Source organism: Boleophthalmus pectinirostris, unplaced genomic scaffold (genome assembly GCF_026225935.1).
Source record: "Boleophthalmus pectinirostris isolate CB_2022bp ecotype Guang Dong unplaced genomic scaffold, ASM2622593v1 HiC_scaffold_17, whole genome shotgun sequence".
NCBI classification, from domain to species: domain Eukaryota; kingdom Metazoa; phylum Chordata; class Actinopteri; order Gobiiformes; family Gobiidae; genus Boleophthalmus; species Boleophthalmus pectinirostris.
In genome coordinates, this window is record NW_026571115.1 from 17680126 (window position 1) to 17820221 (window position 140096).

The following is a 140096-nucleotide window of genomic DNA, read 5'->3' on the forward strand; positions in this document are numbered from 1 at the left end:
AAGCATTAAAAGCAAATGTGCGTCATTACACCTTGCACTAATTAAAATGAATGAACAACAACAGTGTTCATTGAGCCACAGTGCTCTACCTGTGCCTACGGCTGCCTTAGCCACAAACTGACAGAAGCGAGGCTCAGACTACGACCGACACTCATGTACCACTTGTATAACAGGCAATGTGAGTTAAGTGTCTTGCCTAAGGACACAACAACAGAACTTAGTGTGAAATCAAACCTCTGACCTTTGTGTACTGGACAAGTGTTCTAACCACTGAGCCAACTCTTCCCCCACGGCTTATTCTGTCACAAAATATCCAGTTTATTTTCAAAGCGCTTCCCATAGTGAAATATAAAATCAAGCAAATTGAAAATACTTATTGATATAGTATACTATAATAAAAAAAAATCTATTAAAAAATAAACAACAGAAAAAAGGCTAGGAAATTAGTTCAAATCACCATAGTCAAAGGGATTCCCTGGTTAAATGCTAGTTTAAATTGAAACTGAAGTGAAATCATCACATATTAACTTTTAGTTTATTTCTCCACAGGGTCTGTTGGTGGCCATTTTGTACTGCTTCGTTAACAAAGAGGTAAAGTAAACACAAACATGATTCCCTCTTGCATTCGATTACTAAACATACCAAAGACACCTATTTATCCAGCATGCTTTGCCTGCTGTGACAAAGATGGAGTTCCCATTGAGAAGAATTTTTGCTGTAAAATGAATGTGGCCTGTGTGATATTCAAAGGGCAGGGCAATGTTTTATTCATGTGGAAAAAGTTTGATGATACAATGTCAAACTTTGAAGATTTATTTTCACAATTTTGACAGTGACTTGCTCTTGCGTTTATATTTCACTTTATACAGCAATTCTCCATTACACTGCTGCATGTCAGAATACATTTGGCCTGTTATTTGTTCAGCCCACATACCTGCCAGTTATAATATTAATACAGCTTTGCCATTAGCAGCTGATCATTATGCAAATTGGTCAGTCTTGGGTCTCTAAGCAAAATCCAATAGGAGTTTGCATGCTACTGTGGGTCTGGCTCTCTTTAACTCTTAATTTCCAAACACATGGAACTCAGACTAGATGAAGGGGTCAAATATGTGGAAAAAATAATATGGCTGCAAGAGGTTGTCTGTTTATAAGTGTCAAATTAATTAGTGGAAGAAAACTGTCTCACCAAAGAAAAATGCATAAATAAGTACACTGCTAATAACCACCTGGCTGACAATGAACCAACGTCACTTCCTGGTTTGCAGATTATAAAAATGCTTTATAATTAGATGTAGACAGCGCACAGTGGTCGGACCAGTGCTTTGGCCGAAAGAGCTGCTTTTTAGGGTTATAGTCTTCTAGTAGTTAATTTAATTAATTGATCCATTGTCTCTTAGTCGACCAATTTTTTTTTTTAGTCAACTAATGATTTTATTTAGATTATAAAGGGGCTGTCACACCTTGACAATTTAGCCAGGGTATGCCGACATATGAAAATTTTTTGGAAAATATGCTGGCATAATAAGTTAGTAAGTAATAACAGTAAGTAATAATAGTACGTTTTGCATATAATAATAATAATAAGTATATATATATTTATACATATGTTTTGTATAAGTTATGAGCACGTTGAAGCACGCTGCCATACATCGACATACAGTAAGGTCAGTGTATGCTTGTGGGCCATTAGTTGTAGGTAAGTTATGCAATTGTTGACACGTTCACACACCTTAATTGTAAGTTACTCCTAATTATCCAAACACGTTGAGATAATGTCTAGCGTAGCCATAACTTATGAGTAACGTGCTCTGAACCTATGTGTAACTTATATCAAAATTACCTCCAAAGCTTATTGACGTATGCAGACATATTTGACATGTTCCAATGACCACAGAACTTACTGAACGTGTTTCTAACTTACAGTTACCGTATTATGGCGTATTGGCAGCGTGTAGGGAAATTGGTATATAAACCTGAGGAAACCGTCAGTACTCCTCCAGACTTCATGCTTTAGAGTTGTCTTCAGCATGACGCTGATTAATGTTGCTACTGCGATGTCTAATGCAGTTATGAATCATCAAGAGGTAGGCTTTTTATAGGCGACGACAAGAGAGCGTCGGCGATACACTACCATGCTCTATGCATAAGTTAGACTGTCATTGGGCATAAGTTGTGGACGCTGGCAGCACGCTAAGCATTAGTTGGTATAAGTTATATATAAGTTATCAAAATGTTCTATATAAGTTACGAATACGCTATGTATACGCAAAAAATTGAAAAAAAAAAAAACAAAACACTAATTGTTCAGCGTATGCCAGCTTTTTACGGAAATTGCGGTACGTCAGCATACACTGGCTAAATCATCAAGGTGTGACAGGGCCATAAGTAGAGACATTTCAATGGTGATCATCTGGACTCTGTTTTTGAGATCAAGACATTTCAACTTCCATCCAGAAGCCATTTTACACTGATAGCCATCCCATTGCCAACTACAAATTTTACAGTATATCTGTCCTAGGCCAAGACAATGTTTACTTTATGACATGAATACAATTGCATAAAGCACTTTTAATTGCCGTCAAATAGCTGAAACTGAAGTTGATATTTTCTGTGGCACAAACATTCAAAGTTTGCCTTATGAAGCCGTAATGTATTCTTTAATTTCAGGTTCAGTCAGAGATCCTAAAGAAGTGGAAACGTTGGAAACTGGGCAGGAATATCGAGGAGGAATACCGACATACGTACAGCAACACGCCCAACACCAAGACCGGTAGCCTGTTGCACCACGTGGCTCCCCTCCCGGAGACCACCACCACTCTGTGCAGCCCCGAGGAGAGACGCATGCTGGTCCCTGGCACCCACAACGGCCTGGACAACAGCAAAGACCCCTGCATATACCCCCTACAGGAACGAACATCGGACAGGGGAAGCTGTGAGGATTGAGTGGATATGGCAAACTGCCCCATGAAGTGTGAAGAGGTGAAAAGAGCGCATCAAAAAAGACCATTTCAGTCCTTGTTCTGAATGTTGGAATAGAAAACAGAAAAGACCACAACACTGGGAATGCGCTGTTTGTATTGTCAGTGAGGACATAGACCGCTGCATGCTGAACAACGCCATTAAAGATATTAAAACAGATGAGCCATTTTATTTCATTTGGAAAACCATAAGAGTTAAACTATGTGAAACCTCAAATTTCGAGGAAAGACCTTTCAAATGTCTGAGCAGTATTGTGGTACCAGAGACAAGGATGACTACAATCGACCAAACGACAGACCTTAAGAACAGTGGAGAATTGTATTTTCCAGCTTTGCTCTATCTGTAAATGTGTTAATAGGAAAAATAGAAAAATAAGTTATGTATGTAATGTGTACCTCATGCACAAAGGTGAACTGTGTTGCTCAAGCAGTCCAATGGGAAATTGGCAGCTGCTCTCCCTAGGTCATTCCTGGCATGACATGAAAGGAGGTCATGGGATGTTATGGGATCAAATATACATAAGCTACAATGATCATGGCTTTACTTAGTTACGTGGTGTACAAATAGGTAGTAGTTTATATGTGAACGTCTCATTCAAATGCGGACAGTAACAGCATGTTTTGGCAGCGATTTGTTCAGTTTTTTTTCCTCTTCATGCTAATGTACCATATACTATAAGCTCTGGTTACGTTTATGCAGCTAAGATTCGAAATCCACCCTGATGCAAGCAGATAGAGAAAATCCAGCTCTTGATTCAAGGTTAAAAATAATCTTCAGATCAACCTGGCCCATAAAAGCATACATGCATAAAGGATAAGGGCAACTATAACTGGGATGCAACATGTCACCTATGCTAACCGGGTGTTAGTTTAAATATAGACTGGCATTTGACTCTGTGTGCTTAAGTTATTTCGTGAATCATTTAGCTCAGATCTGTGCGAGACGTCATTTTGATATCCTTGACAGAATAATAACTAATGCACTCTGCAGGCTGAACAAAAGTAGAACAAAAAATTAAACTATGGTAAGCAATTAAACATAAAAAGCAGTGGTACTTTCGCTAAGTGCTAGACTTTTTTTTTGTTGCCAAACTTAACGTGACTTTGTATAACTCTTTGCACAATGTTTAATTTATATTGGTGTTAGCGTTTGTTGAGGTGATTTCATTTGATTGATGTCAGTGTATTGATGACACACAGGTCTGTATGTGCGAGTGGCTATTTCTTTTGGGTATGAATGCTCTATCAGTATTTTCAGGTTAGACATATTTTGGAGATGAAATACAGCTTTGCCACTAGAGTGATGCCTTCTATTATTGTTGTTGTTGCAAGATCCATTCAGTATAGGAGCCACATACAGAGCATTCCCAGAAGGCATGGCATGGCTCAGATCCAATGTGGAAATTTATTCTTGTGTCAAAACTAGAAGTATAGAGATAAATTTACAACAAACAACGCCATGCAGAGAATAGCTTTGCATAACAACAAGGTGCTGGTAATGCAAAAATAATACGTTTTTTGTGTCATAAGGTGATCAGGAGACGCACTGAGGCTGCTGCTGCTCAAAGGTAAATGTTGTGTTTGAGCGATAATGCTACTTTGTATGGGTATAGTTAGTATATATTTGTAATTCTGTTTTAAAATAAAACATGTCTTTCAAGCTGTGACCGACCATGTGTGTATCGAAGCCAGCAGCTCGGGTCACTCCCCATTGTGGACCAAAGTGGTTCTGTCTGAATGTATTCACAAAAGGGCCCAGGTGGTGCATATTTTTCATTGTTCAAAAGTGTGCAGTATGTATTTGTTGTAAAAAAAAATAAATCCTTAACAAATGTGTTGCAGTTCATTTGAATATTGTGTCTGCTTAAAAATGTCCAAATACTGAAATAAATAAATAAATGATGTCAATGTATGTGAAAGGATGTTGTGTATTTAAAATTTCTAAATTTATGTGAAATATGAAGCTGTAAAAATGTAGGGGTATTTTTTACTATAAATATATGTTTTGTGACACATTAAAGGACCTATATTGTGCAAAATTGGCTATTGTGAGCTTTAAGCTCACAAATTATAATGTTGCTGCTTAATCCAAAACATACCCAGAAATATATTATGTTTCATTCACACGTTTGAGTTAACTTGTATTATTAGTCGGTCTACATAAATGCTCTGTTCTGTGGTAGTTTTCACATTATCAGCTACATTTTAATTTGGATTAGCAAATATGCAGGATTTGTTAAATGTGGGAATGAAAGAAAACATATCTTAGGGTATGTTTTTGATGAAGAAACAACATTATAACATAAATCAGAAAAATGCATGATATCTACCCTTTAAAATCCACAGTGGATTAGTCAAGTGAGGAGTGATGATTTATTTAAAAATAAAAATAAAAATGATGCATTGGTTTTAATTAATTTGCTCTCATTATCTTGAGAGTCCTAAAAGGTGCCATTTTATTGGACACCCCTTTTTAGGACTCTCAAGGTCATCTTGCGAGTAAAAAAAATATAAAATCACAAAGATACAAGGTAAAAATAAAAGATAGAGAGGACACAGGCGGAGACCTGACATATAATCGGTGGATGGATCCAGATATTACATTATTTTTGTAAACGGTTGTAAATGTAATCCTAATTCAAGGTTGAGGTCAGCTAAGTTTGCATATCTCTTTACTTCTAGTGTTCTATTTGTCTTGTGTGAGCATGAGATGGTCAGGTGGCCTTTTACAGATCAATGATAGCATTTTTAGTAGCAGTTTTGGAAAGGGCATGAGTGGGTGCTTTTTTCCTAAAGAATGCTGATCATCACATTGGTATTTGAGTCAAGGCTTAAGAAGTAATAGCAATCATTTTTAGAAAGTCAGAAGTCCTCAAAGCTTTCATTTTAAGTACAAATTCTACAGTACAACAAAATGACCTTTACACATTGTTCCACCATCAAGTTGCTGATAAATGGATGTTAAATGGTGTAGGCCTTCACATAAGATTCAAAAAAGACAAAGTGTACAGTGCAGGTTTATTCTTGTCAGGAATAATTTAACAGCCTCACATGGAGTTCAAGATGAAGGAATGCGCTCAGTCTCTTAGTGCACTTCATAATGCATAGAGTAAATGTATCAGGGGAAAGGTCAAAATAATGTACTTTATATTTTCTTATCAGCCCTGACATAGATACACTTGCTGCCAGTGCTCATCATTGTGTTGTGTATTTCTTAAATGCAATTAATTTTTTTTAACATTGTCATTTCAGAAAAAGACAGAGATATGAAGGTGGATGGATGGAGATGACATTTTAACAGTCTGACAAATCCCACCGAGCTGTGCACAAATAACACGCCTGCAAGATCATGCAAACAGAAAAGACTAGTAGTGCTTTTAATGTACATTGTGAGATTTTCATAAACATCTATTTTCTTATACCACTAGATAGATTATTTTAATAGCAGCTTTAGTGCAGAAATTATGCAAAGATGCTCTAATGTTTTGTAGTAGTTTTCCTATAGTTCAAGTTGTGTAAAATGAAGTGAAATTAAAACAAACGAACAAACAAAATGTCATGTTAAATTGAGCTGGTAAATTCAAATCAGAAGTTCAAGTTAATGTGTACACATAAAAGTACAACAAAATAATAATTCGTGAATATGAACATAACACTGACATCTTGAGAGTTATGTTAATGCAAACTAATGTGGCTTTAGTCACAAATGCTGACCTTTTGCAACCAGCCATACATAGGCCTATGGATTAGTGGAGCGGTGGGTAATATGGGTAAAGAGTCTTAACCACACAAAAAGTATGTGGATGGGCAAAGTTTGAAATGACAACATCCAGCTAGTGAACAAACCGATACCACACCAAAGTCTTGATTTATGTATTTATTTTAAGGATTTTTTTTTTTCATTTAATCTTATCTGCATGACATTTTGGTGTTGGTGTGTAGGACAGACAGGATAATTGGTTGTTCTGAGCTTGTATCCATCAGTCAGGTTTATAGAGCTCATTAGCCTTGTCTGAGCCAGGTCTTATCCACTCACCCAGCCAGCACTGGGTCCCTTGGGTGCCCACATGAGGCAGGTCATTGCGACCAAATCCAGCGTGTAACATAGACTCAGAAATTCCATCCAAACTGCTATTGCTGCTGTATAGTGTGTCAGCACAGCACCCTTCTTCCTTCGCTCACTCACGCTTGGCTCACGAACAAATTAAATCAACTTAATGTGGAATCTGATTAAAGCCATCAAACGCAGAATAGGCCCAATAAATCCAATCTGGCGGACAGTGTGGTGGTGACGGCGGTCAGAGCGGAAACACTAAATGAGTGACAGCATCAAAACAATGGTAGTGTGGTTACCTCAAAGGGCATTAGAGATATACAGTACAGTGTCATGGAGGATCAATCATGACTTGTTCTGATCAATATGTATATCTTTCATTCACTTCTATAGCTTTGGCATAGTTTTTTATCAATTCACTCTTTCAAGTAAAATACATACATATACAAAAGATCACCGTCAGTCAGTTCAGTTCAGTACGTCAATCATTCAAATCAACAGTGTGGTAATAAACTGAAATGCACTTACGGCTAAGTGGATTGGTGAATTGCCTTTTTCCTGCCATTATTTAAAAGACCTATTCTTCCACTGTAATTTTTTCTTTTACCTTGAATTTGAGTGACTTGACTTATTTGATTCTCAAGGCTGAGGTAAGCAAATGAATTAAACCCTTTATTCACTCAGAGAGATTAAATGGTGAGACAGCAGTGGCGTTTTATGTGAAATGAAGAAACTTTAAAATCCATTATGGGGGATATAAATATGCATATAAAGGGGAGTATTATACAAAATCAGTCTCGAGCTTTTAACATGCTGCATAGATGCAAACGCTTTTAAAAGATATCTGGAGTTTTGTATTGATTCATTCATAGTGAAAAAACATTGGTTAATTCTGCAGCCTCTTATCATGCAAGGATTCACTGACCATCAGGAAGTCCTTCATGAGGAAAATCATTTTCAGCAAAACTTCTAAATCTCCACCCATGCACTGCCCATTCAAACCTTCCTTTAGAAAAGCCAAATACAATCACAAAGCCAATACAAGTATGAGGATTTTAAATGAACCATGTTATAAAGACAAGGCATGTTTTTGTCAGGTAAAAAGACACATGATAAAATAAAGACTCATATAATGTCAGAATATGTGTACCAGCTTTGGGATTGGGTTGGTGAGTACTTGGGCTTCAAATATGTCTTCAAGATAAACAACAGTATTCCTACAGACAAGACAATTTTTTCTTAAATGTTTAAGGTTGTTAACGCTCTCCATGTATTTGCAAGTCTATTCAGTCTTTTATTTGTATCAAATATATTTGTCTGTGCTGCAGTTCTGCCAAAGTTAGGAGCTAAGTGAAGCATGATTCACTTATAAAATGTGGAGGCGGCGGGATGAGGTCAGTGATAAACTTTGATGATTTCCATTTCAAAGTTGTTCTGCTTTTGTGCACATGGTCTTAGCCATACCTTTCCAAAATGCCAGAGCCAGCTTTTCATCACTTCTAAAATGAAACCGACTCAGTGTAAAGTCTGAAGTCTGGGTTACAATATCTGTGCAGAGAATGAGCGATTATGGCCAATGGCAATCGTCCCAAAGAGTGAGAAGCCAAAGCCATGTTGTTTGTGGTTTCTCTGCTCAGTGTCAGAGGCCAAGTGCGTCAGGCTAATGTATTTCTTAGAAAAATGGAGATCCCAAAGTTTCACAGAATCCCCATCTGTCTTCATCAACTTCAACATCAGATTTTTAAATTACAGAAAAACACTAGGCAAAGACATGCTCAGTGGTTTAATATATGAAATACAGTTTTCAATTTGGTTTGTATTTTGTGAACTTTTTTGTTTCATAATGAATTGTAATTTTGTAATTGTATTTGGTTTGATTTAAACTGTTATTAAATCAGATCCAGAGCTTGATTAAAAGTGCACTTTTCAGTTTCTCAGCTTGTCTTCATGTATATGTTATTACTTTATCAGGAATGTTCCAGAGCAGAGCATTAAACAATGATTAAACAATTTATTTATTTGTTTCTATTGCCCATAAACTCCTGTAAAACATTCTTTTCTACAGTGAGATGTAAAAAGTGACAAGACAGTCAACAAAAGTCATCATTCAATGCCATGTTTTGTCTGTCATTGTGCACAAACCTATGAACATTTTGTGCACATCCTGTCCTTAGTAAATGGTACAGATTTTCTTTCCCAGTGAGCCAAAGCCACAGTGTACAGGTTGACATCCGTGTGACCTTCCTAATGAGACTGTACGACCTTTATATTGGTTTGTCACACTTACAGTCACAGGTGTCGCCTCGAGGGTCAGCTGGAACTACGGGGCTTCCTGTTTCAATCTGCTTTAACCAATCAGAACACTAAGATCCTTTAAAGATCCTTTAAAATCATCAGATCAAATGTCATCAAAATGTTCAAAATTCTGAAATGGAGGCAAAGTGAAGCAGACATAATTTCATTTTTTAAATCTTTAACCAATTAACAGATGTAAATGCTAATAATTTTACAACATTACAACAAAAAATAAAACATAAAATAAAATAAATAGCAATTTGAATTTTCAAGGTACACATATAAATTAATTTGCTCCTCTGTTAAAAAACGTCTCAAAATTGTATTTGAGCTTCACAAAAAGTATAATTTATGATGAAATGTGTAATGTGGCAAACTATAGTGTTCTCAACTTTTCTGTATGGATTTGTTCAGTAACATCTGAAAATCAGGATCTTTCCTTGGTCAAAAATATTAAGTGTCTGTCATAATCTTCTGTTAAATAAACAAACAATGTAAAATGCAATTGTTTTTAAACCAGGTACTGATGTCACTCACATGTAACTGAGTGGTTTTCATTTGCCAAAACCACCTTGATTTTTCATATTTTGTGATATTATGAGGATAATGCCAATTTTCCCATTGAAATCCCATTATGTTTCACTTCACATTTGCCTCCAGTTGCCTCTATTCTGCAATATATAATGTTTTTGTTTACACATTTACACAAGGGGCTATGATGACAATTAGGTCAACTCCCCAAATGTTGTATGCTTTATCTGCAAAGGTGGTGTGGTGTTATAATTATTTGTAACAGTAATTTCAGTGTGTTGCCTGGACTACTTTCACATTTTGATCTGTTCTATCCAAAACCACAAAAATGCAAAAGTATTTAAAGGTGCACTATGTAACTTTTTGGTTGGAGGTCTGTCACCAGCTTGTTTCTATGGAGCTGTCATTGCTCTGCCTGAATATCTCACAGTATGACATTTAACAGCTCTACTTTATACTTACTCAGTTACAGGTGGTTTTACAGCTCAAAAATACCTACAAAAACAGGCATTCTGATAGTGCGCAGGGTTGCCTCTCCACAGATCTGACCTGTAACTTTATTTGGTGCGGTCTTCATGAAAAGAGAAATGTTGGCAAATTGCCATACTGTGAAACATTCCAGACAGAGCATTAACATCTTCATGAAGAAGAAAAGTTACACAATGCACCTGGAGTTTTCACTTGCAGTCTCTTTTACACAAAGCTAGAAAGAAACTAGAATGACTCTATTTGCCAAATACTGTTTTTAAGTTAATTTTACATTTTACATTTTCATTACTCGATGGAAAGGGCACTCTATGCTGCAATCATTTCAAATTGTGTAAACAGAAATGTCAGCCATAAGTACAGACCAAAACATTGGGGGATGAGATTACTATAACTGTAAACTGAGATTTGTCAATACCTGTGGGACAAATGTTTACAATCATTAACGACTGATTGTATTACTAGCCCCAAACACAAGTGCTTGTAAACCATTACTTATTGGATGCTTGCATTTAAAGAAGGTGGTTTTAGGTGAAAAGGCCATCTGTCTGTGTTGAATAAGAATGAGCTCAGTGAGTTCAAATCCCTCACACAACAGATTTACCAGATGTAAACTTTTGTCACCTGATAGAAGGTCCTAAGCACAATATTTATTTAAATGGTCCATATTACTGTTTTCTGATCTATTTTATTATGTTGTTTGCTCATCAAAAACATATCTGGAGTTGTGTTTTCTTTCATTCACACACGTTCAACACACAAACCCTGCATATTTATAGTTCTAGTTATAGTTCTTCTCTCAAACTTATGACACTTATGATGTCATGTGGTAATATAGGAAGTGCTCCACTGTGTTTTTAAACTCTATACACCTTCACAAGAAGCATTTGGATAATTTTACCCCTAGAATTGCCAATCACTAGTGAACAAAAGGGAAAAGGTAGCTGTTGAAAACTAATACTACATGACACATGGTGGTACAGGTTATTTTGAGCTTTGGAGCTGTAGACAGTCTAATAATAAAGGATTACTCAAACATGTATGTATGAATGAAACAAAACAAAACGCAGGGTATGTTTTTGATGAGGTAACAACAGTATAACATGGCTTAAAAGCTCACAAGATTCAATTTTGTGCAATAACACAAACTGTAAATTTTCTGGTGGGAGTTATTGCTTCAGATGTTCCACAATATAGCACTGAACTATAGATATATATGTTTTTATTGCTCAAAAATACTGGAAAAGAGTACTCTCCACAGATCTGACCTATAACTTGGCCTGGTGGAGTGCTTATTTCTAGGGAGAATGACACATTTAAAGCCATACTGTAGAAGATTTTAGTCAAAGCAGTAATATGTCTGTATAGTACAAGCAGGTGGAAGACCCCCCACCAGAAAAGCTGCATAATGCATCTTTAAACTCAACAGAAGCATCGAAAACCAGTACACAAAGACCTGACTCTGAGTAAAAAATGTGTCTTGATGCTGTAAAAGGACCAAAGAAGAGTTCAAATGTCTACAAATGGAAAAACAAATCTTAAATAAAACATTAATTTCAGTAGTTGTTTCCAAAAGACCTCATCTACTTCAGTCCGGAACCACAAATTGCTCTTAGTGTGGTTTTGCTTTTGTATTTGGGAAATAGGACAATGAGCTGGATAACCTCTCTGACTCAAATGACCCTTGCAATTTTATGTGTCCCACATCCACAAAACAAAAACTGAACAAATTTTCCGATATGCGTTCAATTGTTAATAAATACATGAAATTGCATGATTATGAGTTGACTAGATGATTAGTGGTTTGGCGTAATAGCATCTAGTTGCAGTCATATAATTAAATAAATGCAGAGAAATGTGATATGTTTTCATGTTGAAGTTGCTTGACATCCTCTAAAATTTAGCAGATGGCACTGTAGTGAATTTATGCCCCTTTTGTTTACACAAGGGGCAAATAAGATGCCACAGTTTTGAATATTAATAGGACCTCTAAATGTTACAACATGTTTCATCTTGAGGCTAGGAAATTAACCTTGGCCCTTGAAATAAATTGAAAATAAATTACCAATACTACTGGTGCAAAAACTATAAATAAAAATTGCTATAAATCAAATTAGCCCATTAGCGCATACAACAAAACCATAGAGATGAAAGATTAAAGTCTGGGATTATTATATCAATTTATAAAACCTTTTTCATAGCAAGGTGAACATACGCTATGTTTGTTTTGACACAAACACCCTGTGTTTCTCTGACTGGTCAATCCAAATGTCGATATGATTCCAGACAAAAACATCTTTGTAAAGTAGTGTAAAAGTTGTGGTTTGGCTGGCCAGGCAAATGTATCATAGTTGTTAATGCGTATCTCATCACTAGCACAACATTGCACAACTAGCTTTGACTTTTGGTTTATTGTGTATTTACATAATCACATTACATAATGATGATTATGGTAAATAGGATTAGTGCTTTGACAATATTAGCATACCAAACTCCCCACTTTTTAGTATTGGACAAATTTCCCTACGGAGTCAATAAAGTGTTTTCTGTTTTCTGATCTGTTATAATGTTCTTTACTCATCAAAAACATACTTGTTCAGCTCTGGAATTACCAATTTTTACTGAAAAAGACAATGATAATGCAGGATAACACAAACATGGGTGATCAAAAACTCCAGGTCTGTTTTTGATGTGGTAATAACTTTATAACATGGCTTAAAGTTCAGTTTTGCATAATACAGGACTTTTAACCTTAAATATACTTTTATTAACCACATCCATTCTTAGTACACATTTTACTTACTTCTTGCACTTCTACTTCTTCTGTAACTTGTGCACACTCCAGTCTAGTTGTTGTTCTACGACTTTTCAGGTTCATCAATCCTCAGTTGGCAACGGTCTGCTACGTCGACCAGTGAGCAAGCAATGCATCTCCATGACAGCACCTCATTTGTCTTCTGACTCTGAGCAGTTATAGGACACTGTACATCACATGGACCCCCTCAGCACCAGGGCTGGGGACACACTACAATGACGACAATGGGCATGTTTCATTAACAGAGCAGGGGTATTTGGTTGGACAAGACAGATGCTCTACTCGACATGAACTGGCACTGAACTACATTTGTTTTGCTGTCTGCCCAGTCCATAGCTTTAATAGACACTCAAGATATTTGCCCTTGATTTAAGTGTGCTGTGTGAATACTAATCAACATGTGAGTGTTAGGTAGAAAGTGTTGGTCAAAGGTTATTCAGGAAGCTAGATATATATTTTGGGTGCTGTTGATTTACTTTTTATGTTTTTTATTTGTTCAAGCTCTCAGATTCACTCTATGTGAAATGACAAAAAATATTAAACTTTTTCATCATATTCAAATTTTTTGAGATTTCTATAATGTTGCAAGGAAATGAGGTCCACTCAACATACTTATTTAAGTAGTTTGTCCTCACAACAGAGTCATTTTGGGTCACTTGTAACTTATCTTAGTATTTATTTTTAGGTTTAGAAGATAGTCAGGAAACGTGGTATCAGCAATGATACAGCCAGTGCAGATAGGAAATAGATGAAAAAAACTTGTACCACAAATAATGCAGTTTAAAATATCTCTCACAAATAAAACCATCTGGAAAAACACTTGACCAAATAGGCAACACTTAAAGAGTACATTTCTTAATTTCTTCTTGCTTCTGTCTGGTTTCTTTCCCTTACAAAAATGCCTTCACACACATCTTACCAACCACATATTATTTAGGAATTAGACTTTAAACTGTAAGTGTATTTTTTCTTCCAATGAATGAATATTTTATTTGAGCAAAGACATATTATATTCTATTACTGCTGGCTGTAAATCTAATTGAGTATTCAATAAGACCAGTTCCTGTGAGGGAAGTACGAGTCCCGGCTGTCACAGAGACCTCATTACAAAGCCGTGAGGGGCCATGGGAACCAGGGCCACTGTGATGGAAAACATTGTGATACAATGCAGCGCGGGCCACTTGATTTCAAACCCAAGCATGAAGCTATTTCTGAAGAGCTATTTCTGCTGCCATATGCTCTGGGTTATATCTCTGAACTGCCCTCCTGTATGGTAGTATCTATCATTAATGCTATGCCTGGGGGTTAAGTGTTTCCAGTCTGCACCATAGTACATAGGTGATGGAGAGTTAGTGGCGTGCGACCAACACCTCCCATTTGCTCCATGCATAAAGAGGCGTCCTGCACATGCTCATTATCACAAGTGTCATAATTCTCTCAAGAGGTCTGTCCTGCTTTGCACAATCCATTCAAATGCAACAATGTCAGCTTTATATGCAATTTAAACAACAACAATGTGAAGCGGCCTCCAGCTAACACTCCACACACACAAACAGGAGGTAAACAAATCATCTACAACCGCGCAACAACAGCAGTGAAATGATCTTTTTATGTAGATTGCACAGAGAGCAAAGCGGTGCCTGTGGGGGTCTCTAATAAAATCTACAGAAGTTAAAAGGAGCGGATGTGGTGTCATCTTTGCTTGTACAACAAATTAGGCCAATTAGACAGCAGTCAATGTTGGGTTTCGCTTCATTTAAGTGTGACACTAAGTACTGCTCACAAAGTCTTCAGAGGCTCGTGCTGTTAAATGTCTCAATGAGCCAAAAAGAGCCATTAAAGCGCTCCAGTTTGATTATGAGGGGGTGAATCATGTCAGCTAAGAGCATCGATATTAATGAACATAAGGAGCAAATGCGCCACTGTGTTGTAATTCAAAGTGACTGCTACTTAAAATGGAAAAAAAGCAAAGGGCAATTGGAGCGTGTGTCTGTCTTAGCCATTACTGTTTGCTGCCAGGTTCATAAATCCAAGTACCTTCAAATTCAAGTTTTATGGTTTTGAGGAAGGTAAAGTTTAAGGTTTGTGGTTTTTATAATTTTATAAATTGGTTCAAATATTATACATTCCATTCTGACTTAATATTTTGGACTCATTCTTCATAATTCAGCATATACATACCATGAAAGAGATCCATTCTTACTACAGGGTCGCCTCTCCACAAATCTAACCTGGCAGTGTCACCTGCTAGTCTCTAAGGAGATAGCGTTTAGAGTTTAATGTCCTACTGTGAAACATTTCAGGTAAAGCAGTAGTATCTCTGTGGAGACAAGTAGGTGACACACGCTCCACCAGAAAAGCCACATAGTGCACCTTTAAGTGTTAAACCAAAACAAATTGTTCCTTAAAGAGCCAATATTGCACTACTTTCTGATCTGTTGTGGTGTTGTTTCCTCATCACAAACATTTTGTTATGTTTTGTTTCATTTATTTCACACAAACCCTGCATATTTAGGCTGTGTTCTTCTCTCAAACAGAAAACACTCTTCACTCCACCTTGTGATGTCATACAGTAAAACAGGAAATGCTCCACTGTTTTTCTAAACTCCTCACACCTTCACTAGAATCATTTGTATGACTTCAGCCCTAAAACTGCCAATCTCTACTGAACAAAAGGTAAAATGTAGCTGTTAACTTGAAAAATACAACTACATTACATCACAAGGTAGACCAGAGCAGTTTGAGCTTTGGAAATGCAGACAAACTAACAATGCAGGATGTGTGAATGAAACAAAACACAACTCTGGGTATGTTTCAGAGATGGCAACAACATTCTAACATGGCTTAAAGCTCGCAAGAATCAATTTTGTGTAATACAGCCCCTTACAATGTCTTCATTTGGCAGCATGTTCCTTCCTTGAGCCCTTATTCTTTTTAAACAGCCACTCCCTCATACTGTGTGGTTTCTGACTCAGCTGCTGACGTACACAGCACTTGACACATTTGAGTTTACTGTGATGGCAGCGGGCGGCAGAGTAGTTATCTTTGGACACCAGGTTGCTGAATAGTTCACACTTTACCTGCTGCTGATTGAGTGTAATAAATGTTGAGGTCCAGTCTGTGAGGTGAAAAAGAAGAGCAGGGATCGTGTGTGAAAGCTGATCAAACATGTTCAAGTGAGTAGGTGCCACTCTGCATCAACAGCTGACATCAACTAAGACTAATGTGGAGCAAAGGCAAAATTATTCTAAGTGGGGTGGTCAATATTAGCCAGGCTGGCGCCACCTAGTGCCTCCGCTCAATTTAATTTCTCTCCAGCGACTAGGTCAGGAATCAAAATACAATAGACGGTTCACAAAAACCCCAGAAGTGCAAGTTCAGACACAAGCCAATCAGCGCAGAGCCATATATTCAGTGTTGTCAACGATTCCTGAGATGGAGGATTTAAAGCCAGAATAAAGAGAATGTTTGGTGAATTTTATCAAGGGGAAAGACGTTATTGCTCGTTATTTCTGACACTGTGAGGTGAGACAGTTTCTATGAAGTGAAACCAGCTGATGAAACAGGCTAGGTCAATATACAAAAGAAATACAAAAAAACAAAACAAAACGATATCAGGTTATTTTTAGGAATCACAATTTTTACAATTTATCACAATTCGTGCAGTTACTATGTATTTCGCTGTCTCTCTGTTGCTTCTGAGAGTTCACACTACATTGTGATTGGTAAATCTCCCTGCCACTCACCCAGACCTTTACAGATAGTGATCAATAGGTGGAGTGGAGGGAGACACAAAGGAGACTGACAAGCGCAGTGTAAAGGTTGATGCATCAAAACTTGGATTTCCCTCAAGATCAGTAAAGTATCTCTCTCTATGTCTGTGTTTGAGCATTAAGTTGCTTCAAAAAGGAAAACACTGAATATGAACATTTCAAAATAGCAGACTGACACCAGATCACAAATGGATTTTTTTTAATCACAAAGTCCTAATTCAAAATATTCTCGACTCTAGCACTGTAAAAAGTAATGCCCAGATACTAATCAATACTAGAAAGCAGATATTAAGCAAGAATCAATATAGAATAATATAGTGGATTAAATTAGACCTTGTCTTGATATCAGAACTAGTATAAGACCATATGGTAATCTCAATGAAATTACTCTTTTTTGCTCTTGTCTATTATCACTGTGGTATTAAAATCAGTATAGAGTAATGATTGTTTTTCTTTCTAGTTTGAAGTTAAATATTGTTTCAGGTAGTATTGTTTATCTAGTATACAGCCAGTTAACTCTAGATTTCAGGAGTAGTAGTAGTTTGGCTACCTCCATATTCTTAACTTGAAGTAGAGGAACATCAGATTTCCTTTGTGGTTCTGCACACTGGCTTGTGGCCTTGGCTGAATATCAAGTACTATTCACTTCATTGAAAAGACAGACCACCTTGACAGTCTCTTAGATGGAGAGCATGTGTAGCATTTCATTGCTATGATGAAGCTTGAGAATATGGAAAGACATTGCACTCTGAGCCAATGTTTCCACCCACACCTAGTGGACACACAGCTCACATCCTAATCGAAAAGTGACTGACAGCTTGTGATCGACACTGTAGTAGATATATGGCTTTAGGTGTAATAAAGATCAGTGCTTGTCATGATAACTTGACAGACTGCTCTTATCCGCTAGTTTTAAAATGATCAAAAATGTGGATTTTCAATGGACAATTTAACGCAACACTCTTTAATGTTCACATGGAAACAGAAAGTTAAAACTACACTTTGGAACATTCTTCATGGAGGTAAGTTTTATGTCATACTGTGAAATATTATAGTCAAAGGAACAATATTTCAGTGAAGACAAGCTAGTCGAGGCCATCCTCCAGGCCAAATAAGTCAGGTTTGTGGAGAAAACGCATGGTTTCTAGGTTTTTGTTTTTGTTTTAGTGCAATAAAAACATCCACATACAGTATCTTGTAAATTGAGGAAAATCCTCAAATGGCACCTATAACATGAAGCTGACACCCATTAATAGTGAAAATGCACTTGGGGTGATATGACAGACTTTTCATGTTAAAAAAACAAGAGTGGGTGTGTTACATATTCTGGTCCAACGCCCTGTCCTCTCCGGCATCAGGCTGCATGGTCACTGTTGAGTCACTTCGAATTAGAGCTATTTGAAACAGAGCCCCTCCAATACACAGTTACATCAGCAGTGAGGACAGAGACGCCCCAGGCCACAGGACAACCCCCATTCACAAAGTCACACAAGCAGAAGTAATGAGCTCACAAAAAATATATGAAATATGAATAATATTTGATAATGAATGTAGAATAACCTTTTCTTTCCACACTACAGACTAATAGGGTTGTCAGAAAAAATCAACACCCAGATAGTAACTGATACTAAAACTAGTATCAAATCATGCTTGAACGAGCACTGATACAGAAGAAATTGTGTACACTGGTCAAGAACTATAGGGCCACCTGATAATATTGAAGAACCTACTGTTATTCTGTTTTCAAAATCACCTTTTATTGTCTAATAAAATATATGTTTTTGTATCAGAGTAGTATCAAAGGGCTAAAGGGTTTTCCGAAGTATCAAGTTTGAAATGTTATTATTGTGAGTCGAGGCAACACACAGACCAATAGAGTCTAGATGTGCTTTAAATGTGCTGAGCAGTGCACTTAACTCATACCTGAAGTGCATTATTCATTGTCTATCCTCATTCGGGGTCACAGACAGGAGGTAGGAGCTTGTTTCAGTTGACCTCAAACATGAGGTAAGGCACAAGCAGGACAGTCACCAAAACAACTGCAGGACATAGAGCCATTCACCTCACATTTACCTCTGAGAATCAAACTTAACATGGACTACAGTTATGGCTTTAACTCTAAGAAAAACAGCCTCAGAAAATAATATTGCTTTTCGTGCACATTCAAATGCATTTATATCGACTACAAAAATATAATATGGGGTTATTCAAATTTAAACTACAAAACAGAACAGATAGAAAATTAAAGGGGTTCACCAGGATACAGGACCAAACCATAACAAATCCAAGGCTAAAATATATAAAATACAGCAGCTGTCTCCAAACGTAACTATAACTTTAAATCATAAAAATAAAATCTGGATAATAACCGACAAAACAGCCACAACTGAACAGCAGTTGCAAAGATGAGATGAGTCAGTAATCAAATTAATTTCCCTTGGATTAACTCAGACATTCAGATTAGCTGGATTAGTGTTTGGCAAAAGAGGCTTACAATCTCACCCCCAACAACTTTCAATAAGACAATTGTTAAATGTATTACAATGACACAAAAGACGCCTAAAGACCTAACCTTCAAATCTTTTTAAAATCCAGTCCAAATGACATAATCTGCATTTCATAAGACAAAGGTCAAGTCTGCGTTGTGCTGTCCCTCTATAATTTATCATTTTGAGCATGTACCTTCTTGCATCTACCATTCTCACCCTATTTTATATTCTTAAGCTATTGTGTTACTGAAAATTGGCCTGTCACTTGCAGCTTTGTGGCTCAATACTGTTTGACATTGTTTTAGTCACAAAAGTCACAAAACTCCTGTGTAGATTTTACTAAAATGTAATAAATCAGTTTGCCTTGCGGAGAAGTAATGAAGTGTCCACAACCCATTAAAAACAAAATAGCATTTTAAGAGACTGGAGAGGGTACTCTGACTGCAAAAACAATAAACACACAGAGTGCTTTTTGGAGATAAAATATTTTTGGGTTATTTCAACAGCATGCAGTCAATAAAAAAATAATGTTTGTTCAGTCCAAACTAATTAGCACTTTTAAACAGAAGGAGGACTCACATTTAGCACTAATTCCCAGTGGATTTACTTGGCAGACAGTTTAGCGCTGCATAATAATTTAAGCAGGAGATGTCATCTTTGGGAAACTGTAATAGTGTGAGCTCTATTAATTATTTTTAAGAAACATAACATTGTTTGATTGGGGTTGGAAAATCTCAGGGTCCCTCATGATTGGCTCACGATATGATATTATCATGATATGGTAATACATGCGATAATTTGTATATTGCACATGATATTCTGTGATATGTCCCTATTTTTAAGAATCACATACATTTTACAACAGTATAGCACTTTCCACCTTCAAGGCACTCAAAGCACTTTACAACAAGGAACCACTCACCCATTCACACACCAGTGTACACAGACACTGTGGGCAAGGTGGGTTAAGTGTCTTGCCCAAGGACACAACAACAGCATTCATCTGTGGGAGCTGGAATCATACCAGCCAACCTGTGGGTCAGTGGATCTGACAGCTCAACCTGTGATGTTTTTTATGTTGAGAGCTGGAATCGAACCGCCAACCTTCAGATCAGTGGGCGGATGCTCTAACAACTCTGCTACTGCCACGTATTGCATAAACCAGCTTTCTTTCTCTGAACAAACATCAAAACAAACATCAAAATTGTAGCACTGTCACAGAATAATGTTGTAAAATATACCAAAAAAACTTACTTATACTTAAATATATATAATTTATATTCACAAAATAATTTCTGTCTTTTCAATAGACCTTTCCAGACAATGTCACCCATATTTGAAGCTCCTATATTACACAAAAAAATAGATTCTTCTGAGCTTCAAGTCATGTTATAATGCTTTTACCTCATCAAAAACATACTCAAAGTTGTGTTATGTCTGAGTAATCCTTTATTATTTTTCTGTTTATATCTTGAAAGCTCAAAATGTTCCATTAACAGCTACTTTTTACTTTTAATTCAGTAGAGATTGTCAATTCCATGTCTGAAAATATCTAAATGATTCCAGTGAAGGTGTATGAAAAACACAGTGGAGAACTTCCTGTATTACCACATGACATTACAAGGTGGAACAGAGTGTTTCTCATTTGAGAGAAAAACTCTGTCTAAATATGCAGTTTTTATGTGTGTTAAACATGTGTGAATGAAACAAAACACCACTCACATTCAGTTAGTATAAAGAGGAAAACAAAACTAAATAGCACTGTCCTAATTGCATGCAGATAGCTGTCATTGAAATGTAGCTGTTGTGTCATTCTTTCACTCACACCATCATCACACAACACTATAGTAAATGCATCACGTTGTTTGTGTTTGAGCTGCTGTCTCATGGTAATCTCTAGTGTACAGCTCTCAGTGGGGATCATTAATCTATTACAAAGGCATGAGGCTTGCTGCTGCTCTTAGAGAGGGATTAATGGGCCTTTTGGGTGGTAAAGAGTGCACTGAATTCACATCTAACTTACTAGAACAGGACACTCGAGTTCAGTGTTTAATCCACATTTGGTTTTGCTTCTTAATACATTCCTCCTGAGAATCATCCAGAGAACAAAGATTTTACAAAGCAGTTTGAGTAGAGCTGCAATTGGGCATATGTTTTGACATGCCAATTAAAATGTTAAGCCATACGTTTCTGTTTAAGTGTCCAAATCAAACTTACTCTCATGAATACTCAGCTATGCCAGCAACACCGAGCGCATTGCTATGGACTAGAGCCCGACCGATATATCGGTTGGCCGATATTATCGGCTGATATGGATAACTTTAGGCATATCGGCTATCGGCCGATATGCTTGCTGATAGGGGCCGATATTTCACGTGGGCATGTTATACCTCGTTATAAAGCTTAGACTCATTTAATCCAATTTACAGACAGATAAATGTCCTAATATGTGGCTCCACATCAGTATTTATCTACGGAGTCATTTGTGTGTGTCCTACTGTCCCTGAACACACCACAGAGTCGCGTCACTCGTGTGTTTGTTTACACCTGCAGACACAGATCCAAACACTGAGATTATATTCTTTTTACGGAGAATCGGTTTGAGTCTGGATTAAAAGGACATTTATTAGTGCAGATTTGTGATGTGAGGAGGAGCCTGTGTGAGCGGTGAGTGTTGGAAATATGTCGACTTTGAAGCTAGTTTTTGTCATTTGTTATGGGTTAGCTGCTGTAGCTCCCGCACATAAACAGACTGTTTTCTATTGGTCTGTTCTAAAGTGACTATATTGGCCGTATATTTGCTACTGGACCTGCACTGATATGTAAATGAGCTGTGAACAGACGTGTGAATTATGACATTTGCACATATAATTAATTACCGCGGCGCACACGTATTTACGGCTAAAGGCTAATAGCGCTACTTTCTTTACTAGTTATGGGTCCGTCGCGAACGAAATGACTCTTAGAACCGGCTCTTTGAAGGGAACGACGGGAGCCTGATCCTTATTGGGAGCCGTGTTTTCTCTTTCTCTCACTTTTTTTCTCTTCACGCCGCGTGCAGATTCGTGGTTTGACAGCGGCAGCGGCTAAAAACGAAACTTTGAGAAATTTGCGTGTACGTAGGATTAAAAAAAATAAAAATAAAAAAACGAGCATATTTGACTGTAGTTTAGCATAAAATAAATAAGTCCCGGTTTAGTCCTTTTTCAGTCCTGGTTTAGACCTGGTTCAGTCCTGATTCAGTCCTGCTTTAGACGTGCTTTAGTCCTGCTTGCAACAAAACAATCTGAAGAGCCACTTGGGAGCCAAAAGAACCAGCAGCTTTTAGTGAGCCGAGCCAAAAGAGCCGGTTCTCTAAAAAGAACTGGAATACCCATCACTAGTGTCTAGAATGTGATGCAAAAATGCCAATAAGCCAACCTACTGTCTGTAAATATGATGTAAAGAGGCAGAATAACAATAAATGTTGCCTAAATAAACCCAATTTAAAATCCACCAAAGCCAAACCTAAGTTTTTTAAACAATTCAACATTTACAGTGAATTTTTACATCACTAAATATATCGGCGATTATGTCGGCTATCGGCAGCTCCAACTCCCATTATATCGGTTTCATATCGGCCACAGCAAAATCCATATCGGTCGGGCTCTACTATGGACACAATGTCATTTTTACAGATATTCCTCAAAATAACAGACACAAATGATGAAGAATAATAAGTAGAAAATACAAACAGTGCCATAAACCAAAGCAGCAACATTTCCTTGGAGACGAGTTGGCAGCCTGTCTCCAAGTTATGAGTCAGGTCAGAGTAGAGATGAGCATACTCACAGTAAGGATGCATGTTTTTCAAGGTATTTGTCAGCAATAAAAACACCAGTAATTAAATGCTTGTATTTTTGTGTAAATATTTGGTGAAATCTTCCCAAACACAGCTTTAAGATGACAACACAGGCAAAAATTGTACACTTGTCAGTAGGGGTGTAACAATAACCAAAATATCATGATACCATATCATCAAAAGTCTTTCAATAATATCGTGGGCCATCACAGTATTGAATCACAAGGTTCTTTGCTTAAATTCATTGTTATGGTGCAGCAATAGCTAAAAAAACAGAGGGAACTACATCGACCATGATCCTTTGCTCTGTTTTGGTGCAAAAAATAAATAAATTACAGCTCTAAGCATTTTTAAATCTTAATTTTGGAATTAAGTCTTGTCAGGGCATTTTAAGTGGAAAAAGTAGCATATTCACAGTTTTTTTTAGCCTCCACAAAATATCGCAATAAATATCGTACCGTGAGATGTATATCACGAAAATATCGTATTGTGAGATTTGGATATCGCTACAACCCTACTTGTCAGTTCTAGAGGTACAGTAGGTGATTGTAGTCTATTTCTTTTAGAATAATAATAGAAACCTGTAGCCTTTAGCTCAGTGGATAGGATAGTTTGATAAAATATATATTGCTTTCACAATTTCTAGCACGTCTATCGCATGTGTATAGTAATCACTCTCCTGTGGCTGTGTCTGATGGTACCGCCTCTATCATGCTTCAAGAGTCCTTTCCCTCATCATTCAAGGCCCTTGTTCATTCATGTTTTGCTGGTGTCGGTGCAATGTAAATTACCAGAGCTGGTGATGTGTTGCACCCATCAGTAATAGACTGGCACTGCGGTCCACTTGTGGCTCACTTGTGCGTCTCTGAATGACTGTCATCAGGAGCTCGGCGCTGGAAACACAGATGCATTCCTTCACCTTTTTTGGCCACATCTGGGAAGCCAAAACACATCATCAGTTATGTTTGCACAATTAAACCAAACACTAATCAATCAAACCAATTATTACAGATGTAGATGTATGCTGGCATGGGGATCTTATTTATAAAGAAGACATATGTTTGATCCGGAGTCTGAATTATTATTATTATAAGTGCTAAGTAAGTACAAGAAAGTGGGTGGGAATAGGGACATGTGAAAACAATACATTTTCTAAGCACTCAAACCTCAAATGCAGGATGATGTAGGATTACTCAAACAAGCATGAATCAATTGAAATCTTTAAGTATGCTTATGCTAAAGAAACAACATTATAAAGACCCATAAAAGTAGATTTAAACACAACTATAAAGAACCAGCATAGAGAGACCACAGAATAGGAGTCAACTGTTCGCTATGTGTCACTAGTGGTACACAGCACACACAGTTCATGGACCTATTGACCCCAGCGCATTTTGGGTAGAAAATGTTCGGCCCCTGGTGAATGACACAAACTGCTTGGATAATGACTAGCATCCGCCACGTTTAGGATGCTTCTATAACAGAGGGCACAGTGTGAACAAAACAATCTCAGCCTAACTCGGTTCTTCCGCCCTTTAATAGAACTGCCATATTGGATTTGTAATGACAAGCTTAAAGACGCAGCAAAACAGCCTGTTCCAACCTGCCTTGTTTATGAACAAACATTTGGGTTATAATTCTGAGCATTATTTCCTTTATGTGAGATATACCAGTTATATTTGAACCTGTTTTTTCTAAATCGTTTCAATCTGGTAAACGTACAAACCAAAGGAAATGAAAGGCAATTGTTTGATAATGTGGTGACAAACAATAATAGATAATAGATAAAGTACTATCCTGAGGCACATTCATGTAAAACACAGATAAGAGCCAGTTCACAATAAACAAGTTAAAGCTAAGGAGAACATTGCTATTTGTTCGATGTTTGCTCAATGGGAATGATATGTTTTTGCACAGTCAAAACATCAACAAATTAAAAGGCAATACAAACGTTTAGGCCTTAATAAGATTGTCTTATTAAATGTTGTTTGGCTGTTTCTGAATTTATGCTCCATTTGTAAAGGCCTATTATTGAAAGTAAAATGGAAAACAGGTAAATGATTTCATTGGTCTAAAACGGTAGGAGATTAAATCAAAGGCACAGTTAATTTTCAAGGAGTATATCCAAAATATTAAAAAGGTCCATATTAAAACAGTACTGTAAAAAATAAAATCAATTGTCTTTTTATGGAAAAGTAGTTGAGAACATCCACAAACATTCTAAAATGAAAGAGTATTATTTGAAGCTCATATTTCAGTCTTCCCCAAATGTTAATGCTCCTGGGTGTGCATTCTGATTTGAAAATGTAAAATCAAATTGCATTTTCATTTCTTTCCCCTTAAATTGTGTAAACCTACATTGTGTATAGAGCAACACAATGACATCTTACGTTCACTTCGTTACAGAACATGTTCAAAATCCGAAAGAGCCAATATGAGCTCAGAGGCACGACCATGTTTATTAAAAAGAAAATCAGAACAAACATTATGAAATTTTGTATATCTGTTAAAGGGGTGGAGCTCTGGAACAACTGTACAGAAAACCTAAAATTGTGCACCACTTTCTTTCACTTCATAAAGAAGTTTAAATGTTTAACTCTGGATAGATACATGAAATATGAGACTTAGTTTGTGCTGTAATACTTTGTTGTTCTGTTACTGATTAGCTTGTTTCTTCCTGCTGTATTTATGAAGATGAACTGGTGTCAAGATGAAGCTCTGACAAAGGAATAAAGGGTAGGCATAATAAGCTTAAGCTTCAGCCTGCACCTTTTCGTTCTGTATATGTTAAATATGACTGTTTATGAATTAAAGTCAAAATATACCTGTGACCGAAATAAATAAATAAATAAATATAAATATATAAATATAAATATACTTGCACCAAAGTTCATGTTTTTTCTGCTTTGGCTGAGTCTGCTTTCACTTCCTGCATCATTTTATAGTCCATTGGCCACAAACCGAGTGTTCCTTACATTTCTAACAGATTCCCCAAAGCAGAAACAATGTATTTTATGCCCGTGTCAGTGCCTTTTGCATTTTAAGTTACTGTTTCAGGCATTACATAACATACCAGTTTCTCGGGTGACTTTCCCAGATTGGTGTTGCATAAGTCTTGCATAGTCAATTAAAGCTCACAGATAAGACATTTGGTCCAAAACTTTAAAGGTCCTATGTTGTATGAAACTAACTCTTGTGATGTTATGATGTTGTTACCTCCACAAAAAATATAAGGGAGTTGTGTTTTGTTTCATTCACAGGTTTGAGTAACCCTGCATTATTTGTTTGTCTGTCGTTAAAGATCAAAATGCTCTGTTCCACCTTGTGATGTCATGAAGTGGAAGTTTTCAAGTTAAGAGCTACATTTTAATTTATCCATATGTTCCCATAGAAGTGAGGGGTGGGATCACTTATAATCAAAACAGCCTTAAATTGCTTGTTTAGCATTGACTGATTGAGCCAAGTTTAGAGTCAAGAGCATATGGCAATAAACTAATTTGACAGATGACAAAAAGCTGGCCAGCAATGCTTTATATCTGTAGTCAGACCACATAACAGTGTGAACTTGTCTGGACCATTTGTCAGTCCACATGAATTACAATTGACTACTTAATTTTGTATAGTCCCAGGCATTCCCTTTTTACAAACCCTACCAGCATTCTAACTCGTGCTGCGTGTTCCTGACTAGCAAAACAGCTTTTTAAATCATGTACTCAGACATGCGCACCATAGATACAACCTACAGATGCAGTAATTGCTGTGATTTTAATGTGAATCTTTATAAAAATGGCATCCCCTGAGGAAAAACATGACTGTATTAAACACAGGCTACGGGATGTACCTCCAGCGGTGACCTCTTTCTGTGTATCTGCATGACTGAGCTTCACTGCTTTCCACAAACTTGAATATAATCTTGTGTGAAATTAAGAGCAAAAACAACTTGATGATTACGAAAACACTGAATGCGATGGCTTTATGGGTTTATGCTGTAGTTATTAATAGGAAGTTACTAGTATTGTGAAAGCTGAGTTCAGTGAGTGTACTGATATGATTATGCTCCTCTAATGGTCCCAACATGAGCTCTATATGCACTAATGTCATCCCCCACAGTTTAGATCATTGAGTTGGTATCCTGCTGCACAAGAAAATGAGCAGATAATAAACCTAAACAGCAAAGCAGCTCTAATATCTAATTTGTATTATTTATGGCACTCCACATGTAAACCACTGATAGTATCATTATTTTTGAAAACTAATTACTTAGCATTTTGTCTTCTTTCTTGTAACTGTAACTAGTAAGTAACTAGTGTGTCTGGTTGATTTGATAGTTCTCCTTTAAGAGCCCATATTATGCTATTTTCTGACCTATGTTATAATGTTCCCCCTTCACAAACATACCTAGAGCTGTGTTTTGCTTCATGTTTAACACACAAACCCCGCATATTTAGCCTGAGTTCTTCTCTCAGACGGAAAACACTCTGTCCCACCACCTTGAGATGTAATACAGCTACTACTCCACTGTGATTTTAAACTCCATAAACCTTCTTTAGAATCATTTGGATAATTTCAGCTCTGGAATTGCCAATCTCTACTGAACTAATGGTAAAAGGTAGTGCTTAACTTAAAAACTACCAGACTAATAATAAAGGATTACTCATATATATGTGTGAATCAAACAAAACACAACTCCGGGTATGTTTTTGAGGTTGTAACAGGATTATAACATGGCTTAAAGCTCACAAGAGTCCATTTTGTGTAATATAGGACCTTTAACATCACAAATTCTTTTAATTAAGGTAGTTCATATTATATCGTTAGTTGATTAATTAATTAAACTTCATTTCCAGGGTTATGTGGACCCATAGTCTTATAGTCCCAAGTATATTATACACACTCTATATCCACTGACATCAGTATAACAGGAATGATTGCTCCTTCATAATACCGTAAATGTACTTTTCTGGCCTGAATGAAGATGTCCTAATACCTGTCCCATTCAATGACAGATGTTTACATTGCTCAAAAATATCTTGAAAAGCAATATTGCTGTGTGCAAGGTCACCTCTCCACAGATCTAACTTGACCTGGTGGCGCCGCCTGCTGCCCAAGAAACAATTTAATGTTAAAGTTTTATAATGTAGAGTATTCAAGACAAAGCAATACCATCTCCATAGAAACAAGAAATTGGCAGACACTCCAGCACAAATGTTACATAGTGCACTTTTGATCCCATTTGAAACATTTTCTTTTAACATACATAATTTATACTGCAAAGATTGAAGGCCATCTGTTTATGGAAAAAAGTATTTGTTTTGAGCTTACATGCAGGTTATCTCCATGGAGCAGTTCTCTTGTTTATCTAGTCACAGGAAAAACAATATCATCTTTATGCAATGGCTTGGTGGCATTGTGCCCTTTAGCTTTGTTCTGTTTGCATAAAAATAACTGCTTTATGTGAGTGCTAATTGCTTAAGGCATGGCAGATACAAATGAGGTGTAATTCAAGAGAAAAATGCCAAACCTTTAGAGAAAAGAGTTTGTCTATCCCGCAATGAAGTTTTCCATTTTAGATCCAAATCAGGGAACAGTGCCATTACCACACAGTAAGTTACAGGCAAAATTATTCCTAAAATAAAGAGGAAGTGTGTAATCAGGGAAACTGCAATTGTCCTTACTTTCCTGCTTTATAAATACCAGATTCATGTCATCTCAAGTGTACAAAAATGGGTTTATGGATACTTTTCAAAAACCTTTTCAGAAGTATGGAAGTGAAGACATGAGTTCCATCAAGAGCTGTCAGAATTGGCTCAACACTCTCAGGTGGCCTACAGAAACAAAGAAATAAGAAACTGAGGAGGTGTGTCAGAGCAGAGGACGTGGGTACACACAATAAAGGAAAGGTTGTACAAGGCAAATAGCAAAAGCCTGTGTGTGAGAGGGTCAAAGGGAACCTGCCAGTCCTCTGCTTGAAGGCCTGGCATTTTAGGTGACATGAAAATAAAATTAAGGACTATTTTTTAGGTCGGGAGAAGGAAAACAGCTTGTACAAACCTCAAGATGTGCCGGGAAGTTCCCTGTATTTAGAGGTCCTATATAATGAAAATTTGACTCTTGTGAGCTTTAAACAATTTTATAATGTTACCTCTTCAAAAACATACTCTGAGTTGTGTTTTATTTCAGTAATATGATTGAGTAACCCTTTATTATTAGTCTGCCTACAGCTCCAAACCTCAAAATGCTGTGTTCCACTTTGTGATGTCAAAAAGCGGTAATTTTCACGTGAAAGCTACCTTTTACCATTAGTTAAGTAGAGATTGACAATTTCAATTCTGAAATCATCCAAAAGATTTTAGGGAAGATGTATGGAGTTTAAAATGCAGTGTAGCATTTTCTATATTGCCACATGACATCATAACGTGGAACTGAGTGTTTTCAGTTTGAGAGAAGAACTCAGCCTATATATGCAGGGTTTGTGTGTTTAACATGTGTGAATGAAACAAAACACAACTCCAGATGTTTGTGATGAGGAAACAACATTGCAACATTGATAAGAAAATAGCTTAATATGGGTCGTTTCAAGGTTATTATAACTAACAGTGTAACTATGGTAATATTCTTCAATGTAATTTCTTAGCAATATCATTAACCATACATTAACACCTATTTCAATCACAGCATGAAGACTGTACCTGGAAACATGGTAAGTATTTTATCAATGATAATATGGAACCTGGGCTACAAAATGCACATTATGCCCTATTATTAAAATTCTTTCCATTTAATTACTGTCTGTAAAGTTCAACCAAAAGTTGTATAAGTTACCATATTGCAGTAGAGAAAAGTCTTACAATAAAAGTGACTAAAATAGAGAAAAAATTGTAAAATTAACTATGTTTGCCTAAATGTATATTATGAAAGACTAGGCCTACTTATCCCAATAAATTATTAATCCTCTTGCAGTTTTTGTTTATCATAAAACTGCTGTGGTTAAATTAGATCCATATGAAACACTGGGAAGTTTGTTGTCAGATTGTCCCTGTTGGCTTTCATCACTGCGCAGGAACGTGGAAATTCAATTCATGACAATTATCTTTATTGGATTAAATTGTAAGCAGCTGTATGGTGTGTTATTGGTGAGAAACTACAGCATGGACCCACCAGCAGCCTTATAAATAATAGACTGCATTCCTGTAGAGCTTTATCAGTAGGTGAATAAAATAATAACCCATTAATTACTTAGAATTGATGAGTCCTTAAACAAAAGTTGGAGGATCTTTGTTCTTGTTTTGTTGTACGTGGTTTGTGATAATGAATATCTACCTGACAATATTAGGCCTTGAGCAGCTGATGCAGATTTGAGCTAGCTTGTGCAGCATGATTCTACTAAAAAAAAAAAAAAAAAAAAAGTCTGAACAACGTATGAACATTAAACAAATCAACTACTTCAGATAAGATGGTCTTACCTGTTGCCTTTTCAGTGTCAGTGGTACTGTAGCCAAAGTTGATAGCATTAGCATTGTTATGGCCATTTTGTGGTCATTAGGTTGATTTGATCGCTTTCCTTTATCATAATTCACTCCCATTCAAGACACTTCTTTGACAAAGGTAAGAATTTGTCTGTCTATTCCTTTTTTGTATACCATACCTGCCATAACAGATGTACAAATTCACATATGAACCAAAACCTGGGCTAAAAAAGACGATGCTCTTTAATGTTGACTATGACGGATGGGACAGCAACTTAAAAGAAAAGTAATACCTGTAAAATATAGCCACGCAAAGCCAAGACTTGCTCATGAGGACTCACAGACCCAGCTACAAAAAGGCTATGGGTGAAAATTATGTTCTTGAATCTAGAGCATAAGCTGAACCTGACTTGTAGTAAAGTTTGGCTCAAGAAAAAGATGGTAAAACACATAACTGAGGCTCAGAAAGAGGGAAAAATCTATAACTTATTTAACCTAATATTACTTTCCATTACAGTAGTAATGATGTCACATATTACACAAGATTTATTACTGCAAGCTTTAAGACATATTAGAATGTTGTTCCCTGTTGTTTCGCTTCATTTGCACACATTTGAGTAATCGTGGTTTATTATTCTATCTACACCTCCAAAGCTCAAAATCCTCTGTTACATTTTGTGATGTCATGCAGTGCTACCTACCAGCCACCAGCTGAGAGGGCAATTTCAGGGCTGAAATGATGCAAATGATTCTAATGAAGTTGTACGGAGTTTAAAAAGTGGGAAAAAAGAAAAAGTTTAAAAAGTGGAGCACTTCCTGTATTACAACATGACATCTCAAGGGGGAACAGAGTGTTTTCTGCTTGAGAGAAGAACTCTAAATATGCAGTATTGGTGTGTTAAACATGTGTGAATGAAACAAAACACAACTCCAGGCATGTTTGTGACGAGGAAACAACATTAAATTATAGATCAGAAAACAGCGTAATATGGGCCCTTTAAATGGTTTTTCTAAGCATTAGCTTACTTTGTAGTATAGTCATGAAATCCTTTTGCTACTGAGGCATACAGCTATGGTCTAATAAAATATGCATTTGTGCCTCAACAAATTCATTTCATGCTTCCTGAGCAATGCAATGTGAGTCACTAAACAAATACAAAACAATTGAAAGAAAACACTGCTTACATTGAAATTCTCCATTGTTTTCTGATTTCCATGATCTGTCCAGGCAATAGCATACTGTGACTGGTGAGAATGTGCCACACATCCATCCATCCATTTTCGTCCGCTTATCCGGGGCCGGGTCGCAGGGGCAGCAGCCTAAGCAGGGACTCCCAGACTTCCTTCGCCCCAGACACGTCCTCCAGCTCCTCCGGGGGAACCCTGAGGCGTTCCCAGGCCAGCTGAGAGACATAGTCCCTCCAGCGTGTTCTGGGTCTTCCCCGGGGCCTCCTCCCGGCGGGACATACCCGGAACACCTCCCGAGGGAGGCGCCCAGGAGGCATCCGGAACAGATGCCCGAGACACCTCAACTGGCTCCTCTCGACGTGGAGGAGCAGCAGCTCTACTCCGAGCTCCTCCAGTGTGACTGAGCTCCTCACCCTATCTCTAAGGGAGTGCCCAGCCACCCTGCGGAGGAAACTCATTTCGAGCGCTTGTATCCGCGATCTTGTCCTTTCGGTCACTACCCAGAGCTCATGACCATAGGTGAAAGTAGGAACGAAGACTGACCGGTAAATTGAGAGCTTCGCCTTCCACCACAAGGGACACGGTCAAATGCCTTCTCCAGATCCACAAAGCACATGTGGACTGGTTGGGCAAACTCCCATGAACCCTCGAGCACCCTATTGGGAGTGTAGAGCTGGTCCAGTGTTCCACGGCCAGGACGTGTGTGCCACACAGCTATCGTACATTTTAGGGTACAGTATAGAATATGGTGAAGATCTCCACACTGAACTAGTTTCTACAGTGATATATATCACATGGGAATATACATACATATACTGAGGTAAGCAGCAAAAGCAATTGTAGAAATCGTATAACCCTAGTAAAACAAAACAAAACAAAAAACAGGCTGGTTGCATAGTATAACACAATTGCCACCTCCTTTATAAGTGTCTATTCTTTCTTTGAAAAGAGATCAAATCTATAAAAGGATATCTACAAGTTATGGCATGTCAAGATACATACACATTACACTTCACCCAGCATGAATAAAACATAAATATTTTGAGTGACAGAAAACCACCAGAGATTCTCAGTGCCATTGCTGCCCCTGACCTCCAACACATGGTCTTATTTAGCCACGGAGCTGAGACTACTTTAACCATCATGCATGTGGTGAGTGAAAATACATAAAAAGATTAGGTTGTTGTCAGGTAAATCACAGGGTCCACACAATCCCAAGCATTACTTCTGTTTCACTATAGTCTGTGGCTCTAAGTAAATATGTAGATATAACAAAGCCGAAGAGTGGAAGATCAGTTTGAAAGATATACATTTTTAAACAGCATCATAAAATTTAGTTTGGAGCAAAATCTGGAAAATCCCTGACACATAAAACCCCTAAAATGTGTTCAACTGACAAGGCTGGCAAATTTTGAAAAAAAGAAAAAGCTCCATACCAGAAATGTAATTCCAAGGACTGCCCTGCACATATCTGTCATGGATAATTTTAATTTGGTATCCCATTCAAATTGGGATGTTCTTATCACAGCACATCACAAATGACAAATGTAAAGCTAATTATTGTATGTAATCTGGTAATTCTGATTTCTGGCAAATAATGACATTGGAGAAGCAAATCCAGATCATCACATTGCTGTTCATTTTGGCAAATTTGCTTCAAAAATTTACAGAGGTTCTTGAGTCTTCTATCGATATAGCCAACATGTCTGTAAGCCTAGCAGTCTGTGTAAATGGAAATTGCACATTCTCATCACTGGATAATAAACAGTGTGGATCTTATCTTATATCATTAAATACTGCCAGAAAATGTTGTTGTAATATACTTCAAACCACCAATCATGTGATGAAATCAAATGCAACTACCTAAACATTTGTGTGAGTTAAGTAATGTGTTGAAACCGTTCAGTGTCACTGTGAAATCAATATATTGAAAAGAACATCATGCCATTAAATGCTGTAAATTAGGATGATCATATTTGGGAGTTTATGAAGTATAGAAATCATTGTAGGTCTTTTAAAATATATTTCTTAAATATATACGTGCTTTAACTACGTGTACTTGCGTCCTTGTACTTACATGAAACTGACAACTGATGAGATTGCCTGGTATCGCTTTGCAAGCAAAGAGCTCAGGCGCCACCTAGCGTTGGTTCGACATATAACCAACAAGACAATACCACGTTCACGTCGCAATTGTCATGTTCAGTTTGACAAGCATCAAGCTGAAGTATATTATTAATAATGAAGTATGGTATGTACATATGCTAAGATCTAAGTATATATAACCAATCTACAAATATTTTATAACATGGATAATTCAACTTTAATCACATCATTAACAGTATCTTGAGAAATACAATGCCTTCCTAACTTTTAACAAGCCCTGTTTTTCGTTTAAGGGTTTGTGAATAGGTCCTCCCAGTACAAATTACCATTCTGCTTTATACACTTGCATACACAGTTAAGATGACTAGGTTAGCACTTAACCAGTTTTTTTTTTATAGCCCAGAGGCTACACCGCAATCATACACATATATCTGAACAAATGAAAAAGCAAACAGAATAACAGTCTTTAGAGCACATTTTCATTCTAAAAAGTTCAGTCCGAGCAGTGTTGTCCTGCCTCAAGTTCAATGAAAATGTCCCAGGCATTTTTGTATCCTTTCTGATTATTCCTTCCTCTTTTTTAAATTAGAATGTAGAACAGAGCATGAAGTGCAAGAAGAATGGAGTTTTGGCACTGCTCTACTCTAGCACCACAGTGCCACCTGCTGCCTCCAGGGCAGCTTTCAGTTTCTCTGCCTCCTCTTTGGATACATTGGCACGGATTTCCTGAGGGAGGGCCTCCACTAGTTTTTTAGCCTAAACAAGATATTAGGAAGGACAAGTCAATTTAGAATCAGACAATGCAAGTGCTTGCTAAAGAGTAAGCACTTGAAATGTCTTCTGTAATATGATGCATAGAGTAAAACTGTATTGATACATACCTGTACTAGATTTAATCCTTGAATGCAGTTCTTGACTTCTTTTATAAGCTTCACTTTTTCAGCTGCTTTCAGCTCTGTCAGTTTTACTGTGAAGTGAGTCTTCTCTTTTTTGGCAGGTGCCTCATCCTCTTCTGCAGCCTGTTGAACATGCAAAAAACATGTTGTGTTTCATCATGGCATATCTACATTAAGTAATCTAACGGGTAATCACAAGGAAATTGTGTGCCACTACTAAGCACTTTTGTATTCTGTTCAATCAGTTCTTACCGGAGCTGCAGGTACTGCTGCTCCAGCTACAGCACCCATTGGCATCATTCCAACATCTTGGATATTCAGTGTTTTCTATACAAATCAGATAAAAACAAAATAAACTTAATTAATCTACTTTTACAACACTTGTTCAAGACTGTTTAAAGACTGTTTCATACCTTGAGAAGTTCGTTGAGGTCTGAAACCTCTAACAAAGTGAGACTGGCTATGTCATTGACAAGCTGCTGAATTTTAGGAGAGTACTGTTTGGCTGCTCCATCAAGAGGAGGGGTGGCTATGGTCTCCACATGATTTGTTGAACTGGTCCTCAGTAGCCTGCATGCCAACAGAGCTGAGGCCTGCAACTGGTTCTCATGTCTGAAGAAAAAAAAATACAATTTACATTTGGACATATGCAGGAGTTTTGGAGATCTGTCACTATATTTAGACATTGATTAGGTCTTCTTGTGTTTCTGTCATAGTCAAAAACACATTGTTTTATGCATTTAATGACTCCACTATCTATAATGGGCCCCTGGTCTACAGTTTACAGAGCTCCGATGTTCCCTCTACAGTATTCAGCAATAGGCTGGAAAAGTTGGCTTAAAACAGATCAGTGACCTTGATGCAAGATGTTTATGCCTAAATTGCATATCAAAAACAATGTAAAATACACAGATGCCCAGCATTTTGTCGTAACATCAGTAGCGATTTTAAAGCTTTTTATTTTTATTTTTTTAAACATGAATGACACACTTCAAGTGAGCACAATGGCTTTATAATCCATGTCGGGCTTTGAAAAGCTAACTAGCTCATCTACAGCTAAAGGGGGTATGTTTTATCACAAGAATAACATCAGAGAGCACGTTTGTTACAAGAGCCGTTTATAAACCGAATGATAAAGACCTCAAGTGGCAGGATGCATCACCGGTTTTCTGCCCTTGACTTGTGTCAAACACCTCTGTTAGATCCAGTCCTTACGTGAGCTCAGACTATGCAGAGTCATGTTACGTACCTGTACGTGCGTGCAGCTAAACGCAGCGCCGTGCGTAGGCATCGCGTGGAACAGTACATGATTTTTAAAACACGGAGCTTTAAGGCTTGATTATCCACTGAAAGGCAGATAAATTTTCTTGGACCAAGTTCCTTCTGCCTCAAAAGCACATGGCGTCCCCTCGACTACTGACCTACCCAAGATGCATTGCGTGAACTTACATACGGTGGCTCGCGCATACAAAAAACACAGACTATGTACAAAACTAGGAAATTTGAATTTGATAATCCACCTCTCAATACGACACCCGTTACGACATTTTATTTTTGATTTATTGGATTAAAAATCATACCCTTCCCTGTAGGTGTGTGACCTCCACTCATTAAGCCTTATATAAATAAGCCATTTGTTAATAATATTTCATCAAAATTAATGAATAAATGTATTTATTACTATCATACAGCTATATTGGGTAAAACAAAAACATTTAGGCTATAGGCCTTTCTGTTTATTAAACTACCCTTGTGTACCAAAAAGTAAGGAGGAGCTGAGAAGAATCCTCTTAACAAAGTAATCTCTAACCATCTGCTCCAAACATCTACCAGTCTTCAGTCTTCACCTGCATTTATTTTGTCCGTGGTCTTCTCTGGGGAGAACCATGCTGGTGTCTCCTCAGGCAGAGAGGAACTGGCAGAGCTTGGCTTCAGTATTGGAGGATGTGCTAGAGGAACAATCTCACAGGCAGCTGTTTGCATTGGAATTGGGCTCTGGCACAGGGCAGCACGTCATACGCTTTGCCCAGAAAATGCCCTTTGTGACCTGGCAACCTTCAGATATCAAAGAAGAATCAAGAGACAGGTGTGTAACTCTGTGATAGAAATGTAACTGATGTAATAAACCCTAAACCCGGTCCCTTTGTCTAAAGTATTAAGGCGTACATTGCGGCCACCAATGCAAAGACTGTGCTCCAACCAGTGCATCTTGACGCCAGTGATCCCTGGGAGAAATGGGGAAACCTTTCTGTTAATTCTTGTGATGTTATTGTCGCTATAAACCTACTGCAGTACAGCTCCTTCAAAACAGCACAGGTAGGTAAAGTTGATTTTTACTTCCTTAGGCCATTAAGCATTGTCAAACAAGACCTCTACTAACTGAGAAGTATATTAACAATCCAGTAACTATTTTATTTCCAGGGTGTTTTCACTGGGGCAGGTCAGGTCCTCAAACCAAATGGTCTTCTGATAATATATGGGGTATGTATAGTAATCATTTTGGTTAGAGATAAAACAATTGCACTTCTACGACTGTTGTCTCAAACAGGTCTATGCAATAAACGGAACAATTACACCAAGCTGTAATGAAGATCTGGATGAAGAGATAAGAAAGCTGTAAGCACAATTCTACCTGTCATTTTTTAGTTATATCTCACTCACACCTCTACATCCCTGAATTAACAGGAATCCAGAGTGGGGGCTTCCAGATATCGATGTACTAAGACAGATAGCATATGGAAATGGACTGCGAATGGAGAGAATAGTAAGCACTTGTAAATGTTTACCTTTTTTAACTTTGAAAAAATGTGTGATTAATTACATTACATGTTTTGTATGTTTAGGTTGAGATGGAGAATTACTACAAATGTCTAATCTTCCGGAAAATAAACAAATAATAAAAATATATATCTATCTACATATCTATATCTCTGTCTATATCGATCTATCTATGTATATAGATAGATAGACAGATATAAATGTACATAGATAGATAAATATAGATATGGTATATTGTTGTGTAATTGACTTTTCTTGTATAGCATTAATAAACGGAGCATGGTGACAATAAGAACCAAATTTATTAAATATATTTTTAAAATTCCTTTAAAGTCAGACAGATGAGTGTGGGATAAAGATCACAAATGGCAACTACAGGTTTACTGAAAATGAGTTTCACACATGCGGCACATTGATTTACAGGCAAATCCACATGCCAACATCACATTGAACAAGTGCCTACCATAGCTTTGTGTTAGCCTAATGGCTAAAACATCCCATTTGTGATAATGAAGGCAACTTGTATTCGATTAAGGTCCTATGCTCATTATGGCCTCAAGATTTAAAAGTGCTGGACAATAAAACAGAGGCAATTGATCAAAACTATTTGAGGAATTACAAAATATCCCACTTCTATCTTAATATACTTTCAAGAAGTGCCACTTCAGGGATATTTTTGTTTCTTAACACCACAGAATTGCCCATCTGATCTGATGAGGCTTGCACTGTTTATTTTGACCTTTGACTGTGCTTTCTCCGTGAAGACATTCATACAATATCTTAAACAGTACAAACAGATGCTTACAATTAAATCTTAAATTGGAGTGACACTACAATGATTTAAATCCATTTTGGAAACAAATACAATTTAACATGCAAGTTTTGAATTATAAAAATATGAATGAAAAGGTTGGTTATGTTTTCACACCTCCATTATTAAGATATTACCTTAATTTAATATCACTGCCTATTTTAGAGTATAATTATTCATTTAGGAAATATTACATAAATGTACACAAGATGAGCCAGGAAGTTAGAAGAAAGAAAGGATTTAGGTATTGCTACCTTTACTTGCACACTCCCTGCTGAACTAAGGGAAAGAGGGCAACTGTTTTCGCAACATCATCACAAAATTCACATTGCCACAACATCACAGCGCAGTGGAAGGTGAGATGTCTGTGAGGGGTGCAAGAGTCCAAAAAGAGAAGAAACAGGCTAAAGGAAGAGAGAATGGTGTAGTGTGTGAGAAGCAGCAGCGCGTAAGTTTTTCAGTCAAAGGAAATGAGCTGAGCCTCTGCACTACCCGGCACGGCCTGCGGGGGCTGCTGTTGAGCAGGGGGTGGTTGCTGTTGAGGGCCACCAGGAGGGGGAACCTAAAACAAAGTGGTGGTTAGAATCATGAATAGTATACCATTATATTGTCTAACACATGCTAATATGGTTAACAACATGAAAACTGTAGTGTATTGACCAACCTGCTGGTACATGGGCTGCTGGCCTGGCATGTACTGCTGTTGTGGCGGTATGTTGGGGTCCTGCCCTGGTAGCGCTGAGATCATGCCTTGCATGTTGTATGGCTGATAACCCATGTAAGCCATACCATTACTAGGAGCTGTTTGGGGCATAGGAGGCAAACTCTGGGCTTGAGAGGCTACATTCTGAGAACAGAAGAATTGTGGTTATAAACAAGTATAGAAACAAGGACGAATTGCTGCAAGAAAGTATTTAAACCTGGTAGCCCTGCGTAGGTGTGGGCTGGTAGTTGGAGTATGGGGGACTGGTTGTGGGAGGGACCTGACCAGGAGGAGGGGCAGGCTGCCCATTGGTGCCTGCAGCTGGGTACATGTATGCATTAACCATGTTGGGATCTAAAAGGAAAAACAAAACAGAATTGGTGTGGCTGCAAATTAAAAAAAAAAAAAAAAAAAAAAAGCTTAACTTAATTTTATATTAACATCTCACCTGGTGCAGCACCAGGCATAGCCTGATACTGTGTGGGTGCAGTTTGCCCCGCTTGATTCATGTAAATGTTGTGCATAGGTGAACCCTCCACTGAGCCAGCAGGGCTGAAGGTGCCTGGATAACTGGGTGGAGCACCAGGCTGATACACCACTCCTCCTGCTACGTTGGGAGGCAAAGACTGCATCTGCAAAACACACACAAGGTTTAATTTGGTAACTCTTCATTCATATGCATTTTAGAATGGACCTGAAACTGAATAGGGCAACGATTTACACCTGACCTTTTGACAATAAAATGTGTTCATCCACAGAGCACACTGTTGAAGGCTTTAGACTTTACCTGAGCATAGGGCAGAGAGAAAGCCGGCATCTGCGCTCTCATCTGGATGGTGTGCTTCTGCTGCTCCAGTCGCATCTGTCGCTCCTTCTCTTGCTCCTGGAGGCGCTGGATGGCCAACTGTCTTTGCATTTCAAGATACTCCTGTAAAATGAACATTATGTATTTCAGTAATAATGTCTCCAAGACAAAGACGAGGCATTTCAGTTTTTATTACCTGTTTCTTCTGCCTCATAATTTCTAGTTTTTGAGCAAGCTGAATCTGTCTCTGCCTTTCCGCTTCCTCAGCCGCACGCCGCAGCTTCTCCCTGTGTTCATCCCGAAGGGCATTGAGAGCTGCTCGAGCATCCCTTACTTGGGCCAGCTTGTCCTGCAGTCCTTCATAGTACACTGTTACACATGAGATTTGCACGTTTTACTTACATAGAATATGTAGAAAAATTCACAAAAAGCTGCAAAGACATTCACAAAGACTGACATCTTTTCTCATCCAGCTGGTTAAGTATATCCAGGAGCTGTGGGTGCATGTTGTTGATTGATTGAAAGAGAGACAACACAGCACTGTCGTTGGTGATGCTGCGCCCCCTCATATGGTTACTTTTCATACGGTTCAGGAAAGTTGTAACAGCATTCTGCAAGGCCTTCAGAAACTGCTCATGATTCTCTTCAGATTCACCATTTTGGTATTGTTGCTATAAGAGGGGACAACATAATATTTGAATAATACTACTTAAAATAAAATAATCAATTATGAGCGTTCACATACCTCGACAATGTTGACAGGCTGTACCGGGACGTGACTTTCAACAGGTTGGCTTATTGGCGCTGGGAGGGTCTCCGCTATTGAGACTGGAGCAGGGGCTGAGGGCGTAGGACTCTTACGGGATTCCTCTTGTTTCTTTTCCCAGTATGTTCTATTTAGGTAACGGGCCAGCTAAAGTAAGATAACATTGGCATTAGACCCAAAATATATGAGTATTTTAAACAGGTACATTAAAGCGCTGCGGGAAACACTGCTACCTCAATCACGGACAAGTTCCCTCGTGAATATTAAAGAACCAAGCCTTCTGTGTAGCTGCACATGTAGTGGTGGAATGTAAAAACACACAAATTGTGTGAATTCACTTGTGCACAGCCCTGCACTAAACCAAACATCCTGTACCGAAACAGTTCGGCACAAAACATGTACCGTTACACCCCTAGTAATTAATAATGAATAATAATATGCTAGTGCAGTCTCAAAATGTTAGAGCTCAGTGAATGAACTCTACAAATTCTTCAAATGAGGCAAGGTCTGTCCATATATACTGAGAATATGCAAACCTTGTATTTATGTCCTCAAAATGCAGTTAAAAGGTACTAGTGAATAAAAATTTTGATTGGAGTATTTTTAAAACTGATAACAATGCATCCTACATACCCACCCTTTAATGGTGTAAAAAAAAAAAAAAAAACATACCTCAGGGTCTACATCTTCAGCTGAGGGGGCAGAGGAGTTCTAAAAGGAACAATGGATAGTTAAAAACAAGGAAGTAGTTTGATTCTAACAATATATACAGCGATAGGTTGTCTTACCATGGGAGCAGTGTAGAGGGTGCTGACAGGTGGTGCTGAAGAAGTCACTGGAGTAGGATCAGTTTTGGGATACATCGAATAAGAGTTCTTCTGTCTCTGTTAATTATAACAACAGACATTCATACAATGTATGTGTTCTCCTCAAGAACACAAGAACAGACAGAATTTGAAGTAAGGACTTGTAAATTCACCATGCGCTCTTTCTCCTCTGCCTCACTTTGAGACAGGGCAATGGCCAGCTGCAGCTCCTCTTCTTCCTGCAGGGCTGCTTCATCCCTTTTGGGGGGCATCTGCTTTGAGAAACAAAAGATGATAAAAGGGTATGTTAAGAATGGTCAACAGAAATGTCATCTTGTGTGTTGCCCAATAAGTAATTCTATTGTTTTTGTTTAACCTGCATGTGTCAAATTAAATAATGAAGCAAGTACATAACAGACAAGAGTAATTCTACATAACAGACCTGTGACTGCTGAGACAGGGGGCTTGGTCAAATACTCTGGAGGCAGATCAGCTGAGCTAGAAGCTGGAGCTTTTCCCTCGGTTTTCCTGAGTAGAGGAGAGAGGGAGGGGTGGCTGGTGAGGAAAAGGGACCAGGGAGGACAAACAGTCTTAAAAATCAGCAGAGAGCATGACACAATAGCTCTCCAAATATGGGGAAGCCAAATAACACAGTAATGAGCACTTAATGAAACACAATAATCCACAAGACTCTCAAGACTCACTTGTTGAGCAGTTCAAAGCAGGGCTCACAGACGCGCACTTCCTTCTCAATACCAAACTTTGGAATAGTGGAGTACTTAGAAGAACACTTGCCACAGAAAATCTGTCCACAGGCTCGGCAGTGATGCTGAAAAGTAAATGTTAAACATGAACATTAAAACTGTTGATCAATTTCAAGTCGTTTCATAGAGTAGGTAACAGGTGAAGAAAGTGACCTGATTCGAAGAAAACCCCGCCTACCTTTCTTGTCATAACACCAAACTGAACTCTGCACCGGTGACACTCCTCTGCGTCCACCCAGTCTGGAGCCTTAAATACCACAACACAAGCATTATATTGCGTTGTATGAGGGCAGTAAGCATTATGCTATTGTAAGTAAATTTATCTTACTCTTTCAGCTGCAAACATAGCATCACTCTCCTTGAATTCAGGAAAAACATGGCCTATGCAAAAAGTATTTACTTTAGTAAACCCAAAAGAAAAATTGTGTAAAATAAAATGTAACCTCACAACAAAACTTACCTTCTACTTTCATGATCTGATAAGTATCTTGAACCACCTTGTATTTGGGCTCATTACGAAAAGCCTGGGCCCAGGCTTGAATTAGGTACAGGATCTTGTTCCTAACGTTTGGTTCAGTTTGTTTCTGTAAAAATAAATGTCGAGAATCTTGAATGTTTTTCCTTCTTCCAACTTAAGTACTGGGAGACTGACATGTAAATAAAGGGGAAGCACCATAACACGCACTACAGTCACAAGGTAATGACATCACCAGGAAGCAAAAACTGGCCTAGACTGTAGTGTCACATGACACATTGAGCAGCCAACCAGATAATGCTGGGTCATGGTGTAATGCAGTAAAAATCCTGACAGCTGTGCTATTATCAAGCAAAAATAAGATGGAAAATTGATGAAGCCTCAGAATAGAAAATCTTACGTTCTATTCCAAAACTACACTAGTCAACTTATTTTATTTTATTTGTTGTAAAATCACCTTTAAAAGTTCCTTGAGTTCTTCCATAGTTTGCTTACAAGCCACCTCATCATGAATTGTAGAGCCACAGTTCTTCACGACAGACTCCAGGACCTAAGATGAACACACAATTCACCCACAAAACATACTGGATAAGACCAAGTCACTGAGACAATTGCTTACTCTATGTTTTCTCATTATTACATACCTCCAGTGCATACAGAGCTACATGCGGATTTTTGTCATTCAATTTCTTCTTTATTGCACCAATAGCATATTTTGCTCTGATGGGACATTTAGAAAGTACATGTTGTTAACATTAAATATTTACTCTTGATTTGAATAATAGCTAAATAATTAGAAAACAGAGTATTTACTGTGTGTCTCCTTGTCTGATAAGATCACAGATTTGCAGGATGGACTCCCAGTCTGTCTCTAGCAACAGCTGACTGGTAGCTTTATCTACAAATAATAATAAAAATACATTGATTTCGGATTTCATAATTAATAAAGCTGTGTCATCAATATTTTGGGCGATTATGATCAAATTGGCAGGGCGCTTTGCTCAAATGGGGCAACACTATTAGTGGAATTGTTTAACATGATTGGTATTTTAGTTTTTTCATAGCTTTAGATGAATTGTGTCGTTAATAATAATAATTAAAAAAAAAAGCCTCTGAAATGTCTGCCACGTTAGCAAATCCCAGGGTGAGGTTACAACGTGAAAACAAATGAAATAGTCTAGTTACATGAAAGAATTATTACACTTTATAATGACTTTAAAATATAAAGCTACAGGAATGACCCACAGTCAGGCTCTCAGTGTTGTTTAAGGTTAGGTGTTAGTCAAAAGCAAACAAAACGTGAAGACATCTTTTAACATTTTTAACAGTTTCTAGGGAAGGGGACTTGGTTAAATGTAAAATAAAGAGCTTGTCACTTCTGATTTTATATCTTGACTTGCCATTCATGACAGTATTTAATTTAGTTAGCAATTTAGCTGGCCTCAAAGCCACAGCCCTGGCAAAACAATACACCGAAAACATCATCGCAGTTCGGTTGTCAAACATGTAAATGTAAATATAACAGACTTGCTTAAAACCTACCCAGAAGTCGTTCAAATGTACCTCCACCTTTGCCCATGTTGGAAGATTATGTTAGTCTTTGTCGATGTGTGTTGTTATGTCCACAATTTTCCCAACGACGATGCTAGCCTGTTAGCAGTTAGCCTTCTCAGTTAGCCTTAGCTGGGAGTACTTCCGCCAAGTGTTGCCAGATTGTTAGGTGAGTAATCCTAACGCCTTTTACAATTTTGGTAATATATAACAATTTTATCCATTACTGACACCTTTTATCGGCCATTTACTGATAATTTAACCTTTTAGATAAAAGCAGCCTCAAATCAGTAACTTGATCATGTCACAGAAAACTCAAATTTACTTTACTTGGCAATCCAGAATAACTATTTATGTACAAAAACAAGTGACAAAAGTTAATTGGGTTAAAATCATGCAGTCTATGATTAAACAATTAACTGTGTATGGTTGAACTTAGAACTTAATAAATTGATGAATTGCTTAATTAATTGTAATTCAATTATCACATCCATTGCCAATTAATCTAGTCTACAGTGACTGAGGCAGATTTAGACCTAATCTTTGCCCCATGGTAGAAACAACACTGAAAATGCGTTGCCTTCGCTATTTGTAAAAGTCAGACTGATATGTTGTACTGACATAGCCTATATAAACAAGTGCTGAAATACAATGTGAGACAACTTTCAAGTGTTATTGTAGTTCACAGTTTAGAAGACTCACTGGCTCTATACTTAGAACCATAGAGACCATTCATAGTATTTCTAAGACAATGATATAGCTTAGGTCTCTTTGGGTCATGTATGAGTCACTACCTGGCACTAGAAATACTGGTGCCAATTGTTAGTGTTGCTGTAGTCTAATGCACAATAAAGTGCTATTGTGTTGGACGGGTCTCAGCAGTCATCATCATCATATAGCCTTACTGGTGTGTACACAAAGTAGGCCTATGCTTGGCTTGTGTCATTTACTTTAACACACAGTGGTAAATACACAGGCAAATGTTATCTTATTATCCCAGGGCAGGTGATTTACAGAAAGTAAGCTGTAGGCAAAAACCTAAACTTGATTTCTAGAAACAGTAATACTGTATACAGTAATGGCACATGGTTTCATTCAGTTGGTCACCTAACAAGATTCAAGACCTCATACATCTTCAGGAATGAAATGTTTTAAAGCATATAGAAGGATGGTCATTTTTATTTTCCAATGACAAGTACAGTGTTACATGACAGACATAGGTATGCAAAATGGAAAAAGATCTATTTTCTGATGCACAGTGCAGCTTTTCAAAGAAAATTACAAAAACAAAAAAACATTAAATATAAAATAACAAAGAGCACAACTGAGAAATGGAAACATAGATGTGACAGATATTAGTGCATTTATTTGCAGAGCTCAGACATAACCTTTCACCTGTGTGGCAGGTGTTCTGCGGGGACTGCTATCTCCACTGCTAAAGGTGGGGGAGCCAGGGATGCCCGGGGGGCTGGATCCAGCATAAAGCAGAGAGCCCCCAATGAGGAGCAGAGCCGATGCTCCCCAGCCGATGTACAGACCAGGACCAAGCTCACGCTTGTGTGGAGCTGCCACATGTGGGTCATAGAAATCCCTGATGATGGAGTGAGCAGTCCAGCACACAGGTACAAGGTACAGAAACCCTGCAATAGCAAAGAGAGCACCAGAAATACGAGCAATACGTGCTTTCACACTGTTAATACCAATGCACTTAGTGCACTTAACCCCCAGGACTCCCATAGCCAGAGCCAGACCACACATCAGGAGGGAGAGGACGGTGAGTCCCCGGGCCGCCTGCATGTCACTGGGCAGTGCTAACATACTATCATACACTTTACACTGGATCTGCCCTGTGCTCTGCACTATACAATTCATCCAAAGACCTTCCCAGATAATCTGAGCCGTCACTATGTTGTTCCCGATGAAGGCAGTGACTCTCCAAAGAGGGATGACACACACGATTAACCCTCCCACCCAGCCCACAATGGACAGGACCAGGCCCAGCAGCTGCATGCCTGTGGTTGCCATGGCAAAGCTCTGGTTAAAAACAGTTGGATTTGTCTTATTTTAAATGTGTCTTTTTAGCCTCACAAAGAAATGTGAGTTTGTAAAGATGATGATATCACAGTCTCTGAGTGATGAAGGTGGTGCTTTTTTCTTGGATTTGTCCAGGACAGGTATCCTGAAATTTAAAGAAAGAAAAATGTTACCTCACATTAAAAGCTGAAGAACATGGAAGGAACATACTGTATTGTATGTTAAATGTTTGAAATCATGCTGTAGGCCTATGTTTAGTGGATTCCAGTGTGAAAGGCAGAGAATAGCTGTCTTTCACACATCTGTGGGTGTGTGGATTATCTCAGAAAAACATGAGGAGACTGAACACAAGCAGCTTTCATGAAGGCTTGAGGAGTGGGCAAGCAGGACCAGTGTCCTCATCGCTCCCAATATCCACCTTTTTATATCCTTTTATCTCTGAACTAAAACCTCAACAGATAATCATGGTAGCAGGTGGCAGAAGATATAATGTTTGGAAGTGTCCATTTTCTTTGGATCTAAATTACTTATTACAACTCTAACATTTCCTTTATTTCCACTTCTACATAGTGCTTTACTCAGAAGAACAGTAATTTTATACATTTTCTCCTGATGTCACAATATACTTATATTTGTTTGGTATTGATGAGATGTTTAGTTACCTTGTATCAGTTCCTCTGATTCTCCGTTGTCAATGAGGCCGTTGTCCTGAGACTGCTGCTTCAGCTCCTTATGTTGTCCCTGTCCAGTTTGACGTCTTGAGATATTACTGATTTAAGGATTGCCCTGAGAATTCAGTTTACTCCAGAGGTGAAGTTTGTCAAGCAAAGCAGGCTTCAGCTGAACTGTGCAGTGGATCTATGGAGAGTCTCACTCCATGGACACCCAGGACCGGACTGGAGATGGGCCCGTCCTGCCAAATGCCACTGAGAGTCTGTGTGGTGGTGGTGGGCAGAAGCATGCGCTCGGTGCCAGTGTGTGAATACGTGAATGTGTCCGAGTGTGTCTCCCAGTGCCTGGTGTTTCAGTACAATAGGCTGCTGTTTGGTATCGCCCCCCCACCATGCTCCTCGTCAACCCCTGTCCCAGCCAACAACATCCATCCAACTCACAACACATTTACTTCTTTTCTCCACTTGTTTTCACTTGTTCGATTTTGAGAGCCTTCTCTTTTCTTATTCTCACTTCTTTCTTTGTCAGCCCGTTTATGGGTTTCATTGAAGTTTTCTAATGTAGCCCTTTGTACAGCCCTCTTTGGTGCCTTTGGGCTTGAGTTATGTTATGTCATAGTTTTTCACATGTAATATTCAGGTTAATAAATAGAGAAAATTAAACACATCAGTTTTATACTTTTCCATTGTTTTTTTCTTATATATTAGATACTGCAAAAGCTAGAAGAAAGGATGAGGGGAACAGCATTTTTGCCCCCATGCAGGCGCCCTGGACTGAAAAAAGGATGTAGTCGGTCTGTGAACTTGTCATTGAAGGTGTAAATGTGGGCTCCAGATTCAGCGCAGTAGAAGGACACCTGACCCTCTGAGTAGTCCAGGAACACCCCCACCCTTTTGGGCCTATAATCCAGGGCCAGGTGGGTGACTGGGGAGCTGTTGGCAAGATACTGACCACTGGCTTTAAGGCTCAAAGTCCAGAAGCCATTGGAAGGGCAGACTGTGAACTTGCCCTTTCTGTTTATGGATTGTCTCACAACTCCTAGGTTCCACTCAATCTTCTCACCGACCTCCACCTCCCAGTAGTACCTTCCATTGCCAAAGCTCTCCTTGGCCAGTATGTTAGCCACGCGGTCGAAGCGTTTGGGGTTTTCTGACACCTCCTGAAGCTTGTCTGTGTGTCTGACCTGCTTCCTGTCCTCAGACACAGAGAGTGCTGGGTGCGCTGTTTTGGCGCTGAGATAGATGTCCACTACAAAATGAGATATAATTAGAATATGGTTTAATTGCTGCAGTAATAAAATTTTACAATTTAGTTTACCTGTATATTTCTCAATCCTTTTTAACTCTAGTAACAAAGAAGAAATGCAATACAAAGTTAATAGTAATTATTATTACAGTACATGTTATTGCAATTTTTCACTTACCAGATTTAGACAGCCTATTGACTTCTGCCTTTATTTTTTCCACCATTTCCCACAAAGCTCGTCTGGTCACCCCAATACAAGGATCAGGTTCCACAGTCACCCGGGACCAGTCCTTCATTTCTGGTGGACATGGGGGCTGTATAGAAAAAAATGTAATAAATATGCATTATGTATTTTTTCTTGTGGAGGGCTCTCCACCTCCTTGATTCCATAGAGATGAGGTTACTTTGCTTAGAATGATTTACAGCATGGCATTACCTATCTATCTCTTATCTATGAAGACATACAGGTGACACTACCATGCCAAACACAGTGAGAATGCATATTTCTCAAGGTAGAGGGAAACTGAATAAATGCAAGATAAGTTTAAAGCCATATTGTGGAAGATTCAAGGTGAAACACCCTTAGAGACAGGCAGTGGACTCCCATTAGAAAAGTTTAATATTGTCTTAGAGGTATAATTAACAGGGCTTACCACTGAACCTTGCTCTGTCTCATCACTTGGCTCCTCATTGGCAAAAGTTGTTGGCTCAGTTTCAGAGATGTCTTTGGTCAGCTCCTGAATCTCCTGTTCTAGTTCCTTTATGAGTTTGGCCACTCTCTTCTCCTCCTCCCGTTGCCGCTCCTCAATGGCTGTGACCACGGCTTTGTGGCTCTTCTCCATGGCACTCACCAGGGCTGAGAAGGTCTTCTGGCTCTCACGGACTTCTCTGAGGTATGAATTCTGAATTTTGCAGGTGAAGAGATAAGACATTATTTCACTTTAAAAGAGGGCTATAAAAAATCTTTGTATTATAAATGTAATCTGTAATTAAAGGTGCACTATGTAACTTTTCTGGTGGAGAAATCTGTCATCTGACTGTTTGCATAGAAATGTAATTACTTTGACAGAAATGTTCCACAATATAGCATTAAGCATATCTTGCAGTTATTTAATCTCAGGTCGGCAAAAAATGTCTCTAGACTAGATAGTGTTATACTGCGTTACATTGTAAGGAGACAGGCAGGGGGCAAATTCACCTTCAGAAAGTGCACCTTTAAGTGTCCTAATCAAACTCTTACCAAACTGTTAAAAAGAATTCTGCAGACAAACCAACAAGAATGAATGTTTAATAGTTTAAAAGTTTTTGTTAAACTTGTGGAAATTGTATTCTCCCTGAAATTAAACGTATTTATACAAAACTGTGTGTTATATATTATTTGCAGTACTTCTCACCTTTTGTTGCTCCAGACAGTTCTTCAACCTTTCTATCTTCTGCAGCCTTTCTTGAACCATTTGCTCCACGTCAAACACCTGTAAAATTACACCATATTTATGACAACCATAAACTTATGTCATGGTCAAATTAACCCTTAACATGCCAACATACCACTGTGTTTTCCTCAGGTTCTTTTGGAGGCCTGATCTTACTGTATTTTTCCGACACATCTGCTAAAACGTGGTTGATGCTGAGATTGGGGCGCTCTGTGAACAGTCGCTTACAGTGGGGGCAGTATCGAGACATATGTTTGGACCAGAAGTGACTCAGGCAGGACAGGCAGAAACTGTGTCCACATGGTATGGTCACTGGGTTGGTAAAGATTTTTCGGCACAAAGTACACAAAAAGTGCCTCTCAGACAGGAGACTGATGGGGGAGGCCATTATCTGCAAAGGCAAAAGCATCAGGTGTTATCAAATCAGAAACACACAGTTGCACTTTGGTTAGAAAGCATAAGGTGACTAAGCATGAACAAAAAGGAACATTTTGTTTGCTTTAGATATTTAAAATCTGTGACTAATGGTGTTTCCCACAGAGTTACTCGAGACTATGGTGGTCCAAGCAGTCCTTATTTGAATTATTTTATTGAATTCAATTTTGGAGTAGATATGTTAGTTACTGTACCCCCACGACCCAGCCCCGGATAAGTGGAAGAAAATGGATGGATGTTAGTTACTTGTATGTATTTATGAGAATACAACAAGCAAAAAGTCTGAAACTAGACTATTTGAACTGCAGTTCATCCATTTATGAAGAAAATGTTTTGTTCAAGGTCATCTTTGTGCCAATTCAAAGCTGAGTGCTGTAATAATGTAGCTGACTTCACATTTATGCCTGATTAAGTGCACACATTCATAGCATTAGAAAATGTAGCAGAGGACAAAACAATGTTATGTGGCTGCATTTTAGCTGTGAAATGTTACCATGTTACACCAAAACAAAACTATACATATTCTACTGAAATGTAAAATAACAGAGAGCTATTCATGCTGTTTTCAATGCTTAAATGCTTATTGTACACAGAGTCTAATACCAAAGATGCCTTTATAGCAGCCAAACAGCATTCACTCAATGCAAACAACACGTCATGTTCTTTCATTCACATTCCACCTGTTATTACATAAGACTTCACAAAAGGCCAGATATATCATTGCCAACCTAAGTTTGATTCAACTGTCTTGTATTGGTCTATGAAAGTTTGTCTCTATTATCGGTACAAAATCCAGGCTTTAACAATGAGCTATGAGAATACAATGATGTAACTACAAAAGTAAGTGAAAGATTGTGGTGAAAATATGTGGTCAGACTGGTAGAAGCTAATGATTTGATCTAATATAGCGAAGGCAAAAGTGTAGCAAATCTTAGGAGATATTCTAGCATTAAGTAAAGTACACTTTAAAAAATATACTTTCTGTTTGGCACAGGTAGATAAATCACAGGTGATCTTAAAATCATTAGTAGAAACAACACTTGCTATGTAATGTTATATATTATTATATGTAAACTGTTCTTACCCTGGTTATTCTCCTTCACAAATCCAACTGGCTGGCTTGACTTCTTTTACAGACTTATAGAGAACAAAAAATGCATTGGTTAACAGGTAACAGGTGCACCAAGCTTTGCGTGTGTTGTCTAGTAAAGAGGGCAGTGCTTTTGTCAATGGCATTTTTACACCAGGCTCCACCTCTTTCTGTGTTATCTGAGCTACAGGTTAACTAGCCAGGAGCGAAAATCCAGGAAATGGTTAAGGCCTAAAACATGTAGAAGAAAAGGGGTAACCAAACCAGTGCAAAACATCCTATTTTGGCATTCTTCATTGGGGGATTTTCTGTTTAACATAAAAAGGCAAAATGTTAACCGTGAGTTTTTTGTGGTTCTTTTTGAGATAGCTCTCATTACAAATAGATATAAAATTAATGCAACACAATTTATAATATTTGATACTGATACTATATTTTAGAAACAACATAGGTAGTGGTGGTTAACTGGGGATTTTAGCTACAACCTATATTGTAAAAGAACACATTTGTGCATTAACCGCTGTCAGGAAGGTCTCAAAAATCCACAAATAAATGCAGGGGTAGTCACAAATATGTATGGTGGTTTGTAAATGCAGGTTCATCGGCTTACAAATAAATGTAACTGCACTAACATTTCTGAATCATGTAACATTTTCTTTTGAGCTGAGAAATGCTTTTGTGAATGTTGTTTATTTCTTAAGTCATGAATTATATTTGGAAATGTTGTTATATTTGTTTCTGGATCAAGAAATTATTTGAAAATATTTGTGAATGGAATTATATTTATTTGATAATAAAGACACTAAACTATTGTCATAGTCTCAGGACATAAACATTGTTGGTAGAGCAGTCAAATCCACGGATCCACAAGTTGGTGGTTCGGTCCCGGTTGCCACAAATGAATACAGAGCAAGACACCTAAGATGTCTTGCCCCTAATGTTTGCGTGCACTAGTGTGTGAAGATAAATGTGTGTGTGTAGAGGTGAGTGGTTTCTTGATGTAAAAACATAAAATGTGACCATTTACCATTTCATAAGTTTATAGTGCTATTTATTCAGTCCAGTTATTAAGAAGTTCAGTTGCGTGGAGCAGCAAAGAAACGATTGATGAAAATAGAGTTGAAATTCAGTCTTGCAGTTGGTGCCACTCTGTTCTCTATGTGTTTTATTGCTATCTGAGCTGTCCCACCAGCCGAGCCCCCCACTGCTCCGCCTATCACCCCATATAACACCATACCCCACGGACCCTCTATGGACCCCACCAGGGCACCCATGATAGCTCCTACAACCAGGCCAGTCCCCAGCCCTCGAGCCAAGGATTTCCTGAGCCAGTCATTGTCCATTTCTGCTCTAGCTCTGATCTCTGCACTAACGCTGGTTGTGTAGGCATCTCTTTTGTGATACAAGTCTTCTGCGACATACTGTTTCCCCATCTCAGCCCAAACCCTCTCCATCTCGGCTGTTCTCTTTTTTTTCAATCTTTTCTCCTCTTTCTTCACACTCCTCCGCCTTCTGGAAACCGCTGCTTGAGAAATACGCGCCCCCCAAAGAAGCCACCATCCACTCAATTTTCTGAAGTAGTTCCCTATCACGGCTACGGTCTTGCCAGTTCTTGTTAAAAATGTGAAAACGACCGTCATATTTCTCCACAAGTTCTCTCAAGTACCAATTGGCTTTCTTCACTCTTTCCTCCATTACAGCGCCCTCTAGTGGTCCATCATGTGCAAGCAGGACCATGCAGTGCTTCAGACAGTTCCTTCCGAAGCGCTTTTTGAGTAACTTGGCAGTTTTCATGTCATTGGGAGATATTTTGTCCATGTCAAAAGCAACCAGAAAGGCATGTGGACCAGGTATGCACAGGCACTTGGATCTTCTCAGCTCATTCTCTCTTTTAACTGCTGTTATGTCTTTATCATAGATGTTGGGCCCGTTGACCACAGCTACACGCCTCCCAGCCAGTTCCCCATTCTTCTTACTGGAGCAGGATATGCTGTTAACATCTGTAGGGAACTCCTCGCGTCCTAATATGGCATTGGTCAGCTGGAACTGGGAAGGACCACTGCTGCCGACTACCATCAACCTCAGTTCAACAGCAGAGCCTAAAAACAAATGTTAGAGTTAGATGTTACAATATGCAACAGGTCAGGGTAAAATGAGGCAAGCAAGAAAAACTTACCCAACCCAAAACTTGCCCAACAACAAATGTATATTGCGATTGTATTTCTTTATGCAATGTTCACAAATTCAAGACCAGCTATGCACTTAATGATGGTTAATCTGCTATTAAGTATTAGAATAAATGCATGGCAAATAATCGACAAACTTTGCTTAGTTACTTACTTAAGAATAGGAAAAAAAAATGTATTTAAATATTAAGTGCCTAAAACAAACGAGGCTATTTCTTAGTTCCAACTGAAAAAACAATCTCCTACCTTTCTTTCTCTTATCCATTTCAGTGTTGCAAACCCTTCCAAGTTCTAACCAAACTGGGATTTGATATGTTCGTAACTCATGGGTTTCAGATCCACCAATACATTCATTGTTGATAACATTGTGTAACAGTTTTAATATTGAGTGGAAAATGACTCCAGGCTAAGCACTCATTGATGTTTCTCAGTCTAGATTTAAAAATCTAAACAAAGAACTAGACATTTATGTTAAGTATTATGAAGATTTAATTTAAACTTCACAACATATTAGAAAATGTAGGTAGTTCACCTTTAATTTGGGATAACAGTATTTGATCATTTGTGCAACTGAAGTGCTTAATTAGTACTTAATTGTGCAGGTCCCACAGAGTATGAGCAACTGCAATCAGCTCATAATGAGGTCTAATAAGGGGTAAACATGCTGATTTCCACTCAGAAAATTAGTCCTAATAATAACAACCCTGTTACAGAAACATGAATAATTAGAAACATCTGTAATCCAAAGGCAACATAGCAAGGTCGTTTCCTTGTCACAAAGCCAAATTGTTTAATCATAGTACAGTATAATCAATAGCTCATTAAATTACTTGGGTTATGTCCAAATTCAACTCAAAACTTTTCTGTAGACCTTTATAAAGCTGCACTATGTAATTTTTCTAGTGCAGGGTCTGCCACTTGCTTGTCTCACACTAAATATCTATTCTACAGCAGACAGAGTCACCATTCCACAGACCTGACCTGTAACGTGGCCTGGTGGTATCACTTGCTTTCATGAAGAGAGAAATAAAATTATAGGTAACACAAACACTGTTACGCACACGATTACACACTATTGCTCAAACATTAAATCAAAGAAAATACTATTGGTTATAGTACAAAAACGCTGAATAAACAAGCAGGCTTACTTACCCCAGATGAAACAAAAAAGTGAAAACAGTAAAAAAAAAAAAGAAGAAAAAAAAAAAAAAGTGGTATGTTTTGCTACTAAGAATAAAAATGCACTGTTTCTGGCGCCTCCGTGTGATCGTATTTTGTATAACAGAAGCAGGAAGTTCTGTGTTTTCAGCTCGACGTCACATCCGGCACATGGGATCAGCTGTTCAAAGCATGGACTATAAATGTAAATAGTTGACTTTTCCATTTCGTTAAATTGTCAAATGCGATTTGTCTTTAACGTGCAAGCCCATTTATTTATTTACTTTCTATACGCCGAGGAGACCTTTATGAAAAGGAAGAAACCTAAATAAGAGTCAGTTAGTTTTGAACACTTTTAACGCCCTTTCGAGATGATTGTTCAGACTTCCCGGGCGCTGAGGCGAGCCGTGCCCGCCTGTGCACGCGTTGTACCCCGGCATTTATTCTCTGACATCCCTGGAACAGAAGACTTAAGTGAGGATGAACTGCAGAAAACAGCTTCTCTCTACGTGCATGTGAGCTAGTTTGTCTATATAACAATTTATTAAACGTCCTTCAGATGTTCTATTTTTATAACTTGTGAACAACTTGCGTCAATGCCTTTTTGTTCTCCTCTGCAGTGGCCTTACTGTATCAGAAGATGTTCTTACTGCAATTTCAATAAGTATATTTCCAGATCAAGCAATAATGAAAACATGACTAAGTGCCTCCAGAAAGAGACACAAACTTTGCTTCAACTTAGTCACGTTTCATGGTATGTCAAGTATGTACAACTTTTAATAATCAAAAGGGAAACTGTTGTATCAGACAGCTGTATGGATGCTGTTATTATGTAATATAATTGACGAGTATCCCCAGTTTCTCAGTATTTTTTTTTCTCCAATTATGTATGTAGTTTTTGGTCACTCATAATAGTAGTAGTAGTAGTAGTAGTAGCACTAGTAGTAGTAGTAGTAGTAGTAGTAGTAGTAGTAGTAGTAGTAGTAGTAGTAGTAGTAGTAGTAGTAGTAGTAGTAGTAGTAGTAGTAGTAGTAGTAGCACTAGTAGTAGTAGTAGTAGTAGTAGTAGTAGCACTAGTAGTAGTAGTAGTAGTAGCACTAGTAGTAGTAGTAGTAGTAGTAGTAGTAGCACTAGTAGTAGTAGTAGTAGCTACTAGTAGTAGTAGTAGTAGTAGTAGTAGCACTAGTAGTAGTAGTAGCACTAGTAGTAGTAGTAGTAGTAGTAGTAGTAGCACTAGTAGTAGTAGTAGTAGTAGTAGTAGCAGTAGTAGTAGTAGTAGTAGTAGTACTAGTAGTAGTAGTAGTAGTAGTAGTAGTAGTAGCACTAGTAGTAGTAGTAGTAGTAGTAGTAGTAGCACTAGTAGTAGTAGTAGTAGTAGTAGTAGTAGCACTAGTAGTAGTAGTAGTAGTAGTAGTAGTAGTAGCAGTAGTAGTAGTAGTAGTAGTAGTAGTAGTAGTAGTAGTAGTAGTAGTAGCACTAGTAGTAGTAGTAGTAGTAGTAGCACTAGTAGTAGTAGTAGTAGTAGCACTAGTAGTAGTAGTAGTAGTAGCACTAGTAGTAGCACTAGTAGTAGTAGCACTAGTAGTAGTAGTAGTAGTAGCACTAGTAGTAGCACTAGTAGTAGTAGTAGTAGTAGTAGTAGTAGTAGTAGTAGTAGTAGTAGTAGTAGTAGTAGTAGTAGTAGTAGCACTAGTAGTAGTAGTAGTAGTAGTAGTAGTAGTAGTAGTAGTAGTAGTAGTAGTAGTAGTAGTAGTGTAACCCCAATATATTGTACTCACCAGTCTCTTGAGGCTGTGGGTATGGTGCACTAAAGTGAGATTTAATGTTATGTATTTTCATGCTGTCTTTCTTGCCAACATACACCAACACGACAGGAAAGTGTACAGCTCATATTTATTTGGCAACTTGTTTACTCTCTCCTCTGTGTGCAGTGCGCGGTCACGTATTATTAAACCCTGGTGCATTGATCAAATGTGCTGTAATATTATAGGATCCATCACCATTATGCAGAACTCAGCATACTATAATAATATGAATTGTTAATAAAATAAATCCAAATTAATATAAATTAATTCTCCAAAATAATAATGACCAAAATGTATGTTAATAAATAAAATAATACAAGTCAAATAAATCAAAGGTTACAGTAGCAACATCTTCCCAGATATTCATACTTTGTCAAAGGTGGTTGAAATTTGCTTTAGGTTGGTTGAATCTGAGGTTGAAACACTACAAAAATCTCTGCACACCAGATAACTACAATTATAAAGAAATAAAAATGAATAAAAGTAGGGATGCACTGATACCGATATTATAAAATATTGCTCGATCCATGAAAATTTGCTCGATTGGGTATCTGCACCAAATTATCGATGCTGAAGTTTTATTTATGCAAAGTTGTTCTGTAGTTACTTTAGAGATAAATAACAGCAACATATTTTGTCATATGCTATTTTTGTTTTTAGGAAAATAAAGTATCTTTTTAGTCCCTGCCCTTTGTATCAGTGGCAGTTTGTTTCAGAACTGGAAAGGCTGGATTGGTGCATTCATAGATAAAAGACAGAGCTCTGATTGATGCAACAATTGTTTACTCAAGATTTTTGAAATTGAAAGGCTGTCTTATTAATGTTGATTCCGCTGAGTCTATTCATCATGTGGTTTAAGAGGAGTAGCCTCTTTACAACTGTATGTTAACAAAAATCTGTCTATTTGCAGCATCACATCTGTGTTTTTCGGAGGAGGAACACCAAGCCTAGCCCCTCCTTCCACAATCGCAGCAGTGCTCAAATGCATTTCACAACATGCTCATATTCCTCACAATGTTGAAGTAACTCTGGAGGTCAACCCCACCCCCCTTGGAAGGTCAAAGTTGGAGGATTTTTACCATGCTGGGGTGAACCGTTTCTCAATTGGTGTCCAGGTGAATTAACTGCAACTTTAAAACTGCATTATACAGCAGTGCACAAGTATAGGCATGAAACTGCTTTAATTTTTATAGTAGCTGGAGGGGGATGAGGAGGAGGAAATATTTAGTAGTTATTAAGGCTCAACAGAGCTTCAGTTAAGCTCTAAACTAATAATAAGCTATTACTAAAACTAACTATGAGATTTCAGTCACTTAATGGGGACTGGGATTGGATAGATTTTCTGTGTAATCATAAAATTCATATAATCTTGTCTATGGAGTCCATCTTAAAGGTGCATTGTGTAACTTTTCTGGTGAAGGTTCTGTCAAATTCTCCATGGAGATGTTATCACTTTGTCTGGAATGTTTTACAGTATGTTATTAACCTTTTCTGTCTTCATGGAGACCAAACCAGACCCAAGTAGAGGCTAGATCCACCAGCAAAGTTACACAAGGCACATTTAAAGTATTGTTTGAAATTTTAACATTTAACATATTTTTGGTTCTCTGCAGACTCTCAATGATGATGATTTGGCAGTTTTGGAAAGAGACCACAGTTCCCATGATGCACTGCGCACCATTGAAGAAGCATCACGTCTGACTCCTGGCAGAGTTTCTGTTGACCTCATGTTTGGGCGTCCTGGGCAGACTATCCAATCCTGGGACTCTGAGTTGAGGGAGGTGTTGCAGATTTGTGATGACCACCTGTCTCTGTATCAGCTCACTGTGGAAAGAGGCACACAGCTTTTTAAACAGGTACAGTGTGGAGAAGTGATTGTGCCTGGGGAGGAAGTTAGTGCAGAGATGTACCAAAGAGCCAGGACTATCCTCCACCAACACGGCTTTCAGCAGTATGAAGTATCAAACTTTGCAAGACATGTGAGTCAGTGGTTATGACATACTACATGTATGGTATTTAAGTTACACATTAATTTTACTGATATTCTGTGTTTTTGAAGAATGCTGTTAGCCATCACAATCTGAGTTATTGGGAAGGGAAACAGTACATTGGAGTTGGACCAGGTAATTTGTGTTATGTGTTTCAAAATGTCTGCACAATCCAGTTGCCATGGTAACAAATGTTTTCTACTTTTTGTAAGTGTTTGATGAAATCTTCATAATGTTTGTGAATGGTAGTATTGATTGAGACGCCTAAGGAAACCTGGTCATTAGTAAGTCAGTCAGATCTAGCTTATTTTATTTTATTAGAAATGTTGTATTTAATTTTAACCATAAGTGCATCTAAAGGTGCATTATGTAGCTTTCTGGAAAACACCAGCAAATCAGGATTTAAGCAATAAAAATGTCTGTAATTAAGTAAATGCAAGATGGATGTCTGTATACCTCAAACACATTTACTGTAAGTAGTATTTAATCAGTGCCATTGAACACAAAAAATGTATACCGGTAAATATATTAAATGACTTCCTCCACTGGAAGCCCGCTGACAAAGGACTGGCCGAGGACCTCTCGATAAAAAATTATAAAAAATGAATCGCTGATTATTAAACATGTCAGAATCGTGATCTCTCAGTTTTTCGATTAACTGCCCTGCCCTACCTTTAAGTCTTATTATTCTTTTCCGTATACTCTGAAACCTTTGGAGGACTAAAGGCTAAAGTTACTTTTTTAGGGGCACATGGCAGATTCGTCCCACTGGGAGAGGGGGGAGTTTGCAGAGAAGCCAGGACACAGACTTTGGAGCCTGAAGTTTGGATGTGTGAGGTCCAGAAGAGGGGACATGGCACCCGGAGAAGGATTCATCTCTGTCAACATGAACTGTAAGTACTGAACTGTGTCACTAAGATGTCCCTGTAAGTGATATCGTTGACAATGACATATGAGCCAGCATGTGAAGGGCCCTGTGTCCTCTTGCACTGGGACTGTTCTTGAGAAGTCCTATCTATAGACCGTGTACTCACTCTCTCCTCATTATCAAGTCTGTCTTTGTGACTATAGACCAATGTGTTTGCAGACTAGAGGAGGTGTTGGTGATGGGAATGAGAATGACCAAAGGCATAACGCACAAGGTAACTTCCATATGAATCATAAAACTACAGTACTATTTTAATCACTTTATACTGTATATATCATCTGTCAATGAAACGCTATTTCTGTCTCTCAGCACTGGCAGTGTTTCAGCCCACACGTGAACCTCCACCATATTTTTGATTCATCCCCCGATGTACAAGATTTACGTCAAAGTGGCAAACTAATACTTGATGAAAGGTAATTATTCTAATAAATGGCATTATTTTTAGACCTGCAAAGTGAATACCTAATGACCATTTCTTTCTTTCTAGAGGCCTTCGTTGCACATATGAGGGACTTGCCTTCCTGGACAGCATACTTCCGACTCTACTCTTGGAAATTGAACGGATTTATGCTCCAAAACAAAAAGACAGTAACAGTTTTTACAATCCGAGGTGACAACAACATGGATAAAGGTACATTTTCACCTGATGACTGATTAATACCTTATATATTATATAATATCTGACATACATACAAATTTACTCTTGTGAGCTTTAAGTCATGTTATAATGCTGTCACCTCATCAAAAACATACCAGGAGTTTTTTGTTTCATTCACACATAACCCTTTATTATTAATCTGTCTAGATCTCCAAAGCTCAGAATGCTGTGTTCCACCTTGTGATGTCATTTAGTGGTAGTTTTCAAGTGAACACCTCCTTTTACCTATTGTTTAATAGAAATTGCCTGCTCCAGAGCTATAATCATCCAAATGATTCTAGTGAAGGTATATGAAGTTTAAAAACATAGTGGAGGGCTTCCTGTGTCACCACATGACATCACAAGGTGGAACAAAGTGTTTTCTGTTTGAAAAGAACTCAGCCTAAATACGCAGCGTGAATGAAACAAAACACAAGAGAAAACCTTATAACACAGACTAAAAATAGCATAATATTTTCCTTTTAACCTCGGCTTGAGCCTTTATCACTTTTTGTTGGCAATATTTTTTATTAACAAAATGAATCATGCTCTTCAGAGGTATACTTTTCATGTTAACTCAGTTGGGCTTGACTAATTAATAACTGAATTAATTAGTTATGACAAAACCTGTGACAGAGAAGTTGAATCAGGACCATCAGGATTTACATCATAATTGGATTATTTTTATTCTCTCTATTTCAACCTTGTTTTGCAGTGATGACTACACAAACAAAAATGTCACCTTCTCAATGCACTCTTATTATTGGACAGGAAATGGCTTGTTGTTGAGTTGGTGGGAATATGTGTTAATTTGTCATGAGTAGGCGTGTGTAATGAGATTCAGTGGTCTATCTGTCCTTTTGTTAATATGCCTACTACAAAACCTCTCAGTGTCTTTTTTTCCTAATAATGGAAATGTATTCCAGTCATATTGCATTCATCACAATTACAAAAGCTTTGTTGTAGCTGTCGTATAAAAAGGCCTTGGGCAATAAGGACTGTTTGAGCTCTCTCCATGGTGCTGAATCCTCCGAATTTATGACTTTGTTCCTGTTGCCCACTCACTACTTTTCACTGTGCGAGACACCTCAGCTCTGCTATTTTTAAGTATCAAGGCTTCTCTCGCTCTACGCTTTCAATAATATCTTAAAAGTTATTGTAGTGGTTTAAAGGGAGTGAATCTTTTATATATTTTTTATCAAAATAATTCCTATAAATACGGTTTTAAAAGATAATTTTAAATACATTCATTTCATTTACTTAATTGATGGTCATCTGTAAAAACCACAGATCCCTCAAGAATCAAGAATCTCCTCAATAGAAATGATTAATGTGCAGAAAATAACAAAGGTCTTGTGACATATAAACAGCCTTTATTAAATAATTCTTACATACAAAAAATACAAAATGTTATAATGCATTGGTCCAGCCAAATGCTATAGGAGTATAACTCCTTACATTATATGACATTGCAGCATACTACTACAATTGGTTTTCCAAGAAGGCTCAAATTCATTGAATCTGACACCTCTCGGGTTTGGATGATTTTGTGCTTGATCCAAGCACTAGCTTCAGATCCGTGGTGAAACTGGGTCTGCGCGCCAATGGATCCACGGCCCCACATGGCGCACGTGCCTTGTGCGTCTTGCTGCTTCTGCCCCTTTGGCTCGCGCACAGAGACTGGTAGCTGAGGATGGGGATGATCTCGTGACGGGACGGGCTCGTTTCGTCAGGCAAACCGCCCAGTCGGGCCAGCGCACGGAACATGATTTCCAGTCCTGTACTGTTCTTGGCGGAGGTTTCGACGTACGTAACGTCTTCACCCAATGTTTTGACCACTTCAGAGCGGCCCATGACTCTCTGGGATGCGCCCAGGTCCGTCTTGTTCCCACAGACCACTATAGGGACCTTGGCCGGAGTCTTCATTTTGAGAAACTTTGTCTTTGCAGATTTGATCTCACTGAACAGCTCACACACTTCTCGGAAAGAGTCTCTGCTGTCCAAACTGAAGACGAGCAGAAAGATGTCACCTGGAAAAGCACAGTGATGTTAGTATTTGTAAAACACACATTGTTCTTGAATATTCATTAATCTATGAGACCCACCTGTGAGGATAGACAGTCTGCGCTTCGCGGGGAAGTCTCTCTCGCACGCCGCATCCAGCAGATCCACTCGGTACGTCTCTCCTCCGATGTGAAACAGCTTTCTGTGAAAGTCCTCTCTAGTGGGTTCATAGTGCTCTTTAAAGTCTTTACCCAAAAACCTGAGCAGGAGGTTGGTTTTGCCCACCTTTGGCGCACCGAGCACGACTATCCTCTGGCAGTTTTGCGGCTTTATCCGCCCGAGATCCATGTTATCTACTGACTTTTTCACTAGTTTTTCACTGGATACTTGTCTCTGGCCAGAGCTAGACCGGGCTGACCTCGTCATTTTCACATGTCCTCCCCGGCAGTCGTGGACCGTTTTTACGATGCTCATGCCCGCCTTGGACAAACTGAACGTGCTGGGATGCTGAATGAAGGACGCTCTGTGCGTCAACAGGTGCGAAACGCCTAGGGGCTGCTGTCCGAGGAGGCTGAACAGGTCGAGGATGCCATCAAAAGGAAGGTAGCCCTTCTCAGTTGAGTTCATCTCAGTTATCTGTTTGTCCGGACGCCCCGATGTTCAGAGCCTTACCGAGATGTCTGCCTCTCAATTTTGAGTCTCCGCATGATACAGTCACCATTTTTATAAGCACGCACCAGGCGCGCGCTCTGCGTCATCAAGTGTCATCAACAATTTCCTTCCTTTTATAGTAGGTTATTATGCCGGCCAATAGCCCCCCAGTTTAACTCGCGATTTCTCTGTGAAGAATATTTAGCACTAGAAAAGTCTAGGACATCGCATCCTCAGGCATTTGGCAAATTCACATAGTTTGTGCCTAACAATAACACCCTTATGCTCATACTTTTTTGGCTCTATTTAGAAATACTATATGCCTTATGCTTTTATTTATTTGATTATTTATTTATTCACTCTTTATTTACTATAATTTCTTATTTCCTTATGTTGAAGGGACAGTGAAATTAATCCACATGCTCCAAATGAGTACATATACCTATCACTGCACGGACCAAACAGTCACGATCTGCATTTGTTACAACTCATGCTCTGTGATTCACACTGTTGTCACTGGTCATCACAAAGCATTAAACAAATAGCCTGTGTGTGTATATGTAATAAGCTAAAATGAACACATTGATGTATATGACACAACATTTTGTTGGAATGGTTACAATTGATTGGCATCGTGCGACTGTAGAGACCTCAAAGCCTCCTTTTGATGAAGCAAGGACACTGTCTGAATGAAGAGGATGCTCTCAACTGTTCCTCTGGGAGACATGAAGAGTGCAGTGGGCTGCCTGTACTCACTCAGAACACTGATGCTTCTGTCATGGCCAATTTGAATAAGTGTAGCCGTAGCCCTGTTATGATGGAAATTCAGGGATTTTTTTTTCTATAGTTCTGCTATTAGTGAAGTATTGTTTGTAAAATGTGAAAATATGTAAATACAAAGATATGCAAAATATAGCAGTGCTGCATTAAATATTTCTAGCTTTTCTCTGTTGCTTTGTCTGTAATGTTCCACTTATGGTGTTAAACTCTGGCGTATCTCTTTACTTATTGCTCAAATATACCTTGAAAAATATACATTCTGATGGTAAGTGGGGGCCTCTCCACAGATCTTACTTAAATCTTGGTCTTGGGACACCACATGTTTCCATGAATATAGAGGACAGAGGTTTGGTACAGGTAGGTATAGTGCAGCATTAAGGCTGAGTTCATACTTGTCCTGCTTTGGTCCTGTTTTAAGCTCAATTTAGTCCTTCTGGTGTAAACTTTGGTGATTTGATCCTGTTCAAGCCCAGGTTTAGTCCCAGTTTAGTCCCAAATTTGATATGGCATATGCAAGAGAGCATGAACCAGAGACTGGGCAAACCCAGCTCAAATAAAGGTTAGATTATTATCACATAGAGGGACTAAAAGGATTTGTCATTTCTGTGTACAAGCAGCAGTGATAGCGTACGTCACCATGACGCACCGGTCCTACCCAGAAACAGCATCAGCCACTGGAGTAGAGCTTCAGCTGAGCAACATCTGAACGATTAACATCTCATTAACATGTTAGTCATGTGAGCTGGTATATTCTGTTGTTTCATGTGTGCTTTATAAATAAAATGAATATAAGATCAACTAAAACAGTGGGAGGATGAGATGTCAAGATTTAGTCACTGTTAAGATACAACAGAACTACAATTAATGAAACACATTTGTTGTCACCTATAAGGATATAAAGCCAATATAATTTTTATTATTATTATTTTTTTTTTTTTCAAACCGTGTTTGTGCTATTTAATCTCTGATGCATCATATCTTATATTTCCTAGAGAAAAAAAATATTTAAAGTAATATTATCTTTTTCTATTTCACCAAATCACCTAGCCCTTATTCATTCTGTTTTATGCAACAAAGAAAATGTAATTTAATACCTTCTAGTATTAAATGTGATACTGATGATGCACAACCATATCCACTAGAGGGCAGCAGTTAAATATCATTATATTTTATACTGAGACATTTAACCCCTTGCATCCGACATGTACAGAAACTATCCCATTGTTCAGTGACTGCCTCATCTTTCAGGCTATGATTAGTTACTTTACATTTGACTCCATCCATTAACATCACCATCCTCCCCTACCAGAAGCAGCAATGCAAGTTCCCACAGGGATACACTGTCTGAAAATGACTCCCTCATAGTCATGTTTCCAGTCCTTGTGACGTCAGGCTTCACTATAGGCTGGTTTTATTTATCACCCTCTCCTCCCTGTGCCCGAGACCCGTGTCCCCCCTGCATGTGCTGACCTCATCAGGCCTTTGTTGTAGACAAAGCATGCTCCAGCCGCTGTTTGCAGGGGAAATAGCTTTACAGGCTAGGAGGGAAGAGAGTGGAAACTACAAAGTAAACTACAAAGTTTTTTTTTTAATTATTTCTAGATAACTTTTATTAAATGTTCTGCTTCTTAAACCCTGCCATAGCAATAGAAGTAGGCATAATGATTATTTTGTTAAAAGTGCACTATGTACCTTTTCTAATGGAGGGACCATTACCTGCTTGTATCCATGGAGATTATTGTATTGTCTGGAATGTTCCAGTTTGGAATTTAATCAATGTCTGAATAGAGACAAGCAGTGACACCATCAGGCCAAGTTCAAATCTCTGGAGAGGCGACCCCACCCAAAGTATGAATACATAATTTTCCTGGTATTTTGGAGCAATAAAAACACCTGTAACTGAATAAATGCAAGATAGAGTTCGATGTGTAAGTAAGTTTGATGACATATTGTGAAACATTCCAGGTAAAGCAATAACATCTCCATGAAAACAAGCAGCTGATGGACCCTCCACCAGTATAGCTACTTAGTGCACCTTTAATTTAATAATAAACATTTAATAAGCAATTATCTAGTTTTGTGAAGTATTTGCACAATATGCACTGGTCCACTATAGCTCTCTCCTTTAACGGCAAATAAACAACCAAGAAGTGGAAAGTGAAAACATTGATGTGCGTTAAACCAATGTTGTCACTTTTGCATCTGTGTTCATCGGTGACTAAACCTTTTACACTTTGTCCTATTGTCGTGTCTAAGTGACGTGTCTTTGTTGGCTGAAGGTGGAGCTGGTATTTCCTGTATATCCTGCTCCGTCAACCTCAAGACACTATTATTCCTCCGAGAAAATCCAACTACACCATGCAACAATACTGTAAATTTAGACAAAGCCTCCAGACTAAGCTGTAAAATGTATATGATGTTCCTCAGACAGCTTCCCATTAGTGGCAATAAATAAATAAACAGTTGTGGAATGATGAAGCAGCTAAAAGGGAAATTGACTTCTTCTTTGAATCCCCAATGGTATAACATTACTCTAAACAGAAGAAGAGGGTCTGATGAAGCATTTTTGTGGTTTCTGTACGGAAGTAGACCTAGATCAAACTGCACATTAGGTTACTATCTCATCTGATTCTTGGTGTTGATACAGAAGTCAAAGGGTAACATTGTAGGTCAGAAATACAATTACTTATATAAATGTGTTAATAATTACAGGTTTATGTAAGTTTGTGTTCAATAACAAGGTCAGTTTAGTAATACAGAGACCTAAATATGTGACCTTTTCTGGCACACAATGAAAGTTGTCATATTTAAAAAATAAATAAACTGAGATTTTATAGGTCTATATGTACTGTCTATTCTGGCAGTTATCACTTATTAGCATACGTATATGTGCCTATAAATAGACGAATTTGGCGTTATTAGGATAATAGTTTTACAGTGGACCTGTCTTTGTAGGGGCTGATAATCAGATCTGTTCCATAATGCAATTTCATGGCTATGATAGCCTGAAGTAAAACAAATGAAGAGAATTCACCTCACAGAAAGCCTAGTTATTGGCTTAGAAATGCTATTTTGTTGGCCTACATTTGTGACCCAGCCCCTCACCTGCTCCGAGCGCAGCAGCACTGAACGGGTTAAGTCTGACTCCGCATGCACCGAGCTCCCTCCCTCCCTCCCTCCGCCCGCTCTGCCTCGTCCCTTCCCATCCATTTTCACTGTGTTTTTAGAAGGAGGTGGGGGTGTAAAGTGTGCCATCTGCAAGCCCCACTTTCTCCTTACATTTAAAAACATAATCAACTTGTTTCCAGTCGGATACTTTTGTGGATTTCGAGCGTGCATCTCTGTTTTTTCTTGTTGTTTTGCTTTCACAGTAGTTTGGGCATTGAGAACGCTCCGGGACATGTCGACGGGGAAGGCGTATCTTTTTCTTCTCCTTTAACCCAAAACCTCCCCAAGTTGGGACCCCTCTGAGTAGCTATGTCCTGAAGGTAAGAGGGAAAGTGAACTGCAAAAGCTAGACTCGATTTTATTCATTAGATTTTAACTTTTAGAGGATGTTAGCTGAGTCACGCTACTCCAAACCTTGTCGTGTTTGACGCAACGTGCATTCTGATGGAGTTCGCTCTTCGTCCTAGTTTGGGACAGGGGCTTTAGGGGAGTTTCACTCGATTTTTCCACGGTCCCTAACAGCTGTGGACTAACAAATAGGCCCTAGCTGGCTACAGAACACAGTTTTTTCCTTGATATTACAGACAATTATTCCGTCTCATATTTCTGGATTAGGAAAGGAAGTATTTTTCTGGGAAGTGGTTGCAAGGTCAGAAGGTGTGAAAATCAGAAGGTGTGAAAATCAGAAGGTAGAAGATAGAACAGGGGTGTGTTTTTGTTATTGTTTGACGTGGTTAAAAAAAAAAAAAAAAAAACTTCAAACACTATTATTCCTATCTAACCCATATTATGTAAAATTAAAATCTTACTTCAGTTCAATTGTACAATTTGTCTCTGGCTGTGACCACCTTACCTGTGTAGGGGCAAGCACTAACAACAACCTCAGAATTAATCAAAAGTATCCAAAAGCAAATGCTACATCAAGCACAAGCAGTAATTGGTTTTCAACATGCCTGTGTTTAACTGCAGTTTCCTCTGTAATAATGGGTCGAACATTAGGTTCATATAGTAAATTAATATATTCTGACCATTAGGTAGTATTACATTCTGAGTTTGTTTCTTATGTATAGCAAGTGCTGTTGGGAATGTATTGTTTCAAACTGTGAGCCCATCATCAAGCCAGTTGGTGATGTCCACCCAATGTTGTCACATATAGTTTACAACATTAACCTATTTCTTTTAAAAATAATGTCCTAACATTGTTACAAATTGTCAGTAAAGTGTGTGTGCCACTCCTCCAACAATTCGTGGGTGTTGCAGCAAATTAAGTACACAGTACACTGAAGAATTGTTTTTTCCAGATAATCCTACAACATCTCATTTGTTAGGCATAAAAGTACATTAAACCCATGTTGATATGTGTTAACATACATCCTTAAGGCAGTTATATAACAGTTCAATTGCCTCTATTTGCAGACGATAGTGAAAAGTACAAGTTGTGTTGATCAGTAATAATTATATGTCTGCAAACATAAAAATGACACTTTCAGTTAGGACAGCGAAAGGGAAGCCTCTCTCATCTCTGAGTTTGTTTTTTTATTCATGTTTTTTAAAATAACTTATGTAACATCTTTTGGCTTTGGTTTATATCATATCATGATTGTTTCAAGCCTCTGAAAAAGATGGAATAAAAATGTTGAATAGGTTTTGATGCTTAATACTTGATGAGGACCTTTGCTTCCAAAGAGCATACTCCCTTATAAACTGTTGTATTATTATACCTTATAAGGTATACCTTACCTAAGGTAGGTAAAATACCTTAGGTATTATACCTTATAGTCTATTTACCAGTCATAATTCTATTCATTCCATAACAGTTAAGTAACAATTTATATAATTATTTCAATAGTGACTCTAACCTGTGCCTTCTTTTTCCACAGAAATCTTGCGTGTAAGGCTGTACCACTCTGAACAGAGACTTCACATCTGGAGTGTGGATTGTGTTTTTAAATTTAGTTTACTGTAAGAGACAGACATGCAGACCTCATCGCTTCGCCGTCAGATGAAAAATGTGGTCAACAACTACACTGAGGCCGAGATCAAGGTCAGGGAAGCCACCTCCAATGACCCCTGGGGACCTCCCACCTCTCTTATGGCAGAGATAGCAGATTTGACTTTCAATGCAGTGGCTATTGCTGAAGTTATGGGTATGCTGTGGAAAAGGCTCAATGACCATGGTAAGAACTGGCGTCATGTTTATAAAGCACTAACCCTGATGGACTATCTCGTGAAGACTGGCTCAGAGCAAGTAGCGAAGGAGTGTAGGGAGAAAATTTACTCTATTCAGACTCTGAGGGACTTCCAGTATTTAGACAGAGACGGACGTGACCAGGGCATCAATGTGAGGGAAAAGGCCAAGCAGCTCGTGGCTCTGCTGAGGGACGAGGAGAAGCTGAAGAAAGAGAGGAGCCAGGCACTGAAGACCAAGACGCGCATGGCCGGAGTAAGCAGCGCACTGGGGTCCATGCCCCCTCCCTACCCGGGGCGCCGCACCAGTTACCCCGCCGGAGCCTATGGAGACGAACCGGGCAGGTGCAGGAGAACATCATCCCCTCTTCAGTGTAAGTACTTTAAGTGTAGGGCCTGACAATATGACAATTTTTTTTTTAATTTTCCAAATTAAATCAAACAGGCTTTTTTTCCTTGTTTTTCTCAAAATATATATATTTGTCTAGTGCATTGTGTAACTTTTTGATTGAGGGTCCGTCTTCTGCGTGTTTCTATGGATATGTCATTGCTCTGCCTGGAATGTTGTACAGTATGACTTTAAACAGCTCTACCTTACATTTATTCAATTATAGGTGGCTTTATAGCTAAAAAAAAAAAAAAACTGACCGTGAGTGGAGTTGCCTCTCCACAAATCTGACCTGTAACTTGGTCTGGTTCAGTCTCCATGAAGATAGAAAGGCCTTTAATGCCATAACATTCCAGACAAAGCAATAACATCTCCATGGAGAAAAGCATTTGACAGACCCTCCACCAGAAAAGTTGCACAGTGCACCTTTAATTTTAATTTCTTAAACACGAACAAACAAACAGCTGAATTATTTCTATTTAACATTTTAAAAAATAGTCACATTCCTTCCCCCAAAGTCTGATCTCCAAACCACATGTTTTATTGACAGAGGATTGGCTGTAGACCTCACGATCAGAAAGATCCAAGCCTATCAGTGACACTTACAAATGGTGGAATCTCAATCTTGATTAAATTTGATTAACTGCACAGCGGTAATAAGTGTCACCTTTTGATGAATGTCTCCTATTATCTTATGTTCAAAAAAGTCATGTGATGTGTCATCCATCTGGAATCCAACAGTTGCAAGTTCACTAGATGAATTGATAAATGGCAGATAACTGATACATGGCAGCTGTAACACATAAATATACATTATAAATGTTTTTATATATATATATAAAACCTATATAAAGCTTTTTTCAAGCTCTCTTAATGTTTGTATTGCTTTTTATTTGTTTTTGCTTTTATTTGCTTTTTTGTTTTTTTTCTTGAACTGTCCATTTGAACATTCCTTTCATATTCATGTCATTTTACAAAAGAGATGAGGCCTTGTTTGCATTTTCTCAAACAAATGTGAAAGTATCTGCAACAAAACCGACCTGTTCATAGTTCTCATTTCAGACAATAATGAACTTATTTAAACTTGATCTTGTGTCCTTTCCTCTTTTTCAAAGGTTGTGTGTGTGTGAGGAAGTGTTTAACAGATGTGTGGTCGCTGTGGTCCCTCGGTGTTTATTCACTGGCACTAGTCAGAACCCCAGTTGTGGCTTTATTAAAATACCACAACTATGACTATGTTTGATCATAGGGACAAATTTCACAGTTTGCATAATGTTATCTGATCTTTTTATCATCTGTTTTCATCTCAGAACCTTCTTTTTATCGTTTACCAAATAGAACTCATTTTCCATTTTTTAAATCAGTTCCAGCAAAAACATGTGTGCACACATGAGGCACTATTAGCTGATGGTGATTTTAATACCAGATATCTGTTAAATTGCTACAGACATATAACTGGGACGTGTATTTTGTGTTTTACTTATTATTACATATATCTGGATAAAAATAAACAATGACAGGTGTTACATTTTTAGAACAGAGAGGTGGATAAATAAAATGCTGATGTATGGTGTGGGTGGGGGGTCAGTTGGTTGGCACCAGCTAATTGCCAACATGCATTTCAGCACAAATACCATATTTAGAGGCAGCACAGTGGAAGTGATTGATTTCCTGAAGCAAGATTTGCCAGTGTGCACCCTGCTGCCCTCTCTTAGCCCTGTGACCCATTGCCTGGCCCTTGCTGGTTCACTGGGACCCCTTACTGCCCAAGTCTGCATCCTGGAACCCACCCAGTTTCAGAGTAATAAGGTAGCCCCATCCATTCCTCTCCCCTCCACTGGCCTGACTCGCACACAGGCAGGCCATTGTTCTCGGAGCAGGCTGAGTTAGGCAGGCGATGGTTCTCAATGCCAGCAAATGTCCCAAACAACAGGCTGTGGAATAGAATTAGCATGCACAGGCAGTAGACCCTCTGTACGAGTACTAAAATCATCCTAATGTTTATTTTTGTTTGTCTTTCTCTTTTGCCACTGAAACTCTGGCATGCCATTTTCCCCTGTGCTGTCATGCTGTGTCATCTCCCATAACACTGAAATCCTTTTCTTCCTCTGTTTAGCCTCCTCTTCCTCCTCTCGCCTTGCCCCAGACATCGAGCAGGCTCGACCTCAGACCAGTGGAGAAGAGGAGCTGCAGCTGCAGCTGGCCCTGGCCATGAGCCGAGAGGAGAGTGAAAAGGTATCTCATGCACTCTGTGAGACCCTGTCCATCCCACAGTACACATTTCACTCGGTAATGCTGTAGTAAAACATAAAATGGCTCCCATGCTTCCACACCATCTGTTCAGGCCATTAAACACCACTACGCGCTGTAAGCTACCATTTACCAGAAAGCTTTAGAAAGTGATATCATTGACGGTCTCTGATGTGGCCAATAATGGCAATTTGACCAATCAGCGTGAGTGATCGTGAGCTGCGCAGAAGCTGCTGGGAGAGTGAAAGGCTGACAGGATGCATGCATTGATTCAGTGCTGAGTTCCAGCTCTCATCTTCTCATTTTTATGAGAAGGACAGTGGTCCTGTGTGTCTTGCATGGGGGAGTGTGCTGCATAACTGCCCTGATCATGTGTCACTATGATTTTAATGATCAAATTGATCATTACTTTTATTTGATAATTCGACCTCATTCCACCTCCATAATATCTTTCTAAGCTTTTTTCAGTGAAGTGTACTTTCATCTTTGATTAGACTTCCTCTTAATCATTCCTACTTGACCCTAGCCACCTCCTTCAACTGTGGATATTGATGAACAGACCCAACTACAAATCGCAATGAGTCTCAGCAAGGAGGATTCAAAGAAGGTAGTTACGTTCTTAGTGGGTACCTTTCCCTTAAGAATAAGTGCATGTACTACTTAACGCTGCCTGGATTTTATCTGTGGACTTCATCGCCTTAAAACGCAATCTAGTATCAGAAGGTCGAGACTAATCCAATGAGCCTGCAACTTTCTATTCCACTAACCCAAGCGGTCTCCTGCTTCAAAATCAGTATTATGAGTTTTAAAATTGCATCTCAGGTACTGGATTGTTGTTGGAGACCATAAACATGCTGTCCTGTGCTACATTCAATCTCTCATTTATTTATATGTGTTTTCTTTTTAGCCAGCTCCTCGTGCACCAACCAACAACGTGGACTTGGATGAAGACGCCCAGCTTCAGTTAGCCTTGAATTTGAGCAAAGAGGAGCACCAGCAGGTATTCTTTGTAAATTGTTTCGTTTTTTGGTGTAGTAACATTAAATAGTGACTTAAAAAGGTGCTGTTAGGCGTGTTCTATCAAAAATCACAACTGGAATCGATCGATTAAAAGTAAAAAGAATTTATTCCCTGTCCAATACAATTCTAATATAGAGCTCTGGGTCAGACCACTATCCCTGATGGCCTATTCTACACAGGACTTAGTTTCAGGCAGTCTGAACACCTGCATCTGTCCCTTAACCCAGTATATATACATTCACAGAAATATGCATAATGATATGTTGATCAGGTTCACGCCTTGGATCCTCCCTGAAGCCTCTCCGTTTATGGGAATGTCCGGATCTATTTAGGTTTGGTGCCAGCCAGGATGTCACCTTGTCAGCTGCTCTGTACAGAATTTCCTTCAAAAGACACAACCTACACAGCAGTTTCTTTAAACACATATATCAGATTTCAATAGTTAAGCATTAATTGCATGACTTCATTAACAACATTTAAACAAATATATGATTTCAGCATTTAATAATTGCATGTGGTATACTCACAACACTTTATTATTTGTTACAGCCTTCAGTGCTATTATTATTGAAGATCTTTTTTTTTTGTGTGTGCTAATTGACAGGAGCAACTAAGTCGTCAAGGAGATGAGTCAATGCTGATTAGGGCTCTTGAAGAAAGCAAACGTGAGATGGAGGCTAAAGGCGGGGTATGAATTACTGGGGTATGAAATATCTTAAATGGGGTTTTTAAGAGTTAGTAGTACACATCGCACTGGAAATGAAATTGACTGATTTTTACGTATTACTTGGCATATTTAACACGTTGTACTTTTTTTTGTGTGTTCTGATTTAGACAGCTTTTATGGACTTGGTAGATATTTTTGCAGTGCCTGCAGATGCACCTTCACGGGACCCTCAGAGTGGCCTACACCAGGCGTCTGCGCGAGGTGGAGGCAGGGACCCATGGGACTCACTGGGTCAGTCTCAAATCTCAAATATGTCTGATGTTTAAATATGTTTTGTTTATCTTGCATGTCTGTAAATTATTTCTAAGGGTTTTCATGGCTGACTGTGTGGGTTAAGCAGGTGGATTGATTTTCAGTCAATGCAGGTCATGTGATCATCTGTCAGATTTTTCCTACCCTAAAGCAGCTCAGTTAGACTTAATGATAATGTACATATACGAAAAAAAATATTTAACATGTTCATATTCTAGAATACCAATTCTTCCATTCAATTTTTTACTTTACTTCTTTCAAGATGCAAGTATCATGTCACTTATTTTAAAAGATTCAGTGTCACCAGGGTTGGACTGGGAACAAAATTTGGCCTTGGCATTTTTCCTCTGGACTGGCCCACCGTTCAGTTCTGTAGTTCCCCATTACGTACACTATGCACAGCGCGTATGCACCATTGCGGGCTGGGGAGGGGCAAAGGCTTAGAAATGTGCATTCTAAATTGCTTTTCTTTACTAACAAACAAAAATCACATCAACCAATAAAACGCTGAGTTTTAATAAATTATGTTTACACACCAAACGAAAAAAGAACTAAATAAAATGTAAAAGACATTTCTTAAACCTGAAGTGCCCGCCTTAGAGACCAATGACTTAAAACAGTGAGCTTAACTACCTCACATGCCTCATCTGACCACATGTCTAATGTACCAAATGCTGTGGCAAACACGCCTTGTGAACAGAGTGTGTAGAAACCGTGAGAGGCTCTCTAGAGGAGGGGTGTATAAAACGCACCATTGGAAATATTACTATCGGTCCACTATTAGCCAGTTGACCATAGACTCACTATATTAAATAGACAGCACACCGGATGCACGCGCAAACTGAGTGAAGGAAGAGCCGTGGCTCCATCCATCTGCCGTTGTTTGTTGAACATGTGCAGAAACATTGACATCTTAAAGAAAAAATAATACATATAAATTACATATTTTGGCTATTTTAGCACAAATTATGTGATTATTATCAGAGTTTTAATAATACTTGACAAAATTTAGATACTGTTTCACTTGGCCACAGCGCTTTATGGGGAGGTATTCATTGGGACTAGCTAGTGACAGAGGTTATTTTCTGTAGGTGTGTTTGGGCCATGAGTGAGGCAGATGTGTTCGAGACATAATTTTGTACTGTTTCAGTATTACAATACAAAAAAAAAAAAAAGCCAAAATCTGAGTGAACTTGTGCGCGCAAACCCTTCATGCAGTAGGCAGTGCAGTATATTATGAAAAATTTTATCAGGAGGATTGGGTGGGCCTAGATGTCACTTAAATGTCTCCAAATGGAACCGTTTTTTTATTATTGTAATTATTTTTTTCCAAGATGAAGGAACCAACCTGTCGAGACCTGATTCTCCGTGGATGGCACCTCCAAGCAGTCCCCCTCCGCCCTGGGAGCCATATCAGGCCTCCGCGGACCCATGGGACACCCCACTGAACAATGTCCCTGCCTCCAACAGCAGGACGTGGGCCTCTTCTGGCAGTGCAGGTGCATGTCATTGTCCAAAACATTAAAATGTATCATCTTCACCGTATTCACTGAATACAAAATACATTCTGATTTTTTTTTTCTGATTTCAGGAGTAGATCCATTTGCTGCACCATCAGATCGGATTAAAGGAGCTGGAAGGGTACCCTCTCCTCGTACTGGTAGCCCATCAGGTTTGTCCATTATTTATTTATCTTTAAAGGTGCACTATGTGACTTCTGGCTGGGGTCCATCACCCGTTTGTCTTCACTGATATGTTATTGCTTTGCCTGGAATGCTCCACAGTATAGCATTAAACGTATGCATCTTTTAATAGATTCAGTTACATTTATTATGTTGGAGAATTGTGGGTGGCCTCGCCTCCTCAGCGATCTGAATATGGGGCTTGTGGTGACACCTGCTTGTCCACATGTAGATAGATTAGTATTAGTGAATGCTATTCCAAGGAACTTTCAAGACTGAGAATTAACATTTCCATGGAAACTAGCAAGTGGCAGACCCTTCAACAGAAAAGTCACAATTTTCCCTTGTTATTTGAAATTAACATAATTTTGATTTAGATGGTGATTTATTTGATGAAGCCATGGATGGCGGCAAAATAAGCATTAACGGGCGAGGTGATACAGCTAGTCCGGAGCTTTTTGACCTGACTAATCTAAGGGAAAACTTGCCTCCTGCTTCCAACTCTCGCACATGTCGAACACCTGAGTCATTCCTCGATCCAGCTGCAGCCTCACTTGTAAATCTGGACAGTTTAATCCCAGTAAATGAGCCGAAGAATAAAAACCCATTTTTGTCAGGTAAATAATCTCAGAAATTTTAAATGAAGCTATCAACTTAAAAATTGCATTGATGTATTTTTGTTTTTTATTTCTCCAAAGGTCTGAGCGCGCCTTCTGCCAATAATCCATTCCAAACTGAGCAGCCTAAACTAACACTGAATCAAATGGGCTCTGGTTTGATTTCTGCTGCTCCCAATAATGCCTCTCTTCCATATAGTGCCTCGCTGCCTCTGCCTTTGAGCCACCAGCCCGCCAGCCTCCCCTCCTCTTTCACCCACCCCACCCAGCCCGGGATGGACCTGCTGGGGACCATGCCTGAGCCACTGCTGCCCCTGTCAGGCAATATGCAAGCAGCACAAGCCTCACAAACCAATCAAAACCCTTTCTTATGAGGAACAACTAAAGTAAATAAAACTTGGAATTTCTATAGGCAATGATTTCCCATGACTGGCACAAATAAATCTGATGCATCTTGTACTATTCTTAGTCATTATATAATGCCATGTGATAATATAACCCTAGATTGATGCAGATTTGAAACAGGACTGTTCATATTAACTAGAAAAGTAAAAAAAGCCATTGTGACAGCTTTGAGTCCAATAAATTGGCTTCAAGAACTTTTCTGCTGAGTTGAGCAGTTGGCAATATTGAAAAGCACAGTTAATGAAATTTCATCGACAAGTTTGATAAAGACTTTTTCATTTGTCAAAATGTCTCCCTGGATTGCAGCATATGTTTTTAAATCTCTTTGATTTCAATTTATTGGTGCTTTTTCATGTTTCTTCTACAAACACTGCACATGGGGCTGAATGGAAAACTCAAAACTTGCACATGTGACAGCATAAGGTGCCTGGAATAAATTAATGATGTAGTTTCTGAATGCTTCAACATGATATGCTAAATATTAAAAAGATTTTTTGGGGGAAAGGGGGCGATCAATTACCACTTACAAGATAAGTTACCATAGTATCAAGTTTCTACAAAACAATGTCCAGTAGGTTTAAATAAGAAAAAAATACCCTCGCCTCTTGTGGAAGGATGTATTTTTTGGTTTACAGGTTACATTTGCAGTCTGTTTGATTAGTTAAATAGAATCCGTCAAGCCGTTCATCAGTGAAATACAATTATATAATAAACAATAAAAATCTATAACATTTTTACAATACTTGCTGGTTATATCAGTATTCCTGAGGTGGCAATTGCCAAATATACAGTACCTAAGTTTAAAAGCTCACTTAACAGTGACAGACTCCAACCAAGTAAGCACCTCCTGAAGCCCTTGTCCAGAGGAGGCACTTAGTTCCATTGTTGTGATTGACTGAGTGGCAGATGCAAGAATATCTTCTAATCGGAAAAGTGACTTAATTTCGATAAGACTCATTAAGCAAGGGATGTCCCTGAAATACATAGAATAATACCAATACATTTATTAAGATATTAAAAGTATTAAAATAATATTTCGAAAATATTCACTTTACATGTTTCAGACATACCTTTTGTTAAAAATTAGCAGCACAGAAACATCTTGAAGAGGCTCAGCTGCCAGAACTGACAGAAGCTGGATGCAGGATGAAGATATCTGAGAAGTGTTGGATGCGTCCACCATGAACTATAAATGCCAAAGAAGCATTACTATGACACATTGGGTCACAACTGTGTTTGTTTAAGGTAATAACCTACTATGACTGAAGAGGCATCACTGTAATAACTTGGCCATATTGGGCTCATGCAGCCCCCAAGTTCTCTTAATGTCACCTTCTTTTTCCTCTTCAAGCTGATGTCTATTAAGTTGGTTCCAACCTGTGAAAGGGAAGAATTTTAGATAAACATTTAACGTCGTACTGAAGCACCATAAAACATTATCGTGGTTTACCGTTGGTAAAGTAGAAGGGGGTGCCTCAAGCTCGTCAAAGCCATGCCTACTAAACCATAAAACATGTTAAGAAAAATGGCAACATCAGCAGCTACAGAGAAGAACAAAAACATTTGACAAATTGTATTGCTTCTCATGGGGTGACCATTAGCGCAGCCCTATACCCACTGCTAGATCCAAAGGATATTTTGCAAACGCTTTAATAGCAGAGTTTTCCCGACACCTGTCGCGCCAAGTAGCAGACAGGTGTCAATCTTGATCATGTCTGTTTGTCCGCAAGGACATAACGGATTTTTAATCCAGCGACAGCAATTAGCGAGCATAGCCTACGAGCCTAGCATCGCAAAACCAGAAAGCCTCATCCAGCGCCATGGTGATATCCACGTGACCCCAGAGTCTCATGGTGATTGGACAACAGCACAAGGAAGGCGTATCTTTTCTCTGATTGGTTATGGTAAAGGAAACACAACAGTCTGCATGCATGGTTTAGTTACTGTTGTTTTATTTACAGGCATAGGCTGTAATTACTCAGTATTTACCCATCTATAAATCCACATCATTGCTATGGAAGCCAAACTAAAGCAAGAGTTGGGTACTTCAAGGCTCAGATCAACTGGTCATTCAAGCGGCGGCTGTATCAGCGAGGGCCAAAGTTATGATACTGACAGCGGGAGGATTTTTGTAAAGATAAACCATAAAAGCGAGGTAATCTTTTCTTTTTTTTTTTGTATTTAGCTTTAGATTAACGCCGTCACGCATACGCAGACATTATAGAAACACAAAACTGTAGCTTACTGTAAAGCTCCCACATTTTTTTTTTTTAGGCCAAATTGATGTTTGATGGCGAAATGGCTAGCCTTGAAGCCATCTTAAAGACTTCAACAATTAAGGTTCCGAAGCCTGTGAAGGTGATCGAACTTGACAGGGGATGTGTATTTGTAATGGAACATCTGGACATGAAATGTCTCAGCAGGTAAGATACATCCCAACAACACAGTTACAAGCGGTGTGCAAATACCATTATTACTACATTATGCAGGCACTCACAGCACCTTGGAGAACAATTAGCAGACATGCATCTTTATAACAAGAGGCAGTTGGAAAAACTAAACAAAGATCAACAGACAATTGGTAAGGTACATATTTAAAGACATATTTAAAACTTAATGCAGTTCATTCTCAACTGCAGTGTCTGTTGCAACTCATTCCTTTTTAGGAAAAGGAGCAGAACAGGTGGATTCAAACGTAGTGGTAAAATTTGGCTTTGATGTTTCTACATGTTGTGGATACCTACCACAAGTAAGACCAAAATATAACAATATAATTGTATAAACTAATTCATTTGACAGCAACTTTACTTTTTTTTGCTTTTCTCTCCCTCAGGCTAATGACTGGCAGGAAGACTGGGTAACGTTTTTCACCAGACAGCGACTTGACCATCAGCTAAATCTAATTGAGAAGTCATATGGAGACAGAGAATCTAGAGAACTATGGGCAAAGTTGCAGGTGAGTAATGTAATTTATATGGTGATTAGTAGGATTTGTTTACCATTTACTGTTACTGTTTACTTTATTATTATTATTTTTTTTAGCTTCAGATTCCACAGTTTTTCAAAGATGTGGAAATCGTCCCTGCTTTGATTCATGGTGACTTATGGAGCGGTAATGTGGGAGAATGTGCAGAGGGTCCTGTCATCTTTGATCCTGCTTCCTTTTATGGTCATTCTGAATATGAATTGGGTATTGCAGGGATGTTTGGTGGGTTTGGTAAATCCTTTTACTCTGCATATCATGAGAAAATACCCAAAGCCCCAGGCTTTGCCCAAAGACACCAGCTTTACCAACTTTTCCACTATCTGAATCACTGGAACCACTTTGGGGGTAGTTACAGGGGCTCCTCAATAAGAATAATGAAAGATCTGTTAAAATAGTCTTGAAAATGTATGAGCATACACAGCTGTCACAAGACATTCCTATGGATTGGAATGTAAAATACTATGGATACCCTACTACATTTAATGTACTCATCCCTTTGACAGAAAAAAGCAATTAACATGTGCAGGAATAAAACGTATTGTTCCATCAAAGCGCCACATGTAGCAGGTAATGTATCAAAAATAAATTTATTTTAGTCGTGTTAAAACATAAAGACATTTAGAAGGTAATTTTTTATCACAGTAATACTACTACTACTACTAATAATAATAATAATGATGATAATAATAAAATTCATAAAACAAAACAAGCCTCTGTAATTTATTTTCTTTAAGAATTTTTAATTTTACGTGACGTTTCTGTCTTCACATGTCACGTGATTGCTTGTTCTAAGTGGGCTTCCATACCAGGCATGGGCGTGAACTAGACTGAACACGACATCCGCACACCTTAGGAAAAACTGTTCGTCATTATGCTAAAATGTGTTTTAAATTGACCTAGAAATACATTTTACTTTATCGCCAATAAGCTTATTAGTATGTTATTCCACGCGTAACACCGATTGTCGCGTATCTGTTTACATTAAAAAAACGAAAAACCACATGCTAATTGAAACTAGCTAGTTGTTACAAAAAATACCTCTGTAACAGACGGATTGATAAAAATGGCTTTACCTGATAACGACGGAGGTATGACGGGAGGAGAAGGGGGAGACTCGGATATTCTGGCTAAAACCTGTTTATTGGGAGGCTTCAGTGACAGCGATGAGACCAAAACAATCATCTCCAGCCTTCCAGAAATTCACGGGGATGTGACAGCTACTGAAGTTACAATGCAGAAGATTTTGGGTGAGATGCTTACTACTACTACTACTACTACTACTACTACTACTACTACTACTACTACTACTACTACTACTGTTAGTAGTAATAATACTTTGGGGATGTCTTACTTAGGGGTGTGCAAAAATATTGAAATATCGATATATCGTATCGTTTAATGTGATGATACAGTATCGATATCATGGACTGCTGTATCGATATATTGTCAAGAGTAATTTTTGGTATATTTTACTAAATTATTTTGTGTAAAATAACTTCGCACAAACTTAGTAAACTTTTAGTATAACAACCATGAGTTAGCCTTTTTTACACTGAACCATATCGAATCAATGTGAAATATATTGTAACGAATCCTGTCGAATCGAAAGCTCACTGTAGCTCAAGCGTACCGTATCGTAGCCTATGTATCGAGGTTTGTATCGTATCGACAGCTTCTTAATGATATCCAGCCCTAGTCTTACTGCTATTAATTGTGTTATCTTTTTTCAGTTATAATGAACAGATATCAAGAGCAACCACATCTGCTTGACCCACATCTTGGTACCATATAATTTCCCAGTTTTGCCATTTTGTTGGTAGTCCGTCTAATGTCTAATACCAACTTTTTGCATCTAATAGATTGGATGGTGAATATGTTGCTGGAATTTATAAGAAGTGAAACATCCCCACCGTCGTTAGTCCATCTAAGCTTCAAGTTTCTCTATATAATCTGCAAGGTTTGTTGGTTTCATGTAGATTTTGCATACTGTGCATTAAACATAACAACAAATCAGTCTGTGTATGTTCTTGAATATTTTGAACTAATGTGCACAATTGACCAGGTGCGTGGCTATAAAGTCTTCATGCAGCTGTTTCCTCACGAGGTTGCTGATGTTCAACCTGTTCTGGACCTACTATTAAGACAAGATCCCAAAGACAACGAGGTAAAGTGTAAAACTAAGAACATATGATTAACATAACTTTATGGTAGTTTGATATTATTGTGTTAATCACTTTTCCATCTTTTAGACCTGGGAAACCCGCTACATGCTTTTATTGTGGCTGTCAATGACCTGCCTAATACCCTTTGACCTCTATCGGCTGGATGGTCATTTAGAGTCTGATGGAGGACATGCGAGAGAGTCAACTATGGATCGTATTTTAGGCATAGCAAAAGTAAGTGGCAATATTGTAGTATTTTATGAATTACTGAGTTAAATAATGCTTTATGCTAAATTAATACTGTGTTTTTGTAGTCTTATCTGGTTGTAAGTGACACTCCTAGGGATGCTGCATCAGTACTGGTATCAAAGTAAGTATAACAAGTGATGATTGTAATATGTTAAATATAAGCCTTTGGTGAACACAATCCAGTAATTTAAATATTAGTTTTCAACTAAGTTGTAGTTGTAATATACTCAAACACCAGAGGGCAGTGTAATCCTTTACATGTTTTCACTTACATGTTTGTGTATAATCTTCAAAGCTTGTTTTGAACATGCCTCTGCAGGTTCATGACGCGCCCAGATGTGAAGCAGAAGCGCCTAGGAGACTTTTTAGACTGGAGCCTTACCATTCTTTCCCAGACCAATGATCAGTCTATGACTGATATTATGGTTCTGGATGGAATTCTGCAATCTCTGGTAATGCATAAAAATCATGGCCTTAAATACCGCATTATCAGCAGCTGAGTTTCTGTGAGTCAAGTGTAGTTATTTGGCAATGCATTATTAAGTCCTGGAAGCAATCTGCAAGAGCAGACATGACTAGTACGTTTCACCTGACGCAGTGTTAACAGGTGTAGAATGCACCTGCTGCTGTGTGTGTGCTCAAAGCTAAACGGTTACTAAATAAAAATGAACACTACTGTTGAAAAATTATATTGATGCCTTTTAGACATGCATAGATTTCCTTTTATTATCATCACAAGAGTCTTGAAATCCAAAGTAAAAGTAAGTAATTCAGCCCTCGAGCAGTGGTAATGTTGGCCAATCCACTGGCACTGCATGTTTAGAAAGCGGTTTTGTGTATTACCTCTTTCTAAATGTCGCTGTAGGCACTCTGGCTCTGTAAAATCTCTTGGTGAGCTTAAAGGACCTCAACCTTTTTGATTTGTTTATGATCAAGGAGGGTTATTTTAGGTAAAAAGGCTAGAAGAAGCATTGCATTACATACATTTTTGTAATGATTTAAATATTTGTCCACCTCTCTGTCAGATCTATAGTTTAAAATCAAATATATCTCTTTGATGTTTTAAAATTAATAATATTTTGTTATCATTCTAGGCCAAACTCTTGAAGCATGGAAAACGAGATGATCTCCTTCAGTATGGTAAGTCCCAGTTTCATATTTGATTTTTATTTCATGTTACTTTGTTTGTTCATGTTGTGGTTGATTTTGTCCTAAGCTCCTACAGTACTTCAGTCTCTTAAGCAGAAACACTTGTCTGACAGTAACCAAGCCATGCTGCGGAAACTAGGAGTAAAACTAACCCAGAGGCTTGGCCTCACTTTTCTCAAGCCACGTTTGGCTTCTTGGAGGTAAGACTAAGATCTGCTGTATTGTTTGTATCCAGAAGCAATGGTTAAAACATCACCTATAAATTATACATTCTTAAATATGCAAACCTTTTTCAGATATCAAAGAGGAAGTCGTTCACTTGCTGCTAACCTATCCATGCCCCAGTCATATCCTGTTAGTCCTAATTTAGAGCCACAAGAATTGGATGAGGACTATGATATTCCAGAGGAGGTGGAGACTGTGATTGGTTGGTTTGATCTTTATGTATAAAAAAATTATTATTGAAGAAAATCATATCTAAACATGTTTTGCGTATGCAGACCATCTTCTTGTAGGACTGAAAGATAAGGAAACCATTGTGCGGTGGTCTGCAGCTAAGGGGTAGCTATGCATCTTTTACAACTTGTTTTTAGCCTCAGAGTTGCATTTAAAATAATAGATTGTTTCATTCTATGTAAATGAAGGCATTATTTAAAATCTCTTGTTTTATGTTTCAGTATTGGGCGTGTGACTGGAAGACTTCCCAAAGAACTGGCAGATGAGGTGGTTGGATCAGTGTTAGACTGCTTCAGGTAATCTCTCGTTTCTGTTTTAAATCAAATCTTATCCATCTTCTCTTTGTCATACTGTCAATATGTAGAATTCACCAGTTTGCTTTGTTTTGTTTTTTTCATTTGATTGTATGTCTTAATGAAGCTTTCAGGAAACTGATAATGCTTGGCATGGAGGCTGTTTAGCCCTGGCAGAACTGGGCAGGAGAGGGCTTCTGCTCCCTTCTAGACTGAAAGATGGTAGGTGTTAATATAAGACAGATGACTGATATATAAACATATTTTATTTGTTCAATGTCTAAATACATTTGCATTGTTTAGCAACAACAGTTTGTATCATAAAGTGTTCATTTCAACCCACATAAACATTTCATCTGTAGATATAATTCCTCTGATAAAAGTTTTCTTTATTACTATCCTTGTGGCAATAGACGTGTTACACCTGCTCCCCTTTGAATAATTTAATTTCAGTGCTTTAACCCTGACATTGTCAAATAACATTTTCATGTGGAGGCTTGTAGTGTTCAGGGTAAGACATTTTTGTCCTTTGGCATCAGTCCTATATTTCTACAATAGTTGATCTGTTAGCAGCAGCGAGGCCTCCTTCTCACAGCCCGTCCTGTGGTCTTTGCCCTCTTTGTTGGCTTGTGGTTGTCATTTTCATATTTGTCTTTGTTTTTCCGTTTCACTATCTTTGCCTCAGTCTCTGTTGTACTTTTTGTTCTCTCTTGAAGTGTACTTGAGGATTCTTCCAGTTCTGTGACACCTCTGTTAAGATCATAAGAGGTTGCAGAGCTAGCACTGGCCAGTTGACAGAGTGCTAGTGCTGCTGTCTGCCTTTGGTCACAAACTTCCTCTTCATCCATCTCCACACCCAGCTCCCACTGAGGGGTTTCAGTTGTGCTCCAAACTGAGGGATTGATATGAGATGGTCGGATACTCAGATTGAGAGGCAATTCTTCTCTGCCTAAACTGTCACTGCCATGTCTGAGTGGAGAACTATCTTCCTTGTCATGGCTTCTTGTTGAGAGGTTGAGTGGTGCTACCTCTTCTCTGTTATCAGTAACCACTGAACGCTGTTTATCAGCTGATCTGAAAATGTTAAGAAGACTAGTTAGAATCACTCTAAAAAACAAAACAAAACAGTATCAGTAGTTTAGCTTACCCTGGGTCCACATGCTGTCTTCTGAGTTGCATTAAAATCTCAGCAGAGCTTTCTTCTCTTGAGTCAGGGCAGCTGGGTTGTGAGAGAGGAGGTGTGTACTGTGGTCCCTCTGAATCTGTTTGGACATTGTTTGAGTTGCATGGTCTATCAGGGGACCCCGAGGCTGAACAACCCTCTTTAGGACTCAGTCTAGTTGCTTTATCGTTGTTTGGCCCTTGGTTGTTCTCCTCTACCGGGCCTGTGCTATGACTGGCTCGACTTTGTAAGTAAAACTCATAGTCTTTTGACCCAAGGCTTGGGCTATACATGTCAAGAGGAAGATATCTTGGTCCCGTTATTGGCATGGCAAGTTCATGTGGTCTATAGAGGCTGTAGTGAAGAGGAGGAGTGGGGTGGAGAGAGGGGCAGTATCGGTAAGAGTATGGGGGGAAGAGGGGAGGGTAAGTTGGGGTAACAGGTTGAGGTACAACTGGCCTTTGTGGGTCCAGGAACTCAGGCCTGAAAGAGTTGGAGTTTGGATCACTTCTGTGGTGGTTTGCAGTGAGGTAGTATGGCGGATAGAGGCCTTGGTCTGTTAGGATATATGGGGGGTATTCAGGCACCATTGGAGGGGGGTAGGGTTTTAAAGGGACGGGTGGTGTCGTCATAGTACCCCATGGAAAGCCAGGCTGGTGTAAAGTGCTTGTCTTTGGATCTTCTAGCTTCACTGCTGAAGGTTTCTCAGTTCCTGTTGGTGTTACTGGGGAGAAGGCGGATGGGCGTGGCAGAGACATTGGCTCATTATTTTCTGTGTTGTCTGAATCAACAACTGGACTGGTCAAACTCTCTCTCTCCTTGTTGTCTGGACTATTACATACCACGTCTACCTCCTCCGTGTCCTCCTTACTCTTATCCTCTTCTGTTTTGTTCTCCCCATTCATGTTTTTATCAACATTTTGAAGTGCTGGGGAGGGGATAGGACTGTCCTTAGTTTTGGGCCCAAGAGCTTTGACTGTAGTTTTGATCTGTCTTGATGCTGTCCCATTCTTCTGCGATACGAGGGAGATGGAGTTTTTACAGAGGTTATATTTCATATGGTTGAATAGATGGGACTTCTCATTGCAGGTGAAAGGACATTGGAAACATTGGTATTTGAATGGTTTTCCTGGTGGTCTGGGAATGTAGTGTGGTCTCTTTGGTTTTCGCTCCTGAGCAGTTTCCATTCTGGTTCACCTTGAATACACACAAACCAAAGCATTTACTTAATTATGTCAAATATACACACAGCTTTTATAATAGTGGCGCCTTATGCCCTAAATTCTATGTATGACAGTCAAGATGTAATTAATAGAGTAGTCGAACTGGTCCGATCGTCTATTCTTACTAGAGGGTTTCTCATCTTTGTTTTTCGCTGCTAAGGCAGAAAAAATCTCAAACCACTTAAAACACTACACCCTGAGGCTAGTTTATTTCTTTTCCAGCTTATTTGGTTGAACATGGGGCATGATTTAAGTTAAACAGCGCTTCTTATGCAAATATCCTGTCAAATGTTTGCATAACAACAGTGTGTATTAGCTGAAAAGACACTTTCTACAAATGTGTTATTGTGAGTTTTGATATCAATCCACTCAACCATACGGTTAATAGAAAGTCAGATATTGTCGGCAGGTGTAACAAGACTAAGCATTTATCAACATGGAGCTGGAGGGCATGCAGAAACTTGCTTTCACTTGCAGCACTACTAAACTCAGCGCTGTTGGCGTGGGAACCAGAAGGCACCTGCTTCCCATGACTACACCTGTGGGATGCACTCATCCTTCATTCATCACGGACTGATGAAATTCCCTTTCCCAAGATGCACCAATAACAAAAAGACCAAGACAGTTTCAGTTAAATGTTGAGTTTCAATACCTCCACAATAGATATTAACCTAACTATTTACTGCCAGGTTCAAGCCCTTGAGGTCCTCCTTTGAAATGAAGCATCACCTGGAGCAGTGAGTTAAGTGAGGCTAGGTGCTGGCGGCTGCTTGGAGAAACCGGCTTGTCGTGCGCTGTCGCAAGAAGTTGTCACTCAAGTTTCTGTTCAACTGTAGGAGCATGCACAGCCACTCCCTAAGGACTCAAATTCAGTCTAAAGCCCAATTTAACCTAAAATATATTATTCTCAAAGATTAAGAATTTTTAATTGTCCATCAAAACGATCAGATAAATGCAGTATATAAATGTGTTTAATTAAATTTGTAACATTAACAGTTAGTTATACAGTTAAATTATTTTAAAAAAATACAGCAGTACCATTTTATTTCTACATTATTATTTTTCACATGTGACTGCAAATGTTATTAAATCCTCCTGTTTCACAACAAACCAATCAAGTTGCTGCAGCAGGTGCACACCTCCTCAAATGGTAGGTGAAATAATGAGATAATCAGAACTACAAATTCACATGACAAAAACATCAGATGGACTAATAGAAGCCTCATGTCAATTCAGGTTGCCTTTTGAATAAACCTCTAAGCAAACAAATTAATTAAATAATTTATTGCCTTACCTGCTCAGGTTGAAGTTATGATGTTAGCTGTTTGTCGCTGGAGGAAAGGACTGCCAGACACCTATGATTCTCTGATGATACTTTTAGTTTGGTTTTAGGATGTTTTTCTCGCCAAGGTCTTAGTAAGCTCTTCCGTGTGACCATGCATGTGTGCGCTGCGATTAGGGATGTTAGTGGTGTGGTGACTTCTCCTGTCTGAGGTGTTCACTCACAGTGGGTGGGGCTTTAACCAAAACAGTAGGGCCCTGAGGCAACAGTGATGTATCTGATATTAGTCAGGCCTGGAGCAATGATTTACATGATGAGGATAGGGACATTTGCATTGTTTATGTTTACATTTCCTCTTTGTTATAGAATGTAAATAACCATAGCATCCCTTGTGATCAGGGTCTTTCCATGGTGCTCTCAATGACACAATTTTTGTCCCACTCATTACGTCGCACTAAAATTCCAAATTAAACCATATCTGACCCTTTAAACTGTACTTTTTAAAGTGAATACCATAGAGCTTTGATCGGTATTGGATGCAGGTGATTACAAGACTACTTTCCCACAGTGGAAAAGGAGGACAAGAGGCAGGCACTAGCATGAGCATGCTTTGGCATGTGACAAGTTTGGATCCACATGCCACTAAAAATTGATAAACCGTTATTGTGCTGCACAGTAAAAGGCTGTATAATACTGTTTCCTTAGATTTTAGATTGTATTTATGTCTGTTTGTTTTCAGTTGTGCCACTGATCATCAAGTCTCTGACCTATGAGGAGAAGCGGGGAGCCTGCAGTGTGGGCTCCAATGTGCGGGATGCTGCCTGTTATGTTTGCTGGTCTTTCGCCAGGGCCTATGAACCTAAGGAGCTCACGCCTTTTGTTATACAGATCGCAAGGTAACAGTTTACTTACTAAATTGTAGCATTAAAAGTTAAAAGCTTTAATATTATTCTTCTACCTCTCTCAGGTTTTGGTAAGAGTGGGTTACAGCCAGGGCTCATTTCATTTGTAGTCACAAACTACACTAGTCACAAGACCCAGAGAATAAAGATTGGTTTAAGTTAAGAAGAGCAAAAATTGTCCATGTTTAGTTTAATTTTGATTTGAAGGGACAATGTACACAGACATTAAGCTCATAAAAACAGCGATGTTCTGCATGAGATTATTGCTAAACATCTACTTTCCATGTGGAGTCCCTTGTGACAATGTCATAAAAGTGAACAATATAAAGGTCTCACCCTACTTTTGCTGTTTGGTTTAATGTAGTGTCTATGTTAAACCTGTATTGTGAGGCTTAATAAAATAATATATACAATGGGATTTTACAGAACAAAAGAAATCAGCTCCATTCCATTTATGAATGATAGAATAAATGTGAGGATAAATTGATATCTGTAATTTGTCTCTTAAATCGATGTACTTACTCTATTGTACAATGTAACAAGTACAATGTAACAAGATGAGAACATAACCTAACCCCTCTAACCCTAACTTTAAGCTTTAGTACCATGAAATTACATTGATTACAGTACTGTAAAATAAAGGGTCTGCAGTATATTTTTAGTGGCTGTACAGGGACTGAACACCTTTCCAATCAATGTAAAACTTTATTCCTTTCTTATGTTCTGTATGTTAGAAGATTCAGTTAATGTATTATTGTTGTTTGGTAGTTGTTTGAGAATAATAAATAATTCTCGAGGTTTTAGTCTTAGACATAAGAATGTTGGAAGATTTAAATATCCACTGTATACATAGTGCAGTCATGACAGTCCCAGGTCCTGCTGCACGTTGCCTCTTTGTCAATAGTAAGGCCAAACATGCTCACAGCAGAGAGCAGGCTCTGAGCATGTTTGGACCTGTGGTCCTGACTGTGCAGAGTTAGACCAGCTCTACAGAGTCAGTTTGAACCCCTGAAGTAGTATTATCCAGAGTCGCGACAGCACCCGCCCTCTCCCGTCTGCAGGACTGCCAGGTTTCGCCTGTTGCTGTAGGTTTCGGTCGCCGTTTGGCACTCGTCTTTAGACAAGCTGGTTCCTGCTCAATTCGTCACAGCTTGATGACATTTGGAGAAAACTCACTTTTGCAAATGTGGGACTAAGTGACTTGCGGGCACAGAGTTATGCCCAGAGTTACACAGTCATACACTTTAATTGTAGCAGCTGCAGATATAAATCATAAACTGTTCTTGAGGGTAATGAGGTGATTTCAGCACTGGTTTTGTTTCCAAGGCCTCATGGCAAACCAGTGAGTAAATCTAAACAGTTTAGCTGCAGGCCGGATTTCTGTTGATTGGGGCCAAAGTGAAGAAGGGCCAATCGGGTTTAGATCTCCACACTTTAACATAACATTTTATCAGTGTAACAGTTCTCAGTGTTTTCCTTATATGTGCTACAGTGTCTTGTTGTGTCCATAGTGCTCTGGTTATCACAGCTGTGTTTGATCGAGATGTGAACTGTCGCCGAGCTGCGTCTGTGAGTCCTCTCCTCATCCACTCTGTGCTTTTCATGAGATACAGTTACATGGTAAAAATCAACTTTATGTCCCATTTTGTTTCAGGCTGCCTTCCAGGAGAATGTTGGCAGGCAGGTTTGTAACCACAGTATTGAGTACTTATACAGTATGACTAATAGAATTACAGTAATTTCAAATACTTTATAACTTTTATTCAAGTCTTGTTCAAACTTGCCTTGTTAGTATCTGTCAAACGCTTAATTATATGAAAAATAAAAGTGACCACTAGTTAATAGCATATTGCTAATTTGTTACACTATTCTCACTGTCTCTTTTTATAATAGGGGACATTCCCTCATGGCATTGACATATTGACGGCAGCAGATTACTACTCTGTTGGTAACCTCAGCAACTGCTATCTGAACATAAGGTATGAATGGGATGTTGATTCTTCATAGCTTGAGGTGAAATGTACACAACTCTTCTCAAACTTCGTCATTATTGTAAAGCCTCTCCTTGTGGTCCAAAGCAAGAAGAAAGTGAAAAATGATCAGATGAAGGCTTTTTGGCAAAATGTTATCTCGAAATAAAAATAATAAAGTTTAAAAAAGTGTGCTATGCAGTTTGTTTGTGTGTTTGTTTGTTTTTTCAATTTAAAACCCTCTGTTTAACCATAATGATGAAGTTTGAGAAAGATAAAGTTTACTGAAATAATCCAATAATCTCTTTTACAGTGTTTATGTAGCCAACTTCCCCGAGTACACGAAAGCACTAATTGACCATTTGATAGAAATGAAGATTAATCACTGGGATAGGTAAGCTTGATATAGATATTATAGGTTCTCATAACAGAATCTATGATTAATCATGATTGTATTTTTTATATATTTATGTCTGATGTTTATTTTTGACAGTGTTGTAAGAGAATTTTCCACTAAAGCACTCCACAACCTGACACCACAAGCCCCTGAATATATGGGAACTACAGGTAAATGTGGCTGTTATCTGTACATTAGTATTAAAGTGTAAAACTTCATAAAAAATAATGATTCAATATAAATCCTTTCTTGTTTGGTTTCAGTACTTCCGCAGCTCTTACCGGTGGCAGTGGGCATCGACCTTCATAGTCGCCATGGAGCCATTTTGGCTTGTGCGGAAATCACACATGCTTTATATAAGCTGGGCCTGCAAAACAATAGGTATAATTGTGTATTCATTATGTTAAGATATCATATAATATGAAAGTTATTTAAATGACTGGATAATGCTTATTTTGTTTTGACAGATCGGTGGTTGACATAATTTCTTCTGAGTGTGTAGAAGGATTGAAAAATATTCATCAGATGGTTTGTCAACTTTTAACTACTTTAAATACGTTCTACTTAAACTTTAATGCTCTCGAATAAGTTATATTAATTTATTTTCCTCAGATACATGACAGAAAGCAGTACAGGTAACTATTTTTTTAATTTTACAAAAAGATTTTGTTTTTAAATTTTATATATTTTGTTTCTATTAGGGGTTACGGCGGAGAGTTGATGAGACCTGCAGGTACTTTATTATTATTATTAGGAGATTAGATATTGAAGCTGCTAAAGGTTATGAAAGTTATGCTTTGGTGCTTTTTTGCAGTGTGCTGTCTCATTGAAAAGCTTTCCCTTTCCAAATTGCCTGTTAAGGATGACCCAGTCATTGGTAAGTCCCAAAGTCTCCCATTTTACTGCAAACAAACCACGTTATGTACCTGTGCTTATGTAAAGTGTCATTGGTTTTCAGGTGGCTGGCAGTGGTTAATTGATGACACCATAAAAAATCTTCACCTCGTGTCCAGTGGAGCTCTAGATAACATTATGGTTAGTTTCTTTATTTAAAAAAAAAAAAAAGTTTTTGTTAATTTAGCTAATATTTTTTTAATTTGTTTAGGCTTCTGTTGTCACTGCATTATCTGCGCTATGTGAGGAGTACTACCAGATCGAACCAGGCCAAGATAATTCTGAAGTGCAAAGTAAGGAAACCTGTAGATTACAAAGTTATCGTAACAGTGAATATAATTTACATAAAATTGTGTCCATTTGTGTCCAGATGTTTTGATATCTCAGTACATCAACGGTCTCCAGAGTCCACAGATGTTGACACGCTGTGGATCTGCCCTGGCTCTTGGTGCTTTGCCTACATTTTTGATCCATAGCAAAATGAAGCAGGTGTGTTAACTTAAGAGGGTTTGTCCAGCTCTCAGCATTAAATCATTGTCTGACCATTTTATCTGCAGTAATTTTTATTATACTAAATTCAATCTGTTTTACATCAGATCCTTGAAGGCCTACGACAGATGTCGGTAAAGAGCCAAGAAGAAGGCAACTTTACAGAAGCAAGGAGAGATGCAATCAAGGCGATTTCTCAGTAAGTACAGACTATCGCCAAAGAATTAAAGGGAGTGTATAAAGAATCTTTATTTGAAATTTCTAAAACAAATGTCCACAAATAAGAAGTAAACATGTTTAGTCCTTATCACTGGCAACTCAAGTTTAGTTGTACTTTTAAACAGTAAGAGTGCAATCCACATACATTCCTTTAACAGAGGTATTTTATACTCTCAAAAATGAGAATCTTTTCTTAATTTCTGACCTCTTTTTTTGGTTTTCAGATTTAATGTTTGAGGAGTCACAAGCCTTAAAGCTAATATAATAACTGTTGCTACATGACATAATTAGTAGTTGCAAGTTGGGTAAAGGCAATTTACAGTTTCATTCTATTGTGTAAAAATCTAATCCTGATTTGACCCATGAATACTTGAGACACATTTGTATTGTGTTTTTTTTAATGTGTATTTTGGTCTTCTTTTTTCTTTCTTTGTGTGGGCTTCCTGTTGCCTGCTTATTCAAACTACAATAAAACCTCGACATCATCCTTACTTTTCCTGCCATACCTGAATGACTGCCCCTTGTTTCTGCCTGTGCCCGCTCCTTAGAAATGTAACTGTTTCCTGACTGAGGTTTATTTATTTTTTGTCATTTCTTTTCAAACAGGGTGTGTGTGAAAGCTGGAGTCTGTGCTGATGGATGCCCAGATTCAGTTCTATGCTCAGAAAACCTTCCAGAGGTGTATGAAGTGTTGCTTAATAGTATGAGCGACTACACCACTGATAGTCGAGGGGACGTGGGGGCCTGGTTAGTGCCTTTTCTCTCTCTGCATCTCAAACATGAATGCTGCACTGTTTGCACCTAAGGACACAGCCACATGTTTTTCATGACTGTCTCAATTGTAGCCTAAAGCCAAGCTTACCTGCCCTCCAGGAATGTCACCGAGCTAGTCACTTGTCCCAACAACATGGGATGGGTGTGATCTAAGGAACATTTAGACTTTTTGTTGTTTGTTTGTGATTACATGATACTTCTTTTTTTTGCATAAAATTCCCCTGAATCTATCAAATAATGTCTTTTATATATCTTTAAACATAATCATATGGATATATTCTGAGTTGTATCAAAATCATGTTTTGGGGTGTGACTTTTCAAAGAATGCACCAGACAACTTCACAAAAACAAATTGTTACCTGGGGCCATGGAGCTCATTTGCGTATAAACTTATGGAATCCGCTGTAGGAAAATGCAAATACCAGCTCAATGACACATATTTGACATTCATAAAAACATGACATTCATAAAATACATAATATTTGATTATTCCATTTTTCTTTTTTAAAAATTTTCTCAGGGTGAGAGAGGCGGCAATGACAAGTTTGATGGATGTGACTCTGCTAGTGTCTGGCACTGCTCCAGAAATCCTTTCACCGGACTTGTGAGTTAGAAAAATATTTTATTGCAAATTTAAATTGTGTACACTTTGTATTTATGTATGTTTCATTGTACATTAGGGTCAGGCGTATGATGTGCTGCTTGGCACAACAGGCTGCAGAGAAGATTGACCGCTACAGAGACCACGCTGGCAACATCTTCCTTCAGCTACTCCACAGCAATGACCCTGTAATACCACACATTCCCCACCAGGAGGAGCTGTTGGCCATTTTTCCTTTGTAAGTTTATTAAACTAATCTTTCACAGATAGTGCACCTGTAAGTCTATAGCATAGGTAACTTTTCTGGTGGAGGGTCAGCAACCTGCTTGTCTTCATGGAGATATAATTGATTGGAATGATCCACAATATACCATTGATCAATATCCTTCACTTAATTATACCTTGAAAAACATGTGTTCTTCTTACTGTGAGTGGGCTTGTAACTCTGATTTGTAATTTGGTCTGGTGGGACATTTGCTTGACTTCCATACTGTGGAATCTTCAGTCTTAAAATCAATAACATCTCCATGGAGACAAGTAGGCATCTTACCCTCCATCATAAAAGTTAAGGCAAGGCAAAGGAAGTTTATTTCTATCGCACAATTTGTACACAGAGTGATTCAAAGTGCTTTACAGAATAAGAGACATTAAAACCACAACATAAGCATATCATTAATCAACACACCTTTAACTTTCATTGTTGTTTTGATTTTGTTTTTGTGCTTTTCAGAGCGACCAAAACCACTCTGAACTGGAAAGCCCCGTCCCAGGCCTTCCAGTACATCACCCGCCTGTTGGGCCTGAGTCACTATCAGTACCACACCCTGCTGGGCCTCACTGTGTCCGTGGGCGGGATCACAGAGTCCACAGTAGGTCATCTCCGAATGGACAAGTCACACTGTAGTCATAGAAATGGGATTATCCTGCTCACACAAAAACAAAAGAGGCCACAGATCATCTTTTGTATTCATATAATCCTATGTTAGTATTCACTTGTTTTACTAGTTTAATTTATTTGATAGTTTTATTAGATCAAGGTATAGGTGAATTAGTATTGAAATTTTATGCACGCTGCCAATCTTACACACAATCTTAAACTCACTGAATGTAAGCATACACTTTTGATTACCTGTAATTGGTCTGATAATTGTTAGGCCTTTCCCAAACAGCTCCCATCTCTTAAAAGACCCAGTTTAGCTTGTTCCCACAAAGGGGAGTGCTGTGTGAAATGATCTAGCACCGATGAAGAGGGGCTGTTAAGGGAAGCACAGATGGTCCTTTAACAGGTGCACATAACACTGGAGAGCAGCCCTATGTGATATATGCTCCAAACGAGTTTAGTTCCACATTTATTGAGTTTCGTGAAGAAATGTAAACATCATAATTTAGTCATTAGTGAAGTCAGCTAAGCATGTGTATATTAAAGATGATGAAATCTGCATATATTTGGACAAGCAAGCAAATTAAATACATTTCACTTGTTTTACTCACTGGTAAGATGATGAAATAAGGCTGATCTGGATCTGTATTATAAACATCATGCATCTTAGTAAGAAATAGCATGAAAATATCTATAAAAATGTTGATTACTTAACTATTAATACTGGCGACAGGTGCCTCATTTGTTCGAGCCAATCTCACCGGTGAAGATTTGGACCATATGCTGAGAAAGTTTTACAGGCTGCACAATTCGCTACAGGTAGTTCACACTAAATTAAGGGTATGGCCAGCAGAGGGCGCCATCTGACTAGAGTTCAAATTACCAAAAAGCTTCACTATAAACATGGCTTTAAGTTTATTGTAACAGTATTTCAGTTATCCATTCATTTAGACTTTTGACATAAATTTTGATATCAAGTTGAGTTTTGGATTGGGTACACATACAAAAAGTTTCTCTTGACCTCACTGTAATCGTGCTAAACAAATTCTCAAAGTGACTTGTTTTGTTTGATTTTATCCTGGACGTAAGACTGGGCCCTCAACTGCAGTTAATGAAATCTGCCTGCATAACGTAACTGAAATGGACCGGTGCCCAAATAAGCAAAACCACAATTTTTTGAGTTTTTTTCTTTACCACATTAATAGCTTTTTGATGTTGAAGATATTAGTTGATTTTAGTTTTGCAATCAGTTAGTGTCATGTTACGTTTTCCCTTTGTCTGTTTTTGCTCCTCTAGACGTAGTTTCTGGACAAAAGAAAGTGATATGTTTGTGCAGAGTTTGGGGCCGAACATTGAGCCAGTGCTTACCATTCTCACTCCACATGGGTTTATTCACACAGCACAGAGAGCCAAAGCATTAACTTACACTTCAACTTTTACCTTAATAACCAACATTAAGCAACATGACACAGTACTGCATGTTCTCTTTTAAGTGCTTTTTGGAACGATTCAGCATTGAATTTATGATAAACAGTCTAAGTAGTACTTTTATATTGATGTAGTGATTAAATATGATTGATGTGGTCATTAAGGAACATGAATTTAAATACATTTTCCAGGTTTATGTCCCCTTTTTTGTAACGGCAGTTTAGTTTCTTAATAGCGTTATATATTATGCTAAATATATGGTAAGTGAGTGACATTATACTTTCACTGTACTATACCTAAATTCACTCATCAAAGTTACCATGTTTTAAGGTGTTTTTTTTTTTAGTAAAGGATAAAAAGAGTGAGTTGTAAGAGCTGACATTTATGTTTGATTATAAATTTTCTTCTCTTTTTCCTAGACTGTAAAGTGTACTTTCCAAAATGTGTTATATTCAGTTTATAATTGCATTCTCAAATTTTTATTTCCAGGTGCAGTACTCTTCCCATTGTTTATTAGAGTATCTAAAAGGCATCCAAAATGACTGCACTGCTCTCACTCAATTTGGAGAGTCCCTTTTAAGCATTTTTAGAGACAATCTTCGTAATGACAGGTATTATTAATCGAATATCTACTGATTTATAAGTTTTACAAATTTCTTACATCTTTATTTGGTTTTATTTTGTCTATTTCAGAGTATCAATTCCATTCCTTAAGATGCTTAACCTGATGCTTGCAAACAACTGCTTTGAAATATTCACCACAGAAGAGAAGTGGGTGTTTTTTTAATATCATTGTTATCTGTAAAAACTAAATTTAACTCCCACTTTTTTCCAGTCACCCGTTCTGTGTGGAGCTTTTGACCCTTTGCAAAGAAATCAAAAAATCTAAAGTTATTCCCAAATTGCGTGCATGCATCACAGTGTAAGTCTAACTTTTTCTTGCATGTGTAGACAGAATATATGTTCCCACTTTAAATACTGGTGTCTTCCAGGTTTTGTGGCTTGATCCAGTTCCAAGGTGATGTAAGAAACAAAGTTCTTACTCAGTTGCTGATGTTACTCTGTCATTCTTTTCCTGTGGTGAGTTTGTAAGATGTTGACAGACGCCAATGTGCACCAAATAGCCTTTAAATGAATGCTCTGTTGTCCTGAGTAAATGTGAGGGTTTGTTTTCTAAAACTACAGATCAGAAAGACCACAGCCAGCCAAATGTACGAGATGCTGCTGACCTACGATGATGTCATTGAGCCCGAAATACTGGATGATGTCATGACCTCGTTAAGTGACACAAACTGGTCGGTATATTTGTAATGTTAAAAGTAAAACTAAAAGTGACTTTTACATTTAAATGTAAAATGTAATGTACATAATGTACCTTTAATTGCTTGCATAAAAAGCAAGTGTTTGGTTGTAATTTTGTTATTCAACTTCAGGGAGAGCGACCTCGCAACTGTACGAACCCACAGAAATCAGATTTGTGATTGGTTGGGACTTCCACAGCCACAAGTGATAGCTAAGGTAACCTAAATATTTAACATGTACAAAAGTGGATAGCTTGTGAGGATATACAATATGCTTAATGAAATGTGATGGGTTTTTTTGTATTTTGTTTTTTTATTTGCAGCACCCTGTGACTTGAACATTGCAAAACCCATCAAACCAAGTGGAACTGAAATAATTAACTGTGCCTGTGGTTTAAACTATAGATTTAAAAAATAACATTCAAAACATTAAAATGTGACAATAAAACTAGACTGAGAACTGTTTTTCCATTGTCTGTCGTTCCTATTTGTAAGCCCTGGTGTTTGAATCTTATCACAGTCAATGACTATGGACTCTTGGTGGGATAGATCCTGCAACCACTGCAGCATGGTCATCTCTCTGTGTTTTCTTGCTGATCTTTATTATTTGTTTGTAATATTTAACAGTATAAAGCTTTCTTTGTCATATTTGGTTACATTTTTGGTTTCAGGTGAGCTGTTTATCCACTGCATGTTCCTAGAAGAACAACAGAGATGGGTGAAACTGAAACTAGTGTGTGTAAACTCCAGGGAAATGGCCTCTATTGGACCGCTCTGGCAGCAGATGCAGATTGTTACTGGCCTGGCCTCCCCCTGGGTCACAGGCAGACCTACTTTCTCCGCTCCACTGGAGGTGCCACAGTCTGGAGCAGTCCCAGCCCCGATAGCACTGCCCCTATGGTCACCTATGGAGCAACGGTTTGGTCTTTCATCAATAGACCATGCGTTTCATTAGCAGCTCATAGCAGCAACATGTGAGATAGTTTAATGCTCTACTTTAACAAAATTATTGTAGTTTTACATACACAAAAAATAGGTGAATAGCATTTTAATACATTTTTGGGGGGCTTACAGAACTAAAATAGTTCTGTGTACCTATATGAATGTATTGCTAAATAAGAAGATCCCTGTTTTAGTCCTTGATTTGAGCACTGTAACCTCACAGTTGGTTTCTCTCACTATAACTGCTATAATTTTGTACAGTGACAAATCCTGTTTTATTCAAATCCTTATTTTTACAATAGGTAAGAATCTGTTTCATACAGTAGTGATCATCTAGTGCCATTATCTATGTTTAAAAGTTTAAGCTAATTACCTTGCTCTATGGGATTTAAAATCTTATGGGGAAAAGCCCCAATGAAATCTGGAATTTTGTAGCATGAAATTCATAACGAGAGCATGTGGATACAATTACTTTTCATGAAATTCATCATTAACAGATCTATCAATGCTCATATTGTTCCTAGTGAATTTTAATAACCTTTGAGTAATATCGCTGTCTTAGCTTAGGCAGGCTGTTGTATATTTGTTATTTGGTCCCCTTTTGCCCTTTGTTGCTTCCCATGGGAGCTGCTGAATTCCTGGGTTTTTCAGTATTGCTATTGTCCATAATTCGACTTTAATTAATTCCAGGCTGGTTGGAAATTCCTAATGAAAACTAGTGTCTTTCTATGAATGCAGGTGAATTGACAGCAGAGCTTTGCTACAGTGCTCAAGGTAGACAGGAATGCTAATAATTCGAAAAGGCTTACAGTCGGTCTGCAGTAACCATAGTGATTCTTCAAATACAATGGTGCCCTTTTAAAGTAGAGGGAGAAGGGAGGGGCTTAAGATCAGTGATTCATTTTGGTGTGATATTCAGAAAGACTCTGGACTTTGCTCTGTTGACTGTTTGGATATTTGTGTTCTTAATTTAGGTGGGCACTGAGGGTTTTTAGATAGTATAGTATTGTTCATTTGAACCATTATTATTATATTATATATCATTACAAATTAATTGAAAAAGAAACATAAATGTGAACACGACTTAGCTTTTCCACCATTAACCATTATGCACTCCACCCTATTCAGTATGTACTTTTAGGCATTCATTTAGAGCAGGTATCTAACCTATGACCCGAGGACCAAATGCAACTCTCTGATAATTTTTTCCTCCCCTCTCAGGCTTTCTTGGTAAACTGCTCCAAATTATCATAAGCAGTACTTTTACTTCAAGTTTAGAAAACCTCCTCTATAATAATCACAGAGAGAAACGTGTGCGACAGACCATCTATTTAGGTTCCAAGTTTGAGTAAACATGTGGTGACTTGGTCAAATGTCTGCTAATTGCACCAATTTGAATGATTTTTAATGCTATGTGTATGTTTGGAAATGTGACATCACTTATTTCGAGGCTTGTAAATCTCAGTATGTTAAGAGGTGAAAGGTGTTATAGGATGGATAGGGGAGCAGTGGTTTTAGCATTTACTGGAGAGCGGCATTCAACTCAGCCAACAAATAAAAACTAAATGTAAATGGAATTTATGTGGAATATACGTTCATACAAAGTCTACAAAATGTCTGACGTGTAAAAGATCATGCACCCCTGAATGGACCTATAATCTGATGGTTTATATGATCAATCATAGGGCTTTATTCAATCACTGCAGAACAAAATCCATAACTCTCATTGCTTATGATTCTGATTACTGGACAATCTTGTTTACATCATGTGTCATGTCTGGTCTCTGACATGGGACAGTTGTGCACTTTTTAAGAAATGGGACATGTTGCTTGGGGACATTGTGTGATTCCAATTTTCTACATCCTGATGTGTATCGAGATCATGGGAGAACATGTAATGAAAATCACATCCCTTTTGAAATGTATTAGTGGAATGTCATGGATACAGAATAATTGTCCTCAGAGGAACTCTTTTTTTGTGTCTCTTACAGGCATCATGTTGTGCAGGATTTCTTATGTCAAATGTAATCAGACAGTGCTTACATTGCCAAAGCATAAAACAAATGGACATAATTGTATCTGGAAGGGCACCTGGCTTAAACCCAATGCGGATTTTCTTAATTATATTTTTAAATTCTTAAAAAAACATTTACAATAACACAGATAACACACAGATACTTCTACATATTACACTAATTCTATATCTCCTATATCTTGTAGTTCTATTTTTAACTTGACTTTTATTATACATGGCTATTATCTGCTTATTTCTCCCAGGTGTTTCTGCTGTGGGTCGTATGGCTTCAGCACCTGGGGACCATTGCCCCTCTATTAGTTTTATTAGTTTTATAGTTTTATGAGTCATTTTAAACAGACTAGCAATTATTGGAACCCTAATTGAAGTCATCTATTTATACTGCTTAGTCTGCAACTGAAGCAATACGGACCCAGGGTAGCGAGAGCGTTCCCAAACATGAGAATAGACAAAACACTGACCAAATCAGAAAGGAAAGAAATTGCAGTACTTGTATTCATACACTTTACCCCTTTACATAAATAGCATTCACAGTAATTACACGATTGATTGAAATAGAAGAAACACTGTCATTATGAATATGACAGCTGATGCGGTGTGCTTTCAGGAAACCGCAGGCTTTAAAAGTTTCCAAAAAGCCATAATCTACAGCACACCAAGCATGCGCTGTCGGCCGAGCAAATTACAACCTTGTCTGGAATTATAGTGATTTGGAAATGCTCTCTGGTGGATAAGAGGGGAATATGGGTTAATTGTTGCGCTTGTGTCCTTTTTATAGACCGCAAGTTAATGGCACATACAGGGGTATTTATATTCAAACACACACAGATGTCGAAAGATACATGGGCTAATTGAATATAAGGTCAATTTTGTACTGCATGTTGTTTTGATTGCCTTAGGGATCGCAATTAAGTCCATTTGCTTCATAATGGGGACTTTGTATTTCAAACCCACCGTCTTAAAAGTGATCTAACCCTTCGTCATGGTCTATTTCCTGCTTCTTATTGCTTTCAATGGTTGTTTTAAATAGTTGGCTACCTCCTATTAGCTGTTAATGTTTGGTCTTGGAAATCTTGTGGCCATGTTATGTTGCTGTATCTCTTTGACCTATAAGACTTTGGCATGGATATATTCTTTTAACACATGCTATGGGTGGGTATAGGGAGGAGGTTGTTGGCCAGCTGGTTTGTTTGGGTTAAAAATGATACGCTCGAGGCCTGCTCAGTGTTACTTGTGACCGTCTGGAAAATGTCTTGTATCTGACGAAGGACGGCTGCCCAAATATCATCACTTAAAGTTGTCAAGGTCTTCTTAATTAGATAAGATTATGGGTTTGTTTTCACAGTAGTTTAAAATTAGCCCCTTAGATAAGTTGATGTTTCCTCTTCTTTTCCCCTTATATATATTTTTGTAATTGATTTTACAAAAAAAAAAAAAAAACACTGTTGCAAGATACTAAGCCTACTTTTTTGTACTTGCACTTGGGGGGCTTCAGGGTGGATTCACACCTGATAATACAAGGTTCAGACTTAGAACTTAAAAATTGTTATTTCCTACCCTTACATTTGAAACATTACACTAACATTCTAACAGTAAATGTGTGCTCAGCTCACTTTAAAGGTCCTATATTACACAAACTTGAAAGTTGTGAGCTTTAAGCTATGTTATAATGCTGACGTTTTTGATACCTTATCAAAAACATGCCCAGAGTTATGTTTTGTTACACTTGACACATTTTTGAGTAATCCTTTACTTTTACCATATTTTCCGCACTATAGGGCACTCTGGATCATAAGGGGCACTGTCATTGAATGGTCTATTTTCAAACTTTTTTCAAATATAAACCACACTGGACTATAAGGTGCATTAAACGAAACACAACAGTTATAGGTAACTCAGTCAAACTTTATTTAACGCGTTCACATTAACTCTCAAAAAATACTATCTGAGAGCGCTAAATTGTTAGTGTATTCACAATAACTCATAATTGTTCAAACAGTTGGGCGATTACGGCATCAAGTACGCCCGCATCCCTCTCGTCATCCAAGTCAGAGTTGTTACTGTTACGTGGCAGTTTAGTGATGATTCTGGTGTTGGTGAAAGCTCAGACCACAGTTGATACTGATACCTTAGCCCAGGCATCTACGAACCATGGGCAGATCATGGCGTAAGTCGCTTGGCACTGTCTCCCTGTCTTGGTGAATGTGTGTTCGCCTTCTCTCATCCACTGCGCTCTGGATTATAAAGCGCGCTGTCATTTTTTGATGAAATTAAAGGCTTTTAAGTGCACCCTATAGTGCAGAAAATACGGTACTTTGACTACATCTAATGCTCTATTCCACCTTGTGATGTCATGAAGTGGTAGTTTACAAGCAATGACAGCTACCTTTTATCTTTCAGTAGAAATTGGCAATTCCAGGGCTGAAATTATCCAAATGATTCTAGTGATGGTGTATGGAGTTTGAAACTAAAATAATCTCAGTTTGAGAGAAGCCAAAATACACATTATAACATAGATCAGGGCTCTTTAACCCCCAAAATATGTGTAATATAAAGAAGTTACAGGAGATGCTGATTCACAGTATTTTTTGCCTTGGTTGAACCTCTCCATGCTTTTCCTTGTGCTCTCTCAGTGACTGCATGTGGACTGATGTGGAGCTTGCGCCTCTGGTTCTGGGCATGGGCCAGAATGAGCTCACGCCTGGGACCGTCCAGCTGCTCCATCTTAGCTCTGCTGCTGTACTACGGTTGTTTGTGACATTTGACCCGGCAGCCGCTCTTGGTGTGAGGGTCTACAGGAAGTGTGACTTGGGGCCTGGATGACCATTGGCAGCCTCCTCAGTAGTGCAGACTCAGGCCTTCACTGTTCCCCACGGAGAGGCCGAAGTTTGTTCTGGACAGGCGCCAAAGTAGAGGGGTGGTGGTGGGGGGCACGGCCGGGTCAGCTCTCTGGGGTGGTCCAGCAGTTACGTGTGGAGATGTGTATGTGGGATGTGCTCTGAGCCATAATGTTAAGCCTATGTTTTGTTTTTGCAAGATTCTATTATTTCTGATTTAGTGCTAAGCTTCTGGCCAATCAGACCGCTCCTCCTCCTTTCCTTGTATCCTGGGAATAAAATAACTGGCAAATAGTTTATAGATCAGTTGCCTATTTTCAAAATATATGCCTAATTCTGATCATTAGAAAGTTATGATAGGCAATTTATATAAAACACAATTGAGTGAAGTCCAAATTCAAAATTAACTCATGAGAGTTTAAATTTGGTAGAGGGTGCATAGGGTAGGGTAGAGGGTATTTATTCTTCGATGCCGTTCTTAGACTTGCTTAAAAGAGCCCCATGCTTCATTACCATTGTGAGTGGCGAGGTGCCGTGTTATCAGCAATATCAGTCTTGAGTTAAGGATCTCTGGAGTTTCTAAGGTAACAGTCGCTCAGAGAGATAGCCCTGAGGGAGTGTGATAGCGCCGCTCTGCTGGTCGAGGCTGTGTTATTCAGATTATTCTGTCACTCAATCGTCTCTGGGGCCTCGCGCACTCAATCTGGTCTCAATCTGAGGCACAAGCGCAGGGCCAAACTTAGGTCAAAATGTAAAGAGCTACACCCCCCCTCTCCTCCCCCTCCCTCCCCTTCGCTCTTCTCCCTTTCAGTCCCCTCCTCCCCTCCTTGGTCTTGGGCTGCCTTTGTGGCCACTTCCTCTAACCCAGTACCCACTTGTGGCTCTGCTCTACATTTGGTTTTCATTATGCGTCTCTGAAAGAGTTTGCTGATGATTACAAGGAGATGCTCTCTATGTTTTGCCTTCAGATTGAGTCTTATACATAGGCACAGGCCGATCAAAGGGCAGGGAAAGCTATTTTTGCAAACTAAAGCAATACTAAAGAATAAATGCTTTAGTCTACTAGAAAAGGACTTTAGTTTACTTTAGTTTGTTGCTTGTATTACAGGTGTTTTTGTTGTTGTTGTTGTTGCTAAAAATACCTTGGTAAACACACATTCACATGTTGTGAGTAGGTTTGCCTCTACACAGATATAACCCGTAACTTGGCCTGGCCTCATTTGCTTGACTTCCTGTAAAGCCATTTTATGAAAATTGGTACCATCTCCAGAAGGATTATAATCAAAGTAGTATCGAACATCAGACACTAATCAATACTAAAACTAATACTGAAACTAGATACTCACTAGAGCAGGTATCGATACTCATACTTATCGTCAGTCATGTTCACAGTTTGTGAATAGCTTTAGAATGATCTTGAGCTGTTTCAGAAAAAGTATAAGACCACATAGAACCTACCTGGACATCTGTAGTAATTTAAATAAGTACTATGATTTAATGTTGAAAATGACTATCCATTGTCTAAATAAGGAGTGTGTTTTTTTTCTTTTTTTCTTATCATCATGGTATCAGAATCAATATTGAGTATCAAATCTATTCCGCTTCATACAGGTCATACATAACTTTAATTTCTAAAAATGGCTTGCTTTTGTATTAAATTTGGGCTACTTATGTCAACCAGAAAACAAAAGAACAAATCTATTTCATTTCAATATTTTAAAAAATGCCAATTGGCCGACCTGAGGCATATATTTCCTTAGTTTATCCCAAAATAGCCAAAAACGTCTGTGACATATAGTATAGGCCTTATTTGGGGTTTGTGGGTCAACTCTGGGCCCAGTTGGATTTAATTACAGCTTTTGGCAGCTTAACACAGAGGTCACAAACACTGATTCCAGATCATTGCTGCAGTTTCATAAAACTATCCTCAAGAAGTGCACACGGTCAAACTAAGTTCATCATAGTTCGTTGAAACTGTATTTGACAATTTTAGCTCTTTTATTGTATTGGCCCAGATCTGCACCAGAGCCATATGTGTGTTTAGTGTCTATATATATGCAGCCAAAGATAACAATATTACTTCTACTATAGTTTTCCTTGCAGGATTGCACGTCAAATTGTTATATTTGAAATAGTTCTAGTCAGATTGTCTGTCCTGGTCCATGTATCCTGGTGTGGAACTGGTACAAAATAGGCAGCTGTAGCATTAGTCATGTAATACAATATGATAAAACACAAGTAAGTGGTTTCCGCAATTAGTTTTATAGTTTTATAGCTGGGCAATGCTTTTCTTGGATTGAACAAAGTTTAATTAGTAGGACCACTTGTGCTTTTGTGGTTTGGACATGTGATAACTAACCAATGTAGTTGACGTCTTTTTCTCAAGGGCACAGGATATTTCTGAACTTGTGACATTGCAGAGCTCATCACACGCCTCATATCAGATTCTGCTCTGATATGTCTTAATGTGCCTTTGTCTATAGTAACCATGTGTTTGTATGTTATTAATTTGATGGGACAGCCTGACTTCTAATTTCAGCTTTTGGCATCCCAGCTGTAAATTTCTCTTTGGCATGTTTACGTTCACAACTGTGTACGTTTTTGACAGTTTTTATTCAGAAAAGCTGTTTTAAGCATATTCAGTTCAAATATGATGACGTGTTGAGCTATCTGTGCGTGGTTAACTTGGCGTGCCGCTGTACCAGTAAAGGTGGGCAGTATATCTAATTATAACTATTAAAAATGTTGTTTGGATATGCTCATTTTTAATATTGAATATACTAGTATTATTTTTAGTTAAAAAAAATAAAAAATCTGCAATCCGTGCAAACAAAGCTAACTGAAAAGCTGCTGTCATCTTTCAAACAAGAGTAAAGTGATATTTCTGCACTTTTGTGGGTTTTATATATATTTTTCCCCCACATTTGTCTAATACCCATTTACAATATGTTGAAGCACATTTCTGGATTGCCAAAATATCTGATTACTCCTGATTTTCCCCCCAGTATATCTCAGCTATTTATTATATTTAACTTTTGATGTCACTGTGGCTGTACAATGTGCAAAGGTCTAGTTCCATGTTTCTATAGAGCGTAGCAGTGTCGCCTGCAGCCCTTGTTGTCTTTAGTTTTAGTAGTTCATGGCTCATTAGCGACCGGCCTCCTGTGAATGGCGGGAGCAGTTACAACGTGGCAGACGTGTGCGGGTTATTAACATGATAAATATCTCTGTGGCCGGAGCGGTGCCAGCCACTTGTGGAACATGTGTTTTGCATAAACTAACTCGGAGACTGTCGTTTGGAAGGGCTTCACTTAAAGAGGAACCCAGACCAGCCTGGTTATTCTAAGGGCCCACTTATTATATGGTCCAGATGATTTATAATCCTTATGGTGAAGTTGGTTAAAACCTTTTAAGATGGTGAAATGTGTGAACGACATTATCAGGACATTTTTGTTTTAAGGCGATGGCTCACAATACATTACAATGTCATTTTTACAGTAAATTTTATTTATTTTCTTAGACTGATGCTTGGCCTTTACTTTGAATATAAATCCATTCTTAATCAGTTTATTCCTTATTCCTTGGTTGACTGTGGAGACAAGCAGGTGAAATACGTATCACATCTGTGGAGAGGTGACCCCGCCCAGTAAGAATGCTTTAAATTATTTATTTTTGCAATAAATACATTTGAAATTTAATACAAATACAGATACATTTAATGACATACTGTGGAATATTACAAGCAAACATGTCTGTGGTGATGGAACCCTCACCAGAAAAATGACATAGTACACCTTTAAGTAAGTGGAAGTATAGTTTTTTTTTTCCTCAGGGTTTAATATTTTAGTTTAGTTTTTTCTTCAATAGTCAGATTGATGGTGTAGCCGCAGATCACTGACATGAACCTAATAAATGTTTTCCAATCAGAGGAATTCAGACATCCGCCCGCACCAGCTTCACTTCTCTATTTTAGGATCTCGAGCGAGGGGTGTGTGTGGGGGTGGGATTACACTCTAATATATTTAATCATTCCCATCCGCCGTGTGGGATGTAGGCTCTGAAAGCTCCTCAGCTCCTGCTCCAGGCTTGTTTCCACAAGACACGTTCTCTGTGCACTTTAAATGTCTGAAAAGACTTAACTGTACACCGCCACACACACTGGAGGTTTTGTGAAAATGTCTTTGAAACAGGGGGTATGTGCGTCACTGGTGTTTGAGCGGAGAAATGTGTTGAGGGCAGGCTAAACTGAGCTCAGAAGAGAAGAAAAGGGGAGAGGTTTGGGTTAGTACAGGAAGATAAGAGAGTGGATGTGGCTAGTGCAGTCTACTGGGGCTTCTATATTATGTGAAACTGACTCTTGTGAGCTTTAAACCAAGTTATAATGTTACCTCAACAGAAACATGCTTGGAGTTGTGTATTGTTTCATTCATATGTGTTTACGTTACCCTTTATTATTAGTCTGTTTACATCTGCAAAGCTCAAAATGCTCTGTACCACCTTGTGATGTCATGTGGTGGTAGTTTTCACCTCCTGTTGAACACCTCCGTTTACCTTTTGTTTAGTAGAAATGGGCAGTTCCAGGGCTATACTGATCCAAATCATTCTGGTGAAAGTGTATTTTTAAAGTGGAGTGGATGCAGGAAGTGGAGCACTTCCTGTATCAACACATGTCATCACAAAGTGGAGTATTGTCTGTTTGAGAAAAAAACTCGCGTAAATATAAAAAATAAAAGAAATCATAAATATGCATGGCCTGTGGTTAAACATACGTGAAAGAAACAAAACACAACTCTAGGTATGTTTTTAATGAGGATACAACATTAAAAGGGAAAAGGGGTATAAAGCGTTATGTTTTGAAAGATATAGAGGTCTGGAATGAATGAATTATGCATTAAATTTAGTTTTTTTTTTATTTATAGTTTGTCTCTTATATTTACAGTAAGTCATAACTGAAATTGTATATGTTAACTTGCTGTTCATATGCTGTTTTTTTCTTGGAATTCTGTCATTGTTTAATAGGGTTAGGCATTATAAGTACTTTTTTACTTCAGCCTAAACCCTTTCGGTCATGATCTATGGGATTGGAGTCTGTGTTTTGTTTTGTAGTGCTGCAAAATGACTGAATAAACTACTACTACTACGGATCAAAATAGCAACACCTTTCTTCATTCATAGTCCTTCATAAAACTAACCTTGTATTTTTCTGGATTATTCCCTGTAAATAAAGTCTTCCTGAAGTGATTACTGCTCATCAACATTTTTCCTTTCTACTTTTGTCCAAGACTCAGTTGTAGAGTCCCAATAATGCTATCATGTCTAGTATTTCTGAGGTCCCTCTTTGTCAGACAGGCAGATGAAATTGCAGGATGTGGGATTTCCCAAATGAACAGATGATGGCTCTTGTCCTCTCATCTGTGCGGTTTGGGGAGGCTGGGTTAGGAAAAGGGAAGCGTGCCTGTGCCAGTGTTGTCGGCAAGATCACACAGGCACTGGGCAGGAGCTTCTCTCTGATGTGGTGGACTCTTGCCACACAGCATTGCCATCCTCTGTGTCTGTCTGGGAGCAATCAGGAAGCTTACTGGAAAATCTCAGTCCTGCATAGTGGTACAAGACTCATAAAGGATGCACACAAAGAAGTCTTCACATATCCTCATTTTGGTTGTGTTTCATTCACACATGTTTGAGTAATCCTTTATTATCAGACTGTCTATCTCTCCAAAGCTCAGAATGCTTTGTTCCACCTTGTGATGTCATGAAGTGTCAGTTTTCAAGCTCTATCTTACCTTTTTTCAGTAGAGACAATTAATTCCAGGGCTATGATTATCCAAATGATTCTACTGTATACATAAGTTTTATAAAGTTTAAAATCACAGTGGAGCATCACAAGGTGAAACTGTGTTTTAATTTTGAAAGAATTCAACCTTAACATGCTGAATTAATTTTAAAGTGGTACAAGGACACACATTCTTTAGTTCCCTTTCCTCATCAAAAAGAGAGGGATTAAATGAAGTCAGATTAAACTGCATGTATAATCTTCCATAAGATTAAACAATATTATTTTGTTTATTCTTGTCAAAACAAATGGCATTCTTCAAGTGATTAATTTCTCTTTTGGATGGGTCATATATTTCCAGGCAGCTCTTGCTTATGTTTGTGTTTTATTGTGACACAGGTGCAATGAGGCAGAGGCATTCTGTTTGTCTCATGTGTAATTACTAGCTGTCACCTCTTCTCCTCCTACAACCCTCAGCGCTGCGTTCACTGGCTCTGGTCCAACACACAAGTTTCTACACGCACCCAGAACAATGGTGAGTGTGTCTCACTGTGGCATAACACCATAAACATGCGTATACGTACACAGTGTGACAAGTCTGTGTGTGTCACTGTCTATTTGAGTCACTCTGAAATCAAGGCCTCTACGGCAAAGCGAAAATACAGTTAGACCTTCTTTTTTCTGCATACAACATTTTACCATTACATTTTACTTAACCATTATTAATAATAATTCAATTTGGTTGCAATTTGGCTGATGCAAAGAACCAGGCAGTTCAAATCATCAGCAGTTAAATCCCTTCACATATTTCTCCACCAGTTCTTTTATTTCTCCTGTAAATGAGCTGCTCTGAGTTAGACTGGCTGAAGTTAGACTGCCAAACTCTACCCTTCTCACTACCAATCACTCACACGCTACTAGAGTCGGCTCGTACTCACCAACATAGATGAAGTGTCTTGCCTAAGGACACAACAATAGTTTGCTCTAGAGCCATTGGTGCTTCACTGTGGCAACTATTATTCCCAGCAGTCTCCTAACAAAACTTAGTAGGTCCAACCCATCTTATCTTGAGATCAGACGAGATGGGCATTGAAGAGGTGGTATGGTAGTCTGATTCATCAGCTGGTTTCACTTCGTGGAAACAGTCTGACCTCACAGTATTAAGATTTGTTTGCTCAACGGTAGGCGAGTGCTTTTTATTTAGACAATCACTGCTATTTGGTCGTGACGTATGTAATACTCCAAATCCCTTGATAAAATTCACCAAACATTCTCTTTGTTCCAGTTTTAAATCTTCAATTTCAGAAATCGCTTCCAACACAGAATGTATGGCTTCATCTACATCCATCTCGACCTTGTTGTTTACTGTTGTGCTGTACTGCAAAAGGGACTCAGACAGGAGCTTGAGTTTGATGTCATGGCTTCACAGATCTTTGCTGATTGACCGGTGCATGGTCTAAAACTTCCAGGATTCATGCAAACCGTCTAATGTATTCCGATCCCTGACCTAGTCGCCGGAGAGAAATTAAATTGAGCAGAGGCACTAGGTAGCGCCAGCCTGGCTAGTGGTATGTCCCCATATCAAACTGAATATTTATGTATTTATTATAGATGCTGTTAGATTACATGTCCATGCCCATCTCATGCAAAATTAACTTTTCAGAGCTTTCTACCTTCTTAGAGTGTTTAGATTGATTCAGCGTTGTTTTAACAAATTGCAGCGTATTTCTGCTACCCTCTCATGTGACAATGAACTAAAGTTTGCTACAACGATGACGCAGCCAGCTACACCTATATCGCTTTTGACGTAGCAGAAGGCTCTTCGCACCCGACCCCCTCCCCCGCTCCACTGCCTCCACCCTGCCTCCACCCTCGGCTGTCAGTTCCCACATGAACACCTTAACAAAAGCGACAGCATAAGCTAATTGTTATACACTGCAGTGTACACGATATAATACGTTTATCTACTCGCGTTTATTTATACTTTACCAATCAGTAATGTTCAGCTGATGCCGACGCAGTGCTTGCGCTTCGTGCACCTCAAAGTCCTCGTCTGATTCCGGATCCAACACATGCGGCTGAACGCGCTGTATCACCATGATGAATAAAAGTTTATTCCTACCGCTATCAAGGTGCTCGCCTGTCTCCCCCTCCCTCCCTGAGATGGGCGGAGGAAGGGCGGCTCACTCAGAGCCTACGTCACGTTTGGAGGGCAGAGCCTGTGCTTTCTCAGGATGGGCGGGGGGATGAGCAATAGCCAGACTTTCACAGTTCCTTATCTGTGACTGCTTCCAAGAAATCAGTAAGATTTCATAACTATTGTGTAATGGATGTTCCAAAACCCAAATTGTGCTTGTGTATGTGCATAAGATACAATGTGAAAAGAGTTATTTTGCATGTGATGGGCTCTTTAAAGAGCCCACATTATAATATTTTCTGATCTATGTTATAATGCTGTTTCCTTAACTTGAAAACCACCACTGCATGATATCACAATGTGGAACAGAGCATTTTCAACTTTTGAGATGTAGACAGACAATAATAAAAGATTATTCAAACATGAGTGAATGAAACAAAACACAACTTTAAACATGTTTTTAATGAGGTAACAACAGGTTAAAAATCTTACATTTGTCACATTTCTACCCAGTCCTGGACGTGTGCCTGCAGCAGAGAGAGGAGAGGGTGCCCCATGGTGCCAGAGTGAAAGGGTGAGTCATTAACATGGACTTATGAGAGGAGCTGGCCATGCTTATTCCCTGAAGAGCAGTAGCTTTTTTATGGCTGCTCGAGTCTGCTGTTTATAGTCTGAGTTGGCCTTTGACTTCCCTCTCTTACTCTCCTTTTCTCCATTCAACCCTGTATTTATTAAACAGCCCCACAACCACCTGTCTAAGAGGAATTTGTGCATTCAGCTATTGGCCTAAAATCTGCTTCTCCTGTGTCCATTTTAAAAGTACGACAGTAGAGGTTCACCACCAGTCTGCTGTGGTTAAGGACAGCAAAATCCAACTCTCCTGCTTCTCTCATCATCTGGACTTTTTTCTTCCAAAATCCTCCTTTCCCCTCATTACCAAACATTGTGCCAGTATTTTTATTTTTCAGACATTCAATCAGAAATCCCCCTCCAACCCACAGCTGGCTCTGGAATGTCCTCCCTCTCAAATCTTCTATCCACTTCATCACCTCCCAATCCCCCTCTTTAATTTTCCCTCTCTTCCACCTCTGAGAGTGATTCAGAGGTACATGGAGTAGCCAAAACTGTACTGCTATGTCAAAATAATATTATTCAATTAAAATAAACTATCACCTACATCAGTACTTTGCACTTATTCTGCAGGAGAAAAAAAGGACACAGGAGAATCTGATGAAGATATGTGATAGGTATGAAGATAGAGATGTGCAAACCAAATGGTCATTTTTTTTTTCTGTTTTATTAAAAGTAGGCTACATATTTGAAGGGCTATTACGCTATTTTTTCATTTATGTTATAAAGTTGCTTCCTCATCAAAAACATACCTGTTCTGTTTTGTTTCATGTTAAAACACAACCCTGCATATTTAGGCCGAGGAAGTGCTCTCCTGTGTTTTTAAACTCCATACATAGCTGTTGACCTACCGCTTCATGAACTCCTTTTTTTTTTTACCGCAAAGGTATGTACATGTACACTTTTTTTTTTTTTTTTTACAAAAACTAATTTTTTTTTTTTTTTTAAACATTTTTTTTTACACACACAATTATGTTTTCGTTTATGGGCGATAACAATTACAAAAGTTTATCGTTTATGATCGTACAAAATAAACAGTAATGAGAATGAAAAATGGAAGGATTTTTTCACAAGGGGGAACAGTACATTATGAGCTTTGGAGATGTAGACCGACTAATAATAAAGGGTGTGTGACTAAAACAAAACACACCGGGTATGTTTTTGATGAGAGAACAATGTTCTAACATGGCTTAGAGCTCACAAGAGTCAATTGTAATATAAGACTTTTAAGCTACAAGAAGCTACACTAGTAAAAGTATAGTTCCCCCCGTGTTGGTGTGCATGGCCTGATCTTGGAAGCTAAGCAGGGATGGGCCTGGTTTGTGCTTGGATGTGAGAGGCTTCTGTCAGTGTATCCCAGGGCAGCTGTGGCTACAATAGCAGCTTACAATCACTGTAAAAGTGTGGAGTGAATGAATAATGCACCATAAAGAGCTTTGGATGTCTTGAAAGGCACTATATACTAGTAAATCTAATCTATTGTTATCAGTATTAGATAAATATTTTTGAAGTAAATGTAAGTCTTCTGTACTTTCCTTCAGGTTTTCTATCTGTCCCTTGCCGCGTTAGTGTCTGTCTGTCTTTTCATAGATGGTATAAGTGAGGGGCTTACACAGGGAGAGAGGTGCGTGTCACTGCCAAAGCTCACAAACTGCTCGCTGTCCACACAATGAGTTGCCGTGGAGATAGGATCACATTTAGTGCGGTTGGATCTCTCTGGTTTCGTTTTAGTTTTTGATTCTGGGCCTTTGCCTTTTGCTCTTTTCACACTTTCCATCTGGACTACTGTAATTCCTCTAAGTCCAGGTGTTACCTTTAAAACTCAAGACTATAAACGCCTTCCATGTGTTCAGAAAAGCACAGCAATAGATAGAAAATGACAAATCGACACATGTACCGTTAACATTGAATTCACTCATGATTTCCCCAAAGCAGGATGCATCAAAGTCAAGGGTTTTAAACATCTACTGGAAAAAAAAAAAACTACTTCACACAGCAGTGTTTTATATTAAAGTGAATGAGTAATAGGCCCACATTTTTTAAAAGATTGCTTTAAGTCATGGATCAACAACGGGAAATTGGACTTCAGTGCATTTGAAATGCGTTGTACTTTTACAATGTATAATAATATATCTAATACAGATGGGGAACAGCTATAAAGAATATTGTTAAAATGCAAATTTTCAAGTTCAGGTGTCTTGCCACTAATAAAAATGATCCAGATCAGGTTAAACATTTGTGAATGTACCTTTTGGATACTTCAGTGGAACATACAGTTTTATCAATAGGAAAATCTTACTCTGTTCCCCCAACCTGGACTATGAGATCAACACATTGTACACATTGTAGAATATATGCACATTTCTTTGCAGAATTAAACCTATAAAACAAATGGGAAGTTATTAAAAGCACATCAACTGAAACAAAACTTCGACAATGTGACAAATTATATCAAAACAATAGTTAAACGCCGGTTTGGAGCCAGAGGTGCTGACAGCTAAAAAATGATATGTCTCGTAAGGACAATTTGTCATGCGGTGGAATGTCTCACTGGTATAGTTGAGTTGTGTTGTTGCATCCTCCACAGAGCCGCGCTACTTTGTGTGATCTCATAAATACTTCTGACATGTCACAGAAGCAGAGACGTCTGTACACACTAAAAAAAGTACAACCAAAACCTTCAGAATGTAATCTTTTTCAGAATAATTAACAGCACACGACTCTGGATTCCTTGTTTTTCCACCCTTCACACTTGAAACAAAGGCACTGTTGTTTCATTGCACAAGAACAGGTTTATAGAACAGCAAATGGTCAATGTTGCAACTACAGTTTTGTCAATGTGTTTTTCATTTTTGGTTATGCAAAATGTGCAGATCACGTGAAACGAAATGAAGACCAGTTTTTGATGTTGATAGATGGTTATCTAAAACATCACATCCTAAGAGAGGACATTTGACTTTCTTAAACTTTGGGTTGTAATCTTTTATCATAGCACAGCCTCTTACCAAAGCCCCTCTGTATTTTCCAGCATACTTATTAACATAAATTCCTTCGCAGAAAATCCATAATAAATCGTGAATGGGCCTCTCCGTTTAATAAAATCCTACATATTCATATCCTCTGTCATTCTGTTCTCAATTGTTCTCTTCATTGTCCTCCAAACAAAACAATCATAGAATAATACGGTTCTTCAATACCTCATGAAATATACATAAACTGCCTTCTTTGTTAGCTGTGCCCTGTAATTCATTTGTGTCGTTTTAGTATTTGAAGGAAGCAGTGTGCAGCCGGTCGCAGGAGGAGGTGGAACTTCTTGTTGATGTTAAAGCTAAAGTGATCCAGATGTAGTGGAAGGTTCTGGACTGAGGTCATCTTTGGCTGTACCAGGGCTATAGGATCTGTACGCTTATATTGGTGTCAACTTTGAAGACAAACAAGGAAGTGTTCTGCACAGGTGTAAAACGACTTTTCCTTGCACTCAGTGACAGCTCTTATTCCCAAGAGAGGATCACATAGATTATATGAAACGGAGCTTAATTTAAATGGGGAAGCCATGACATTCCTTCATATTCCTTAGACAGTCGTTTGGTTAGTTAGTGGTATAGAGATGTAAAAGCAGTCTTGTGTTTCAGATCCACACAATAATTCACTGTAAATATTGTACGAAGCCTTGAGCGGAGACGTATAAACAGATCAGTCACATACACACCACATGGCACCAGTGTGTGTACCACATTTTGAATGGAGTAGTATTTGTAAATTACAGGTTTCTACTGAAACTAGTGCGAGCAACATGATAATTATATTATTATGACTGCTGGTTTCTTTTGGCATTTATCTGAAATAGACTTTTTCCCTTTGTGTATTTACAAATGGTCGGTGAAGGGAAGAATGCTTTGAAAATGTATTTAGTTACAGAATACTGAATACCTGCATTAAAAAGTATTTTGTAATGTATTCTGATACATGGTCTAATCAGAGTACAGTATTCTTAATGCTTTGAATTATTTTACACAGAGATGCATTTAAATTATACTGTAAAGACACATGCTTTAAGAGCAATCTTTCCTATTTTTTTCACAAAAAATTGTGAAGATTGAAGTCTAAATTGTGTAATCACCAAACCAAAGAGCAATACAGGTACTCAAATTTAGTATTCTGAATACATATTCTTGTTACTTCCCAACACGGCAAATGGTGTGCTGTCAGAAGTAGCTATTCAGAATGCTGAATATTTGTATTTACTTAAGGACATTTATCGCAGCATAACCTTTTCTCTCCTTGGTCGTATCACAGGCCTTGGCTTCAGAACAAGATATCCTCATGACTTGTTATCACTCTTAATTGGCACACATACATAGTTCCCCTAACAATAAAATTATAATATGTCTGGAATTTTTGCTCAAGGCTTCTTCTTCATTGTAATTTGTTCTCATTTAAATATTCTACATTTCCTTGTAGACCTCAGTTGAAAAGCCAGTGGTGGAGATGGTTTTATTTTTTCATCAAATGCACTTTGGAGTTGAGTGATGAACTCAAACAAGCGCATGTCGTCAGTGGATGAGTATGAAAACTGTTGCAGCACCAAATACCAAAGCCCTGGAATGCTGAACATGAATGTTATCCCAGGAATTATGATTAAGTTTCTACATTATGCAGAATTGACACTTGTGAGCCTTACGACATGTTATAATGTTGTTACCTTATCAAAAACATACTCTATTCTCCAAAGCTCACAATGCCCTGTTTCAACTTGTGATGTCATGAAGTGGTAGTTTTCAAGTTAACGGTTGCCTTTCACCTTTTGTTCAGCAGAGACTGGCAATTCCAGGACTGAAATTATCCAGATGATTCAAGTGAAGGTGTATGGACTTTCAAAACACAATGGAGCACTTCCTGTATTACCCTGTGCCAAAACAAGTGTTTTCCGTGCAAGAGCCTAAATATGCAGAGTTTCTGTGTTAAACATATGTCAATGAAACAAAACAGGTATGTTTTGGATGAAGAAACAAGATTATAACAGATCAGAAAATACTGTAATATGGGCCATTTAAAAAGTCTTTGTACATGGAAATCACTGGAATAACTTGTAACTGAAGAGAGATCTACATTTATTTGCTCAGCCATGAATTTGTCCAGACTTGGTTGAACAAAAATACTAAATACTGCATGGAGAAAGTCAAGTGACCCAGATCAAAACATTTATACTGAATTTCTCATAGTCATGTCCAGTCTTAAGTACACAGACAAGTTGCAAAAGGGGGCCCCTGCTGTCCTCGCCCATTGTCAGGGGTCTGTGGGCAGGCTCGGACACATCAGCCCAGGATCAGATGTGCTTTTGTTGGGACTGTCCCAGGTCCACGCTGCGCATCGTGACTTCAAAGGATCACGTCAATTTGTGTTAGCGAAGATGAGAGTCCATGCGTGCACTATTCACTAAGTGGGATCTGCTGGGGCCTCTGAGCACCCTCTGCAAGACACCATGTTGTTGTAATGGATGAGATAAGTCATGCAGTAACAATTCAGGCCTTACACAATGGAGAATGAGAATGCAGAGGTGCAGAAGGCAAGAAACTGTGGTTTAGGTCAACTGAAGAGACTCGAGTATGTATTGAAGAATATTGCTTTCTATTTAAGGGCCCATATTACACTATTTTCTAATCTCTGATATAATGTTGTTTCCTCATCATAAACATACTTGGGGTTGTGTTTTGTTTCATTCGCACATGTTTAACACACAAACCCTGCATTCTTCTCTCAAACTGAAAATACTCTGTTCTACCTTGTGATGTCATGTGGTAATACAAGAAGTGCTCTATTGTGTTTTTAAACTCCATGCACCTTCACTAGAATCATTTTGATGATTTCAGCCCAGAAATTGCAAAATCCCTACTGAACAAAAGATGAAAAGTACCACACACAAGAAGAAACAATAAAAAGTTACTTTAATATGTGTGAATGAAACAAAACGCAGCTCCAGGTATGTTATTTAAGTGGTAACAACATTCTATCATGACTTAAAACTCATAAGAGTAAATTTTGTGTAATATAAGACTTACAATTATTTGAACTATGCCTGTCACATTTTGAAGTATACTTTGAAGTTGCAGCAAATATTTCAATAACTAAGACACTGAAGACTATTTGATTTCACTGATTCAGTAATCCTGCTGATGAATAATATATGTAAATCATATGTTGGCCTATTATAAGTATTCACTCCTCTACAACTCAGATTTCAACATTTTTTAGGCTTCAGACTTTTGCAAATGCTACACACGATAAGACTCCCCCAAAATATTATGAATCTGTAATTTACTGAGTGACAGTACTGTTGCGAAAGGGGTAGGAAATAATATAACAAATAGTAAACCAAACATTTATTTTTCATTTGGACACACATCACATGTTTTCCAAGTGTTATCTCTGGCACGGACCCCTGCTCTGTTCTAGTTGTGCATCCCTGTATTTGATGAGCAGTTTACAGTAGGACAGAGGATGAGACAGGTCAGGAGTCACCACACAGGAACTACATCCTCCCCTTGATTCCCCAAACCACGACCTCAGACCTGCACATCCTCTCCTCGCTCCAAACAGCAGGCACGCTCTTCCTCACACACCTACAGTCCTCTACCACACTGCACTCAGCTGAAATTGTGTTTGCCTTGTAGTCTAGACAGTTTTCCTTTATTATTTAGTTAAGAGGGAAGTTGGACGCAAGACTTTAGCTTTCACATGTAAAAAATAATAATAAACCTGTCAACAAGTGATTCATAAAAACTTGTGTAGCAGACTCCAGTCCTTTTGTACATTGTGATGGGAACTAGCAGCTTGTGTTTTGCTTGACTATTATAGATGGCTTTGCAGATTCTTTAGTTGTCCAGTGGAGCAGAAATTATGTGTTAATACAGTTAGATGTCAACAATGCTCCTTGATTTTTGAATTAGAAAAAGTGTGTACAATCTATACATAGGCCTAATCTAACATTTATGTATGTAATCACTGTTAAATACATTTGCACAATAGAGCCATCTTTCATATAACTTTTTAAAATGAAAACACAATACTGCAAGTGACATCTTGAATCATTCTTAACACTTAATTTTTCTTTGATTATTTGTGCTTATAGATTGATTTGCAAAGATATTATTGACCAAAGTAGCTTAAAAATATGAAAAGCCTAGTAAAAATATGACAGCAATAATATCAATAAAAAAATATATCATTTGTATGTATATTACAAATATACTATTATTCATAGTTATATATTTAAAAGTCCTATATTATGCAAACTGGATTCTTGTGAGCTTTAAACCATGTTGTAACATAATTTCCTCCTAAAAACACACCCAGAATTGTGTTTTGTTTCATTCACACATGAGTAATACTTCATTATTAGTCTGTCTATGTCTCCAAAGCTCAAAAGGCTCTGTTCCACCTTGTGATGTCACGTAGTGGTAGTTTTCAGGTTAACAGCGACCTTTCACCTTTAGTTTAGTAGAGATTGGCAATTCCAGAGCTGAAATGATCCAAATGATTCCAGTGAATGTGTATGGAGTTTAAAAACACAGTGGAGCACCTATATTACCACATGACTTCACAAGTGCTAACATGACATTTCAGCGGGCTTTACTCTCTCTTATCTGTTTTGGTGCAATCTGTGCTGGAGAAGGAAGTGTAAGTAGAGGCCTTAACATTTGAACTACATTTATACTTACATTTGTACTCACTGAAATCTCTTGTTTCTGTTTTGGTGCAGTCTACGTGCTGGAGAAGGAAGTGCTAGATCAGCAGGTGTGACTTGTGACCTTCCCTCTGTCTGGTTCTGTCAACACTTGGAGGCCTAATGCTTCAGTTTGGGCAAGGAGAGACACGCCACATATGCACCGGCTTTGTCTCCTCACCTGCTCCTCTGGATACAATAACCACTGTACACTTTACCATTCAAATATGTGACCATTTTACCCATGTGGACAGATTTCTTTCGCAACTGTAGCTGTTGAGAATAAAGAGGAACATAAAGGAGATAAGAGCTTGTTTTGTGCATGAAATATGGTGTAGTCATCCACCCTGCAATGAGTTAGTATTAGGGAGGAGGCTTGCTGATGTCTTTCATAGGAATTTAAGCAGTGGAGGTGATGTCAAAGCCGAAATATCTCTTGGCAGATCTTCTTCGCGCATTTCCTGAATTTATTTTCTAGAGAACGACGCTAATCTCCACTCACACATTGATAACATTCCTGGCACGCTCCTCCTAGAAGACACACGCGGATGGGTCCAGATGTTTCCGAGGCAGATGAAAGGGCGGGGAGAGGTCTTCGCGGCCTCGTGCTAGACTCAACTAAAGCTTGGAAGTGGACCAGCAAGACCCACCCAGACTTCAGTACAGTTTCCTCTATAGTTTTAGTTGCGATAAAGCTCTCTCTGTGCAGGATGTGTCTACCACGTGGGGAGAAGAAGAGGTCTGACATGTCAAATGCAAGGCCCAGAGATAAGGCAGAGACTAATCAGAGCATTTATGTCATTGCTGCTCATGCAAGGATTTGTACTTGTGTTATAGTATAGTATCTTGGTTTGTGTGCTATCAGAATGACGGAAATAAACAAATGGTTAGATAATTTTTAAACATGTACAATTTAAATATGTAGGAGGATTTCCGATGTGCTTGTTTCCATAGAGACGTTAATGCATAATCAGGAATGGAGCATATAGCTTTCAGCTCAGCTATCACTATGGAGATAGACAAAGTAGGGCAAGTTACAGGTTAGATCTGTGGAGAGACAACCCCACTCACAGTAAGGATACATGTTTTCAAGGTATTTTAAGCACAGCTAATTGAATAAACACATGGTTCATATATTTAATGCCATGCTGTGGAACTTTCCAGGCAAAGTAATGTAAACATCTCTTCAGAAGTAAACAGGTAGACCCTCCAATAGAACTGTGATGATAGTGCACTTTTAAAGATCTGTTATCCACAAAGCTTTTATTTGCGTCTCAAAATCAAACAATTTATCATGAAGGCCATTGAATGCTCTGGGACTAGATGCTTAGTCCCTGTCTATAATCAGTATTTAGAGATATAACCACCAGCTCAGACCTATTTTGAGATTTTTATATTTTCCAGTTTGTTTTGATCTTGTTTCTTTCAGTACAAGATTTGTGAAATAACTAATACTTCAGGCCCTTTCATCACTGGCATATGGAAAGCTATGGTGGAGTTATTAGCCCTGTCACTCTAGCTGTATAATACAAACGTTGTGGTCAGGTGTCAGGTGCTCACACCACCCACGTTCCCTCTTTATCTCCTTAGATTAAAGCTGCATCAGCCAAAACCCGCAAAGCTCTAAATGTCACAGCGCGTCAAAAGTGCGTGTGCTCTTCACCTGAATAGAAAGACTGTAGCAATTATAGTGTTACCTCAGACTGTACAAAGAGGTCTTTGTGCTCCAGACAAGTCCCAGGGCCCGTGGTGGATCTGATGCCCAGTGAGGAGTGAGCGAGGCTGGGCTGAGGTGAGCAGGGAGCTCCCCTCTGAATCGTGGCTTTGTTTGTGGACATACCCTTGGATTTGATCTGCTCTTGAAATGGCTGGTGCTCAGAGCTGTAGATTAGATTTGCTTGTAGCTGGGGCTATAGACACATGTCCTTGCACGTTTAATCTTGGTCTTGGATATATCAGTTTGCACAAAGGTCTTGTTTAACCCGTAAATATTGAGTCCAGGGGTAATTTTGCTGGCTAATGTATTTTTATCATATGTCAATGCTGATGGACATAAAACCAAAAAAAAAAAAAAAAAGCAATCAGAGATAAAACTAACCAATAGTACAGACATATTCTCATCTAATTAAAACACTGAATGGAAAAGACCACTACAGAGCTCTCAGTTAAACAGTATATTTTTATTGTATACTATTCCATCAAAGAGCCATATACTCACTATATGCAAATTTAATGCCCAAGAACTTGGAATAATGGATTCACTGTATGCTGGTTTAGTAGTGGTGATATCAAAAGGTTTTCCCAGGTTTTATATTTTTTTCTGAGATGTGCTAGTCTCTGTGTGTCATTCTCAGATTGCACTCAGTGCATTAGAGTTGTCTTTTTGAACAGACAAATTAGTAAATATTGAAATTTTAATCCTTAATTTGTGTATTATTGATTATAATAAAAATATTGGTTTTAAGTATTGGCTCAAAATAATAATAATAATAATAATAATAATAATAAATAAATCATATCTGACCGTTCCATGAAATAGGCCTATAGTTATTGTCATTTGGATTTAAAATTTAATTTTTAGTTGTCTAAAAAAGATGCAGTTTTGTAGACTGAATCTAAAAGCAAATGAATGGACTAAATAATGACTAATAATTAAAATATGTTGTCAAATTACCACTGGCTGAGTCCTGTTCAGTTGCAGCACCGCCTTTACTATAATTTATTAGGTAACCTCGGTGCTCGTGCCTCCTTTGTTCAGGTGTGTGTGTTTTCTGTGGTTATGGCCCTGTCACCTGCCGCACGTCTTTCACCTGGCAGTGATTCACCTGCATCCATGCGTGTCTCGTCATGACAGCCAGTGTTCCAACAGGTGTCAGCCCGCACAATACGATGGACTCTCTAGCATCAGGGTGCATTCATACGCTTACAATAGAAGCTATAGCCTGTATAAATAGTCAGATCTAGTTGCTTTTATTGAAGATATTCACAGCCTACATGTCAAAAGAAATGTTATAAAAGAAGAATAATTTTGGAAGAATTTTGACATTTTAATATTTTTAATGCCTCCATGGTTTAACTTTTGCAGGAATTTTGTTTGTCTTTGTGGGGAAGCTGGCCAAAGTGGTCGAAGAAGGAGGCAGATGACACAAAAAAAAAAAGGTGTCTTACGCAGACAAAATTTATTTTAAAAAACAGACTTCTGGGTTTAACCAACAAAAATACAAATAGACAAAAAATAAGTAACTCAAAGCAAAACACCAAATACCTGCACAGAAGTCTCTCCCTAATTAGTGACACCTGCTTGCCTTTTATACTCCGCCCAGGAGGAAGTACCTCCCCCAGGTGAGTAACAATTCCAGGTAAAGCAAAGCAAAAGGTGTCTTTCCAAAATCAAAATGGTTAACATAAATTAAGGTGAGTTTAAAATAAGACAAAGGCCCACTTTGTCACAGTCTTTTTGCCTCTTTTGCCTTAAGCTTATCTGATAATTTTTCACAAGACATCTGATCTGGTAAAGCACATAGCCCTGGCAGTGTGTCTGGAGTGTGCCATTCTTAACATAACGTACTATATTGAGATTGTGTGCTCTTGTTTGGTTGTGTGGTTTACAAACTGGTTGGACAAGTTTGTGACACAACTCCATCTGAAGTCACACATAGTTACAAGTAAGTCATCTTAGGTAATATTTCCAGGGAGTAAAGTGCAAACTCAGACAAAGGACAATAATAAGATCACAGAGCGCAGCGTTCGTGCTTAGCTCTCATGATCCCTCAGCTGATCTCACGGCTGATCTGGCAACCTCAGCCTAACTGTGCCCTATTCATCTGCCCTCAACAATATACAATTAGAATTAAATTACTTTAATTTAATATACTATTCTTTTATTTTAGTTTCACTTTCAAATATCGAACAAACACACTTAAAATAATGAAACTGGCAATTAGTAGTCATTTGTATTATGTATTTTTTGTATTTGTATTATGTGTTATGTGTGATTACATGTATTATATGTAATGAGTAGTATTCAGTACCATTTAATCTTTAATCTACAGTCATCTGTGTTTTAACTGTAGCCCTGAAATGTCTTATTTGATTTATTAACACAATGCAGACAATACAATATGATTTACAACTTTTGCTTCACTGTTTTATTTTGTTTATTTATTTTTTTGCCAATGTAAACAGTACTTAAATACACACTGGCAGTCAGAATAAAACTCTATTTGGTATATATTCTACTGCAGGGGTATTTTTGTCCATAGTAAAAAGCTACGTGCCCACTGACATTCATTATTCTCCCACAGGCTGCTCTGGCACAGTGCCTCTCATTAGCTGAAGATGGATACAGGAAGCAGCAGATCCAGCAGGTTAGGGGCGTGTGGTACATTTGTCCTAAACTCAGGATAATTGTATGTAATTAGAAGCACGACCTCTTGGAATTGCACTGACCATGCCAAAACACTTTTTTCTGAGCCAAATGTTAAAAGTGTTCTTAACAATTGAAGTTGTTTTTTTTTTGTTTTTTTTGTTTTGGTTTTGAATCCTTAAGCGTGCATTGTGTAACTTTTCTGGTAGAGGATTCGTAAAATGCTTTTCTCCATGGAGTTGTTATTGTTTTGTCTGGAATGTTTCACAGTATGGTATTAAACCTTTCTATCTTTATGGAGACCAAACCGGACCAAGTTACTGCCCTGCTTTTCTAGATATTTTTGAGCAGTAGAAACACCTACAACTGTTAGGTAGAGCTGTTTAATGTCCTACTGTGGAACATTCCAGGCAGAGCAGTGACATATCCAAAGAAACACGCAGATGACAGACCCCCAACCAAAAAGTTACGTAATGCTTCCTTAAGATCTGTCTTTTTCTCAACCTTTTTTCAGATGAAGTATTTATTATCCTGCAAACAAAATATTACTTTGGGGGGGTCAGACTAGGGCTGAAAAGACTATTAGTTTACCCATGGTCTGTTATGGTGTATTAAGTGCAGGCCCACCAAGATGGCTAGTGACCCAAATGTTCATGCTACACCCTTGACTGTCACAATTCACATAAAAATAGATCTACATTAAACAGGTTAAACAGGAACAAATAAACTTTTATGAGCTTTTGACCATGGTATAATGGAGTCCCAACAGGAAGCCTATGGACCTATTTTTATGAAGGAGTTTTAGACTAATATTATTTTTTATGTTTATTAATGAACAACAATGATCTGTATGTTAAAGTTTGATACTAAGTACCCCAAAATACATAAGGGAACTCAACTAGTTATGCTGAATATTTATAGGTTTTCCTATTTTTACTCCTGCCCTGAAGCTACCACCTGCTGTCACATGACCACTGTCCCATCTACAGACAAGGGCACTTTCTCCACTTGGGTTCTCTATGGCTCCAGTGAAATTTGGCCTTTCTGTTTCTCAGTCATTATAAGGAAAATTCCCATCAGAGAACAGACCATTCTCCATTATTGTCCCGGCAAACAGACCACTGTATCAGAATTTCCAAATCCACTCATCGTCATTCGCTGTATAACAAGATTGGGCTGTCGTGTTGTAAATAGCTTGTTTCTTCAGGCAAAGCATGTGCTGCTATAAAACTTTGAGTGGACTCGGACAATGGGCCAACTGTTCTTTTGGACTGCGTTTCCGTTTCGCTCCTCCTCGCTTGCTTTTTCTTATCCCTTCCTGTGTAAACTGCAAGCTTGTTAACGTTTTCAGTGAGGTTTTTTTTTGCGTAACTAATCACCTTTCTGAAGAAACTATAGGTGCCTATTTCTTCTCTGCTGCCACATTGGAACTGACAGCCAAGTGGTATGCTATCTCCCTAAGGATCTGCTCCCTAAAGACTAAAAAGCCTTAAGCAAAACAACCTTCGTCACTGATTTTCAGTGATCCAAAAGTCTGACTGCACCTCTTCGGCATTGGTGGCTCACTACTTCTCTGATTGAACACAGATGACCTCCCCCGCTTTGTAAAAAAAACAAATCTGTGTTACTTATAACTTCCATTTCAAAAGACTAACACTGAGACCAACGGAGCATGGCACAGAAAACGATTGCCAAAGTAGTTCAGTTAAAGGTGCACTGCACAACTTTTCTGGTGGAGGGTCCACACCTTCTTGTCTACAGGGAAATGTTATTGTTTTGCCCGGAATGTTCTATGGTATGACATTAAACATATCCATGTAGCATTTATTCATTCATTAATTTATTGTTTCTATTGCTCTTTTGTGAGTAGAGGTGACTCTCCACAGATCTGAACTGCAATGTAACACAGTGCTGAAACCTGCTTGTCTCGTGATAAAGGTTTAATCTATACAGGGTTCCCATGGTCATGGAAATCCTGGAAGTTAAAAATGTCATTTTCCAAGCCTGGAAAAGTCATGGAATTTTGTAAATTCAATGAAAGTTTTGGAAAAGTCACAGAATTATAGTACCCCTTTCAAGCAACTACAGCGTTCTGTTAAGTTATCATTAGGCTATTATGATTATTTTTGGATGTATGCACCTTTTGTTTAAAAGAGATGACAATAATTGATTTGACAGTATTTTGAAAGTTAAGAAGCTATAATATCAAACCATAAGGTAAGTGGTAAGGTGAGTAAATTCTAGGGTGCCGTAAAGTGATGGAAAATTCACTTTAGGTCATGAAAAAGCCATTGAAAAGAACCCTGTCTATACATTCTAGACAAAGCAAAGACATTTCCATGGAGCCAAGCAGGTTCTGGACCTTCCTCTAGAAATGTTATGCAGTGCTTTTTAGTTGCAGAAAGTTTTCCTTGCAATGTTTTTAATGCAAAGGAATGTCGGAATGATGCCATATTCTTAAAGAACTTGATCTCCTTTTCAACATCCAGAGAACTTGGGACTTAACAAAGACTCCCCCAGCTCTTCCCACCCCCCTGTTTCCAAGTCTATCATGCTTGTCATTTGAAATCAGTGGGCTTAATAGCTGAGGTTTGCTGTATATACATCTCCCTGGGCATCCTTACCAATCAAACAATGAGTACAACTATAAGAGAAGTTTCATGGCCTTGAGTGGGATGTGCGGAGGTGTGAGCCAAAAGCAGTATCTCAGCAAGACGTCTTGAGAATCAGAGCTCGGGCCTAATCTTTAAGGCGGAAGTCATGTGTGTTGATGGTGGAGAGAGAGAGGATATGAGCTGAAAGTGTGGTTTTATCGTCAGCATCATTCACTGCCAAACGCCATATGTGCATGTTCATAATTGAAGACAGAAAGTAGTTAGAGGTACTAGGAAAACTGCATTGTACTTTATGACCATAGACCACATTCACCAGCACCAAGTGTATGAAACCCTTTTATTGAATTAATTCTGATTCTTGAATATCACCTGTCCAGGGTTTTTAACATGAATTATACACAAACCTTTTTATTTAATCATAAGTAAGAGTTAAAGGTGCACTTTGTAGCTTTTCTGTATGCATGCCACTCTTTTGTCTCCATGGAGAATGCCTGGAATGTCCCACAATATGGCATTAAACTTATCTAACTCCACAGACAAGCATATGACACCTCTGGACTAAGTTCTGGATCTTAGGATCTGTGGAAAGTCGATTGAATGCTTTTCTGTCACATGATTATTTTTTTCCCTGTCATGGAGGCCATTTTGAAGACTACTGACCATTAAGAAGATGGAACTGTAATATAATTAATTTCCATGGCATCTGTTCTCATTCTAAACCACTTGCATTGACAGGTAATCACGGGGAAAGAAGCCTTCAGTAGCATCCAAACTTCAACCCAGTTTGAAACTTTTTCAGGCCAAGATGCCTTTCTGTATACACTCTCATGCTCTATTAACTGAGCTAAACCACCAGGATACAATTTTACTTGTTTTTGCGCAATGAGCCCACACAGCGTTACTCAACCTCTCTTATAAGAAGTCCCACCTGCTGAGGCCCAGTGCACACGGATGAGCACTCACTGAAGTTTCTGCAGTTTATCACGTCTTTGAGTGCCGCTGACAGATGAATATTAAGGAGCTGACAGCACAGTGGTGAAGGCAGCTTGGAGGAATCGGGTCCTAATTTAGCGTGGTCCTCTCTTAGTCTGGATCTGGGCCTGGTATCTCCTCTGACAGTGAAAAACATATCAGGGCTTATGTGTCTGTGTACGGAGCATGTTCTGTGCAGCACTATCAGCGTGAAACAAAAGGCAGGCTTTGTCTTGTGTGACTTGCAAAAACTTCAGGGAATTTTGAGTGAGATGCACCAGTTGCTACATACTTCAAATGTGACATGTTTTCCCCACATATTTTCTAACTGACTGGATGGATATTGAAAACAGCCCAGTGCACAGAACTGATTAAGTCACGCTGTTCACAAAATACACTGCATTCAAACTGTTTTTCATAACACTATATCTTGTAATCATTTCTGTGTATGTATCCAATTCAAATTTGTTCAAAACAAATATTGATTTTATTTTCTTAGGTTTATGGAGCATCATAATATGTGCACAAGCATACGTGTAATTACAAACAAATAAATGCAATTAAATAAATGTAACTAACTAACTAAATAAAATTAAATAAGAATGTGGAATGTTCTTCACATTTTGTGTTGCTAGATCATTACTCACAGTAAGTTTACAGTAAGCAAAACCTGTATTTGTGTTCTCAATATTTAACATTTTGTAGCAATGACCTCGGCTTGCCTTTATTTTAATTATACCCTATGAGTTTAAATACCAGATACTTGTGAAGTATGCAGACCTCTACAGTGCATGGTCTTTTGTGTTTTGTTGTTTGTGTTTACTTGGAAGAATGTGACATGAGATCAGCTGCATTTCTGAAGGTCTGGCGAGGTGCCAGAGAGGGATGCTGACAGGCGGACGGCCTCTGATACTATCAGCACCTTACAATCTGCGTGCGCATACCACAACATATCGGACATGCTTGTGTTAGTGTGGTGTGTGCTTTATCAGTCCAAGATAGCAGGGCTAATCAAACAGGTTGGGACTAGCTGTGCCACAAGAGGAGTTAACTGGAGGTATTCATCAAACTGGTTTTCAAAACAACACATGAGCAGGGTGCTGTTGAAATTTAACTTTAGTCACCAGGAGTCTTGGGCAAACACGAAAAGTCAATAACGTATAGTACTTCGGTCCTTTGTCTGCTATTGGCTTAGTCAATGTAAAATCATAAAAAGAACTTGTCGTTTACAAGTGTTGACTTTTGCTCACTTCCTTTTCCCATTTGAACCATCCCACTGTGTTGTCCACATCCAGGTGTGACATCTTCAAAGTCAAGGCACAAGGATATGTGTAAACAGATTTACAGACTTTAACTGTAAAGATACTGGATCCCATATACAATGTCATGTAGGCCAATAGTAGTGAGAGCTATAATAGTCAATTCACATGAACATGACACCGACAAACAGTCATAAAAATGGCATCCTGCCCTTATAGTCTCAGTAGCTTTTACACTGTAGCCATAGACTTTAAAGCAAGTTGCTCTGTGTAGGTGACAGAAAGACTGGCAATAAATGTAATGGCTCCCTCCCCTCAATAAAATACTACAACAAGTCTTTTCTTTAGCTTCTTAAAACTCCATTTGTTTCAGCCTTTGAAAGAGGAATACCACACGTACACCCAACTAAACTAATCTGGGAATTCAACCAGTCACTTCCATGTTACAAAGTTATTCTGAAAAATTACTACACAAGCAAAGGATTAACTATTTCCCGCTAACTGTCACTCATTTGTTGTCTAACTCCTGCCTGGTTGAAACAGGTGAAGAGTTTGAAGGAAACCGCGCTAGCTTGAAGCTTTGGTAACAGTGGAAAAAACAAACATATGGCTGCCAGTAATCAGGCAACTGGAACAACAAGTACAGCAGATCTGTCCCTCTGGGAAATGAAAGGCTCTCAGTGTGTTCCAGGTACTCATTACCAACTTACACTAATCACCCTAATACTGCTGAATCTGGGTTTGGGACCAATGGCATTTAACAAAGAAGTGAAAAGGCTACTATTGTGCTGAGGAAAAATGAGCTAGATTGGCATTACACTAGTGCCTGTGTATTGTCATGATTGTGTTTGTGATTGTACGCCAAGCCCATTCTTAGGATATGCTGTTGATTCGTCTGGAATGTTCCACAGTGTGGCATTACACTTAAAGTGCCCACATTGCACTGTTTTCTGATATGTGTTATAATGTTGTTTGCTCATCAAAAACATACCTGGAGTTGTGTCTTGTTTCATTCACACATGTTTAACACACAAATCCTTCATATTTAGGCTGAGTTCTTCTCCCACATAGAAAGAAAACACTCTGTTCCACCTTGTGATGTCATGTGGTAATACAGGAAGTGCTCTACTCTGTTTTTAAAATCCATACATGTTCACTATAATCATTTGCATGATTACAGAATTGCCAATCTCTGTTGAACAAACGGCAAAAGGGAGCTGTTAACTTGAGAACTACCACTTCATGACATCACAATGGGAAACAGAGCATTCTGAGCTTTTGAGATAGACAGATTAATAATGAATGAGCACTCAAACATGTGTGAATGAGACAAAACACAACTCCAGGTATGTTTTTGAGGTGGTAACAACATTTTAACATGGCTTAAACCTCACAAGAGTCAATTTTGTGTAATGTAGGACCTTTAACTATCTCCATGAGAAGGAGGTTACATCTACAGGCTAAGTTACATGTTAGATCTGTGTAGAGGTGACCCCGCTCGCAGTTACAATGCATGTTTTCAAGCTATTTCTGTGCATCAAAAACACCAAAATGCTAGATAATGTAATAGATAGATAACATACTGTGGAATATTCCAAACAAAAGCATCCAAACTGAGACATACAGAAAGTTACATAGTGCAGATTTTAATAGTAAAACAGGGGTGAAACTCTATTGTTGTTGACAAGCTACTATTACGCCAAAACTAAAGATTAAACAGTATTATTCATGGTTGTGATTGTTTTAAAAGTGCAGTTTTCTGTCATTTCTCAACATTATAGTGAAAACAGGGTTGACATATTGCTATAGGTGTTGACAGTGTGTGCAGTGTGATGGATCTTGGCTTCGTCATGCCTGGACACGTTTTGTGGCTCTTTTTGTTGTACTGGAGTAACCGGGATGACGTTCGCTACAACAGGCACTCAAAGGAGACGTAAATGTAGATTACACAAACTATACTACTACTACGATATATTGCCCAGTGGTAAAATCTGATTTGGAAGTTTGGAAAATGTATTACGTCTTGATCAGAAATGTGAATTTTTTTGGGGGCCTTTAGTGGCAAGCTGCCCACCATGGGACAATTACACTCCCTGCCAAGTCTCAGATCCAGAAAAAAAAACAGCCTTGAAAATCCATATCCCCAGAAAGTGGAGAGGAAAAGTAGCAGTTACACACAGCTCTGGTTTTCCTTGTCGAACGAGTTTCCAATCCAAAGCCAAGCACGATCTGCACTTAAAACACCAGGTTTCATAATAATGCCTCCCAGGATCATGAGCCTGTTTACAGATGCATGCTGTAGTAACGGACCCTGTGCCGAACAAGTCCCTACAGCTTTCATTCAAAAAAACAAGCATCAGGTCAACTTGTAAAGAGATGGTACGTTGACATTTGATTGCACAATGTCACTTAAAGCATGGGAGACAAACAATATTTAGTTTCACAAGCTGTCACTGTCATTTATATACTGTAACCTCTTTAAAGGGTTATGTTTGCGACCTAATTTTAGCTGACAGACTACAAATTAGCATACTTCTTAGCTATCATATGGTAGGCCCTGGCAAAATAGACACAAATAAAATAATAAAGTTAAAGGGCAAACGTTTTACTCAATACTTCCAAGCATCTTTTGCAAAACAGGTGTACTTTTATTTGAATCATAAATTTGATGTGAGACTTGTTTGAAAACAATCTCTTGCTATTTTTTTATTTTAATTTTTTTTACTTCTTTTGAATTTATTATTACAGTTTATATTTTTGGTCATTTATTGTGATGTCGTGTGTGAACTACTGTGTCAAAATAATTTCTCTCTAAGTGAGGCTAAGTCTAATAAAAATATAAATTCCTAGTAATTGTTTGGGATGAGTGTTTACAAGTCTACATATGGAAGTAAAAAGTAAAGCTGCTAAAAAGTTACAAAAAAATGTAAAAACTGGGAACTTTTGAAAGCTATATGTGCCCTGAATTCGATATATGCATTTGGTTTATTACATTATTACATTAAAAAAAATATTATTTAGACAAGCCATCAAAGTAAACCAAATATAGCCTTAGACATTGATGGACTCAGTTAAGTAGCTCTGACCCGACAGAAGTAGCCTGAGCAAATAACAGCAGAAACAACACTTTCCTCCACAGCTGTTATTGCGCACTGGCCCTTGTTTGTCAAGTGGACTTTTTCTAGACCTCGCGAGTCTGATTTGTCTGAGCTCTAGACGGGCCCCTGAACGCAGCAGTGTTCACTTTAGGGAACGGTGAGTGACGTGCGCACAACGAGCTGCGGGGACGGAGCTCAAGTCTCTTCGCGTTTACTCTCGCTGTTTGTCAAAGTCTTACGAAGGGTCAAGGAGAAGAAGCACTTTTCCGTTTGCTACTACCGAAAAGAGAAGAATATTTTACTCGTGCTGGACTGGTTTAAGTTTAAATTTGAACGATATGAGGCTGGCGAAACGGCGTTGGCGGACTTACACATAGTTTGAATTGCGGAGAGGCGAAGCGAAGTGAGCCGCTGGATCAACATGCTCACCCCGCTACTGCTCTCCCTTCTGCCTCTTCTCTTTCTCTGTCGGAATTCGTTTTGCCAATACTCAAGCGACCAGTGCAGTTGGAAAGGAAGGTAAGTGTCTGTCTGTAAGCTTTATTAAAACTGCGTAGTTTTGTTAAAACGTGAATTTCAGTGTGCGTAATTCGTGCGTCTTGGGGACAAGGAGAAAGTGAGACTTTGGCGACTTGGTCTGATCTGGGGCGATGTAGCGGGCATTTATTTAAACACTTCGTAAAAAAGGTAGTGTGTAGTAAGAAGCTCAAAAGATAGAAAAAGAAAGATTAGATATTTCAATTTACATTAATTTGTGATGATTGTAGTGAAGTGGAGGTGGAAATGCCAATATGTGAAGATGCGATGGGGGCTTGTTGTTCAGTCTAATTTGCCGGTGTTTAAAAATCCAAATTCTTTTTTTTTTTTTCATTTATTTATTTATTTTTTTATTTTTTTTACACTATGATCAGTGCCCATTAGTCACATTATAGATTTACTGTTTTTTGTTTTGTTTGTTTTTTCTATTAGAGATAATGCTTTATGATTTCTCAACATATTTCAGTTATTAAGTACTTATTACATGTACCCATCTTCAATATAATATGTGGAAATATCTAGTTCAAAAGAAGTTAACAGAAGAACTTTTGTTCAACCTACAATGAGGAAATAACTTGAAACTCCTTTTTCCTCATAACACAAGACTACTGTATTGTACTGGGTGTTTGGTTTCTTAATGTTGTCAAGTATATTTCACCAAGAATGCAATACATAGTTGCCCTTGTTTATTATCCAATATCCAGAGTGACCCTTTGGACAATCTTGGCTCTCTTCAGACATCTGCTGCAGTGTGTTTTGCACTTGAGAGGCAGTGTGGTTTGGTTTGCTCCAGTCAGGAGGGGCGGGCAGCATTCAATACTTTTGAGTCTCTACCAAATAATCTGTTGTTGATTAGGATGGCTCTTGGCTAATCTCATTTAATTGCCTGCAGAGATGATGAAGTTGGGAGGACTTAATTAGAGAGAGCCTGGTTATGGAGCTTCAGATACAGATGCTCCACATGTGCAGTGGGTTACTTCAGATCTTTGACTGATTTGAATTTTAGCATCTCTGGAAACTGGGCGTCCCCACCCCACTCAGAGCCCAACCACTGGCTTGGCCTGTGCACACTGGTAGAGTCCTGATGGCTTCCTGCCGCTGGTTTTGCCACAAAGTGAGTGACAGGCTTGAGTTTTCAAACCCTGACCAGGCATTAACTTGTGGATGGAGTCAGTTGGTCTTGCTGGCGCCACAGTCCGGAGTGCTGCCCGGACAAGTCTCTTCCAGTCTTTTTGGTGGCTTGAAAGCGAGGGGAGGTTCAGTGCGTGACCTGCATTTGCACTTGCATGCAGCCGCCCCAGCTACTGTTGCTGCTGTTGTCTGCCCAGAGCCTGATGTCCATTCATCGTGCTCTGCCTCCAGTCTCCCAAAGGCTCCGTGCCAACAGTCGTTTGGCTGCAGCAGGAACAATGTGCCTTGGGGAGCGAGCGCGGGAGCTGAGGTCACTCTGGCCGCTGCGGCTCGTGACTGGTCATGCAGCCAGTCTTGTGCACAGGCAGGGCTTAATGCTCTGCCAGGAATGTGCTCAGTGTCCTTACTGTTTGCACCTTGAGCTGTTCTGGGATGGAAACTGACTGGAAAACTGATCAACTGTATCATACTGTCAGAGGCTTTTTGTACCTGGCCATGTGTGGCTTCTTCCCTCTAGAATATATACATGCTAAGGGATATCCCTTTAAAGCTTAGGGATACAATTATATGGATTGAAATAGTGTATGAAACATGACAAATAAGCCTCACAACACTGATGTGCAGTGTTCCATCCATTCCTTCCTTGATTTATAATAATAATGGACAGCAATAGGTAATTATGTTTTTTTGATAAATGGTGAATGTGACTTTAATTATGGCCCAAATGATTGAGGTGATACGCATCACAGAGCAGTGCTTCTTTGTTTTAATCTTACATTAGAGTCACCCATAATTTTTAAAATGACAAATGACAAAGTGACAAAAGAAGCATGCCATGAGTCAAACCACATCATAAAACCATATGCTGATTTTAAAAGCTGATTATTATAGAGATTACGTGTTTGCCTATACTGCATTTATACCCATAGTTAGATTGTTTCTCTCTTTATTTTTCCAGTGGTCTGACGCATGAGGGTCACACGCGCGATGTGGAGCAGGTGTACTTGCGCTGCTCACAGGGCTCTCTGGAGTGGCTCTATCCCACTGGGGCTATCATCGTCAACCTCAGGCCCAACACAGTGTCTCCAGCTGTGGCCAAACTCTCAGTCTGTATCAAACCCTCTCCCGAATCCAGCGGCGCAAACATCTACCTGGATCGGGTCGGAAAACTGCGCCTGTTACTGCAAGAACAGGACCAAGCGCAAGGCAAAGTCCACTGTTTCAATATCCAGGAGGGGGCGCTGTTCATCGAAGCTGTCCCACACATGGACATCAGCCGCCGGGCTACATCGTTTCAGTATGAGCTGGTCAATGACAGACTGGGAGCAGATGCACATTCACTCAATGGTAAGACATAACATCATTTTTATTATTAGAAGTGTGTGTGAATGTACTTTTTTAGGGATTTTTGTCCATGTAATGAGGTATCCAAGAGTGGGGCCTCTAATTTTCGGGTACTTCCCTTGATGACAGGGAAGTTGGATATGTGCAGTCAAAGCCATACACTCCTCTGTCAGTCACAATCTATCAAACACTAGTGCAATATTAATTCCTAAATCAAAATGAGAAATTGAGTGGTCAAAGTCTTATTCTGTATGAAACAGATTCTTGTATTTGTTTAGAAGTTCATATTTAAATTTCTTCTCAAGTTTTTTACTTCTAGTTATGATTTTTGTACTGAATCTTGATTTAAAAACATACATTACAAATACAGTTGTCATTGCAATCATTTCAACATTTCACAATTTTTCCAACATAATTCAGTCCTGCTACCCACACCTGGGCGGCAGTAGCTCAGTTGGTAGAGCATTCGCCCACTGATCTGTAGGTTGGCGGTTTGAATCCAGCTCTCAACATAAACATCACAGGTTGAGCGGTCAGATCCACTGACCCACAGGTTGGCTGGTGTGATTCCAGCTCCCACAGATGAATGCTGCCGTTGTGTCCTTGGGCAAGACACTTAACCCACCTTGCCCACAGTGTCTGCGTGCACTGGTGTATGAATGTGTGTGTGAATGGGTGAGTGGTTCCTTGTTGTAAAGCCCTTTGAGTGCCTTGAAGGTGGAAAAGCGCTATAGAAAAATGTGACCATTTACCATTTACCATTTACCTATATCATGTATGCATTTTAACCTGGGATTACATTTATGAATGGCTCCGCATTAGTCCAGAAAAACAAAGCCTTGAAAGTGTATCTTAAATCTCATGGAAAAATGTGTAAATCCATCCTGAAAGAATGAACCCACCCACTTTTTCATCTTTTTCCCCCTTTGATGGTGTGCGTGGAGGGACCGGGCCGAACAGCAGGCCTCTTCTGAAAAACCGTTGTCTGTTTTCACGCTGTGTACCTGCCAAACCTGCGCTGGGTCAAGCTGCGAGACTGCGCTTAGCAACTGTTTTTGTTTCCACCACCATCATCGGGCCCACATGTGTTTTTACAAGTCTCTGGCTCTGTATATTCATATCCTGCATCGTTATGTGCCAGACCAGGGGGAAGATTAATTATAGAGGCCCATATATTTGGATCACCACATAAGTGCGCCTCTCTCTAGCGCTGCGATATGCTCTTAGATAACACTGGATGATTCACAAACTTGGACTTGACGATTCATTGCTTCTTTAATCTGTCTTTCTCTTTGGTCCCTATTTTTCCACTGTGCTGCTTGGATCAAGTTGCTCACCATCACACTGGAATGTATGTCCATCCAGATGTTGGGAGGGTCTTTTTTGAAAGCCCAGCCCCTCCCCTTCGCTTAAATTATCCTCTATTCTTCCCTCGCAATATTTCCTACCTCTTAATTACTCTCTTGTCTATTTATCATCATGGTGTTTTCTTTCCCATTCCTCTGGTACTCCATATATCTTTTCCGGGCTCTTTGCAGCTGTTTGAAGTGGTATTAGCGAGTTGCTGCTCCATTTCGGGGGAATGTGCCGTGGTCCAGATGTTGCAGGGACACTCTCTCACTGCCCCTCCCTTTGCTTGCCTCTTGGAGCCTGTGTGATGTGGTCGGATCAGAGCGGGTGCAGCGTGTGCCGAGGCCAAACCAAGATGCTGAGTCGGCTCTTGTTCCATTCCTGCGGTTCTGTTTCATGTCTGTCATTCGAACCAAGAAGAAAAAAAAAACATCAACTTTTTAGGTCCTGGTTTGCCTGGGCTATGGCAGCATGTAGGCGCACTTCAAAGGGGGGGAATGGGGTGAGGTTAGTCTCTCTGAAGTCTCCCATTTCTCCAGCTGTTCTTAAGCTCAGGCGGCTTATGGCTGTTTGACCCCTGACCTCTGGGGTAAGGCAGAGGCGCGAGGTGCTAGCTAGCTCGGACTGGCCAGCGACACACTCACCCCTCACCCCCAGAGCCTGGACTTCAAACGGGACAGCTAAAAATAAGACCTCAGCATATCTTCTTTAGCGCGAAAATCATTACTTCAAAAATCCCATGACACCACTGCCCTTTTCATTTGACTTCAATACCGTATTTAAGCTGCTTAGAAATCTATGGACTGTAGTCTTTGGATTTGACAAGTATTCCTGGCAAGGTGTGAAACATGCTTAAAACAAATGGTGCTTTCAATTACAGTGTTTTAACAGTAATATTTGTCGGCCCTCAGCAAATGATTTGGTTTGGTATGAACTCAGAAGATGGGTTATAGTAGGGCTGGATGATAAAAAAAAAATAATAATAATAATATTGGGAATTTTGTGATTAGATAAACGATTCATGTTTTAAGAGTAGGATTCTCTTCAAGAACACAATTTAAATCCACCCAGGATTAACATTTGATCACAAACTGTTTAACTTACGCAAGAATCAGGGTTAGCAGGTTTTATACATAAGACAGGATTTTTTGCTTTCTGCAGTGGAAATAAATAACAACATGGGCTACAATTTGTCAGCTGGGATTAATGTTGCTTCTGTTTTATCTTAAACCCTTTTTCATCGTGCATTGTATGAACACGTTTGAACATCCACCTGTGCTCTTCTCTTTGCTGACTCGGTGTGCCCTCGTGCCACTCAGCTGCACGACAGAATGTTCAGGAAGCTGTAATAAAGCCGTCATAGTTAGTGAGCTCTTAAGGCCACCTGAGTCAACTAATCATAGGCTGGGCTGCTCTCATTTAGAGCCCTTTCTCCAGTCGTAAAACACCGGACAACTGGGCAGTCCTGACAGCCCGTCCACATAAGTGCAACGTGCCCCAGAGCAAAGTTACTTTAGTTTAGTTTGAAAATGACTAGGGCCTGAGATTAAATTCTGCTCACTGGCCACTTTGGCTAGTTGCATTTTCACAATGCTTAAATTTTAAACAAAATTTTCATATTAAGAACAGAATTGATTTTAAAACAACAATTATGCTTATGGGTTTCTCTAATAGTACCTTGGGGTCTTAGAATTGTTCTGATATAGATGACTATTCTAAAACTATTTATATATGTATTTTTTTCAGTATCAGTTTCTCTTAATCAGTTTGTTACAAACCTAGTGGGCTAGTCAATTTCAAAAGTTACTCAACAAGTGAGGTTTTAACTAGGGACAATTGTAGTAGTTGCAATGATTTAGTATAGATGGTATTTGTTATAAAATGTTCACTTCTGACTTAAGCTATGAAGGTTGTTTAGAATTAATGCTATGATATGATAAGTGTATCTAAAAATAATTAATACATTTTAATAGAATGTGTAGGTTAGGAGGATTATGCATAAAATGTAACTAATAAAGAAAAAATCCAACATAATTTTCCTAGGTGATGGTTTTCTTCACAAACCACACTTTTGTACATGAAACAACAGTGTGCTTGTCCCTTCAGTTGCATTATTTCCAGCTGTGTTTGACTGCTGACCGCCCCTCTGCTGTCTGTGGGGACAAATAAACACTTAGAGATGCAGGTCACATGGCATATGGTTATTACTGAAGTGCTGTTTAGCGTCTTTGTCCATGTGTAGATGAAGAGAAGAGTTGTGTAACTGTCAGCACTCATTTCGGTGACTCTACTAAATACAGGAAGTGCTTAAGGAATGAAAAACGCTGGCACCAAGCTTAACTACATTCTTGTTTATTTTCCAGCTCCTTGCCAGCCCTGCAGTGATGTGGACATGCTCCTCGCCATCTGCACAAACGACTTTGGTGAGTATCGGTTGCTATTTTCTGATCTCTGTTTCCTCATCAAACATACCTGGAGTTGTGTTTTGTTTTATTCACTCATGTTTAACACTGAAAACCTGCAAACCTTTGAGTTCTTCACTCAAACAGAAAACATGTGGTAATATAGCATGTGCTCCACTGTGTTTTTAAACTCCATACATTTTCACTAGAATAATCTTCAGCCCTGGAATTGCAAATCTCCGCTGTACAAAGGGTAAAAAGTAGCTTACCTTACCTTACCTTGAAAACTACAACTATTACAGGGTGAAACAGAGCATTTTGAGCTTTGGAGATGTACACAGGCAAGTAAGCAGGGTTATTCGAATGTGTGAATGAAACAAAACACACCTCTAGGTATGTGTTTGAGAAGGTAACAACATTCCAAAATGGCTTAAAGCTCAGAAGAGTCTATTTCATATTGTATAGGACCTTTAATAACTGTTTTTGTTTACAGTGGCACGGGGCACTATAAGAAAGGTGGAGGAAGAGCAGGAGCACTGGTCTGTCACTGTGGAGGTCAGCCGACTGTACAGACAGAAAACCCAGGTGTTTGTGTCCGGGGGCGTGAGGGTCCGCAGCTGGACGGGGCAAATCAAGATCCCTCTTCAGTGCGCAGTAAGGGCTGGAGAGGGGGACTTTCTTTTCACTGGGGCAGTTCGCTTTGGTGAGGCCTGGATGGGCTGCGCACCTCGCTACAAAGACTTCCTCCGAGTGTACAATGAAGCCGAGAAGCAAGGCACTAACCCATGTCACGTGGACACAAACTGAAAGATTGGGTTAGCTAAGCAAGAAGTGGAACAGGTCCTTGATGAGTGGACAAGTTGAACCAAATGTTCCCAGACACAGACAGCCGGGCCAAGTGTCCCTCCCGTTGTCTGAAGGCTCTTCGAAGACAAAAGACCAGCGCCTCCAGTGTTGCCAAGCAGCATCCGATTGGACTCAAAGAGGATGGGGATGCCGCGTGGAATGTGTCTGGACTGCTTTTTCAGCCAGTGACAAACCCACAGGTGTTAAATGTAGCAGAGCCCTTTGTGTTAATGTTTGTAAATGTGAATGATTGTTGTATATTTGAAGCTTTGTAAAAATGTGATGTACAGTTGTGAATTTGTGTAAAAAGTGAAAGCCTCTTATTTTTATTTTGTTAAAAAATTAATTGCGGTTTGATGCCTGAGTATTTTTTCAGGCTGTACACTTGCAAGAAAAAGACAAACCAAAAACGCTACAGTTTTGTTTTTGCCCTGTGAATAAAAGCTGTTATTCAATTCTAACTTGGGACTGTTACGTGTTAATCTTAAGCTTTATTGAAAGAGGACATGGTATGCGTTTCCCAGCACATTTTTCACTTTGACGCACAAAAGCAGGCCCGTACGATTACGATTATCACTGCGTTATAGGTTCACCTCGACCTAAAGCCTGGGAGATTGATATCGGGGAGTCGTGGTGGATTCCTCTGCACTGGTTCCTGTGGTGATGGGGGTGGCCCTGTGTCAAGGTCAATGTGAATGGCCCCTTTGTTCCAGTGCAGCAGCCTGGTATGAGAGCGCTAGGCCTGAATGCTGCTCTGTGACTGGCCACGCAGCAGAGAGCCTTCGACCACACTCCACATTTTGATTGGCAGGTACGCTTCTCCCTAGCTCTCTCTTCAAATAAAGACTTTAATTTCCAGCAGCTCAAATAAAGCAGGAGGAATGTAGCAGGTTTGAGTTTTTGGTCCGTGTGAGCCAGTGCTGTTAAGATGACACTCTGAGGCTCTTTTTGTTCTGCCTTTTCACTCATAAGGAAATGCACCTCCAAGAGTCAGTGAATAAGTTGCCCCAATAGACAATTACTTTTCCAGACGGCTCGAATGGTGAATAGATAGTTTGAATTTCAGATGAAAAGCCTCTGGTCCCAGAAATGCTCGTTGAGAAATGCAAACATGGTCTCTATGGTAACACTGCCTTACTGTGAACCTTTTCGCTCTGGCT

At 38.6% G+C, this 140096-nt stretch overlaps 15 protein-coding genes across 24 annotated transcripts in view; 7 read left to right on the forward strand and 8 right to left on the reverse strand.

Annotated features, from left to right (window-relative positions):
* gcgra (glucagon receptor a) overlaps positions 1–3873 on the forward strand; it is a 40862-nt gene extending 36989 nt beyond the window's left edge. Inside the window, exons 13-14 of the mRNA XM_020932494.2 lie at positions 550–591; positions 2671–3873. Coding sequence (XP_020788153.1) covers positions 550–591; positions 2671–2946 — 318 coding nt within the window. The 3' untranslated portion in view covers positions 2947–3873. The remainder of the gene's footprint in view (positions 1–549; positions 592–2670) is intronic.
* Positions 3874–33819: 29946 nt separating this feature from the next.
* mrpl12 (mitochondrial ribosomal protein L12) lies at positions 33820–36334 on the reverse strand. The gene is made up of 5 exons (XM_020934942.2): positions 36171–36334; positions 35335–35533; positions 35174–35248; positions 34907–35044; positions 33820–34781 (listed from the first exon to the last, which is right to left on the reverse strand). Exons 1-5 carry the CDS (start codon positions 36227–36229, stop codon positions 34665–34667), a joined length of 588 nt encoding a protein of 195 aa, XP_020790601.2. The 5' UTR covers positions 36230–36334; the 3' UTR covers positions 33820–34664.
* A 69-nt stretch (positions 36335–36403) lies between these two features.
* zgc:103625 (methyltransferase-like 26 B) lies at positions 36404–37977 on the forward strand. Of its 2 annotated transcripts, XM_055152364.1 has the most exons (7): positions 36453–36513; positions 36613–37007; positions 37075–37237; positions 37343–37402; positions 37470–37537; positions 37607–37685; positions 37765–37977. In XM_055152364.1, the coding sequence occupies exons 2-7, from the start codon at positions 36808–36810 to the stop codon at positions 37816–37818; spliced, it is 624 nt and encodes a 207-aa protein (XP_055008339.1). In that variant the 5' UTR covers positions 36453–36513; positions 36613–36807; the 3' UTR covers positions 37819–37977. The 2 variants fall into 2 exon arrangements, with proteins under 2 accessions (XP_055008338.1, XP_055008339.1); XM_055152363.1 differs by having other exon boundaries at positions 36404–37007.
* A 5-nt stretch (positions 37978–37982) lies between these two features.
* Positions 37983–44531, reverse strand: hgs (hepatocyte growth factor-regulated tyrosine kinase substrate). The gene is given in 21 exon segments (XM_020931716.2): positions 37983–39072; positions 39175–39357; positions 39431–39567; positions 39662–39845; positions 40001–40141; positions 40215–40387; positions 40476–40689; positions 40764–40931; positions 41457–41495; positions 41573–41668; positions 41764–41862; positions 42033–42056; positions 42058–42118; positions 42295–42419; positions 42533–42601; positions 42683–42735; positions 42815–42938; positions 43287–43379; positions 43474–43549; positions 43643–43727; positions 44372–44531. Coding segments are annotated over 21 exon segments (2286 nt in total). The 5' UTR covers positions 44409–44531; the 3' UTR covers positions 37983–38967.
* Positions 44532–45552: 1021 nt separating this feature from the next.
* Positions 45553–46512, reverse strand: cldnk (claudin k). The gene has a single exon (XM_020931937.2). The coding sequence runs from the start codon at positions 46403–46405 to the stop codon at positions 45758–45760; it is 648 nt and encodes a 215-aa protein (XP_020787596.1). The 5' UTR covers positions 46406–46512; the 3' UTR covers positions 45553–45757.
* Positions 46513–47789: 1277 nt separating this feature from the next.
* btr02 (bloodthirsty-related gene family, member 2) lies at positions 47790–51397 on the reverse strand. The gene is made up of 7 exons (XM_055152362.1): positions 51284–51397; positions 49880–50155; positions 49726–49803; positions 48985–49233; positions 48510–48645; positions 48404–48430; positions 47790–48334 (listed from the first exon to the last, which is right to left on the reverse strand). Exons 2-7 carry the CDS (start codon positions 50150–50152, stop codon positions 47790–47792), a joined length of 1308 nt encoding a protein of 435 aa, XP_055008337.1. The 5' UTR covers positions 50153–50155; positions 51284–51397.
* LOC110168602 (GTPase IMAP family member 7) lies at positions 51309–54649 on the reverse strand (the record flags this gene model as incomplete). The annotated part of the gene is given in 4 exon segments (XM_055152365.1): positions 51309–51336; positions 52317–52789; positions 52791–53388; positions 54628–54649. Coding segments are annotated over 3 exon segments (1044 nt in total), but the record flags the coding sequence as incomplete, so codon positions are not given.
* Positions 54650–54809: 160 nt separating this feature from the next.
* On the forward strand, positions 54810–63592 carry rsad1 (radical S-adenosyl methionine domain containing 1). 3 transcript variants are annotated; one of them, XR_008632071.1, is made up of 10 exons: positions 54810–55148; positions 55254–55396; positions 57349–57553; positions 58052–58417; positions 58498–58561; positions 59172–59319; positions 59514–59568; positions 59664–59767; positions 59842–61866; positions 61941–63592. XR_008632071.1 is itself a non-coding variant. In XM_055152865.1 (9 exons), the coding sequence occupies exons 1-9, from the start codon at positions 55005–55007 to the stop codon at positions 59966–59968; spliced, it is 1356 nt and encodes a 451-aa protein (XP_055008840.1). In that variant the 5' UTR covers positions 54810–55004; the 3' UTR covers positions 59969–63592. The 3 variants fall into 3 exon arrangements, 2 of the variants coding, with proteins under 2 accessions (XP_055008840.1, XP_055008841.1); XM_055152865.1 differs by having other exon boundaries at positions 59842–63592; XM_055152866.1 differs by having other exon boundaries at positions 55254–55387; positions 59842–63592.
* Positions 59844–76457, forward strand: epn3a (epsin 3a). Of its 5 annotated transcripts, none has more exons than XM_055152863.1 (11): positions 59844–59985; positions 68475–69155; positions 71286–71404; positions 71946–72026; positions 72327–72419; positions 73044–73127; positions 73274–73397; positions 74753–74917; positions 75010–75090; positions 75478–75717; positions 75799–76457. In XM_055152863.1, the coding sequence occupies exons 2-11, from the start codon at positions 68570–68572 to the stop codon at positions 76089–76091; spliced, it is 1866 nt and encodes a 621-aa protein (XP_055008838.1). In that variant the 5' UTR covers positions 59844–59985; positions 68475–68569; the 3' UTR covers positions 76092–76457. The 5 variants fall into 5 exon arrangements, with proteins under 5 accessions (XP_055008838.1, XP_020787867.2, XP_020787882.2 ...); XM_020932208.2 differs by lacking the exon at positions 59844–59985 and adding an exon at positions 66426–66914; XM_020932223.2 differs by lacking the exons at positions 59844–59985; positions 73044–73127 and adding an exon at positions 66426–66914.
* rasd2a (RASD family member 2a) lies at positions 61504–62622 on the reverse strand. Its single transcript, XM_020932225.2, has 2 exons — positions 62097–62622; positions 61504–62021 (listed from the first exon to the last, which is right to left on the reverse strand). The coding sequence occupies exons 1-2, from the start codon at positions 62620–62622 to the stop codon at positions 61504–61506; spliced, it is 1044 nt and encodes a 347-aa protein (XP_020787884.2).
* Positions 76458–76727: 270 nt separating the features above from the next.
* On the reverse strand, positions 76728–77944 carry arl16 (ADP-ribosylation factor-like 16). Its single transcript, XM_020932226.2, has 5 exons — positions 77760–77944; positions 77573–77628; positions 77380–77499; positions 77193–77308; positions 76728–77096 (listed from the first exon to the last, which is right to left on the reverse strand). Exons 1-5 carry the CDS (start codon positions 77893–77895, stop codon positions 76931–76933), a joined length of 594 nt encoding a protein of 197 aa, XP_020787885.1. The 5' UTR covers positions 77896–77944; the 3' UTR covers positions 76728–76930.
* fn3krp (fructosamine 3 kinase related protein) lies at positions 77942–79753 on the forward strand. Its single transcript, XM_020934964.2, has 6 exons — positions 77942–78277; positions 78397–78545; positions 78612–78703; positions 78789–78871; positions 78956–79078; positions 79165–79753. The coding sequence occupies exons 1-6, from the start codon at positions 78137–78139 to the stop codon at positions 79501–79503; spliced, it is 927 nt and encodes a 308-aa protein (XP_020790623.1). The 5' UTR covers positions 77942–78136; the 3' UTR covers positions 79504–79753.
* Positions 79754–79893: 140 nt separating this feature from the next.
* On the forward strand, positions 79894–108008 carry tbcd (tubulin folding cofactor D). Of its 3 annotated transcripts, none has more exons than XM_055152861.1 (39): positions 79894–80355; positions 80839–80889; positions 80968–81065; positions 81171–81272; positions 81358–81504; positions 81585–81640; positions 81839–81971; positions 82614–82659; positions 82736–82868; positions 82965–83095; positions 83169–83229; positions 83346–83420; positions 83545–83639; positions 87824–87980; positions 89498–89555; positions 89641–89670; positions 89880–89965; positions 90270–90350; positions 90450–90523; positions 90617–90734; positions 90821–90881; positions 90966–90988; positions 91055–91086; positions 91168–91230; positions 91312–91388; positions 91459–91540; positions 91618–91736; positions 91844–91935; positions 92562–92702; positions 93250–93333; positions 93410–93568; positions 94061–94199; positions 96128–96249; positions 96332–96409; positions 96474–96560; positions 96631–96718; positions 96824–96933; positions 97072–97156; positions 97611–108008. In XM_055152861.1, the coding sequence occupies exons 1-39, from the start codon at positions 80172–80174 to the stop codon at positions 97638–97640; spliced, it is 3588 nt and encodes a 1195-aa protein (XP_055008836.1). In that variant the 5' UTR covers positions 79894–80171; the 3' UTR covers positions 97641–108008. The 3 variants fall into 3 exon arrangements, with proteins under 3 accessions (XP_055008836.1, XP_055008837.1, XP_020787755.1); XM_020932096.2 differs by lacking the exon at positions 97611–108008 and adding an exon at positions 97263–97404 and having other exon boundaries at positions 79895–80355; XM_055152862.1 differs by lacking the exons at positions 96332–96409; positions 96474–96560; positions 96631–96718; ... (1 more) ...; positions 97072–97156; positions 97611–108008 and adding an exon at positions 94944–95029.
* On the reverse strand, positions 83856–87231 carry znf750 (zinc finger protein 750). The gene is made up of 3 exons (XM_020932106.2): positions 87097–87231; positions 84565–85776; positions 83856–84491 (listed from the first exon to the last, which is right to left on the reverse strand). Exons 2-3 carry the CDS (start codon positions 85764–85766, stop codon positions 83984–83986), a joined length of 1710 nt encoding a protein of 569 aa, XP_020787765.1. The 5' UTR covers positions 85767–85776; positions 87097–87231; the 3' UTR covers positions 83856–83983.
* Positions 108009–131473: 23465 nt separating the features above from the next.
* On the forward strand, positions 131474–139397 carry metrnla (meteorin like, glial cell differentiation regulator a). Its single transcript, XM_020932312.2, has 4 exons — positions 131474–131845; positions 133953–134341; positions 138052–138111; positions 138584–139397. Exons 1-4 carry the CDS (start codon positions 131748–131750, stop codon positions 138895–138897), a joined length of 861 nt encoding a protein of 286 aa, XP_020787971.1. The 5' UTR covers positions 131474–131747; the 3' UTR covers positions 138898–139397.
* Positions 139398–140096: the final 699 nt, after the last annotated feature.

What these genes read in the sequence shown, in the direction of transcription:
- mrpl12 (XM_020934942.2), bottom strand. Translation starts at nt 36,229, where the DNA reads ATGTACTGTTCCACGCGATGCCTACGCACGGCGCTGCGTTTAGCTGCA. An exon ending in ACCTCAACGAACTTCTCAAG is followed by an intron (nt 35,249 to 35,334) that starts GTATGAAACAGT and finishes TGATTTGTATAG; the next exon opens with AAAACACTGAATATCCAAGA. An exon ending in AAGGATTAAATCTAGTACAG is followed by an intron (nt 34,782 to 34,906) that starts GTATGTATCAAT and finishes TATCTTGTTTAG; the next exon opens with GCTAAAAAACTAGTGGAGGC.
- zgc:103625 (XM_055152363.1), top strand. Translation starts at nt 36,808, where the DNA reads ATGCTGGTGTCTCCTCAGGCAGAGAGGAACTGGCAGAGCTTGGCTTCA. An exon ending in GCTCCTTCAAAACAGCACAG is followed by an intron (nt 37,238 to 37,342) that starts GTAGGTAAAGTT and finishes TTTTATTTCCAG; the next exon opens with GGTGTTTTCACTGGGGCAGG. An exon ending in GATGAAGAGATAAGAAAGCT is followed by an intron (nt 37,538 to 37,606) that starts GTAAGCACAATT and finishes CTGAATTAACAG; the next exon opens with GAATCCAGAGTGGGGGCTTC.
- cldnk (XM_020931937.2), bottom strand. Translation starts at nt 46,405, where the DNA reads ATGGCAACCACAGGCATGCAGCTGCTGGGCCTGGTCCTGTCCATTGTG.
- btr02 (XM_055152362.1), bottom strand. Translation starts at nt 50,152, where the DNA reads ATGGCCTCCCCCATCAGTCTCCTGTCTGAGAGGCACTTTTTGTGTACT. An exon ending in AACCTGAGGAAAACACAGTG is followed by an intron (nt 49,804 to 49,879) that starts GTATGTTGGCAT and finishes GTAATTTTACAG; the next exon opens with GTGTTTGACGTGGAGCAAAT. An exon ending in AAGGATTGAGAAATATACAG is followed by an intron (nt 48,335 to 48,403) that starts GTAAACTAAATT and finishes CTCATTTTGTAG; the next exon opens with TGGACATCTATCTCAGCGCC.
- rsad1 (XM_055152865.1), top strand. Translation starts at nt 55,005, where the DNA reads ATGATTGTTCAGACTTCCCGGGCGCTGAGGCGAGCCGTGCCCGCCTGT. An exon ending in CACGTTTCATGGTATGTCAA is followed by an intron (nt 55,397 to 57,348) that starts GTATGTACAACT and finishes GTCTATTTGCAG; the next exon opens with CATCACATCTGTGTTTTTCG. An exon ending in CCAAAGGCATAACGCACAAG is followed by an intron (nt 59,569 to 59,663) that starts GTAACTTCCATA and finishes TCTGTCTCTCAG; the next exon opens with CACTGGCAGTGTTTCAGCCC.
- rasd2a (XM_020932225.2), bottom strand. Translation starts at nt 62,622, where the DNA reads ATGAACTCAACTGAGAAGGGCTACCTTCCTTTTGATGGCATCCTCGAC. An exon ending in CAGACTGTCTATCCTCACAG is followed by an intron (nt 62,022 to 62,096) that starts GTGGGTCTCATA and finishes GTGCTTTTCCAG; the next exon opens with GTGACATCTTTCTGCTCGTC.
- epn3a (XM_055152863.1), top strand. Translation starts at nt 68,570, where the DNA reads ATGCAGACCTCATCGCTTCGCCGTCAGATGAAAAATGTGGTCAACAAC. An exon ending in GCAAAGAGGAGCACCAGCAG is followed by an intron (nt 72,420 to 73,043) that starts GTATTCTTTGTA and finishes GCTAATTGACAG; the next exon opens with GAGCAACTAAGTCGTCAAGG. An exon ending in GGACCCATGGGACTCACTGG is followed by an intron (nt 73,398 to 74,752) that starts GTCAGTCTCAAA and finishes TTTTTTTCCAAG; the next exon opens with ATGAAGGAACCAACCTGTCG.
- arl16 (XM_020932226.2), bottom strand. Translation starts at nt 77,895, where the DNA reads ATGCTCGCTAATTGCTGTCGCTGGATTAAAAATCCGTTATGTCCTTGC. An exon ending in GCTATTAAAGCGTTTGCAAA is followed by an intron (nt 77,629 to 77,759) that starts ATATCCTTTGGA and finishes AACATGTTTTAT; the next exon opens with GGTTTAGTAGGCATGGCTTT. An exon ending in CCCCTTCTACTTTACCAACG is followed by an intron (nt 77,500 to 77,572) that starts GTAAACCACGAT and finishes TCCCTTTCACAG; the next exon opens with GTTGGAACCAACTTAATAGA.
- fn3krp (XM_020934964.2), top strand. Translation starts at nt 78,137, where the DNA reads ATGGAAGCCAAACTAAAGCAAGAGTTGGGTACTTCAAGGCTCAGATCA. An exon ending in AGATAAACCATAAAAGCGAG is followed by an intron (nt 78,278 to 78,396) that starts GTAATCTTTTCT and finishes TTTTTTTTTTAG; the next exon opens with GCCAAATTGATGTTTGATGG. An exon ending in CAAAGATCAACAGACAATTG is followed by an intron (nt 78,704 to 78,788) that starts GTAAGGTACATA and finishes ATTCCTTTTTAG; the next exon opens with GAAAAGGAGCAGAACAGGTG.
- tbcd (XM_055152861.1), top strand. Translation starts at nt 80,172, where the DNA reads ATGGCTTTACCTGATAACGACGGAGGTATGACGGGAGGAGAAGGGGGA. An exon ending in GGAGGTGGAGACTGTGATTG is followed by an intron (nt 83,096 to 83,168) that starts GTTGGTTTGATC and finishes TTGCGTATGCAG; the next exon opens with ACCATCTTCTTGTAGGACTG. An exon ending in GAAATCCTTTCACCGGACTT is followed by an intron (nt 93,334 to 93,409) that starts GTGAGTTAGAAA and finishes ATTGTACATTAG; the next exon opens with GGTCAGGCGTATGATGTGCT.
- znf750 (XM_020932106.2), bottom strand. Translation starts at nt 85,766, where the DNA reads ATGGAAACTGCTCAGGAGCGAAAACCAAAGAGACCACACTACATTCCC. An exon ending in AGACAGCATGTGGACCCAGG is followed by an intron (nt 84,492 to 84,564) that starts GTAAGCTAAACT and finishes TAACATTTTCAG; the next exon opens with ATCAGCTGATAAACAGCGTT.
- metrnla (XM_020932312.2), top strand. Translation starts at nt 131,748, where the DNA reads ATGCTCACCCCGCTACTGCTCTCCCTTCTGCCTCTTCTCTTTCTCTGT. An exon ending in AGATGCACATTCACTCAATG is followed by an intron (nt 134,342 to 138,051) that starts GTAAGACATAAC and finishes TTTATTTTCCAG; the next exon opens with CTCCTTGCCAGCCCTGCAGT. An exon ending in CATCTGCACAAACGACTTTG is followed by an intron (nt 138,112 to 138,583) that starts GTGAGTATCGGT and finishes TTTTGTTTACAG; the next exon opens with TGGCACGGGGCACTATAAGA.